This window comes from Xylocopa sonorina, unplaced genomic scaffold (genome assembly GCF_050948175.1).
Source record: "Xylocopa sonorina isolate GNS202 unplaced genomic scaffold, iyXylSono1_principal scaffold0050, whole genome shotgun sequence".
Taxonomy (NCBI): Eukaryota; Metazoa; Arthropoda; class Insecta; order Hymenoptera; family Apidae; genus Xylocopa; species Xylocopa sonorina.
The window spans coordinates 1,205,583-1,349,761 of NW_027490121.1; positions in this window are offsets into that span (position 1 = coordinate 1,205,583).

Sequence of the window (144,179 nt, forward strand, 5' to 3'; positions counted from 1 at the left end):
GACGAGGAATACATAAAACTTCGCAAATCATATTATATCTTACCATGAAACATAGAAATGAGATGCGATATCGCGTTTTAAGAAGCATTAGAACTCTATTGCTACGCTAGGTAGACATCTGCAAACGCTATTTCCTTGCAAGGAAGTGTCGCATTTACATTCATTTGAATTGTAGACGAGGAATAAATAACACTTCGCAAATCATATTATATCTTACCATGAAACATAAAAATGAGATGCGATATCGCGTTTTAAGAAGCATTAGAACTCTGTTGCTACGATAGGTAGACATCTGCAGACGCTATTTCCTAGGAGGAAGTGTCGCATTTACATTCATTTGAATTGTAGACGAGGAATAAATAACACTTCGCAAATCATATTATATCATACCATGAAACATAGAAATGAGATGCGATATCGCGTTTTAAGAAGCATTAGAACTCTATTGCTACGATACCTAGACACCTGCAGACGCTATTTCCTAGCAAGGAAGTGTCGCATTTACATTCATTTGAAGTGTAGACGAGGAATACATGACACTTCACAAATCATATTATATCTTACCGTGAAACATAGAAATGAGATGCGATATCGCGTTTTAAGAAGCATTAGAACTCTATCGCTACGATACTTAGACATCTGCAGACGCTATTTCCTAGCAAGGAAGTGTCGCATTTACATTCATTTGAAGTGTAGACGAGGAATACATGACACTTCGCAAATCTTATTATATCTTACCATGAAACATAGAAATGAGATGCGATATCGCGTTTTAAGAAGCATTAGAACTCTATCGCTACGATACTTAGACATCTGCAGACGCTATTTCCTAGCAAGGAAGTGTCGCATTTACATTCATTTGAAGTGTAGACGAGGAATACATGACACTTCGCAAATCATATTATATCATACCATGAAACATAGAAATGAGATGCGATATCGCGTTTTAAGAAGCATTAGAACTCTATTGCTACGATACGTAGACATCTGCAAACGCTATATCCTTGCAAGGTAGTGTCGCATTTACATTCATTTGAAGTGTAGACGAGAAATACGTAACACTTCGCAAATCATATTATATCTTACCATGAAACATAGAAATGAGATGCGATATCGCGTTTTTAGAAGCATTAGAACTCTATTGCTACGATACTTAAACATCTGCAAACCGTATTTCCTTGCAAGGAAGTGTCGCATTTACATTGATTTGAAGTGTAGACGAGGAATACATAACACTTCGCAAATCACATTATATCTTACCATGAAACATAGAAATGTGATGCGATATCGCTTTTTAAGAAGCATTAGAACTCTATTGCTACGATACCTAGACATCTGCAAACCGTATTTCCTTGCAAGGAAGTGTCGCATTTACATTCATTTGAAGTGTAGACTAGGGATACGTGACACTTCGCAAATCATATTATATCTTACCATGAAACATAGAAATGAGATGCGATATCGCGTTTTAAGAAGCATTAGAAATCTATTGCTACGATACGTAGACATCTGCAACCGCTATTTCTTTGCAAGGAAGGGTCGCATTTATATACACTTGACGTGTAGACGAGGAATACATAACACTTCGCAGATCATATTATATCTTACCATGAAACATAGAAATGAGATGCGATATCGCGTTTTAAAAAGCATTAGAACTCTATTGCTACGATACCTAGACATCTGCAAACGCTATTTCCTTGCAAGGAAGTGTCGCATTTACATTCATTTGAATTGTAGACGAGGAATAAATAACACTTCGCAAATCATATTATATCTTACCATGAAACATAAAAATGAGATGCGATATCGCGTTTTAAGAAGCATTAGAACTCTGTTGCTACGATAGGTAGACATCTGCAGACGCTATTTCCTAGGAGGAAGTGTCGCATTTACATTCATTTGAATTGTAGACGAGGAATAAATAACACTTCGCAAATCATATTATATCTTACCATGAAACATAGAAATGAGATGCGATATCGCGTTTTAAGAAGCATTAGAACTCTATCGCTACGATACTTAGACATCTGCAGACGCTATTTCCTAGCAAGGAAGTGTCGCATTCACATTCATTTGAAGTGTAGACGAGGAATACATAACACTTCGCAAATCATATTATATCTTACCATGAAACATAGAAACGAGATGCAATATCGCGTTTTAAGAATCATAAGAACTCTATTGCTATGATACGTAGACATCTGCAAACGCTATTTCCTTGCATGGAAATGTCGCATTTACATACACTTGACGTGTAGACGAGGAATACATAACACTTCGCAAATCATATTATATCTTACCATGAAACATAGAAATGAGATGCGATATCGCGTTTTAAGAAGCATTAGAACTCTATTGCTACGACAGGTAGACATCTGCAAACGCTATTTCCTTGCAAGGAAGTGTCGCATTTACATTCATTTGAATTGTAGACGAGGAATAAATAACACTTCGCAAATCATATTATATCTTACCATGAAACATAAAAATGAGATGCGATATCGCGTTTTAAGAAGCATTAGAACTCTATTGCTACGATAGGTAGACATCTGCAAACGCTATTTCCTTGCAAGGAAGTGTCGCATTTACATTCATTTGAAGTGTAGACGAGGAATACATAACACTTCGCAAATCACATTATATCTTACCATGAAACATAGAAATGTGATGCGATATCGCGTTTTAAGAAGCATTAGAACTCTATTGCTACGACACCTAGACATCTGCAGACGCTATTTCCTAGCAAGGAAGTGCCGCATTTACATTCATTTGAAGTGCAGACGAGGAATACATAACTCTTCGCAAATCATATTATATCTTACCATGAACCATAGAAATGAGATGCGATATCGCGTTTTAGGAATCATAAGAACTCTATTGCTATGATACGTAGACATCTGCAAACGCTATTTCCTAGTGAGGAAGTGTCTCATACCCATTCATTTGAAGTGTAGACGAGAAATACATAACACTTCGCAAATCATATTATATCTACCATGAAACATAGAAATGAGATGCGATATCGCGTTTTAAGAAGCATCAGAACACTATTGCTACGATACCTAGACATCTGCAGACGCCATTTCCTAGCAAGGAAGTGTCGCATTTACATTCATTTGAAGTGTAGACGAGGAATACATAACACTTCGCAAATCATATTATATCTTACCATGAAACATAGAAATGAGATGCGATATCGCGTTTTAAGAAGCATTAGAACTCTATCGCTACGACACCCAGACATCTGCAGACGCTATTTCCTAGCAAGGAAGTGTCGCATTTACATTCATTTGAAGTATAGACGAGGAATACGTAACGCTTCGCAAATCACATTATATCTTACCATGAAACATAGAAATGAGGTGCGATATCGCGTTTTAAGGAGCATTAGAACTCTATTGCTACGATACCTAGACATCTGCAGACGCTATTTCCTAGGAGGAAGTGTCGCATTTACATTCATTTGAATTGTAGACGAGGAATAAATAACACTTCGCAAATCATATTATATCTTACCATGAAACATAGAAATGAGATGCGATATCGCGTTTTAAGAAGCATTAGAACTCTATCGCTACGACACCCAGACATCTGCAGACGCTATTTCCTAGCAAGGAAGTGTCGCATTTACATTCATTTGAAGTATAGACGAGGAATACGTAACGCTTCGCAAATCACATTATATCTTACCATGAAACATAGAAATGAGGTGCGATATCGCGTTTTAAGGAGCATTAGAACTCTATTGCTACGATACCTAGACATCTGCAGACGCTATTTCCTAGGAGGAAGTGTCGCATTTACATTCATTTGAATTGTAGACGAGGAATAAATAACACTTCGCAAATCATATTATATCTTACCATGAAACATAGAAATGAGATGCGATATCGCGTTTTAAGAAGCATTAGAACTCTATCGCTACGATACTTAGACATCTGCAGACGCTATTTCCTAGCAAGGAAGTGTCGCATTCACATTCATTTGAAGTGTAGACGAGGAATACATAACACTTCGCAAATCATATTATATCTTACCATGAAACATAGAAACGAGATGCAATATCGCGTTTTAAGAATCATAAGAACTCTATTGCTATGATACGTAGACATCTGCAAACGCTATTTCCTTGCATGGAAGTGTCGCATTTACATACACTTGACGTGTAGACGAGGAATGCATAACACTTCGCAAATCATATTATATCTTACCATGAAACATAGAAATGAGATGCGATATCGCGTTTTAAGAAGCATTAGAACTCTATTGCTACGACAGGTAGACATCTGCAAACGCTATTTCCTTGCAAGGAAGTGTCGCATTTACATTCATTTGAATTGTAGACGAGGAATAAATAACACTTCGCAAATCATATTATATCTTACCATGAAACATAAAAATGAGATGCGATATCGCGTTTTAAGAAGCATTAGAACTCTATTGCTACGATAGGTAGACATCTGCAGACGCTATTTCCTAGCAAGGAAGTGTCGCATTTACATTCATTTGAAGTGTAGACGAGGAATACATGACACTTCGCAAATCTTATTATATCTTACCATGAAACATAGAAATGAGATGCGATATCGCGTTTTAAGAAGCATTAGAACTCTATTGCTACGACAGGTAGACATCTGCAAACGCTATTTCCTTGCAAGGAAGTGTCGCATTTACATTCATTTGAAGTGTAGACGAGGAATAAATAACACTTCGCAAATCATATTATATCTTACCATGAAACATAGAAATGAGATGCGATATCGCGTTTTAAGAAGCATTAGAACTCTATCGCTACGATACTTAGACATCTGCAGACGCTATTTCCTAGCAAGGAAGTGTCGCATTCACATTCATTTGAAGTGTAGACGAGGAATACATAACACTTCGCAAATCATATTATATCTTACCATGAAACATAGAAACGAGATGCAATATCGCGTTTTAAGAATCATAAGAACTCTATTGCTATGATACGTAGACATCTGCAAACGCTATTTCCTTGCATGGAAGTGTCGCATTTACATACACTTGACGTGTAGACGAGGAATACATAACACTTCGCAAATCATATTATATCTTACCATGAAACATAGAAATGAGATGCGATATCGCGTTTTAAGAAGCATTAGAACTCTATTGCTACGACAGGTAGACATCTGCAAACGCTATTTCCTTGCAAGGAAGTGTCGCATTTACATTCATTTGAATTGTAGACGAGGAATAAATAACACTTCGCAAATCATATTATATCTTACCATGAAACATAGAAATGAGATGCGATATCGCGTTTTAAGAAGCATTAGAACTCTATTGCTACGATAGGTAGACATCTGCAAACGCTATTTCCCAGCAAGGAAGTGTCGCATTTACATTCATTTGAAGTGTAGACGAGGAATACGTAACACTTCGCAAATCACATTATATCTTACCATGAAACATAGAAATGAGATGCGATATCGCGTTTTAAAAAGCATTAGAACTCTATTGCTACGATACCTAGACACCTGCAGACGCTATTTCCTAGCAAGGAAGTGTCGCATTCATATTCATTTGAAGTGTAGACGAGGAATACATAACACTTCGCAAATCATATTATATCTTACCATGAAACATAGAAACGAGATGCAATATCGCGTTTTAAGAATCATAAGAACTCTATTGCTATGATACGTAGACATCTGCAAACGCTATTTCCTTGCATGGAAGTGTCGCATTTACATACACTTGACGTGTAGACGAGGAATACATAACACTTCGCAAATCATATTATATCTTACCATGAAACATAGAAATGAGATGCGATATCGCGTTTTAAGAAGCATTAGAACTCTATTGCTACGACAGGTAGACATCTGCAAACGCTATTTCCTTGCAAGGAAGTGTCGCATTTACATTCATTTGAATTGTAGACGAGGAATAAATAACACTTCGCAAATCATATTATATCTTACCATGAAACATAAAAATGAGATGCGATATCGCGTTTTAAGAAGCATTAGAACTCTATTGCTACGATAGGTAGACATCTGCAGACGCTATTTCCTAGCAAGGAAGTGTCGCATTTACATTCATTTGAAGTGTAGACGAGGAATACATGACACTTCGCAAATCTTATTATATCTTACCATGAAACATAGAAATGAGATGCGATATCGCCTTTTAAGAAGCATTAGAACTCTATTGCTACGACAGGTAGACATCTGCAAACGCTATTTCCTTGCAAGGAAGTGTCGCATTTACATTCATTTGAAGTGTAGACGAGGAATAAATAACACTTCGCAAATCATATTATATCTTACCATGAAACATAGAAATGAGATGCGATATCGCGTTTTAAGAAGCATTAGAACTCTATCGCTACGATACTTAGACATCTGCAGACGCTATTTCCTAGCAAGGAAGTGTCGCATTCACATTCATTTGAAGTGTAGACGAGGAATACATAACACTTCGCAAATCATATTATATCTTACCATGAAACATAGAAACGAGATGCGATATCGCGTTTTAAGAATCATAAGAACTCTATTGCTATGATACGTAGACATCTGCAAACGCTATTTCCTTGCAAGGAAGTGTCGCATTACATTCATTTGAATCGTATACGAGGAATGCATAACACTTCCAATGAATATTATATCTTATCATGAAACATAGATATGAGATGCAATATCTCGCTTTATGAAGCATTTGAACTCTATTGCTACGATACCTAGACATCTGCAGACGCTATTTCCTAGCAATGAAGTGTCGCATTTACATTCATTTGAAGTGTAGACGAGGATACGTGACACTTCGCAAACCATATTATATCTTACCATGAAACATAGAAATGAGATGCGATATCGCGTTTTAAGAAGCATTAGAAATCTATTGCTACGATACGTAGACATCTGCAAACGCTATTTCTTTGCAAGGAAGGGTCGCATTTACATACACTTGACGTGTAGACGAGGAATACATAAAACTCGCAAATCATATTATATCTTACCATGAAACATAGAAATGAGATGCGATATCGCGTTTTAAGAAGCATTAGAACTCTACTGCTACGACAGGTAGACATCTGCAAACGCTATTTCCTTGCAAGGAAGTGTCGCATTTACATTCATTTGAATTGTAGACGAGGAATAAATAACACTTCGCAAATCTTATTATATCTTACCATGAAACATAAAAATGAGATGCGATATCGCGTTTTAAGAAGCATTAGAACTCTATTGCTACGACAGGTAGACATCTGCAAACGCTATTTCCTTGCAAGGAAGTGTCGCATTTACATTCATTTGAAGTGTAGACGAGGAATAAATAACACTTCGCAAATCATATTATATCTTACCATGAAACATAGAAATGAGATGCGATATCGCGTTTTAAGAAGCATTAGAACTCTATCGCTACGATACTTAGACATCTGCAGACGCTATTTCCTAGCAAGGAAGTGTCGCATTCACATTCATTTGAAGTGTAGACGAGGAATACATAACACTTCGCAAATCATATTATATCTTACCATGAAACATAGAAACGAGATGCAATATCGCGTTTTAAGAATCATAAGAACTCTATTGCTATGATACGTAGACATCTGCAAACGCTATTTCCTTGCATGGAAGTGTCGCATTTACATACACTTGACGTGTAGACGAGGAATACATAACACTTCGCAAATCATATTATATCTTACCATGAAACATAGAAATGAGATGCGATATCGCGTTTTAAGAAGCATTAGAACTCTATTGCTACGACAGGTAGACATCTGCAAACGCTATTTCCTTGCAAGGAAGTGTCGCATTTACATTCATTTGAATTGTAGACGAGGAATAAATAACACTTCGCAAATCATATTATATCTTACCATGAAACATAGAAATGAGATGCGATATCGCGTTTTAAGAAGCATTAGAACTCTATTGCTACGATAGGTAGACATCTGCAAACGCTATTTCCCAGCAAGGAAGTGTCGCATTTACATTCATTTGAAGTGTAGACGAGGAATACGTAACACTTCGCAAATCACATTATATCTTACCATGAAACATAGAAATGAGATGCGATATCGCGTTTTAAAAAGCATTAGAACTCTATTGCTACGATACCTAGACACCTGCAGACGCTATTTCCTAGCAAGGAAGTGTCGCATTCATATTCATTTGAAGTGTAGACGAGGAATACATAACACTTCGCAAATCATATTATATCTTACCATGAAACATAGAAACGAGATGCAATATCGCGTTTTAAGAATCATAAGAACTCTATTGCTATGATACGTAGACATCTGCAAACGCTATTTCCTTGCATGGAAGTGTCGCATTTACATACACTTGACGTGTAGACGAGGAATACATAACACTTCGCAAATCATATTATATCTTACCATGAAACATAGAAATGAGATGCGATATCGCGTTTTAAGAAGCATTAGAACTCTATTGCTACGACAGGTAGACATCTGCAAACGCTATTTCCTTGCAAGGAAGTGTCGCATTTACATTCATTTGAATTGTAGACGAGGAATAAATAACACTTCGCAAATCATATTATATCTTACCATGAAACATAAAAATGAGATGCGATATCGCGTTTTAAGAAGCATTAGAACTCTATTGCTACGATAGGTAGACATCTGCAGACGCTATTTCCTAGCAAGGAAGTGTCGCATTTACATTCATTTGAAGTGTAGACGAGGAATACATGACACTTCGCAAATCTTATTATATCTTACCATGAAACATAGAAATGAGATGCGATATCGCCTTTTAAGAAGCATTAGAACTCTATTGCTACGACAGGTAGACATCTGCAAACGCTATTTCCTTGCAAGGAAGTGTCGCATTTACATTCATTTGAAGTGTAGACGAGGAATAAATAACACTTCGCAAATCATATTATATCTTACCATGAAACATAGAAATGAGATGCGATATCGCGTTTTAAGAAGCATTAGAACTCTATCGCTACGATACTTAGACATCTGCAGACGCTATTTCCTAGCAAGGAAGTGTCGCATTCACATTCATTTGAAGTGTAGACGAGGAATACATAACACTTCGCAAATCATATTATATCTTACCATGAAACATAGAAACGAGATGCGATATCGCGTTTTAAGAATCATAAGAACTCTATTGCTATGATACGTAGACATCTGCAAACGCTATTTCCTTGCAAGGAAGTGTCGCATTTACATTCATTTGAATCGTATACGAGGAATGCATAACACTTCCCAATGAATATTATATCTTATCATGAAACATAGATATGAGATGCAATATCTCGCTTTATGAAGCATTTGAACTCTATTGCTACGATACCTAGACATCTGCAGACGCTATTTCCTAGCAATGAAGTGTCGCATTTACATTCATTTGAAGTGTAGACGAGGAATACGTGACACTTCGCAAACCATATTATATCTTACCATGAAACATAGAAATGAGATGCGATATCGCGTTTTAAGAAGCATTAGAAATCTATTGCTACGATACGTAGACATCTGCAAACGCTATTTCTTTGCAAGGAAGGGTCGCATTTACATACACTTGACGTGTAGACGAGGAATACATAAAACTTCGCAAATCATATTATATCTTACCATGAAACATAGAAATGAGATGCGATATCGCGTTTTAAGAAGCATTAGAACTCTACTGCTACGACAGGTAGACATCTGCAAACGCTATTTCCTTGCAAGGAAGTGTCGCATTTACATTCATTTGAATTGTAGACGAGGAATAAATAACACTTCGCAAATCATATTATATCTTACCATGAAACATAAAAATGAGATGCGATATCGCGTTTTAAGAAGCATTAGAACTCTATTGCTACGATAGGTAGACATCTGCAAACGCTATTTCCTTGCAAGGAAGTGTCGCATTTACATTCATTTGAAGTGTAGACGAGGAATACATAACACTTCGCAAATCATATTATATCTTACCATGAAACATAGAAATGAGATGCGATATCGCGTTTTAAGAAGCATTAGAACTCTATCGCTACGATACTTAGACATCTGCAGACGCTATTTCCTAGCAAGGAAGTGTCGCATTCACATTCATTTGAAGTGTAGACGAGGAATACATAACACTTCGCAAATCATATTATATCTTACCATGAAACATAGAAACGAGATGCGATATCGCGTTTTAAGTATCATAAGAACTCTATTGCTATGATACGTAGACATCTGCAAACGCTATTTCCTTGCAAGGAAGTGTCGCATTTACATTCATTTGAATCGTATACGAGGAATGCATAACACTTCCCAATGAATAATATATCTTATCATGAAACATAGATATGAGATGCAATATCTCGCTTTATGAAGCATTTGAACTCTATTGCTACGATACCTAGACATCTGCAGACGCTATTTCCTAGCAAGGAAGTGTCGCATTTACATTCATTTGAAGTGTAGACGAGGAATACATGACACTTCGCAAATCATATTATATCTTACCATGAAACATAGAAATGAGATGCGATATCGCGTTTTAAGAAGCATTAGAACTCTATCGCTACGATACTTAGACATCTGCAGACGCTATTTCCTAGCAAGGAAGTGTCGCATTTACATTCATTTGAAGTATAGACGAGGAATACATGACACTTCGCAAATCTTATTATATCTTACCATGAAACATAGAAATGAGGTGCGATATCGCGTTTTAAGGAGCATTAGAACTCTATTGCTACGATACCTAGACATCTGCAGACGCTATTTCCTAGGAGGAAGTGTCGCATTTACATTTATTTGAATTGTAGACGAGAAATACATAACACTTCGCAAATCATATTATATCTTACCATGAAACATAGAAATGAGATGCGATATAGCGTTTTAAGAAGCATCAGAACTCTATTGCTACGATACCTAGACATCTGCAGACGCTATTTCCTATCAAGAAAGTGTCGCATTTACATTCATTTGAAGTGTAGACTAGGAATACGTGACACTTCGCAAATCATATTATATCTTACCATGAAACATAGAAATGAGATGCGATATCGCGTTTTAAGAAGCATTAGAAATCTATTGCTACGATACGTAGACATCTGCAAACGCTATTTCCTTGCAAGGAAGTGTCGCATTTACATTCATTTGAATCGTATACGAGGAATGCATAACACTTCCCAATGAATATTATATCTTATCATGAAACATAGATATGAGATGCAATATCTCGCTTTATGAAGCATTTGAACTCTATTGCTACGATACCTAGACATCTGCAGACGCTATTTCCTAGCAAGGAAGTGTCGCATTTACATTCATTTGAAGTGTAGACGAGGAATACGTGACACTTCGCAAACCATATTATATCTTACCATGAAACATAGAAATGAGATGCGATATCGCGTTTTAAGAAGCATTAGAAATCTATTGCTACGATACGTAGACATCTGCAAACGCTATTTCTTTGCAAGGAAGGGTCGCATTTACATACACTTGACGTGTAGACGAGGAATACATAAAACTTCGCAAATCATATTATATCTTACCATGAAACATAGAAATGAGATGCGATATCGCGTTTTAAGAAGCATTAGAACTCTATTGCTACGACAGGTAGACATCTGCAAACGCTATTTCCTTGCAAGGAAGTGTCGCATTTACATTCATTTGAATTGTAGACGAGGAATAAATAACACTTCGCAAATCATATTATATCTTACCATGAAACATAAAAATGAGATGCGATATCGCGTTTTAAGAAGCATTAGAACTCTATTGCTACGATACTTAGACATCTGCAGACGCTATTTCCTAGCAAGGAAGTGTCGCATTTACATTCATTTGAAGTGTAGACGAGGAATACGTAACACTTCGCAAATCACATTATATCTTACCATGAAACATAGAAATGTGTTGCGATATCGCATTTTAAAAAGCATTAGAACTCTATTGCTACGATACCTAGACATCTGCAGACGCTATTTCCTAGCAAGGATGTGTCGCATTTACATTCATTTGAAGTGTAGACGAGGAATACATGACACTTCGCGAATCATATTATATCTTACCATGAAACATAGAAATGAGATGCGATATCGCGTTTTAAGAAGCATTAGAACTCTATCGCTACGATACTTAGACATCTGCAGACGCTATTTCCTAGCAAGGAAGTGTCGCATTTACATTCATTTGAAGTATAGACGAGGAATACATGACACTTCGCAAATCTTATTATATCTTACCATGAAACATAGAAATGAGGTGCGATATCGCGTTTTAAGGAGCATTAGAACTCTATTGCTACGATACCTAGACATCTGCAGACGCTATTTCCTAGGAGGAAGTGTCGCATTTACATTCATTTGAATTGTAGACGAGGAATAAATAACACTTCGCAAATCATATTATATCTTACCATGAAACATAGAAACGAGATGCGATATCGCGTTTTTAAGAAGCATTAGAAATCTATTGCTACGATACTTAGACATCTGCAGACGCTATTTCCTAGCAAGGAAGTGTCGCATTTACATTCATTTGAAGTGTAGACGAGGAATACGTAACACTTCGCAAATTACATTATATCTTACCATGAAACATAGAAATGAGATGCGATATCGCATTTTAAGAAGCATTAGAACTCTATTGCTACGATACCTAGACATCTGCAGACGCTATTTCCTAGCAAGGAAGTGTCGCATTTACATTCATTTGAAGTGTAGACGAGGAATACATGACACTTCGCAAATCATATTATATCTTACCATGAAACATAGAAATGAGATGCGATATCGCGTTTTAAGAAGCATTAGAACTCTATTGCTACGATACGTAGACATCTGCAAACGCTATTTCCTTGCAAGGTAGTTTCGCATTTACATTCATTTGAAGTGTAGACGAGAAATACGTAACACTTCGCAAATCATATTATATCTTACCATGAAACATAGAAATGAGATGCGATATCGCGTTTTTAGAAGCATTAGAACTCTATTGCTACGATACTTAAACATCTGCAAACCGTATTTCCTTGCAAGGAAGTGTCGCATTTACATTCATTTGAAGTGTAGACGAGGAATACATGACACTTCGCAAACCATATTATATCTTACCATGAAACATAGAAATGAGATGCGATATCGCGTTTTAAGCAGCATTAGAAATCTATTGCTACGATACGTAGACATCTGCAAACGCTATTTCTTTGCAAGGAAGGGTCGCATTTACATACACTTGACGTGTAGACGAGGAATACATAAAACTTCGCAAATCATATTATATCTTACCATGAAACATAGAAATGAGATGCGATATCGCGTTTTAAGAAGCATTAGAACTCTATTGCTACGATACCTAGACATCTGCAGACGCTATTTCCTAGCAAGGAAGTGTCGCATTTATATACATTTGAAGTGTAGACGAGGAATACATGACACTTCGTAAATCATATTATATCTTACCATGAAACGTAGAAATGAGATGCGATATCGCGTTTTAAGAAGCATTAGAAATCTATCGCTACGATACTTAGACATCTGCAGACGCTATTTCCTAGCAAGGAAGTGTCGCATTTACATTCATTTGAAGTGTAGACGAGGAATACGTAACACTTCGCAAATCACATTATATCTTACCATGAAACATAGAAATGAGATGCGATATCGCATTTTAAGAAGCATTAGAACTCTATTGCTACGATACCTAGACATCTGCAGACGCTATTTCCTAGCAAGGAAGTGTCGCATTTACATTCATTTGAAGTGTAGACTAGGAATACGTGACACTTCGCAAATCATATTATATCTTACCATGAAACATAGAAACGAGATGCGATATCGCGTTTTAAGAAGCATTAGAAATCTATTGCTACGATACTTAGACATCTGCAGACGCTATTTCCTAGCAAGGAAGTGTCGCATTTACATTCATTTGAAGTGTAGACGAGGAATACGTAACACTTCGCAAATTACATTATATCTTACCATGAAACATAGAAATGAGATGCGATATCGCATTTTAAGAAGCATTAGAACTCTATTGCTACGATACCTAGACATCTGCAGACGCTATTTCCTAGCAAGGAAGTGTCGCATTTACATTCATTTGAAGTGTAGACGAGGAATACATGACACTTCGCTAATCATATTATATCTTACCATGAAACATAGAAATGAGATGCGATATCGCGTTTTAAGAAGCATTAGAACTCTATTGCTACGATACGTAGACATCTGCAAACGCTATTTCCTTGCAAGGTAGTGTCGCATTTACATTCATTTGAAGTGTAGACGAGAAATACGTAACACTTCGCAAATCATATTATATCTTACCATGAAACATAGAAATGAGATGCGATATCGCGTTTTTAGAAGCATTAGAACTCTATTGCTACGATACTTAAACATCTGCAAACCGTATTTCCTTGCAAGGAAGTGTCGCATTTACATTCATTTGAAGTGTAGACGAGGAATACATGACACTTCGCAAACCATATTATATCTTACCATGAAACATAGAAATGAGATGCGATATCGCGTTTTAAGCAGCATTAGAAATCTATTGCTACGATACGTAGACATCTGCAAACGCTATTTCTTTGCAAGGAAGGGTCGCATTTACATACACTTGACGTGTAGACGAGGAATACATAAAACTTCGCAAATCATATTATATCTTACCATGAAACATAGAAATGAGATGCGATATCGCGTTTTAAGAAGCATTAGAACTCTATTGCTACGATACCTAGACATCTGCAGACGCTATTTCCTAGCAAGGAAGTGTCGCATTTATATACATTTGAAGTGTAGACGAGGAATACATGACACTTCGTAAATCATATTATATCTTACCATGAAACATAGAAATGAGATGCGATATCGCGTTTTAAGAAGCATTAGAAATCTATTGCTACGATACTTAGACATCTGCAGACGCTATTTCCTAGCAAGGAAGTGTTGCATTTACATTCATTTGAAGTGTAGACGAGGAATACGTAACACTTCGCAAATCACATTATATCTTACCATGAAACATAGAAATGAGATGCGATATCGCATTTTAAGAAGCATTAGAACTCTATTGCTACGATACCTAGACATCTGCAGACGCTATTTCCTAGCAAGGAAGTGTCGCATTTACATTCATTTGAAGTGTAGACTAGGAATACGTGACACTTCGCAAATCATATTATATCTTACCATGAAACATAGAAACGAGATGCGATATCGCGTTTTAAGAAGCATTAGAAATCTATTGCTACGATACTTAGACATCTGCAGACGCTATTTCCTAGCAAGGAAGTGTCGCATTTACATTCATTTGAAGTGTAGACGAGGAATACGTAACACTTCGCAAATCACATTATATCTTACCATGAAACATAGAAATGAGATGCGATATCGCATTTTAAGAAGCATTAGAACTCTATTGCTACGATACCTAGACATCTGCAGACGCTATTTCCTAGCAAGGAAGTGTCGCATTTACATTCATTTGAAGTGTAGACGAGGAATACATGACACTTCGCAAATCATATTATATCTTACCATGAAACATAGAAATGAGATGCGATATCGCGTTTTAAGAAGCATTAGAAATCTATTGCTACGATACGTAGACATCTGCAAACGCTATTTCTTTGCAAGGAAGGGTCGCATTTACATACACTTGACGTGTAGACGAGGAATACATAACACTTCGCAGATCATATTATATCTTACCATGAAACATAGAAATGAGATGCGATATCGCGTTTTAAGAAGCATTAGAAACCTATTGCTACGATACGTAGACATCTGCAAACGCTATTTTCTTGCAAGGAAGTATCGCATTTACATTCATTTGAAGTGTAGACGAGAAATACATAACACTTCTCAAATCATTTTATATCTTACCATGAAACATAGAAATGAGATGCGATATCGCGTTTTAAGAAGCATTAGAAACCTATTGCTACGATACGTAGACATCTGCAAACGCTATTTCCTTGCAAGGAAGTATCGCATTTACATTCATTTGAAGTGTAGACGAGAAATACATAACACTTCGCAAATCATATTATATCTTACCATGAAACATTGAAATGAGATGCGATATCGCGTTTTAAGAAGCATTAGAACTCTATTGCTACGACAGGTAGACATCTGCAAACGCTATTTCCTTGCAAGGAAGTGTCGCATTTACATTCATTTGAATTGTAGACGAGGAATAAATAACACTTCGCAAATCATATTATATCTTACCATGAAACATAGAAACGAGATGCGATATCGCGTTTTAAGAAGCATTAGAAATCTATTGCTACGATACTTAGACATCTGCAGACGCTATTTCCTAGCAAGGAAGTGTCGCATTTACATTCATTTGAAGTGTAGACGAGGAATACGTAACACTTCGCAAATTACATTATATCTTACCATGAAACATAGAAATGAGATGCGATATCGCATTTTAAGAAGCATTAGAACTCTATTGCTACGATACCTAGACACCTGCAGACGCTATTTCCTAGCAAGGAAGTGTCGCATTTACATTCATTTGAAGTGTAGACGAGGAATACATGACACTTCGCAAATCATATTATATCTTACCATGAAACATAGAAATGAGATGCGATATCGCGTTTTAAGAAGCATTAGAACTCTATTGCTACGATACGTAGACATCTGCAAACGCTATTTCCTTGCAAGGTAGTTTCGCATTTACATTCATTTGAAGTGTAGACCAGAAATACGTAACACTTCGCAAATCATATTATATCTTACCATGAAACATAGAAATGAGATGCGATATCGCGTTTTTAGAAGCATTAGAACTCTATTGCTACGATACTTAAACATCTGCAAACCGTATTTCCTTGCAAGGAAGTGTCGCATTTACATTCATTTGAAGTGTAGACGAGGAATACATGACACTTCGCAAACCATATTATATCTTACCATGAAACATAGAAATGAGATGCGATATCGCGTTTTAAGCAGCATTAGAAATCTATTGCTACGATACGTAGACATCTGCAAACGCTATTTCTTTGCAAGGAAGGGTCGCATTTACATACACTTGACGTGTAGACGAGGAATACATAAAACTTCGCAAATCATATTATATCTTACCATGAAACATAGAAATGAGATGCGATATCGCGTTTTAAGAAGCATTAGAACTCTATTGCTACGATACCTAGACATCTGCAGACGCTATTTCCTAGCAAGGAAGTGTCGCATTTATATACATTTGAAGTGTAGACGAGGAATACATGACACTTCGTAAATCATATTATATCTTACCATGAAACGTAGAAATGAGATGCGATATCGCGTTTTAAGAAGCATTAGAAATCTATCGCTACGATACTTAGACATCTGCAGACGCTATTTCCTAGCAAGGAAGTGTCGCATTTACATTCATTTGAAGTGTAGACGAGGAATACGTAACACTTCGCAAATCACATTATATCTTACCATGAAACATAGAAATGAGATGCGATATCGCATTTTAAGAAGCATTAGAACTCTATTGCTACGATACCTAGACATCTGCAGACGCTATTTCCTAGCAAGGAAGTGTCGCATTTACATTCATTTGAAGTGTAGACTAGGAATACGTGACACTTCGCAAATCATATTATATCTTACCATGAAACATAGAAACGAGATGCGATATCGCGTTTTAAGAAGCATTAGAAATCTATTGCTACGATACTTAGACATCTGCAGACGCTATTTCCTAGCAAGGAAGTGTCGCATTTACATTCATTTGAAGTGTAGACGAGGAATACGTAACACTTCGCAAATTACATTATATCTTACCATGAAACATAGAAATGAGATGCGATATCGCATTTTAAGAAGCATTAGAACTCTATTGCTACGATACCTAGACATCTGCAGACGCTATTTCCTAGCAAGGAAGTGTCGCATTTACATTCATTTGAAGTGTAGACGAGGAATACATGACACTTCGCAAATCATATTATATCTTACCATGAAACATAGAAATGAGATGCGATATCGCGTTTTAAGAAGCATTAGAACTCTATTGCTACGATACGTAGACATCTGCAAACGCTATTTCCTTGCAAGGTAGTGTCGCATTTACATTCATTTGAAGTGTAGACGAGAAATACGTAACACTTCGCAAATCATATTATATCTTACCATGAAACATAGAAATGAGATGCGATATCGCGTTTTAGAAGCATTAGAACTCTATTGCTACGATACTTAAACATCTGCAAACCGTATTTCCTTGCAAGGAAGTGTCGCATTTACATTCATTTGAAGTGTAGACGAGGAATACATGACACTTCGCAACCATATTATATCTTACCATGAAACATAGAAATGAGATGCGATATCGCGTTTTAAGCAGCATTAGAAATCTATTGCTACGATACGTAGACATCTGCAAACGCTATTTCTTTGCAAGGAAGGGTTCGCATTTACATACACTTGACGTGTAGACGAGGAATACATAAAACTTCGCAAATCATATTATATCTTACCATGAAACATAGAAATGAGATGCGATATCGCGTTTTAAGAAGCATTAGAACTCTATTGCTACGATACCTAGACATCTGCAGACGCTATTTCCTAGCAAGGAAGTGTCGCATTTATATACATTTGAAGTGTAGACGAGGAATACATGACACTTCGTAAATCATATTATATCTTACCATGAAACATAGAAATGAGATGCGATATCGCAGTTTTAAGAAGCATTAGAATCTATTGCTACGATACTTAGACATCTGCAGACGCTATTTCCTAGCAAGGAAGTGTTGCATTTACATTCATTTGAAGTGTAGACGAGGAATACGTAACACTTCGCAAATCACATTATATCTTACCATGAAACATAGAAATGAGATGCGATATCGCATTTTAAGAAGCATTAGAACTCTATTGCTACGATACCTAGACATCTGCAGACGCTATTTCCTAGCAAGGAAGTGTCGCATTTACATTCATTTGAAGTGTAGACTAGGAATACGTGACACTTCGCAAATCATATTATATCTTACCATGAAACATAGAAACGAGATGCGATATCGCGTTTTAAGAAGCATTAGAAATCTATTGCTACGATACTTAGACATCTGCAGACGCTATTTCCTAGCAAGGAAGTGTCGCATTTACATTCATTTGAAGTGTAGACGAGGAATACGTAACACTTCGCAAATCACATTATATCTTACCATGAAACATAGAAATGAGATGCGATATCGCATTTTAAGAAGCATTAGAACTCTATTGCTACGATACCTAGACATCTGCAGACGCTATTTCCTAGCAAGGAAGTGTCGCATTTACATTCATTTGAAGTGTAGACGAGGAATACATGACACTTCGCAAATCATATTATATCTTACCATGAAACATAGAAATGAGATGCGATATCGCGTTTTAAGAAGCATTAGAAATCTATTGCTACGATACTTAGACATCTGCAGACGCTATTTCCTAGCAAGGAAGTGTCGCATTTACATTCATTTGAAGTGTAGACGAGGAATACGTAACACTTCGCAAATCACATTATATCTTACCATGAAACATAGAAATGAGATGCGATATCGCATTTTAAGAAGCATTAGAACTCTATTGCTACGATACCTAGACATCTGCAGACGCTATTTCCTAGCAAGAAGTGTCGCATTTACATTCATTTGAAGGTGTAGACGAGGAATACATGACACTTCGCAAATCATATTATATCTTACCATGAAACATAGAAATGAGATGCGATATCGCGTTTTAAGAAGCATTAGAACTCTATTGCTACGATACGTAGACATCTGCAAACGCTATTTCCTTGCAAGGAAGTGTCGCATTTACATTCATTTGAAGTGTAGACGAGGAATACATAACACTTCGCAAATCACATTATATCTTACCATGAAACATAGAAATGAGATGCGATGTCGCGTTTTAAGAATCATAAGAACTCTATTGCCACGATACGTAGACATCTGCAAACGCAATTTCCTTGCAAGGAAGTGTCGCATTTACATTCATTTGAAGTGCAGACGAGGAATACATAACTCTTCGCAAATCATATTATATCTTACCATGAACCATAGAAATGAGATGCGATATCGCGTTTTAAGAATCATAAAAACTCTATTGCTACAATACGTAGACATCTGCAAACGCTATTTCCTAGTGAGGAAGTGTCTCATTCACATTCATTTGAAGTGTAGACGAGAAATACATAACACTTCGCAAATCATATTATATCTTACCATGAAACATAGAAATGAGATGCGATATCGCGTTTTAAGAAGCATCAGAACTCTATTGCTACGATACCTAGACATCTGCAGACGCTATTTCCTATCAAGGAAGTGTCGCATTTACATTCATTTGAAGTGTAGACTAGGAATACGTGACACTTCGCAAATCATATTATATCTTACCATGAAACATAGAAATGAGATGCGATATCGCGTTTTAAGAAGCATTAGAAATCTATTGCTACGATACGTAGACATCTGCAAACGCTATTTCTTTGCAAGGAAGGGTCGCATTTACATACACTTGACGTGTAGACGAGGAATACATAACACTTCGCAGATCATATTATATCTTACCATGAAACATAGAAATGAGATGCGATATCGCGTTTAAGAACGCATTAGAAACCTATTGCTACGATACGTAGACATCTGCAAACGCTATTTCCTTGCAAGGAAGTATCGCATTTACATTCATTTGAAGTGTAGACGAGAAATACATAACACTTCTCAAACCATTTTATATCTTACCATGAAACATAGAAATGAGATGCGATATCGCGTTTTAAGAAGCATTAGAACCTATTGCTACGATACGTAGACATCTGCAAACGCTATTTCCTTGCAAGGAAGTATCGCATTTACATTCATTTGAAGTGTAGACGAGAAATACATAACACTTCGCAAATCATATTATATCTTACCATGAAACATTGAAATGAGATGCGATATCGCGTTTTAAGAAGCATTAGAACTCTATTGCTACGACAGGTAGACATCTGCAAACGCTATTTCCTTGCAAGGAAGTGTCGCATTTACATTCATTTGAATTGTAGACGAGGAATAAATAACACTTCGCAAATCATATTATATCTTACCATGAAACATAGAAATGAGGTGCGATATCGCGTTTTATGAAGCATTAGAACTCTATCGCTACGATACTTAGACATCTGCAGACGCTATTTCCTAGCAAGGAAGTGTCGCATTCACATTCATTTGAAGTGTAGACGAGGAATACATAACACTTCGCAAATCATATTATATCTTACCATGAAACATAGAAATGAGATGCGATATCGCGTTTTAAGAAGCATTAGAACTCTATCGCTACGATACTTAGACATCTGCAAACGCTATTTCCTTGCAAGGAAGTGTCGCATTTACATTCATTTGAATCGTATACGAGGAATGCATAACACTTCCCAATGAATATTATATCTTATCATGAAACATAGATATGAGATGCAATATCTCGCTTTATGAAGCATTTGAACTCTATTGCTACGATACCTAGACATCTGCAGACGCTATTTCCTAGCAAGGAAGTATCGCATTTACATTCATTTGAAGTGTAGACGAGGAATACGTGACACTTCGCAAACCATATTATATCTTACCATGAAACATAGAAATGAGATGCGATATCGCGTTTTAAGAAGCATTAGAAATCTATTGCTACGATACGTAGACATCTGCAAACGCTATTTCTTTGCAAGGAAGGGTCGCATTTACATACACTTGACGTGTAGACGAGGAATACATAAAACTTCGCAAACCATATTATATCTTACCATGAAACATAGAAATGAGATGCGATATCGCGTTTTAAGAAGCATTAGAACTCTATTGCTACGACAGGTAGACATCTGCAAACGCTATTTCCTTGCAAGGAAGTGTCGCATTTACATTCATTTGAATTGTAGACGAGGAATAAATAACACTTCGCAAATCATACTATATCTTACCATGAAACATAAAAATGAGATGCGATATCGCGTTTAAGAAGCATTAGAACTCTATTGCTACGATACTTAGACATCTGCAGACGCTATTTCCTAGCAAGGAAGTGTCGCATTTACATTCATTTGAAGTGTAGACGAGGAATACGTAACACTTCGCAAATCACATTATATCTTACCATGAAACATAGAAATGAATTGCGATATCGCGTTTTAAAAAGCATTAGAACTCTATTGCTACGATACCTAGACATCTGCAGACGCTATTTCCTAGCAAGGATGTGTCGCATTTACATTCATTTGAAGTGTAGACGAGGAATACATGACACTTCGCGAATCATATTATATCTTACCATGAAACATAGAAATGAGATGCGATATCGCGTTTTAAGAAGCATTAGAACTCTATCGCTACGATACTTAGACATCTGCAGACGCTATTTCCTAGCAAGGAAGTGTCGCATTTACATTCATTTGAAGTATAGACGAGGAATACATGACACTTCGCAAATCTTATTATATCTTACCATTAAACATAGAAATGAGGTGCGATATCGCGTTTTAAGGAGCATTAGAACTCTATTGCTACGATACCTAGACATCTGCAGACGCTATTTCCTAGGAGGAAGTGTCGCATTTACATTCATTTGAATTGTAGACGAGGAATAAATAACACTTCGCAAATCATATTATATCTTACCATGAAACATAGAAATGAGATGCGATATCGCGTTTTAAGAAGCATTAGAACTCTATCGCTACGATACTTAGACATCTGCAGACGCTACTTCCTAGCAAGGAAGTGTCGCATTCACATTCATTTGAAGTGTAGACGAGGAATACATAACAATTCGCAAATCGTATTATATCTTACCATGAAACATAGAAACGAGATGCGATATCGCGTTTTAAGAAGCATTAGAAATCTATTGCTACGATACTTAGACATCTGCAGACGCTATTTCCTAGCAAGGAAGTGTCGCATTTACATTCATTTGAAGTGTAGACGAGGAATACATAACACTTCGCAAATCACATTATATCTTACCATGAAACATAGAAATGAGATGCGATGTCGCGTTTTAAGAATCATAAGAACTCTATTGCCACGATACGTAGACATCTGCAAACGCAATTTCCTTGCAAGGAAGTGTCGCATTTACATTCATTTGAAGTGCAGACGAGGAATACATAACTCTTCGCAAATCATATTATATCTTACCATGAACCATAGAAATGAGATGCGATATCGCGTTTTAAGAATCATAAAAACTCTATTGCTACAATACGTAGACATCTGCAAACGCTATTTCCTTGCAAGGAAGTATCGCATTTACATTCATTTGAAGTGTAGACGAGAAATACATAACACTTCGCAAATCATTTTATATCTTACCATGAAACATAGAAATGAGATGCGATATCGCGTTTTAAGAAGCATTAGAAACCTATTGCTACGATACGTAGACATCTGCAAACGCTATTTCCTTGCAAGGAAGTATCGCATTTACATTCATTTGAAGTGTAGACGAGAAATACATAACACTTCGCAAATCATATTATATCTTACCATGAAACATTGAAATGAGATGCGATATCGCGTTTTAAGAAGCATTAGAACTCTATTGCTACGACAGGTAGACATCTGCAAACGCTATTTCCTTGCAAGGAAGTGTCGCATTTACATTCATTTGAATTGTAGACGAGGAATAAATAACACTTCGCAAATCATATTATATCTTACCATGAAACATAGAAATGAGGTGCGATATCGCGTTTTATGAAGCATTAGAACTCTATTGCTACGATACTTAGACATCTGCAGACGCTATTTCCTAGCAAGGAAGTGTCGCATTTACATTCATTTGAAGTGTAGACGAGGAATACGTAACACTTCGCAAATCACATTATATCTTACCATGAAACATAGAAATGAATTGCGATATCGCGTTTTAAAAAGCATTAGAACTCTATTGCTACGATACCTAGACATCTGCAGACGCTATTTCCTAGGAGGAAGTGTCGCATTTACATTCATTTGAATTGTAGACGAGGAACAAATAACACTTCGCAAATCATATTATATCTTACCATGAAACATAGAAATGAGATGCGATATCGCGTTTTAAGAAGCATTAGAACTCTATCGCTACGATACTTAGACATCTGCAGACGCTACTTCCTAGCAAGGAAGTGTCGCATTCACATTCATTTGAAGTGTAGACGAGGAATACATAACACTTCGCAAATCGTATTATATCTTACCATGAAACATAGAAACGAGATGCGATATCGCGTTTTAAGAAGCATTAGAAATCTATTGCTACGATACTTAGACATCTGCAGACGCTATTTCCTAGCAAGGAAGTGTCGCATTTACATTCATTTGAAGTGTAGACGAGGAATACATAACACTTCGCAAATCACATTATATCTTACCATGAAACATAGAAATGAGATGCGATGTCGCGTTTTAAGAATCATAAGAACTCTATTGCCACGATACGTAGACATCTGCAAACGCAATTTCCTTGCAAGGAAGTGTCGCATTTACATTCATTTGAAGTGCAGACGAGGAATACATAACTCTTCGCAAATCATATTATATCTTACCATGAACCATAGAAATGAGATGCGATATCGCGTTTTAAGAATCATAAAAACTCTATTGCTACAATACGTAGACATCTGCAAACGCTATTTCCTAGTGAGGAAGTGTCTCATTCACATTCATTTGAAGTGTAGACGAGAAATACATAACACTTCTCAAATCATATTATATCTTACCATGAAACATAGAAATGAGATGCGATATCGCGTTTTAAGAAGCATCAGAACTCTATTGCTACGATACCTAGACATCTGCAGACGCTATTTCCTATCAAGGAAGTGTCGCATTTACATTCATTTGAAGTGTAGACTAGGAATACGTGACACTTCGCAAATCATATTATATCTTACCATGAAACATAGAAATGAGATGCGATATCGCGTTTTAAGAAGCATTAGAAATCTATTGCTACGATACGTAGACATCTGCAAACGCTATTTCTTTGCAAGGAAGGGTCGCATTTACATACACTTGACGTGTAGACGAGGAATACATAACACTTCGCAGATCATATTATATCTTACCATGAAACATAGAAATGAGATGCGATATCGCGTTTTAAGAAGCATTAGAAACCTATTGCTACGATACGTAGACATCTGCAAACGCTATTTCCTTGCAAGGAAGTATCGCATTTACATTCATTTGAAGTGTAGACGAGAAATACATAACACTTCGCAAATCATTTTATATCTTACCATGAAACATAGAAATGAGATGCGATATCGCGTTTTAAGAAGCATTAGAAACCTATTGCTACGATACGTAGACATCTGCAAACGCTATTTCCTTGCAAGGAAGTATCGCATTTACATTCATTTGAAGTGTAGACGAGAAATACATAACACTTCGCAAATCATATTATATCTTACCATGAAACATTGAAATGAGATGCGATATCGCGTTTTAAGAAGCATTAGAACTCTATTGCTACGACAGGTAGACATCTGCAAACGCTATTTCCTTGCAAGGAAGTGTCGCATTTACATTCATTTGAATTGTAGACGAGGAATAAATAACACTTCGCAAATCATATTATATCTTACCATGAAACATAGAAATGAGGTGCGATATCGCGTTTTATGAAGCATTAGAACTCTATTGCTACGATACTTAGACATCTGCAGACGCTATTTCCTAGCAAGGAAGTGTCGCATTTACATTCATTTGAAGTGTAGACGAGGAATACGTAACACTTCGCAAATCACATTATATCTTACCATGAAACATAGAAATGAATTGCGATATCGCGTTTTAAAAAGCATTAGAACTCTATTGCTACGATACCTAGACATCTGCAGACGCTATTTCCTAGCAAGGATGTGTCGCATTTACATTCATTTGAAGTGTAGACGAGGAATACATGACACTTCGCGAATCATATTATATCTTACCATGAAACATAGAAATGAGATGCGATATCGCGTTTTTAGAAGCATTAGAACTCTATTGCTACGATACTTAAACATCTGCAAACCGTATTTCCTTGCAAGGAAGTGTCGCATTTACATTCATTTGAAGTGTAGACGAGGAATACATGACACTTCGCAAACCATATTATATCTTACCATGAAACATAGAAATGAGATGCGATATCGCGTTTTAAGCAGCATTAGAAATCTATTGCTACGATACGTAGACATCTGCAAACGCTATTTCTTTGCAAGGAAGGGTCGCATTTACATACACTTGACGTGTAGACGAGGAATACATAAAACTTCGCAAATCATATTATATCTTACCATGAAAGATAGAAATGAGATGCGATATCGCGTTTTAAGAAGCATTAGAACTCTATTGCTACGATACCTAGACATCTGCAGACGCTATTTCCTAGCAAGGAAGTGTCGCATTTACATTCATTTGAAGTGTAGACGAGAAATACGTAACACTTCGCAAATCATATTATATCTTACCATGAAACATAGAAATGAGATGCGATATCGCGTTTTTAGAAGCATTAGAACTCTATTGCTACGATACTTAAACATCTGCAAACCGTATTTCCTTGCAAGGAAGTGTCGCATTTACATTCATTTGAAGTGTAGACGAGGAATACATGACACTTCGCAAACCATATTATATCTTACCATGAAACATAGAAATGAGATGCGATATCGCGTTTTAAGCAGCATTAGAAATCTATTGCTACGATACGTAGACATCTGCAAACGCTATTTCTTTGCAAGGAAGGGTCGCATTTACATACACTTGACGTGTAGACGAGGAATACATAAAACTTCGCAAATCATATTATATCTTACCATGAAAGATAGAAATGAGATGCGATATCGCGTTTTAAGAAGCATTAGAACTCTATTGCTACGATACCTAGACATCTGCAGACGCTATTTCCTAGCAAGGAAGTGTCGCATTTATATTCATTTGAAGTGTAGACGAGGAATACATGACACTTCGTAAATCATATTATATCTTACCATGAAACATAGAAATGAGATGCGATATCGCGTTTTAAGAAGCATTAGAAATCTATTGCTACGATACTTAGACATCTGCAGACGCTATTTCCTAGCAAGGAAGTGTCGCATTTACATTCATTTGAAGTGTAGACGAGGAATACGTAACACTTCGCAAATCACATTATATCTTACCGTGAAACATAGAAATGAGATGCGATATCGCATTTTAAGAAGCATTAGAACTCTATTGCTACGATACCTAGACATCTGCAGACGCTATTTCCTAGCAAGGAAGTGTCGCATTTACATTCATTTGAAGTGTAGACGAGGAATACATGACACTTCGCAAATCATATTATATCTTACCATGAAACATAGAAATGAGATGCGATATCGCGTTTTAAGAAGTATTAGAACTCTATTGCTACGATACGTAGACATCTGCAAACGCTATTTCCTTGCAAGGAAGTGTCGCATTTACATTCATTTGAAGTGTAGACGAGGAATACATAACACTTCGCAAATCACATTATATCTTACCATGAAACATAGAAATGAGATGCGATGTCGCGTTTTAAGAATCATAAGAACTCTATTGCCACGATACGTAGACATCTGCAAACGCAATTTCCTTGCAAGGAAGTGTCGCATTTACATTCATTTGAAGTGCAGACGAGGAATACATAACTCTTCGCAAATCATATTATATCTTACCATGAACCATAGAAATGAGATGCGATATCGCGTTTTAAGAATCATAAAAACTCTATTGCTACAATACGTAGACATCTGCAAACGCTATTTCCTAGTGAGGAAGTGTCTCATTCACATTCATTTGAAGTGTAGACGAGAAATACATAACACTTCGCAAATCATATTATATCTTACCATGAAACATAGAAATGAGATGCGATATCGCGTTTTAAGAAGCATCAGAACTCTATTGCTACGAAACCTAGACATCTGCAGACGCTATTTCCTATCAAGGAAGTGTCGCATTTACATTCATTTGAAGTGTAGACTAGGAATACGTGACACTTCGCAGATCATATTATATCTTACCATGAAACATAGAAATGAGATGCGATATCGCGTTTTAAGAAGCATTAGAAATCTATTGCTACGATACGTAGACATCTGCAAACGCTATTTCCTTGCAAGGAAGTGTCGCATTTACATTCATTTGAATCGTATACGAGGAATGCATAACACTTCCCAATGAATATTATATCTTATCATGAAACATAGATATGAGATGCAATATCTCGCTTTAAGAAGCATTTGAACTCTATTGCTACGATACCTAGACATCTGCAGACGCTATTTCCTAGCAAGGAAGTGTCGCATTTACATTCATTTGAAGTGTAGACTAGGAATACGTGACACTTCGCAAATCATATTATATCTTACCATGAAACATAGAAATGAGATGCGATATCGCGTTTTAAGAAGCATTAGAACTCTATTGCTACGATACGTAGACATCTGCAAACGCTATTTCCTTGCAAGGTAGTGTCGCATTTACATTCATTTGAAGTGTAGACGAGAAATACGTAACACTTCGCAAATCATATTATATCTTACCATGAAACATAGAAATGAGATGCGATATCGCATTTTAAGAAGCATTAGAACTCTATTGCTACTATACCTAGACATCTGCAGACGCTATTTCCTAGCAAGGAAGTGTCGCATTTACATTCATTTGAAGTGTAGACGAGGAATACATGACACTTCGCAAATCATATTATATCTTACCATGAAACATAGAAATGAGATGCGATATCGCGTTTTAAGAAGCATTAGAACTCTATTGCTACGATACGTAGACATCTGCAAACGCTATTTCCTTGCAAGGTAGTGTCGCATTTACATTCATTTGAAGTGTAGACGAGAAATACGTAACACTTCGCAAATCATATTATATCTTACCATGAAACATAGAAATGAGATGCGATATCGCGTTTTAAGAAGCATCAGAACTCTATTGCTACGATACCTAGACATCTGCAGACGCTATTTCCTATCAAGGAAGTGTCGCATTTACATTCATTTGAAGTGTAGACTAGGAATACGTGACACTTCGCAAATCATATTATATCTTACCATGAAACATAGAAATGAGATGCGATATCGCGTTTTAAGAAGCATTAGAAATCTATTGCTACGATACGTAGACATCTGCAAACGCTATTTCTTTGCAAGGAAGGGTCGCATTTACATACACTTGACGTGTAGACGAGGAATACATAACACTTCGCAGATCATATTATATCTTACCATGAAACATAGAAATGAGATGCGATATCGCGTTTTAAGAAGCATTAGAAACCTATTGCTACGATACGTAGACATCTGCAAACGCTATTTCCTTGCAAGGAAGTATCGCATTTACATTCATTTGAAGTGTAGACGAGAAATACATAACACTTCGCAAATCATTTTATATCTTACCATGAAACATAGAAATGAGATGCGATATCGCGTTTTAAGAAGCATTCGAACTCTATCGCTACGATACTTAGACATCGGCAGACGCTATTTCCTAGCAAGGAAGTGTCGCATTTACATTCATTTGAAGTGTAGACGAGGAATACATGACACTTCGCAAATCATATTATATCTTACCATGAAACATAGAAATGTGATGCGATATCGCGTTTTAAGAAGCATTAGAAACCTATTGCTACGATACGTAGACATCTGCAAACGCTATTTCCTTGCAAGGAAGTGTCGCATTTACATTCATTTGAATCGTATACGAGGAATGCATAACACTTCCCAATGAATATTATATCTTATCATGAAACATAGATATGAGATGCAATATCTCGCTTTAAGAAGCATTTGAACTCTATTGCTACGATACCTAGTCATCTGCAGACGCTATTTCCTAGCAAGGAAGTGTCGCATTTACATTCATTTGAAGTGTAGACTAGGAATACGTGACACTTCGCAAATCATATTATATCTTACCATGAAACATAGAAATGAGATGCGATATCGCGTTTTAAGAAGCATCAGAACTCTATTGCTACGATACCTAGACATCTGCAGACGCTATTTCCTATCAAGGAAGTGTCGCATTTACATTCATTTGAAGTGTAGACGAGGAATACATGACACTTCGCAAATCATATTATATCTTACCATGAAACATAGAAATGAGATGCGGTATCGCGTTTTAAGAAGCATTAGAACTCTATTGCTACGATACTTAGACATCTGCAGACGCTATTTCCTAGCAAGGAAGTGTCGCATTTACATTCATTTGAAGTGTAGACGAGGAATACATGACACTTCGCAAATCATATTATATCTTACCATGAAACATAGAAATGTGATGCGATATCGCGTTTTAAGAAGCATTAGAAACCTATTGCTACGATACGTAGACATCTGCAAACGCTATTTCCTTGCAAGGAAGTATCGCATTTACATTCATTTGAAGTGTAGACGAGAAATACATAACACTTCGCAAATCACATTATATCTTACCATGAAACATAGAAATGAGATGCGATATCGCATTTTAAGAAGCATTAGAACTCTATTGCTACGATACCTAGACATCTGCAGACGCTATTTCCTAGCAAGGAAGTGTCGCATTTACATTCATTTGAAGTGTAGACGAGGAATACATGACACTTCGCAAATCATATTATATCTTACCATGAAGCATAGAAATGAGATGCGATATGGCGTTTTAAGAAGCATTAGAACTCTATTGCTACGATACGTAGACATCTGCAAACGCTATTTCCTTGCAAGGTAGTGTCGCATTTACATTCATTTGAAGTGTAGACGAGAAATACGTAACACTTCGCAAATCATATTATATCTTACCATGAAACATAGAAATGAGATGCGATATGGCATTTTAAGAAGCATTAGAACTCTATTGCTACTATACCTAGACATCTGCAGACGCTATTTCCTAGCAAGGAAGTGTCGCATTTACATTCATTTGAAGTGTAGACGAGGAATACATGACACTTCGCAAATCATATTATATCTTACCATGAAACATAGAAATGAGATGCGATATCGCGTTTTAAGAAGCATTAGAACTCTATTGCTACGATACGTAGACATCTGCAAACGCTATTTGCTTGCAAGGTAGTGTCGCATTTACATTCATTTGAAGTGTAGACGAGAAATACGTAACACTTCGCAAACCATATTATATCTTACCATGAAACATAGAAATGAGATGCGATATCGCGTTTTTAGAAGCATTAGAACTCTATTGCTACGATACTTAAACATCTGCAAACCGTATTTCCTTGCAAGGAAGTGTCGCATTTACATTCATTTGAAGTGTAGACGAGGAATACATGACACTTCGCAAACCATATTATATCTTACCATGAAACATAGAAATGAGATGCGATATCGCGTTTTAAGCAGCATTAGAAATCTATTGCTGCGATACGTAGACATCTGCAAACGCTATTTCTTTGCAAGGAAGTGTCGCATTTACATTCATTTGAAGTGTAGACGAGGAATACGTAACACTTCGCAAATCACATTATATCTTACCATGAAACATAGAAATGAGATGCGATATCGCATTTTAAGAAGCATTAGAACTCTATTGCTACGATACCTAGACATCTGCAGACGCTATTTCCTAGCAAGGAAGTGTCGCATTTACATTCATTTGAAGTGTAGACGAGGAATACATGACACTTCGCAAATCATATTATATCTTACCATGAAACATAGAAATGAGATGCGATATCGCGTTTTAAGAAGTATTAGAACTCTATTGCTACGATACGTAGACATCTGCAAACGCTATTTCCTTGCAAGGAAGTGTCGCATTTACATTCATTTGAAGTGTAGACGAGGAATACATAACACTTCGCAAATCACATTATATCTTACCATGAAACATAGAAATGAGATGCGATGTCGCGTTTTAAGAATCATAAGAACTCTATTGCCACGATACGTAGACATCTGCAAACGCAATTTCCTTGCAAGGAAGTGTCGCATTTACATTCATTTGAAGTGCAGACGAGGAATACATAACTCTTCGCAAATCATATTATATCTTACCATGAACCATAGAAATGAGATGCGATATCGCGTTTTAAGAATCATAAAAACTCTATTGCTACAATACGTAGACATCTGCAAACGCTATTTCCTAGTGAGGAAGTGTCTCATTCACATTCATTTGAAGTGTAGACGAGAAATACATAACACTTCGCAAATCATATTATATCTTACCATGAAACATAGAAATGAGACACGATATCACGTTTTAAGAAGCATCAGAACTCTATTGCTACGATACCTAGACATCTGCAGACGCTATTTCCTATCAAGGAAGTGTCGCATTTACATTCATTTGAAGTGTAGACTAGGAATACGTGACACTTCGCAAATCATATTATATCTTACCATGAAACATAGAAATGAGATGCGATATCGCGTTTTAAGAAGCATTAGAAATCTATTGCTACGATACGTAGACATCTGCAAACGCTATTTCTTTGCAAGGAAGGGTCGCATTTACATACACTTGTCGTGTAGACGAGGAATACATAACACTTCGCAGATCATATTATATCTTACCATGAAACATAGAAATGAGATGCGATATCGCGTTTTAAGAAGCATTAGAAACCTATTGCTACGATACGTAGACATCTGCAAACGCTATTTCCTTGCAAGGAAGTGTCGCATTTACATTCATTTGAATCGTATACGAGGAATGCATAACACTTCCCAATGAATATTATATCTTATCATGAAACATAGATATGAGATGCAATATCTCGCTTTAAGAAGCATTTGAACTCTATTGCTACGATACCTAGACATCTGCAGACGCTATTTCCTAGCAAGGAAGTGTCGCATTTACATTCATTTGAAGTGTAGACGAGGAATACATGACACTTCGCAAATCATATTATATCTTACCATGAAACATAGAAATGTGATGCGATATCGCGTTTTAAGAAGCATTAGAAACCTATTGCTACGATACGTAGACATCTGCAAACGCTATTTCCTTGCAAGGAAGTGTCGCATTTACATTCATTTGAATCGTATACGAGGAATGCATAACACTTCCCAATGAATATTATATCTTATCATGAAACATAGATATGAGATGCAATATCTCGCTTTAAGAAGCATTTGAACTCTATTGCTACGATACCTAGACATCTGCAGACGCTATTTCCTAGCAAGGAAGTGTCGCATTTACATTCATTTGAAGTGTAGACTAGGAATACGTGACACTTCGCAAATCATATTATATCTTACCATGAAACATAGAAATGAGATGCGATATCGCGTTTTAAGAAGCATTAGAAATCTATTGCTACGATACTTAGACATCTGCAGACGCTATTTCCTAGCAAGGAAGTGTCGCATTTACATTCATTTGAAGTATAGACGAGGAATACATGACACTTCGCAAATCATATTATATCTTACCATGAAGCATAGAAATGAGATGCGATATCGCGTTTTAAGAAGCATTAGAACTCTATTGCTACGATACGTAGACATCTGCAAACGCTATTTCCTTGCAAGGTAGTGTCGCATTTACATTCATTTGAAGTGTAGACGAGAAATACGTAACACTTCGCAAATCATATTATATCTTACCATGAAACATAGAAATGAGATGCGATATCGCATTTTAAGAAGCATTAGAACTCTATTGCTACTATACCTAGACATCTGCAGACGCTATTTCCTAGCAAGGAAGTGTCGCATTTACATTCATTTGAAGTGTAGACGAGGAATACATGACACTTCGCAAATCATATTATATCTTACCATGAAACATAGAAATGAGATGCGATATCGCGTTTTAAGAAGCATTAGAACTCTATTGCTACGATACGTAGACATCTGCAAACGCTATTTGCTTGCAAGGTAGTGTCGCATTTACATTCATTTGAAGTGTAGACGAGAAATACGTAACACTTCGCAAACCATATTATATCTTACCATGAAACATAGAAATGAGATGCGATATCGCGTTTTTAGAAGCATTAGAACTCTATTGCTACGATACTTAAACATCTGCAAACCGTATTTCCTTGCAAGGAAGTGTCGCATTTACATTCATTTGAAGTGTAGACGAGGAATACATGACACTTCGCAAACCATATTATATCTTACCATGAAACATAGAAATGAGATGCGATATCGCGTTTTAAGCAGCATTAGAAATCTATTGCTGCGATACGTAGACATCTGCAAACGCTATTTCTTTGCAAGGAAGTGTCGCATTTACATTCATTTGAAGTGTAGACGAGGAATACGTAACACTTCGCAAATCACATTATATCTTACCATGAAACATAGAAATGAGATGCGATATCGCATTTTAAGAAGCATTAGAACTCTATTGCTACGATACCTAGACATCTGCAGACGCTATTTCCTAGCAAGGAAGTATCGCATTTACATTCATTTGAAGTGTAGACGAGGAATACATGACACTTCGCAAATCATATTATATCTTACCATGAAACATAGAAATGAGATGCGATATCGCGTTTTAAGAAGTATTAGAACTCTATTGCTACGATACGTAGACATCTGCAAACGCTATTTCCTTGCAAGGAAGTGTCGCATTTACATTCATTTGAAGTGTAGACGAGGAATACATAACACTTCGCAAATCACATTATATCTTACCATGAAACATAGAAATGAGATGCGATGTCGCGTTTTAAGAATCATAAGAACTCTATTGCCACGATACGTAGACATCTGCAAACGCAATTTCCTTGCAAGGAAGTGTCGCATTTACATTCATTTGAAGTGCAGACGAGGAATACATAACTCTTCGCAAATCATATTATATCTTACCATGAACCATAGAAATGAGATGCGATATCGCGTTTTAAGAATCATAAAAACTCTATTGCTACAATACGTAGACATCTGCAAACGCTATTTCCTAGTGAGGAAGTGTCTCATTCACATTCATTTGAAGTGTAGACGAGAAATACATAACACTTCGCAAATCATATTATATCTTACCATGAAACATAGAAATGAGACACGATATCACGTTTTAAGAAGCATCAGAACTCTATTGCTACGATACCTAGACATCTGCAGACGCTATTTCCTATCAAGGAAGTGTCGCATTTACATTCATTTGAAGTGTAGACTAGGAATACGTGACACTTCGCAAATCATATTATATCTTACCATGAAACATAGAAATGAGATGCGATATCGCGTTTTAAGAAGCATTAGAAATCTATTGCTACGATACGTAGACATCTGCAAACGCTATTTCTTTGCAAGGAAGGGTCGCATTTACATACACTTGTCGTGTAGACGAGGAATACATAACACTTCGCAGATCATATTATATCTTACCATGAAACATAGAAATGAGATGCGATATCGCGTTTTAAGAAGCATTAGAAACCTATTGCTACGATACGTAGACATCTGCAAACGCTATTTCCTTGCAAGGAAGTGTCGCATTTACATTCATTTGAATCGTATACGAGGAATGCATAACACTTCCCAATGAATATTATATCTTATCATGAAACATAGATATGAGATGCAATATCTCGCTTTAAGAAGCATTTGAACTCTATTGCTACGATACCTAGACATCTGCAGACGCTATTTCCTAGCAAGGAAGTGTCGCATTTACATTCATTTGAAGTGTAGACTAGGAATACGTGACACTTCGCAAATCATATTATATCTTACCATGAAACATAGAAATGAGATGCGATATCGCGTTTTAAGAAGCATTAGAAATCTATTGCTACGATACTTAGACATCTGCAGACGCTATTTCCTAGCAAGGAAGTGTCGCATTTACATTCATTTGAAGTGTAGACGAGGAATACATGACACTTCGCAAATCATATTATATCTTACCATGAAACATAGAAATGTGATGCGATATCGCGTTTTAAGAAGCATTAGAAACCTATTGCTACGATACGTAGACATCTGCAAACGCTATTTCCTTGCAAGGAAGTATCGCATTTACATTCATTTGAAGTGTAGACGAGAAATACATAACACTTCGCAAATCATATTATATCTTACCATGAAACAAAGAAATGAGATGCGATATCGCGTTTTAAGAAGCATTAGAACTCTATCGCTACGATACTTAGACATCTGCAGACGCTATTTCCTAGCAAGGAAGTGTCGCATTTACATTCATTTGAAGTGTAGACGAGGAATACATGACACTTCGCAAATCATATTATATCTTACCATGAAACATAGAAATGTGATGCGATATCGCGTTTTAAGAAGCATTAGAAACCTATTGCTACGATACGTAGACATTTGCAAACGCTATTTCCTTGCAAGGAAGTATCGCATTTACATTCATTTGAAGTGTAGACGAGAAATACATAACACTTCGCAAATCATATTATATCCTACCATGAAACATAGAAATGAGATGCGATATCGCGTTTTAAGAAGCATTAGAACTCTATTGCTACGATACCTAGACATCTGCAGAGGCTATTTCCTAGCAAGGAAGTGTCGCATTTACATTCATTTGAAATGTAGACGAGGAATACATGATACTTCGCAAATCATATTATATCTTACCACGAAACATAGAAATGAGATGCGATATCGCGTTTTAAGAAGCATTAGAACTCTATTGCTACGATACCTAGACATCTGCAGACGCTATTTCCTAGCAAGGAAGTGTCGCATTTACATTCATTTGAAGTGTAGACGAGGAATACATAACACTTCGCAAATCATATTATATCTTACCATGAAACATAGAAATGAGATTCGATATCGCGTTTTAAGAAGCATTAGAAAGCTATTGCTACGATACGTGGACATCTGCAAACGCTATTTCCTAGCGAGGAAGTATCGCATTCACATTCATTTGAAGTGTAGACGAGGAATACATAACACTTCGCAAATCATGTTATATCTTACCATGAAACATAGAAATGAGATTCGATATCGCGTTTTAAGAAGCATTAAAAAGCTATTGCTACGATACGTAGACATCTGCAAACGCTATTTCCTAGCGAGGAAGTGTCGCATTCACATTCATTTGAAGTGTAGACAAGGAATACATAACACTTCGCAAATCATGTTATATCTTACCATGAAACATAGAAATGAGATGCGATATCGCGTTTTATGAAGCATTAGAAAGCTATTGCTACGATACGTAGACATCTGCAAACGCTATTTCCTAGCGAGGAAGTATCGCATTCACATTCATTTGAAGTGTAGACAAGGAATACATAACATTTCGCAAATCATGTTATATCTTACCATGAAACATAGAAATGAGATGTGATATCGAGTTTTAAGAATCATATGAACTCTATTGCTACGAGACGTAGACATCTGCAATCGCCATTTCCTTGCCAGGAAGTGTCGCATTTACATTCATTTGAATCGTAGTCGAGGAATGCATAACACTTCGCAATGAATATTATATCTTATCAGGAAACATAGATATGAGACTGAATATCTCGTTTTAAGAAGCATTTGAACTGTATTGCTTCGATACGTAGACATCTGCAAACGCTAATTCCTAGCAAGGAGGTGTTGCATTTACATTCATTTGAAGTGTAGGCGAGGAATACATGACACTTCGCAATGAATATTACATCTTATCATGAAACATAGAATTGAGATGCGATATCTTGTTTTAAGAAGCATTTGAAACCTATTGCGTCGATACGTAGACATCTGCAAACGCTATTTCCTAGCAAGGAAGTGTCGCATTTACATCCATTTGAATCGTAGACGAGGAATGCATAATACTTCACAATGAATATTATATCTTATCATGAAAGATAGATATGAGATGCAATATCTCGTTTTAGGAAGCATTTGAACTCTATTGCTTCGATACGTAGATATCTGCAAACGCTATTTCCTTGCAAGGAAGAGTCGCATTTACATCCATTTGAATCGTAGACGAGGAATGCATAATACTTCGCAATGAATATTATATCTTATCATGAAAGATAGATATGAGATGCAATATCTCGTTTTAGGAAGCATTTGAACTCTATTGCTTCGATACGTAGACATCTGCAAACGCTATTTCCTTGCAAGGAAGAGTCGCATTTACATTCATTTGAAGTGTAGACGAGGAATACATGATACTTCGCAAATCATATTATATCTTACCATGAAACATAGAAATGAGATGCGATATCGCGTCTTAAGAATCATAAGAACTCTATTGCTACGATACGTAGACATCTGCAAACGCTATTTCCTTGCAAGGAAGTGTCGCAGTTACATTAATTTGAATCGTAGACGAGGAATGCATAACACTTCGCAATGAATATTATATCTTATCAGGAAACATATATATGAGATGCAATATCTCGTTTAAGACGCATTTGAACTCTATTGCTTCGATACGTAGACATCTGCAAACGCTATTGCCTAGCAAGGAAGTGTCGCATTTACATTCATTTGAAGTGTAGGCGAGGAATACATGACACTTCGCAAATCATTATATATCTCACCATGAAACATAGAAATGAGATGCGATATCGCGTTTTAAGAAGCATTAGAACTCTATTGCTACGATACCTAGACATCTGCAGACGCTATTTCCTAGCGAGGAAGTATCGCATTCACATTCATTTGAAGTGTAGACAAGGAATACATAACACTTCGCAAATCATGTTATATCTTACCATGAAACATAGAATTGAGATGCGATATCGCATTTTAAGATCATATGAACTCTATTGCTACGATACCTAGACATCTGCAGACGCTATTTCCTAGCGAGGAAGTATCGCATTCACATTCATTTGAATCGTAGACGAGGAATGCATAACACTTCGCAATGAATATTATATCTTATCAGGAAACATATATATGAGATGCAATATCTCGTTTTAAGACGCATTTGAACTCTATTGCTTCGATACGTAGACATCTGTAAACGCTATTGCCTAGCAAGGAAGTGTCGCATTTACATTCATTTGAAGTGTAGGCGAGGAATACATGACACTTCGCAAATCATATTATATCTCACCATGAAACATAGAAATGAGATGCGATATCGCGTTTTAAGAAGCGTTAGAACTCTATTGCTACGATACCTAGACATCTGCAGACGCTATTTCCTAGCGAGGAAGTATCGCATTCACATTCATTTGAAGTGTAGACAAGGAATACATAACACTTCGCAAATCATGTTATATCTTACCATGAAACATAGAATTGAGATGCGATATCGCGTTTTAAGATCATATGAACTCTATTGCTACGAGACGTAGACATCTGCAATCGCTATTTCCTTGCAAGGAAGTGTCGCATTTACATTCATTTGAAGTGTAGACGAGGAATACATCACACTTCGCAAATCATATTATATCTTACCATGAAGCATAGAAATGAGATGCGATATCGCGTTTTAAGAAGCATTAGAACTCTATTGCTACGATACGTAGACATCTGCAAACGCTATTTCCTTGCAAGGAAGTGTTGCATTTACATTCATTTGTAGTGTAGACGAGGAATACATGACACTTCGCAAATCATATTATATCTTACCATGAGACATAGAAATGAGATGCGATATCGCGTTTTAAGAAGCATTAGAACACTATTGCTACGATAGGTAGACATTTGCAAACGCTATTTCCTAGCAAAGAAGTGTCGCATTTACATTCATTTGAAGTGCAGACGAGGAATACATGATACTTCGCAAATCATATTATATCTTACCACGAAACATAGAACTGAGATGCGATATCGCGTTTTAAGAATCATAAGAACTCTATTGCTACGATACGTTGACATCTGCAAACGCTATTTCCTTGCAAGGAAGTGTCGCATTTACATTCATTTGAAGTGTAGACGAGGAATACATGATACTTCGCAAATCATATTATATCTTACCATGAAACATAGAAATGAGATGCGACATCGCATTTTAAGAATCATATGAACTCTATTGCTACGAGACGTAGACATCTGCAATCGCTATTTCCTTGCAAGGAAGCGTCGCATTTACATTCATTTGAAGTGTAGACGAGGAATACATAACACTTCGCAAATCATATTATATCTTACCATGAGACATAGAAATGAGATGCGATATCGCGTTTTAAGAAGCATTAGAACTCTATTGCTACGATACCTAGACATCTGCAGACGCCATTTCCTAGCAAGGAAGTGTCGCATTTACATTCATTTGAAATGTAGACGAGGAATACATGATACTTCGCAAATCATATTATATCTTACCACGAAACATAGAAATGAGATGCGATATCGCGTTTTAAGAATCATAAGTACTCTATTGCTACGATACGTTGACATCTGCAAACGCTATTTCCTTGCAAGGAAGTGTCGCATTTACATTCATTTGAAGTGTAGACGAGGAATACATGATACTTCGCAAATCATATTATATCTTACCATGAAACATAGAAATGAGATGCGACATCGCGTTCTAAGAAGCATTAGAACATTACTGCTACGATAGGTAGACATTTGCAAACGCTATTTCCTGGCAAGGAAGTGTCGCATTTACATTAATTTGTAATGTAGACGAGAAATACATGATACTTCGCAAATCATATTATATCATACCATGAAACATTGAAATGAGATGCGATATCGCGTTTTAAGAAGCATTAGAACACTATTGCTACGATAGGTAGACATTTGCAAGCGCTATTTCCTAGCAAAGAAGTGTCTCATTTACATTCGTTTGAAGTGTAGACGAGGAATACATAACACTTCGCAAATCATATTATATCTTACCATGAAACATAGAAATGAGATGCGATATCGCGTTTTAAGAAGCATTAGAACTCTATTGCTACGATACCTAGACATCTGCAGACGCTATTTCCTAGCAAGGAAGTGTCGCATTTACATTCATTTGAAGTGTAGACGAGGAATACATAACACTTCGCAAATCATATTATATCTTACCAAGAAACATAGAAATGAGATGCGATATCGCGTTTTAAGAAGCATTATAACTCTATTGCAACGATACCTAGACATCTGCAGACGCTATTTCCTAGCAAGGAAGTGTTGCATTTACATTCATTTGTAGTGTAGACGAGGAATACATGACACTTCGCAAATCATATTATATCTTACCATGAAACATAGAAATGAGATGCGATATCGCGTTTTAAGAAGCATTAGAACTCTATTGCTACGATACCTAGACATCTGCAGACGCTATTTCCTAGCAAGGAAGTGTCGCATTTACATTCATTTGAAGTGTAGACGAGGAATACATAACACTTCGCAAATCATATTATATCTTACCATGAAACATAGAAATGAGATTCGATATCGCGTTTTAAGAAGCATTAGAAAGCTATTGCTACGATACGTAGACATCTGCAAACGCTATTTCCTAGCGAGGAAGTATCGCATTCACATTCATTTGAAGTGTAGACGAGGAATACATAACACTTCGCAAATCATATTATATCTTACCATGAGACATAGAAATGAGATGCGATATCGCGTTTTAAGAAGCATTAGAACTCTATTGCTACGATACCTAGACATCTGCAGACGCTATTTCCTAGCAAGGAAGTGTCGCATTTACATTCATTTGAAATGTAGACGAGGAATACATGATACTTCGCAAATCATATTATATCATACCATGAAACATTGAAATGAGATGCGATATCGCGTTTTAAGAAGCATTAGAACACTATTGCTACGATAGGTAGACATTTGCAAGCGCTATTTCCTAGCAAAGAAGTGTCGCATTTACATTCATTTGAAATGTAGACGAGGAATACATGATACTTCGCAAATCATATTATATCTTACCACGAAACATAGAAATGAGATGCGATATCGCGTTTTAGGAATCATAAGAACTCTATTGCTACGATACGTTGACATCTGCAAACGCTATTTCCTTGCAAGGAAGTGTCGCATTTACATTCAATTGAAGTGTAGACGAGGAATACGTGATACTTCGCAAATCATATTATATCTTACCATGAAACATAGAAATGAGATGCGACATCGCGTTCTAAGAAGCATTAGAACATTACTGCTACGATAGGTAGACATTTGCAAACGCTATTTCCTTGCAAGGAAGTGTCGCATTTACATTCATTTGAAGTGTAGACGAGGAATACATAACACTTCGCAAATCATATTATATATTACCATGAGACATAGAAATGAGATGCGATATCGCGTTTTAAGAAGCATTAGAACTCTATTGCTACGATACCTAGACATCTGCAGACGCTATTTCCTAGCAAGGAAGTGTCGCATTTACATTCATTTGAAATGTAGACGAGGAATACATGATACTTCGCAAATCATATTATATCATACCATGAAACATTGAAATGAGATGCGATATCGCGTTTTAAGAAGCATTAGAACTCTATTGCTACGATACCTAGACATCTGCAGACGCTATTTCCTAGCAAGGAAGTGTCGCATTTACATTCATTTGAAATGTAGACGAGGAATACATGATACTTCGCAATTCATATTATATCATACCATGAAACATTGAAATGAGATGCGATATCGCGTTTTAAGAAGCATTAGAACTCTATTGCTACGATACCTAGACATCTGCAGACGCTATTTCCTAGCAAGGAAGTGTCGCATTTACATTCATTTGAAATGTAGACGAGGAATACATGATACTTCGCAAATCGTATTATATCATACCATGAAACATTGAAATGAGATGCGATATCGCGTTTTAAGAAGCATTAGAACACTATTGCTACGATAGGTAGACATTTGCAAGCGCTATTTCCTAGCAAAGAAGTGTCTCATTTACATTCGTTTGAAGTGTAGACGAGGAATACATAACACTTCGCAAATCATATTATATCTTACCATGAAACATAGAAATGAGATGCTATATCGCGTTTTAAGAAGCATTAGAACTCTATTGCTACGATACCTAGACATCTGCAGACGCTATTTGCTAGCAAGGAAGTGTCGCATTTACATTCATTTGAAGTGTAGACGAGGAATACGTGATACTTCGCAAATCATATTATATCTTACCATGAAACATAGAAATGAGATGCGATATCGCGTTTTAAGAATCATATGAACCCTATTGCTACGAGACGTAGACATCTGCAAACGCTATTTCTTTGCAAGGAAGTGTCGCATTTACATTCATTTGAAGTGTAGACGAGGAATACATAACACTTCGCAAATCATATTATATATTACCATGAGACATAGAAATGAGATGCGATATCGCGTTTTAAGAAGCATTAGAACACTATTGCTACGATACCTAGACATCTGCAGACGCTATTTCCTAGCAAGGAAGTGTCGCATTTACATTCATTTGAAATGTAGACGAGGAATACATGATACTTCGCAAATCATATTATATCTTACCACGAAACATAGAAATGAGATGCGATATCGCGTTTTAAGAATCATAAGAACTCTATTGCTACGATACGTTGACATCTGCAGACGCTATTTCCTTGCAAGGAAGTGTCGCATTTACATTCATTTGAAGTGTAGACGTGGAATACATGATACTTCGCAAATCATATTATATCTTACCATGAAACATAGAAATGAGATGCGACATCGCGTTCTAAGAAGCATTAGAACATTACTGCTACGAGAGGTAGACATTTGCAAACGCTATTTCCTTGCAAGGAAGTGTCGCATTTACATTCATTTGAAGTGTAGACGAGGAATACATGACACTTCGCAAATCATATTATATCTTACCATGAAACATAGAAATGAATTGCGATATCGCGTTTTAAGGATCATATGAACTCTATTGCTACGAGACGTAGACATCTGCAATCGCTATTTCCTTGCAAGGAAGTGTCGCATTTACATTCATTTGAAGTGTAGACGAGGAATACATAACACTTCGCAAATCATATTATATCTTACCATGAGACATAGAAATGAGATGCGATATCGCGTTTTAAGAAGCATTAGAACATTACTGCTACGATAGGTAGACATTTGCAAACGCTATTTCCTTGCAAGGAAGTGTCGCATTTACATTCATTTGAAGTGTAGACGAGGAATACGTGATACTTCGCAAATCATATTATATCTTACCATGAAACATAGAAATGAGATGCGATATCGCGTTTTAAGAATCATAAAAACTCTATTGCTACGATACGTTGACATCTGCAAACGCTATTTCCTTGCAAGGAAGTGTCGCATTTACATTCATTTGAAGTGTAGACGAGGAATACATGATACTTCGCAAATCATATTATATCTTACCATGAAACATAGAAATGAGATGCGACGTCGCGTTATAAGAAGCATTAGAACATTACTGCTACGATAGGTAGACATTTGCAAACGCTATTTCCTTGCAAGGAAGTGTCGCATTTACATTCATTTGAAGTGTAGACGAGGAATACATGACACTTCGCAAATCATATTATGTCTTACCATGAAACATAGAAATGAGATGCGATATCGCGTTTTAAGGATCATATGAACTCTATTGCTACGAGACGTAGACATCTGCAATCGCTATTTCCTTGCAAGGAAGTGTCGCATTTACATTCATTTGAAGTGTAGACGAGGAATACATAACACTTCGCAAATCATATTATATCTTACCATGAGACATAGAAATGAGATGCGATATCGCGTTTTAAGAAGCATTAGAACTCTATTGCTACGATACCTAGACATCTGCAGACGCTATTTCCTAGCAAGGAAGTGTCGCATTTACATTCATTTGAAATGTAGACGAGGAATACATGATACTTCGCGAATCATATTATATCACACCATGAAACATTGAAATGAGATGCGATATCGCGATTTAAGAATCATATGAACTCTATTGCTACGATACGCAGACATCTGCAATCGCTATTTCCTTGCAAGGAAGTGTCGCATTTACTTTCATTTGAAATGTAGACGAGGAATACATAACACTTCGCAAATCATATTATATCTTACCATGAAACATAGAAATGAGATGCGATATCGCGTTTTAAGAAGCATTAGAACTCTATTGCTACGATACCTAGACATCTGCAGACGCTATTTCCTAGCAAGGAAGTGTCGCATTTACATTCATTTGAAGTGTAGACGAGGAATACGTGATACTTCGCAAATCATATTATATCTTACCATGAAACATAGGAATGAGATGCGATATCGCGTTTTAAGAATCATATGAACTCTATTGCTACCAGACGTAGACATCTGCAAACGCTATTTCTTTGCAAGGAAGTGTCGCATTTACATTCATTTGAAGTGTAGACGAGGAATGCATAAAACTTCGCAAATCATATTATATCTTACCATGAAACATAGAAATGAGATGCGGCATCGCGTTCTAAGAAGCATTAGAACATTACTGCTACGATAGGTAGACATTTGCAAACGCTATTTCCTTGCAAACAAGTGTCGCATTTACATTCATTTGAAGTGTAGACGAGGAATACATAACACTTCGCAAATCATATTATATCTTACCATGAAACATAGAAATGAGATGCGATATCGCGTTTTAAGAATCATAGGAACTCTATTGCTACGATTCGTAGACATCTGCAAACGCTATTTCCTTGCAAAGAAGTGTCGCATTTACATTCATTTGAAGTGTAGACGAGGAATACATAACACTTCGCAAATCATATTATATCTTACCATGAAACATAGACATGAGATGCGATATCGCGTTTTAAGAATCATAAGAACTCTATTGCTACGATATGTAGACGTCTGCAAACGCTATTTCCTTGCAAGGAAGTGCACATTTACATTTAGTTGATGTGTAGACGAGGAATACATAACACTTCGCAAATCATATTATATCTTACCATGAAACATAGAAATGAGATGCGATATCGCGTTTTAAGAAGCATTAGAACTCTATTGCTACGACACCTGGACATCTGCAGACGCTATTTCCTGGCAAGGAAGTGTCGCATTTACATTCATTTGAAGTGTAGACGAGGAATACATGATACTTCGCAAATCATATTATATCTTACCATGAAACATAGAAATGAGATGCGATATCGCGTTTTAAGAATCATAAGAACTCTATTGCTACGATACGTAGACATCTGCAAACGCTATTTCCTTGCAACGAAGTGTCGCATTTACATTCATTTGAATCGTAGACGAGGAATGCATAACACATCGCAATGAATATTATATCTTATCAGGAAACATAGATATGAGATGCAATATCTCGTTTTAAGAAGCATTTGAACTCTATTGCTTCGATACGTAGACATCCGCAAAAGCTATTTCCTAGCAAGGAAGTGTCGCATTTACATTCATTTGAAGTGTAGACGAGGAATACATAACACTTCGCAAATCATATTATATCTTACCATGAAACATAGAAATGAGATGCGTCATCGCGTTCTAAGAAGCATTAGAACATTACTGCTACGATAGGTAGACATTTGCAAACGCTATTTCCTTGCAAGGAAGTGTCGCATTTACATTCATTTGAAGTGTAGACGAGGAATACATAACACTCCGCAAATCATATTATATCTTACCATAAAACATAGAAATGAAATACGATATCGCGTTTCAAGAATCATAGGTACTCTATTGCTACGATACGTAGACATCTGCAAACGCTATTTCCTTGCAAACAAGTGTCGCATTTACATTCATTTGAAGTGTGGACGAAGAATACATAACACTTCGCAAGTCATATTATATCTTACCATGAAACATAGAAATGAGATGCCATATCGCGATTTAAGAAGCATTAGAACTCTATTGCTACGATACCTAGACATCTGCAGACGCTATTTCCTAGCAAGGAAGTGTCGCATTTACATTCATTTGAAGTGTTAGCGAGGAATACATGATACTTCGCAAATCATATTATATCTTACCATGAAACATAGAAATGAGATTCGATATCGCGTTTTAAGAAGCATTAGAAAGCTATTGCTACGATACGTAGACATTTGCAAACGCTATTTCCTAGCAAAGAAGTGTCGCATTTACATTCATTTGAAGTGTAGACGAGGAATACATAACACTTCGCAAATCATATTATATCTTAGCATGAAACATTGAAATGAGATGCGATATCGCGTTTTAAGAAGCATTAGAACTCTATTGCTACGATACCTAGACATCTGCAGACGCTATTTCCTAGCGAGGAAGTGTCGCATTTACATTCATTTGAAGTGTAGACGAGGAATACATAACACTTCGCAAATCATATTATATCTTACCATGAAACATAGAAATGAGATGCGATATCGCGTTTCAAGAAGCATTAGAACTCTATTGCTACGATACCTAGGCATCTGCAGACGCTATTTCCTAGCAAGGAAGTGTCGCATTTACATTCATTTGAAATTTAGACAAGGAATACATGATACTTCGCAAATCATATTATATCATACCATGAAACATTGAAATGAGATGCGATATCGCGTTTTAAGAAGCATTAGAACACTATTGCTACGATAGGTAGACATTTGCAAACGTTATTTTCTAGCAAAGAAGTGTCTCATTTACATTCGTTTGAAGTGTAGACGAGGAATACATAACACTTCGCAAATCATATTATATCTTACCATGAAACATAGAAATGAGATGCGATATCGCGTTTTAAGAAGCATTAGAACTCTATTGCTACGATACCTAGACATCTGCAGAAGCTATTTCCTAGCAGGGAAGTGTCGCATTTACATTCATTTGAAGTGTAGACGAGGAATACGTGATACTTCGCAAATCATATTATATCTTACCATGAAACATAGAAATGAGATGCGATATCGCGTCTTAAGAATCATATGAACTCTATTGCTACGAGACGTAGACATTTGCAAACGCTATTTCTTTGCAGGGAAGTGTCGCATTTACATTCATTTGAAGTGTAGACGAGGAATACATAAAACTTCGCAAATCATATTATATCTTACCATGAAACATAGAAATGAGATGCGACATCGCGTTCTAAGAAGCATTAGAACACTACTGCTACGATAGGTAGACATTTGCAAACGCTATTTCCTTGCAAGGAAGTGTCGCATTTACATTCATTTGAAGTGTAGACGAGGAATACATGATACTTCGCAAATCATATTATATCTTACCATGAAACATAGAAATGAGATGCGATATCGCGTTTTAAGAAGCATTAGAACTCTATTGCTACGATACCTAGACATCTGCAGACGCTATTTCCTGGCAAGGAAGTGTCGCATTTACATTCATTTGAAGTGTAGACGAGGAATACATGATACTTCGCAAATCATATTATATCTTACCATGAAACATAGAAATGGGATGAGATATCGCGTTTTAAGAATCATAAGAACTCTATTGCTACGATACGTAGACATCTGCAAACGCTATTTCCTTGCAAGGAAGTGTCGCATTTACATTCATTTGAATCGTAGACGAGGAATGCATAACACATCGCAATGAAAATTATATCTTATCAGGAAACATAGATATGAGATGCAATATCTCGTTTTAAGAAGCATTTGAACTCTATTGCTTCGATACGTAGACATCTGCAAACGCAATTTCCTAGCAAGGAAGTGTCGCATTTACATTCATTTGAAGTGTGGACGAGGAATACATAACACTTCGCAAATCATGTTATATCTTACCATGAAACATAGAAATGAGATGCGATATCGCGTTTTAAGCATCATAAGAACTCTATTGCTACGATACGTTGACATCTGCAAACGCTATTTCCTTGCAAGGAAGTGCGCATTTACATTTAGTTGATGTGTAGACGAGGAATACATAACACTTCGCAAATCATATTATATCTTACCATGAAACATAGAAATGAGATGCGATATCGCGTTTTAAGAAGCATTAGAACTCTATTGCTACGATACCTAGACATCTGCAGACGCTATTTCCTGGCAAGGAAGTGTCGCATTTACATTCATTTGAAGTGTAGACGAGGAATACATGATACTTCGCAAATCATATTATATCTTACCATGAAACATAGAAATGGGATGAGATATCGCGTTTTAAGTATCATAAGAACTCTAATGCTACGATACGTAGACATCTGCAAACGCTATTTCCTTGCAAGGAAGTGTCGCATTTACATTCATTTGAATCGTAGACGAGGAATGCATAACACAACGCAATGAAAATTATATCTTATCAGGAAACATAGATATGAGATGCAATATCTCGTTTTAAGAAGCATTTGAACTCTATTGCTTCGATACGTAGACATCTGCAAACGCTATTTCCTAGCAAGGAAGTGTCGCATTTACATTCATTTGAAGTGTAGACGAGGAATACATAACACTTCGCAAATCATATTATATCTTACCATGAAACATAGAAATGAGATGCGATATCGCGTTTTAAGCATCATAAGAACTCTATTGCTACGATACGTTGACATCTGCAAACGCTATTTCCTTGCAAGGAAGTGCGCATTTACATTTAGTTGATGTGTAGACGAGGAATACATAACACTTCGCAAATAATATTATATCTTACCATGAAACATAGAAATGAGATGCGATATCGCGTTTTAAGAATCATAGGAACTCTATTGCTACGATACGTAGACATCTGCAAACGCTATTTCCTTGCAAGGAAGTGTCGCATTTACATTCATTTGAAGTGTAGACGAGGAATACATAACACTTCGCAAATCATATTATATCTTACCATGAGACATAGAAATGAGATGCGATATCGCGTTTTATGAAGCATTAGAACTCTATTGCTACGATCCCTAGACATCTGCAGACGCTATTTCCTGGCAAGGAAGTGTCGCATTTACATTCATTTGAAATGTAGACAAGGAATACATAACACTTCGCAAATCATATTATATCTTACCATGAAACATAGAAATGAGATGCGATATCGCGTTTTAAGAATCATAAGAACTCTATTGCTACGATATGTAGACGTCTGCAAACGCTATTTCCTTGCAAGGAAGTGCGCATTTACATTTAGTTGATGTGTAGACGAGGAATACATAACAGTTCGCAAATCATATTATATCTTACCATGAAACATAGAAGTGAGATGCGATTTCGCGTTTTAAGAAGCATTAGAACTCTATTGCTACGATACCTAGACATCTGCAGACGCTATTTCCTGGCAAGGAAGTGTCGCATTTACATTCATTTGAAGTGTAGACGAGGAATACATGATACTTCGCAAATCATATTATATCTTACCATGAAACATAGAAATGGGATGCGATATCGCGTTTTAAGAATCATAAGAACTCTATTGCTACGATACGTAGACATCTGCAAACGCTATTTCCTTGCAAGGAAGTGTCGCATTTACATTCATTTGAATCGTAGACGAGGAATGCATAACACATCGCAATGAATATTATATCTTATCAGGAAACATAGATATGAGATGCAATATCTCGTTTTAAGAAGCATTTGAACTCTATTGCTTCGATACGTAGACATCTGCAAACGCTATTTCCTAGCAAGGAAGTGTCGCATTTACATTCATTTGAAGTGTAGACGAGGAATACATAACACTTCGCAAATCATATTATATCTTACTATGAAACATAGAAATGAGATGCGATATCGCGTTTTAAGCATCATAAGAACTCTATTGCTACGATACGTAGACATCTGCAAACGCTATTTCCTTGCAAGGAAGTGTCGCATTTACATTCATTTGAATCGTAGACGAGGAATGCATAACACATCGCAATGAAAATTATATCTTATCAGGAAACATAGATATGAGATGCAATATCTCGTTTTAAGAAGCATTTGAACTCTATTGCTTCGATACGTAGACATCTGCAAACGCTATTTCCTAGCAAGGAAGTGTCGCATTTACATTCATTTGAAGTGTAGACGAGGAATACATAACACTTCGCAAATCATATTATATCTTACTATGAAACATAGAAATGAGATGCGATATCGCGTTTTAAGCATCATAAGAACTCTATTGCTACGATACGTAGACATCTGCAAACGCTATTTCCTTGCAAGGAAGTGTCGCATTTACATTCATTTGAATCGTAGACGAGGAATGCATAACACATCGCAATGAAAATTATATCTTATCAGGAAACATAGATATGAGATGCAATATCTCGTTTTAAGAAGCATTTGAACTCTATTGCTTCGATACGTAGACATCTGCAAACGCTATTTCCTAGCAAGGAAGTGTCGCATTTACATTCATTTGAAGTGTAGACGAGGAATACATAACACTTCGCAAATCATATTATATATAACCATGAAACATAGAAATGAGATGCGATATCGCGTTTTAAGCATCATAAGAACTCTATTGCTACGATACGTTGACATCTGCAAACGCTATTCCCTTGCAAGGAAGTGCGCATTTACATTTAGTTGATGTGTAGACGAGGAATACATAACACTTCGCAAATAATATTATATCTTACCATGAAACATAGAAATGAGATGCGATATCGCGTTTTAAGAATCATAGGAACCCTATTGCTACGATACGTAGACATCTGCAAACGCTATTTCCTTGCAAGGAAGTGTCGCATTTACATTCATTTGAAGTGTAGACGAGGAATACATGACACTTCGCAAATCATATTATATCTTACCATGAAACATAGAAATGAGATTCGACATCGCGTTTTAAGAAGCATTAGAAAGCTATTGCTACGATACGTAGACATCTGCAAGCGCTATTTCCTAGCGAGGAAGTATCGCATTCACATTCGTTTGAAGTGTAGACAAGGAATACATAACACTTCGCAAACCATGTAATATCTTACCATGAAACATAGAAATGAGATGCGATATCGCATTTTAAGTATCATATGAACTCTATTGCTACGAGACGTAGACATCTGCAATCGCTATTTCCTTGCAAGGAAGTGTCGCATTTACATTCATTTGAAGTGTAGACGAGGAATACATAACACTTCGCAAATCATATTATATCTTACCATGAGACATAGAAATGAGATGCGATATCGCGTTTTATGAAGCATTAGAACTCTATTGCTACGATACCTAGACATCTGCAGACGCTATTTCCTAGCAAGGAAGTGTCGCATTTACATTCATTTGAAATGTAGACAAGGAATACATGATACTTCGCAAATCATATTATATCATACCATGAAACATTGAAATGAGATGCGATATCGCGTTTTAAGAAGCATTAGAACACTATTGCTACGATAGGTAGACATTTGCAAACGCTATTTCCTAGCAAAGAAGTGTCTCATTTACATTCATTTGAAGTGTAGACGAGGAATACATGATACTTCGCAAATCATATTATATCTTACCATGAAACATAGAAATGGGATGCGATATCGCGTTTTAAGAATCATAAGAACTCTATTGCTACGATACGTAGACATCTGCAAACGCTATTTCCTTGCAAGGAAGTGTCGCATTTACATTCATTTGAATCGTAGACGAGGAATGCATAACACATCGCAATGAAAATTATATCTTATCAGGAAACATAGATATGAGATGCAATATCTCGTTTTAAGAAGCATTTGAACTCTATTGCTTCGATACGTAGACATCTGCAAACGCTATTTCCTAGCAAGGAAGTGTCGCATTTACATTCATTTGAAGTGTAGACGAGGAATACATAACACTTCGCAAATCATATTATATATAACCATGAAACATAGAAATGAGATGCGATATCGCCTTTTAAGCATCATAAGAACTCTATTGCTACGATACGTTGACATCTGCAAACGCTATTTCCTTGCAAGGAAGTGCGCATTTACATTTAGTTGATGTGTAGACGAGGAATACATAACACTTCGCAAATAATATTATATCTTACCATGAAACATAGAAATGAGATGCGATATCGCGTTTTAAGAATCATAGGAACTCTATTGCTACGATACGTAGACATCTGCAAACGCTATTTCCTTGCAAGGAAGTGTCGCATTTACATTCATTTGAAGTGTAGACGAGGAATACATGACACTTCGCAAATCATATTATATCTTACCATGAAACATAGAAATGAGATTCGGCATCGCGTTTTAAGGAGCATTAGAAAGCTATTGCTACGATACGTAGACATCTGCAAGCGCTATTTCCTAGCGAGGAAGTATCGCATTCACATTCGTTTGAAGTGTAGACAAGGAATACATAACACTTCGCAAACCATGTAATATCTTACCATGAAACATAGAAATGAGATGCGATATCGCATTTTAAGTATCATATGAACTCTATTGCTACGAGACGTAGACATCTGCAATCGCTATTTCCTTGCAAGGAAGTGTCGCATTTACATTCATTTGAAGTGTAGACGAGGAATACATAACACTTCGCAAATCATATTATATCTTACCATGAAACATAGAAATGAGATGCGATATCGCGTTTTAAGAATCATAGGAACTCTATTGCTACGATACGTAGACATCTGTAAACGCTATTTCCCAGCAAGGAAGTGTCGCATTTACATTCATTTGAAGTGTAGACGAGGAATACATAACACTTCGCAAATCATATTATATCTTACCATGAAACATAAAAATGAGATGCGATATCGCGTTTTAAGCATCATAAGAACTCTATTGCTACGATACGTTGACATCTGCAAACGCTATTTCCTTGCAAGGAAGTGCGCATTTACATTTAGTTGATGTGTAGACGAGGAATACATAGCACTTCGCAAATCATATTATATCTTACCATGAAATATAGAAATGAGGTGCGATATCGCGTTTTAAGAAGCATTGGAACACTATTGCTACGATAGGTAGACATTTGCAAACGCTATTTCCTAGCAAAGAAGTCTCGCATTTACATACATTTGAAGTGTAGACGAGGAATACATAACACTTCGCAAATCATATTATGTCTTACCATGAAACATTGAAATGAGATGCAATATATCGTTTTAAGAATCATAAGAACTCTATTGCTACGATACGTAGACATCTGCAATCGCTATTTCCTTGCAAGGAAGTGTCGCATTTACATTCATTTGAAGTGTAGACGAGGAATACATGATACTTCGCAAATCATGTTATATCTTACCATGAAACATAGAAATGAGATGCGATATCGCGTTTTAAGAATCATATGAACTCTATTGCTACGATACGTAGACATCTGCAATCGCTATTTCCTTGCAAGGAAGTGTCGCATTTACATTCGTTTGAAGTGTAGACGAGGAATACATGGTACTTCGAAAATCACATTATATCTTACCATGAAACATAGAAATGAGATGCGATATCGCGTTTTAAGAAGCATTAGAACACTATTGCTACGATAGGTAGACATTTGCAAACGCTATTTCCTAGCAAAGAAGTGTCGCATTTACATTCATTTGAAGTGAAGGCGAGGAATACATAACACTTCGCAAATCATATTATATCTTACCATGAAACACAGAAATGAGATGCGATATCGCGTTTTAAGAATCATATGAACTCTATTGCTACGATACGTAGATATCTGCAATCGCTATTTCCTTGCAAGGAAGTGTCGCATTTACATTCATTTGAAGTGTAGACGAGGAATACATAACACTTCGCAAATCATATTATATCTTACCATGAAACATAGAAATGAGATGCGATATCGCGTTTTAAGAAGCATTAGAACTCTATTGCTACGATACGTAGACATCTGCAAACGCTATTTCCTTGCAGGGAAGTGTCGCATTTACATTCATTTGAAGTGTAGACGAGGAATACATGATACTTCGCGAATCATATTATATCTTACCATGAAACGTAGAAATGAGATGCGATATCGCGTTTTAAGAAGCATTTGAACTCTATTGCTTCGATACGTAGACATCTGCAAACGCTATTTCCTAGCGTGGAAGTGTCGCATTTACATTCCTTTTGAAGTGTAGACGAGGAATACATAACACTTCGCAAATCATATTATATTTTACCATGAAACACAGAAATGAGATGCGATATCGCGTTTTAAAAAGCATTAGAACTTTATTGCTACGATACGTAGACATCTTCAAACGCTATTTCCTAGCGAGGAAGTGTCGCATTCACATTCATTTGCAGTGTAGACGAGGAATACATGACACCTCACAAATCATATTATATCTTACCATGAAACATAGAAATGAGATGCGATATCGCCTTTTAAGCATCATAAGAACTCTATTGCTACGATACGTTGACATCTGCAAACGCTATTTCCTTGCAAGGAAGTGCGCATTTACATTTAGTTGATGTGTAGACGAGGAATACATAACACTTCGCAAATAATATTATATCTTACCATGAAACATAGAAATGAGATGCGATATCGCGTTTTAAGAATCATAGGAACTCTATTGCTACGATACGTAGACATCTGCAAACGCTATTTCCTTGCAAGGAAGTGTCGCATTTACATTCATTTGAAGTGTAGACGAGGAATACATGACACTTCGCAAATCATATTATATCTTACCATGAAACATAGAAATGAGATTCGGCATCGCGTTTTAAGGAGCATTAGAAAGCTATTGCTACGATACGTAGACATCTGCAAGCGCTATTTCCTAGCGAGGAAGTATCGCATTCACATTCGTTTGAAGTGTAGACAAGGAATACATAACACTTCGCAAACCATGTAATATCTTACCATGAAACATAGAAATGAGATGCGATATCGCATTTTAAGTATCATATGAACTCTATTGCTACGAGACGTAGACATCTGCAATCGCTATTTCCTTGCAAGGAAGTGTCGCATTTACATTCATTTGAAGTGTAGACGAGGAATACATAACACTTCGCAAATCATATTATATCTTACCATGAAACATAGAAATGAGATGCGATATCGCGTTTTAAGAATCATAGGAACTCTATTGCTACGATACGTAGACATCTGTAAACGCTATTTCCCAGCAAGGAAGTGTCGCATTTACATTCATTTGAAGTGTAGACGAGGAATACATAACACTTCGCAAATCATATTATATCTTACCATGAAACATAAAAATGAGATGCGATATCGCGTTTTAAGCATCATAAGAACTCTATTGCTACGATACGTTGACATCTGCAAACGCTATTTCCTTGCAAGGAAGTGCGCATTTACATTTAGTTGATGTGTAGACGAGGAATACATAGCACTTCGCAAATCATATTATATCTTACCATGAAATATAGAAATGAGGTGCGATATCGCGTTTTAAGAAGCATTGGAACACTATTGCTACGATAGGTAGACATTTGCAAACGCTATTTCCTAGCAAAGAAGTCTCGCATTTACATACATTTGAAGTGTAGACGAGGAATACATAACACTTCGCAAATCATATTATGTCTTACCATGAAACATTGAAATGAGATGCAATATATCGTTTTAAGAATCATAAGAACTCTATTGCTACGATACGTAGACATCTGCAATCGCTATTTCCTTGCAAGGAAGTGTCGCATTTACATTCATTTGAAGTGTAGACGAGGAATACATGATACTTCGCAAATCATGTTATATCTTACCATGAAACATAGAAATGAGATGCGATATCGCGTTTTAAGAATCATATGAACTCTATTGCTACGATACGTAGACATCTGCAATCGCTATTTCCTTGCAAGGAAGTGTCGCATTTACATTCGTTTGAAGTGTAGACGAGGAATACATGGTACTTCGAAAATCACATTATATCTTACCATGAAACATAGAAATGAGATGCGATATCGCGTTTTAAGAAGCATTAGAACACTATTGCTACGATAGGTAGACATTTGCAAACGCTATTTCCTAGCAAAGAAGTGTCGCATTTACATTCATTTGAAGTGAAGGCGAGGAATACATAACACTTCGCAAATCATATTATATCTTACCATGAAACACAGAAATGAGATGCGATATCGCGTTTTAAGAATCATATGAACTCTATTGCTACGATACGTAGATATCTGCAATCGCTATTTCCTTGCAAGGAAGTGTCGCATTTACATTCATTTGAAGTGTAGACGAGGAATACATAACACTTCGCAAATCATATTATATCTTACCATGAAACATAGAAATGAGATGCGATATCGCGTTTTAAGAAGCATTAGAACTCTATTGCTACGATACGTAGACATCTGCAAACGCTATTTCCTTGCAGGGAAGTGTCGCATTTACATTCATTTGAAGTGTAGACGAGGAATACATGATACTTCGCGAATCATATTATATCTTACCATGAAACGTAGAAATGAGATGCGATATCGCGTTTTAAGAAGCATTTGAACTCTATTGCTTCGATACGTAGACATCTGCAAACGCTATTTCCTAGCGTGGAAGTGTCGCATTTACATTCCTTTTGAAGTGTAGACGAGGAATACATAACACTTCGCAAATCATATTATATTTTACCATGAAACACAGAAATGAGATGCGATATCGCGTTTTAAAAAGCATTAGAACTCTATTGCTACGATACGTAGACATCTTCAAACGCTATTTCCTAGCGAGGAAGTGTCGCATTCACATTCATTTGCAGTGTAGACGAGGAATACATGACACCTCACAAATCATATTATATCTTACCATGAAACATAGAAATGAGATGCGATATCGCTTTTTAGGAATCATAAGAACTCTATTGCTACGATACGTAGACATCTGCAAACGCTATTTCCTTGCATGGAAGTGTCGCATTTACATTCATTTGAATCGTAGACGAGGAATGCATAACACTACGCAATGAATATTATATCTTATCATGAAACATAGATATGAGATGCAATATCTCGTTTTAAGAAGCATTAGAAAGCTATTGCTACGATACGTAGACATCTGCAAACGCTATTTCCTACCGAGGAAGTATCGCATTCACATTCAATTGAAGTGTAGACGAGGAATACATAAAACTTCGCAAATCATGCTATATCTTACCATGAAACATAGAAATGAGATGCGATGTCGCGTTTTAAGAATCATATGAACTCTATTGCTACGATACGTAGACATCTGCAATCGCTATTTCCTTGCAAGGAAGTGTCGCATTTACATTCATTTGAAGTGTAGACGAGGAATACATAACACTTCGCAAAATCATATTATATCATACCATGAAGCATAGAAATGAGATGCGATACCGCGTTTTAAGTAGCATTAGAACTCTATTGCTACGATACCTAGACATCTGCAGACGCTATTTCCTAGCAAGGAAGTGTCGCATTTACTTTCATTTGAAGTGTAGACGAGGAGTACATGATACTTCGCAAATCATATTATATCTTACCATGAAGCATAGAAATGAGATGCGATATCGCGTTTTAAGAAGCATTAGAACACTATTGCTACGATAGGTAGACATTTGCAAACGCTATTTCCTAGCAAAGAAGTGTCGCATTTACATTCATTTGAAGTGTAGACGAGGAATACATAACACTTCGCAAATCATGTTATATCTTACCATGAAACATAGAAATGAGATGCGATATCGCGTTTTAAGAAGCATTAGAACTCTATTGCTACGATACGTAGACATCTGCAAACGCTATTTCCTTGCAAGGAAGTGTCGCATTTACTTTCATTTGAAGTGTAGACGAGGAATGCATAACACTTCGCAATGAATATTATATCTTATCAGGAAACATAGATATGAGATGCTATATCTCGTTTTAAGAATCATATGAACTCTATTGCTACGATACGTAGACATCTGCAGACGCTATTGCCTAGCAAGGAAGTGTCGCATTTACATTCATTTGAAGTGTAGACGAGGAATACGTGATACTTCGCAAATCATATTATATCTTACCATGAAACATAGAGATGAGATGCGATATCGCGTTTTAAGAAGCATTTGAACACTATTGCTTCGATACGTAGACATCTGCAAACGCTATTTCCTTGCAAGGAAGTGTCGCATTTACATTCATTTGAAGTGTAGACGAGGAATACATGACACTTCGCAAATCATATTGTATCTTACCATGAAACATAGAAATGAGATTCGATATCGCGTTTTAAGATGCATTAGAAAGCTATTGCTACGATACGTAGACATCTGCAAACTCTATTTCCTAGCAAAGAAGTGTCGCATTTACATTCATTTGAAGTGTAGACGAGGAATACATAACACTTCGCAAATCATATTATACCCTACCATGAAACATTGAAATGGGATGCAATATAGCGTTTTAAGAATCATAAGAACTCTATTGCTACGATACGTAGACATCTGCAAACGCTATTTCCTTGCATGGAAGTGTCGCATTTACATTCATTTGAATCGTAGACGAGGAATGCATAACACTTCGCAATGAATATTATATCTTATCATGAAACATAGATATGAGATGCAATATCTCGTTTTAAGAAGCATTAGAAAGCTATTGCTACGATACGTAGACATCTGCAAACGCTATTTCCTTGCAAGGAAGTGCGCATTTACATTTAGTTGATGTGTAGACGAGGAATACATAGCACTTCGCAAATCATATTATATCTTACCATGAAATATAGAAATGAGGTGCGATATCGCGTTTTAAGAAGCATTGGAACACTATTGCTACGATAGGTAGACATTTGCAAACGCTATTTCCTAGCAAAGAAGTCTCGCATTTACATACATTTGAAGTGTAGACGAGGAATACATAACACTTCGCAAATCATATTATATCTTACCATGAAACATTGAAATGAGATGCAATATAGCGTTTTAAGAATCATAAGAACTCTATTGCTACGATACGTAGACATCTGCAATCGCTATTTCCTTGCAAGGAAGTGTCGCATTTACATTCATTTGAAGTGTAGACGAGGAATACATGATACTTCGCAAATCATGTTATATCTTACCATGAAACATAGAAATGAGATGCGATATCGCGTTTTAAGAATCATATGAACTCTATTGCTACGATACGTAGACATCTGCAATCGCTATTTCCTTGCAAGGAAGTGTCGCATTTACATTCATTTGAAGTGTGGAAGAGGAACACGTGATACTTCGCAAATCATATTATATCTTACCATGAAACATAGAAATGAGATGCGAAATCGCGTTTTAAGAAGCATTAGATCTCTATTGCTACGATACCTAAATATCTGCAGACGCTATTTCCTAGCAAAGAAGTGTCGCATTTACATTCATTTGAAGTGTAGGCGAGGAATACATAACACTTCGCAAATCATATTATATCTTACCATGAAACATAGAAATGAGATGCGATATCGCGTTTTAAGAATCATACGAACTCTATTGCTACGATACGCAGACATCTGCAATCGCTATTTCCTTGCAAGGAAGTGTCGCATTTACTTTCATTTGAAATGTAGACGAGGAATACATAACACTTCGCAAATCATATTATATCTTACCATGAAACATAGAAATGAGATGCGATATCGCGTTTTAAGAAGCATTAGAACTCTATTGCTACGATACCTAGACATCTGCAGACGCTATTTCCTAGCAAGGAAGTGTCGCATTAACATTCATTTGAAGTGTGGACGAGGAATACATGATACTTCGCAAATCATATTATATCTTACCATGAAACATAGAAATGAGATGCGATATCGCGTTTTAAGAAGCATCAGAACACTATTGCTACGATAGGTAGACATTTGCAAACGCTATTTCCTAGCAAAGAAGTGTCGCATTTACATTCATTTGAAGTGTAGACGAGGAATACATAACACCTCGCAAATCATATTATATCTTACCATGAAACATTGAAATGAGATGCAATATAGCGTTTTAAGAATCATAAGAACTCTATTGCTACGATACGTAGACATCTGCAAACGCTATTTCCTTGCATGGAAGTGTCGCATTTACATTCATTTGAATCGTAGACGAGGAATGCATAACACTTCGCAATGAATATTATATCTTATCATGAAACATAGATATGAGATGCAATATCTCGTTTTAAGAAGCATTAGAAAGCTATTGCTACGATACGTAGACATCTGTAAACGCTATTTCCTAGCGAGGAAGTATCGCATTCACATTCATTTGAAGTGTAGACGAGGAATACATAACACTTAGCAAATCATGTTATCTCTTATCATGAAACATAGAAATGAGATGCGATATCGCGTTTTAAGAATCATATGAACTCTATTGCTACGATACGTAGACATCTGCAATCGCTATTTCCTTGCAAGGAAGTGTCGCATTTACTTTCATTTGAAGTGTAGACGAGGAATACATAACACTTCGCAAATCATATTATACCCTACCATGAAACATTGAAATGAGATGCAATATAGCGTTTTAAGAATCATAAGAACTCTATTGCTACGATACGTAGACATCTGCAAACGCTATTTCCTTGCAAGGAAGTGTCGCATTTACATTCATTTGAATCGTAGACGAGGAATGCATAACACTTCGCAATGAATATTATATCTTACTATGAAACATAGAAATGAGATGCGATATCGCGTTTTAAGTAGCATCAGAACACTATTGCTACGATACCTAGACATCTGCAGACGCTATTTCCTAGCAAGGAAGTGTCGCATTAACATTCACTTGAAGTGTAGACGAGGAATACATGATACTTCGCAAATCATATTATATCTTACCATGAAACATAGAAATGAGATGCGAAATCGCGTTTTAAGAAGCATTAGATCTCTATTGCTACGATACCTAAATATCTGCAGACGCTATTTCCTAGCAAAGAAGTGTCGCATTTACATTCATTTGAAGTGTAGGCGAGGAATACATAACACTTCGCAAATCATATTATATCTTACCATGAAACATAGAAATGAGATGCGATATCGCGTTTTAAGAATCATACGAACTCTATTGCTACGATACGCAGACATCTGCAATCGCTATTTCCTTGCAAGGAAGTGTCGCATTTACTTTCATTTGAAATGTAGACGAGGAATACATAACACTTCGCAAATCATATTATGTCTTACCATGAAACATAGAAATGAGATGCGATATCGCGTTTTAAGAAGCATTAGAACTCTATTGCTACGATACCTAGACATCTGCAGACGCTATTTCCTAGCAAGGAAGTGTCGCATTAACATTCATTTGAAGTGTGGACGAGGAATACATGATACTTCGCAAATCATATTATATCTTACCATGAAACATAGAAATGAGATGCGATAACGCGTTTTAAGAAGCATCAGAACACTATTGCTACGATAGGTAGACATTTGCAAACGCTATTTCCTAGCAAAGAAGTGTCGCATTTACATTCATTTGACGTGTAGACGAGGAATACATAACACTTCGCAAATCATATTATATCTTACCATGAAACATTGAAATGAGATGCAATATAGCGTTTTAAGAATCATAAGAACTCTATTGCTACGATACGCAGACATCTGCAATCGCTATTTCCTTGCAAGGAAGTGTCGCATTTACTTTCATTTGAAATGTAGACGAGAAATACATAACACTTCGCAAATCATATTATATCTTACCATGAAACATAGAAATGAGATGCGATATCGCGTTTTAAGAAGCATTAGAACTCTATTGCTACGATACCTAGACATCTGCAGACGCTATTTCATAGCAAGGAAGTGTCGCATTAACATTCATTTGAAGTGTGGACGAGGAATACATAACACTTAGCAAATCATGTTATCTCTTACCATGAAACATAGAAATGAGATGCGATATCGCGTTTTAAGAATCATATGAACTCTATTGCTACGATACGTAGACGTCTGCAATCGCTACTTCCTTGCAAGGAAGTGTCGCATTTACTTTCATTTGAAGTGTAGACGAGGAATACATAACACTTAGCAAATCATGTTATCTCTTACCATGAAACATAGAAATGAGATGCGATATCGCGTTTTAAGAATCATATGAACTCTATTGCTACGATACGTAGACGTCTGCAATCGCTACTTCCTTGCAAGGAAGTGTCGCATTTACTTTCATTTGAAGTGTAGACGAGGAATACATAACACTTCGCAAATCATATTATACCCTACCATGAAACATTGAAATGAGATGCAATATAGCGTTTTAAGTATCATAAGAACTCTATTGCTACGATACGTAGACATCTGCAAACGCTATTTCCTTGCAAGGAAGTGTCGCATTTACATTCATTTGAATCGTAGACGAGGAATGCATAACACTTCGCAATGAATATTATATCTTACTATGAAACATAGAAATGAGATGCGATATCGCGTTTTAAGTAGCATCAGAACTCTATTGCTACGATACCTAGACATCTGCAGACGCTATTTCCTAGCAAGGAAGTGTCGCATTAACATTCACTTGAAGTGTAGACGAGGAATACATGATACTTCGCAAATCATATTATATCTTACCATGAAACATAGAAATGAGATGCGAAATCGCGTTTTAAGAAGCATTAGAACACTATTGCTACGATAGGAATACATTTGCAAACGCTATTTCCTAGAAAAGAAGTGTCGAATTTACATTCATTTGAAGTGTAGACGAGGAATACATAACACTTCGCAAATCATATTATATCTTACCATGAAGCATTGAAATGAGATGCGATGTCGCGTTTTAAGAAGCATTAGAACTCTATAGCTACGATACCTAGACATCTGCAGACGCTATTTCCTAGCAAAGAAGTGTCGCATTCACATTCATTTGAAGTGTAGGCGAGGAATACATAACACTTCGCAAATCATATTATATCTTACCATGAAACATAGAAATGAGATGCGATATCGCGTTTTAAGAATCATATGAACTCTATTGCTACGATACGCAGACATCTGCAATCGCTATTTCCTTGCAAGGAAGTGTCGCATTTACTTTCATTTGAAATGTAGACGAGGAATACATAACACTTCGCAAATCATATTATATCTTACCATGAAACATAGAAATGAGATGCGATATCGCGTTTTAAGAAGCATTAGAACTCTATTGCTACGATACCTAGACATCTGCAGACGCTATTTCATAGCAAGGAAGTGTCGCATTAACATTCATTTGAAGTGTGGACGAGGAATACATGATACTTCGCAAATCATATTATATCTTACCATGAAACATAGAAATGAGATGCGATATCGCGTTTTAAGAATCATATGAACTCTATTGCTACGATACGTAGACATCTGCAATCGCTATTTCCTTGCAAGGAAGTGTCGCATTTACTTTCATTTGAAGTGTAGACGAGGAATACATAACATTTCGCAAATCATATTATATCTTACCATGAAACATAGTAATGAGATGCGATATCGCGTTTTAAGTATCATAAGAACTCTATTGCTACGATACGTAGACATCTGCAAACGCTATTTCCTTGCAAGGAAGTGTCGCATTTACATTCATTTGAATCGTAGACGAGGAATGCATAACACTTCGCAATGAATATTATATCTTACTGTGAAACATAGAAATGAGATGCGATATCGCGTTTTAAGTAGCATCAGAACTCTATTGCTACGATACGCAGACATCTGCAATCGCTATTTCCTTGCAAGGAAGTGTCGCATTTACTTTCATTTGAAATGTAGACGAGGAATACATAACACTTCGCAAATCATATTATATCTTACCATGAAACATAGAAATGAGATGCGATATCGCGTTTTAAGAAGCATTAGAACTCTATTGCTACGATACCTAGACATCTGCAGACGCTATTTCCTAGCAAGGAAGTGTCGCATTAACATTCATTTGAAGTGTGGACGAGGAATACATGATACTTCGCAAATCATATTATATCTTACCATGAAACATAGAAATGAGATGCGATATCGCGTTTTAAGTATCATAAGAACTCTATTGCTACGATACGTAGACATCTGCAAACGCTATTTCCTTGCAAGGAAGTGTCGCATTCACATTCATTTGAAGTGTAGACGAGGAATACATAACACTTCGCAAATCATGTTATATCTTACCATGAAACATAGAAATGAGATGCGATATCGCGTTTTAAGAAGCATTAGAACTCTATTGCTACGATACCTAGACATCTGCAGACGCTATTTCATAGCAAGGAAGTGTCGCATTAACATTCATTTGAAGTGTGGACGAGGAATACATGATACTTCGCAAATCATATTATATTTTACCATGAAACATAGAAATGAGATGCGATATCGCGTTTTAAGAATCATATGAACTCTATTGCTACGATACGTAGACATCTGCAGACGCTATTTCCTAGCAAGGAAGTGTCGCATTAACATTCATTTGAAGTGTAGATGAGGAATACATGATACTTCGCAAATCATATTATATCTTACCGTGAAACATAGAAATGAGATTCGATATCGCGTTTTAAGACGCATTAGAACACTATTGCTACGATAGGTAGACATTTGCAAACGCTATTTCCTAGCAAAGAAGTGTCGCATTTACATTCGTTTGAAGTGTAGACGAGGAATACATAACACTTCGCAAATCATATTATACCCTACCATGAAACATTGAAATGGGATGCAATATAGCGTTTTAAGTATCATAAGAACTCTATTGCTACGATACGTAGACATCTGCAAACGCTATTTCCTTGCATGGAAGTGTCGCATTTACATTCATTTGAATCGTAGACGAGGAATGCATAACACTTCGCAATGAATATTATATCTTATCATGAAACATAGATATGAGATGCAATATCTCGTTTTAAGAAGCATTAGGAAGCTATTGCTACGATACGTAGACATCTGCAAACGCTATTTCCTAGCGAGGAAGTACCGCATTCACATTCATTTGAAGTGTAGACGAGTAATACATGACACTTCGCAAATCATGTTATATCTTACCATGAAACATAGAAATGAGATGCGATATCGCGTTTTAAGAATCATATGAACTCTATTGCTACGATACGTAGACATCTGCAAACGCTATTACCTTGCAAGGAAGTGTCGCATTTACATTCATTTGAATCGTAGACGAGGAATGCATAACACTTCGCAATGAATATTATATCTTACTGTGAAACATAGAAATGAGATGCGATATCGCGTTTTAAGTAGCATCAGAACTCTATTGCTACGATACCTAGACATCTGCAGACGCTATTTCCTAGCAAGGAAGTGTCGCATTAACATTCATTTGAAGTGTAGACGAGGAATACATGATACTTCGCAAATCATATTATATCTTACCACGAAACATAGAAATGAGATGCGAAATCGCGTTTTAAGAAGCATTAGATCTCTATTGCTACGATACCTAGATATCTGCAGACGCTATTTCCTAGCAAAGAAGTGTCGCATTTACATTCATTTGAAGTGTAGGCGAGGAATACATAACACTTCGCAAATCATATTATATCTTACCATGAAACATAGAAATGAGATGCGATATCGCGTTTTAAGAATCATACGAACTCTATTGCTACGATACGCAGACATCTGCAATCGCTATTTCCTTGCAAGGAAGTGTCGCATTTACTTTCATTTGAAATGTAGACGAGGAATACATAACACTTCGCAAATCATATTATATCTTACCATGAAACATAGAAATGAGATGCGATATCGCGTTTTAAGAAGCATTAGAACTCTATTGCTACGATACCTAGACATCTGCAGACGCTATTTCCTAGCAAGGAAGTGTCGCATTAACATTCATTTGAAGTGTGGACGAGGAATACATGATACTTCGCAAATCATATTATATCTTACCATGAAACATAGAAATGAGATGCGATATCGCGTTTTAAGAAGCATCAGAACACTATTGCTACGATAGGTAGACATTTGCAAACGCTATTTCCTAGCAAAGAAGTGTCGCATTTACATTCATTTGAAGTGTAGACGAGGAATACATAACACTTCGCAAATCATATTATATCTTACCATGAAACATTGAAATGAGATGCAATATAGCGTTTTAAGAATCATAAGAACTCTATTGCTACGATACGTAGACATCTGCAAACGCTATTTCCCTGCATGGAAGTGTCGCATTTACATTCATTTGAATCGTAGACGAGGAATGCATAACACTTCGCAATGAATATTATATCTTATCATGAAACATAGATATGAGATGCAATATCTCGTTTTAAGAAGCATTAGAAAGCTATTGCTACGACACGTAGACATCTGTAAACGCTATTTCCTAGCGAGGAAGTATCGCATTCACATTCATTTGAAGTGTAGACGAGGAATACATAACACTTAGCAAATCATGTTATCTCTTACCATGAAACATAGAAATGAGATGCGATATCGCGTTTTAAGAATCATATGAACTCTATTGCTACGATACGTAGACATCTGCAATCGCTATTTCCTTGCAAGGAAGTGTCGCATTTACATTCATTTGAAGTGTAGACGAGGAATACATTGTCACGTCCGGCGAAATAACTTTTCGTTTATCCGGAGGCTTCACAACACTAGCCTATTTGTTCGAAATTCGGTCCGCGGAAACGCGTTACGACCGGGTTGGACTATTTCAGCTAACGCGACACGGACAAAACACTCGCGATTCGCGGATATTATGAGTTGGAAATATTACCTTTGCCGATTTCGTTCTCGATACGTTGGTAAAATTCTCGCCGTGGATCGTTGATTGGTATCGACGTAGGTGCTGGCCTGTTGATTGAGGTTGATAATTCAATGAGCTTCCAGCGAAGCGGGAAACTGCGATTCGGATGCGAAGCGGATTCGGTGGAGACTGTAGATATCGCAGCAACCTCGGCTGCGGAAACAGGAGACTCGGCGTTGCTGGAGACTTCGGAGAGATGCTGCTGAACAGGTGCGGAGACAGGTTGCTGGTACACGGGGATTCGGGATACGTTACCCACGTATCCACGCACAAGTGTGCGAAGGAAATTCTTCCTACCCGCGCGTCGTGTTCTTCGCGAACCGGAATCACGCCCCATTCACCCAGAGTTTTCTGTACTAACAGACAATGCTCGGAAGGATAAGCTGCGGTCCGCTCTATCGCAACTCTGCAAAGCTGAGTTCTATACTCCTTCGAGGTGATGGGAAGCTACCCAGTTGTATGGAGGAGACACGTGGAAGAATTCGTTGTTACTGTTTGTATTAAGCGCGAGAAGTGGTATTTGATTTAGTAGATATAGGAATTAGTAGATATGGTATTAAACGCAAAACCTAGATGTAGTAAAATAAATGGAATATATTCTAAGTTAAAATTATACAAAGTGGAAATTATTCTAAGTTAGAACTAAGGAAATAGAAATACTAGCGCGTAGCCTAGACCCCACATTGAGGCGGCTAATGGCTCGAGTATAAGAAATGGTACTGGAGGATTCGACTCCTCGGACTGGAATCTCGAAGTAGACTAACTCTCTGGAGTCGCGTCTCGGACCTCCTCGGTTCGCGAGGCGCTTCGGTCGCGGGCGCTCGTAGTGGGGAGCGCGTAGTCCAGCGAGTGGGGACTCGCGGCTCGTGGTGGGGCTAGCTGCGCATGTCGTTGGCGCAGGCGCGTCTTAATATATAATCATATACCTACGGACTTAGAATTACGTGTGTGTTGTGGTGTGTTACAATATGTGTCATGAGTACTTAGATTTAGGATTATAATACATGTACATAGATGTAATATGTGAGTTAAAAATAGTATACAGGGTCTGGCAATGTTGGTTCCCTAAACTGGAACAGTCCCCATTCCGGTGACGGGCTGCGACTTCTTCCCTCTGGACGGAGTCCTCGATGCGAGGGAGGCGGGGATGCTCGTAGGTGCGAGCGAGACAGCGCTGCTCGTTGGTGCGAGCGAGAAAGAGGTGTTCCTACGTGCGTGTGAGAGCGTGCACCCGTGCGCGCGCGAACGCTGCTGGTTGCTGAGTCTGCAGGCGTGTACGGCAGGTTGCCTGCGTGCAGGTGTTGATGCTGGAGGCGGTGAGGAGGCTGCTGGGTGGCAGGCGCTACGCCTGACGTCACAACATAACACTTCGCAAATCATATTATATCTTACCATGAAGCATAGAAATGAGATGCGATATCGCGTTTTAAGTAGCATTAGAACTCTATTGCTACGATACCTAGACATCTGCAGACGCTATTTCCTAGCAAGGAAGTGTCGCATTTACATTCATTTGAAGTGTAGACGAGGAATACATGATACTTCGCAAATCATATTATATCTTACCATGAAACATAGAAATGAGATGCGATATCGCGTTTTAAGAAGCATTAGAACACTATTGCTACGATAGGTAGACATTTGCAAACGCTATTTCCTAGCAAAGAAGTGTCGCATTTACATTCATTTGAAGTGTAGACGAAGAATACATAACACTTCGCAAATCATATTATATCTTACCATGAAACATAGAAATGAGATGCGATATCGCGTTTTAAGAAGCATTAGAACTCTATTGCTACGATAGGTAGACATTTGCAAACGCTATTTCCTTGCAAGGAAGTGTCGCATTTACATTCATTTGAAGTGTAGACGAGGAATACATAACACTTCGCAAATCATATTATATCTTACCATGAAACATAGAGATGAGAAGCGATATCGCGTTTTAAGAAGCATTTGGACTCTATTGCTTCGATACGTAGACATCTGCAAACGCTATTTCCTTCCAAGGAAGTGTCGCATTTACATTCATTTGAAGTGTAGACGAGGAATACATGACACTTCGCAAATCATATTATATCTTACCATGAAACGTAGAAATGAGATGCAATATAGCGTTTTAAGAAGCATTAGAAAGCTATTGCTACGATACGTAGACATCTGCAAACGCTATTTCCTAGCGAGGAAGTAACGCATTCACATTCATTTGAAGTGTAGACGAGGAATACATGACACTTCGCAAATCATATTATATCTTACCATGAAACGTAGAAATGAGATGCAATATAGCGTTTTAAGAAGCATTAGAAAGCTATTGCTACGATACGTAGACATCTGCAAACGCTATTTCCTAGCGAGGAAGTAACGCATTCACATTCATTTGAAGTGTAGACGAGGAATACATAACACTTCGCAAATCATGTTATATCTTACCATGAAACATAGAAATGGGATGCGATATCGCGTTTTAAGAATCATATGAACTCTATTGCCACGATACGTAGACATCTGCAATCGCTATTTCCTTGCAAGGAAGTGTCGCATTTACATTCATTTGAAGTGTAGACGAGGAATACATAACACTTCGCAAATCATATTATATCTTACCATGAAGCATTGAAATGAGATGCGATATCGCGTTTTAAGTAGCATTAGAACTCTATTGCTACGATACCTAGACATCGGCAGACGCTATTTCCTAGCAAGGAAGTGTCGCATTTACATTCATTTGAAGTGTAGACGAGGAATACATGATACTTCGCAAATCATATTATATCTTACCATGAAACATAGAAATGAGATGCGATATCGCGTTTTAAGAAGCATTAGAACACTATTGCTACGATACGTAGACATTTGCAAACGCTATTTCCTAGCAAAGAAGTGTCGCATTTACATTCATTTGAAGTGTAGACGAGGAATACATAACACTTCGCAAATCATATTATATCCTACCATGAAGCATAGAAATGAGATGCGATATCGCGTTTTAAGAATCATAAAAACTCTATTGCTACGATACGTAGACATCTGCAAACGCTATTTCCTTGCAAAGAAGTGTCGCATTTACATTCATTTGAATCGTAGACGAGGAATGCATAACACTTCGCAATGAATATTATATCTTATCAGGAAACATAGATATGAGATGCAATATCTCGCTTTAAGAATCATATGAACTCTATTGCTACGATACGTAGACACCTGCAGACGCTATTGCCTAGCAAGGAAGTGTCGCATTTACATTCCTTTGAAGTGTAGACGAGGAATACGTGATACTTCGCAAATCATATTATATCTTACCATGAAACATAGAGATGAGAAGCGATATCGCGTTTTAAGAAGCATTTGGACTCTATTGCTTCGATACGTAGACATCTGCAAACGCTATTTCCTTCCAAGGAAGTGTCGCATTTACATTCATTTGAAGTGTAGACGAGGAATACATGACACGTCGCAAATCATATTATATCTTACCATGAAACGTAGAAATGAGATGCAATATAGCGTTTTAAGAAGCATTAGAAAGCAATTGCTACGATACGTAGACATCTGCAAACGCTATTTCCTAGCGAGGGAGTATCGCATTCACATTCATTTGAAGTGTAGACGAGGAATACATAACACTTCGCAAATCATGTTATATCTTACCATGAAACATAGAAATGAGATGCGATATCGCGTTTTAAGAATCATATGAACTCTATTGCCACGATACGTAGACATCTGCAATCGCTATCTCTTTGCAAGGAAGTGTCGCATTTACATTCATTTGAAGTGTGGACGAGGAATACATGATACTTCGCAAATCATATTATATCTTACCATGAAACATAGAAATGAGATGCGATATCGCGTTTTAAGTAGCATTAGAACTCTATTGCTACGATACCTAGACATCTGCAGACGCTATTTCCTAGCAAGGAAGTGTCGCATTCACATTCGTTTGAAGTGTAGACGAGGAAAACATGACACTTCGCAAATCATATTATATCTTACCATGAAACATAGAAATGAGATGCGATATCGCGTTTTAAGAAGCATTAGAACACTATTGCTACGATACGTAGACATTTGCAAACGCTATTTCCTAGCAAAGAAGTGTCGCATTTACATTCATTTGAAGTGTAGACGAGGAATACATAACACTTCGCAAATCATATTATATCCTACCATGAAGCATAGAAATGAGATGCGATATCGCGTTTTAAGAAGCATTAGAACCCTATTGCTACGATACGTAGACATCTGCAAACGCTATTTCCTTGCAAGGTAGTGTCGCATTTACATTCATTTGAATCGTAGACGAAGAATGCATAACACTTCGCAATGAATATTATATCTTATCAGGAAACATAGATATGAGATGCAATATCTCGCTTTAAGATTCATATGAACTCTGTTGCTACGATACGTAGACATCTGCAGACGCTATTGCCTAGCGAGGAAGTGTCGCATTTACATTCCTTTGAAGTGTAGACGAGGATTACGTGATACTTCGCAAATCATATTATATCTTACCATGAAACATAGAGATGAGATGCGATATCGCGTTTTAAGAAGCATTTGAACCCTATTGCTTCGATACGTAGACATCTGCAAACGCTATTTCCTTCCAAGGAAGTGTCGCATTTACATTCATTTGAAGTGTAGACGAGGAATACATGACACTTCGCAAATCATATTATATCTTACCATGAAACATGGAAATGAGATTCGATATCACGTTTTAAGAAGCATTAGAAAGCTATTGCTACGATACGTAGACATCTGCAAACGCTATTTCCTTGCAAGGAAGTGTCGCATTAACATTCATTTGAAGTGTATACGAGGAATACATAACACTTCGCATATCATGTTATATCTTACCATGAATCATAGAAATGAGATGCGATATCGCGTTTTAAGTATCATATGAACTATATTGCTACGATACGTAGACATCTGCAATCGCTATTTCCTTGAAAGGAAGTGTCGCATTTACTTTCATTTGAAGTGTAGACGGGGAATACATAACACTTTGCAAATCATATTATATCTTACCATGAAACATAGAAGTGAGATGCGATATCGCGTTTTAAGAATCATAAGAACTCTATTGCTACGATACGTAGACATCTGCAAACGCTATTTCCTAGCAAGGAAGTGTCGCATTAACATTCATTTGAAGTGTGGACGAGGAATACATGGTACTTCGCAAATCATATTATATCTTACCATGAAACATAGAAATGAGATGCGATATCGCGTTTTAAGTAGCATTAGAACTCTATTGCTACGATACCTAGACATCTGCAGACGCTATTTCCTAGCAAGGAAGTGTCGCATTCACATTCGTTTGAAGTGTAGACGAGGAATACATAACACTTCGCAAATCATATTATATCTTCCCATGAAACATAGAAATGAGATTCGATATCGCGTTTTAAGAAGCATTAGAACGCTATTGCTACGATACGTAGGCATCTGCAAACGCTATTTCCTAGCGAGGAACTATCGCATTCACATTCATTTGAAGTGTAGACGAGGAATACATAACACTTCGCAAATCATTTTATATCTTACCATGAAACATAGAAATGAGATGCGACATCGCGTTTTAAGAATCATATGATCTCTATTGCTACGATACGTAGACATTTGCAAACGCTATTTCCTAGCACAGAAGTGTCGCATTTACATTCATTTGAAGTGTAGACGAGGAATACATAACGCATCGCAAATCATATTATATCTTACCATGAAACATTGAAATGAGATGCGATATCGCGATTTAAGAAGCATTAGAACTCTATTGCTACGATACCTAGACATCTGCAGACGCTATTTCCTAGCAAGGAAGTGTCGCATTTACATTCATTTGAAGTGTGGACGAGGAATACATGATACTTCGCAAATCATATTATATCTTACCATGAAACATAGAAATGAGATGCGATATCGCGTTTTAAGTAGCATTAGAACTCTATTGCTACGATACCTAGACATCTGCAGACGCTATTTCCTAGCAAGGAAGTGTCGCATTCACATTCGTTTGAAGTGTAGACGAGGAAAACATGACACTTCGCAAATCATATTATATCTTACCATGAAACATAGAAATGAGATGCGATATCGCGTTTTAAGAAGCATTAGAACACTATTGCTACGATACGTAGACATTTGCAAACGCTATTTCCTAGCAAAGCAGTGTCGCATTTACATTCATTTGAAGTGTAGACGAGGAATACATAACACTTCGCAAATCATATTATATCCTACCATGAAGCATAGAAATGAGATGCGATATCGCGTTTTAAGAAGCATTAGAACCCTATTGCTACGATACGTAGACATCTGCAAACGCTATTTCCTTGCAAGGTAGTGTCGCATTTACATTCATTTGAATCGTAGACGAAGAATGCATAACACTTCGCAATGAATATTATATCTTATCAGGAAACATAGATATGAGATGCAATATCTCGCTTTAAGATTCATATGAACTCTGTTGCTACGATACGTAGACATCTGCAGACGCTATTGCCTAGCGAGGAAGTGTCGCATTTACATTCCTTTGAAGTGTAGACGAGGATTACGTGATACTTCGCAAATCATATTATATCTTACCATGAAACATAGAGATGAGATGCGATATCGCGTTTTAAGAAGCATTTGAACCCTATTGCTTCGATACGTAGACATCTGCAAACGCTATTTCCTTCCAAGGAAGTGTCGCATTTACATTCATTTGAAGTGTAGACGAGGAATACATGACACTTCGCAAATCATATTATATCTTACCATGAAACATGGAAATGAGATTCGATATCACGTTTTAAGAAGCATTAGAAAGCTATTGCTACGATACGTAGACATCTGCAAACGCTATTTCCTTGCAAGGAAGTGTCGCATTAACATTCATTTGAAGTGTATACGAGGAATACATAACACTTCGCATATCATGTTATATCTTACCATGAATCATAGAAATGAGATGCGATATCGCGTTTTAAGTATCATATGAACTATATTGCTAGGATACGTAGACATCTGCAATCGCTATTTCCTTGAAAGGAAGTGTCGCATTTACTTTCATTTGAAGTGTAGACGGGGAATACATAACACTTCGCAAATCATATTATATCTTACCATGAAACATAGAAGTGAGATGCGATATCGCGTTTTAAGAATCATAAGAACTCTATTGCTACGATACGTAGACATCTGCAAACGCTATTTCCTAGCAAGGAAGTGTCGCATTAACATTCATTTGAAGTGTGGACGAGGAATACATGGTACTTCGCAAATCATATTATATCTTACCATGAAACATAGAAATGAGATGCGATATCGCGTTTTAAGTAGCATTAGAACTCTATTGCTACGATACCTAGACATCTGCAGACGCTATTTCCTAGCAAGGAAGTGTCGCATTCACATTCGTTTGAAGTGTAGACGAGGAATACATAACACTTCGCAAATCATATTATATCTTCCCATGAAACATAGAAATGAGATTCGATATCGCGTTTTAAGAAGCATTAGAACGCTATTGCTACGATACGTAGACATCTGCAAACGCTATTTCCTAGCGAGGAACTATCGCATTCACATTCATTTGAAGTGTAGACGAGGAATACATAACACTTCGCAAATCATTTTATATCTTACCATGAAACATAGAAATGAGATGCGACATCGCGTTTTAAGAATCATATGATCTCTATTGCTACGATACGTAGACATTTGCAAACGCTATTTCCTAGCACAGAAGTGTCGCATTTACATTCATTTGAAGTGTAGACGAGGAATACATAACGCATCGCAAATCATATTATATCTTACCATGAAACATTGAAATGAGATGCGATATCGCGATTTAAGAAGCATTAGAACTCTATTGCTACGATACCTAGACATCTGCAGACGCTATTTCCTAGCAAGGAAGTGTCGCATTTACATTCATTTGAAGTGTTAACGAGGAATACATGATACTTCGCAAATCATATTATATCTTACCATGAAACATAGAAATGAGATGCGATATCGCGTTTTAAGAAGCATTAGAACACTATTGCTACGATAGGTAGACATTTGCAATCGCTATTTCCTAGCAAAGAAGTGTCGCATTTACATTCATTTGAAGTGTAGGCGAGGAATACATAACACTTCGCAAATCATATTATATCTTACCATGAAACATAGAAATGAGATGCGATATCGCGTTTTAAGAAGCATTAGAAATCTATTGCTACGATACGTAGACATCTGCAAACGCTATTTCCTTTCAAGGAAGTGTCGCATTTACATTCATTTGAATCGTAGACGAGGAATGCATAACACTTCGCAATGAATATTATATCTTATCAGGAAACATAGATATGAGAAGCAATATCTCGTTTTAAGAATCATATGAACTCTATTGCTACGATACGTAGACATCTGCAGACGCTATTTCCTAGCAAGGAAGTGTCGCATTTACATTCATTTGAAGTGTAGACGAGAAATACATGACACTTCGCAAATCATATTATATCTTACCATGAAACATAGAAATGAGATTCGATATCGCGATTTAAGAAGCATTAGAAAGCTATTGCTACGATACGTAGACATCTGCAAACCCTATTTCCTAGCGAGGAAGTATCGCATTCACATTCATTTGAAGTGTAGACGAGGAATACATAACACTTCGCAAATCATGTTATATCTTACCATGAAACATAGAAATGAGATTCGATTTCGCGTTTTAAGAAGCATTAGAAAGCTATTGCTACGATACGTAGACATCTGCAAACGCTATTTCCTAGCGAGGAAGTATCGCATTCACATTCATTTGAAGTGTAGACGAGGAATACATAACACTTCCCAAATCATGTTATATCTTACCATGAAACATAGAAATGAGATGCGATATCGTGTTTTAAGAAGCATTTGAACTCTATTGCTTCGATACGTAGACATCTGCAAACGCTATTTCCTAGCGAGGAAGTGTCACATTTACATTCCTTTGAAGTGTAGACGAGAAATACATAACACTTCGCAAATCATACTATATCTTACCATGAAACATAGAAATGAGATGCGATATCGCGTTTTAAGAAGCATTAGAACTCTATTGCTACGATACGTAGACATCTGCAAACGCTATTTCCTTGCAAGGTAGTGTCGCATTTACATTCATTTGAATCGTAGACGAAGAATGCATAACACTTCGCAATGAATATTATATCTTATCAGGAAACATAGATATGAGATGCAATATCTCGCTTTAAGATTCATATGAACTCTGTTGCTACGATACGTAGACATCTGCAGACGCTATTGCCTAGCGAGGAAGTGTCGCATTTACATTCCTTTGAAGTGTAGACGAGGATTACGTGATACTTCGCAAATCATATTATATCTTACCATGAAACATAGAGATGAGATGCGATATCGCGTTTTAAGAAGCATTTGAACCCTATTGCTTCGATACGTAGACATCTGCAAACGCTATTTCCTTCCAAGGAAGTGTCGCATTTACATTCATTTGAAGTGTAGACGAGGAATACATGACACTTCGCAAATCATATTATATCTTACCATGAAACATGGAAATGAGATTCGATATCACGTTTTAAGAAGCATTAGAAAGCTATTGCTACGATACGTAGACATCTGCAAACGCTATTTCCTTGCAAGGAAGTGTCGCATTAACATTCATTTGAAGTGTATACGAGGAATACATAACACTTCGCATATCATGTTATATCTTACCATGAATCATAGAAATGAGATGCGATATCGCGTTTTAAGTATCATATGAACTATATTGCTACGATACGTAGACATCTGCAATCGCTATTTCCTTGAAAGGAAGTGTCGCATTTACTTTCATTTGAAGTGTAGACGGGGAATACATAACACTTCGCAAATCATATTATATCTTACCATGAAACATAGAAGTGAGATGCGATATCGCGTTTTAAGAATCATAAGAACTCTATTGCTACGATACGTAGACATCTGCAAACGCTATTTCCTAGCAAGGAAGTGTCGCATTAACATTCATTTGAAGTGTGGACGAGGAATACATGGTACTTCGCAAATCATATTATATCTTACCATGAAACATAGAAATGAGATGCGATATCGCGTTTTAAGTAGCATTAGAACTCTATTGCTACGATACCTAGACATCTGCAGACGCTATTTCCTAGCAAGGAAGTGTCGCATTCACATTCGTTTGAAGTGTAGACGAGGAATACATAACACTTCGCAAATCATATTATATCTTCCCATGAAACATAGAAATGAGATTCGATATCGCGTTTTAAGAAGCATTAGAACGCTATTGCTACGATACGTAGACATCTGCAAACGCTATTTCCTAGCGAGGAACTATCGCATTCACATTCATTTGAAGTGTAGACGAGGAATACATAACACTTCGCAAATCATTTTATATCTTACCATGAAACATAGAAATGAGATGCGACATCGCGTTTTAAGAATCATATGATCTCTATTGCTACGATACGTAGACATTTGCAAACGCTATTTCCTAGCACAGAAGTGTCGCATTTACATTCATTTGAAGTGTAGACGAGGAATACATAACGCATCGCAAATCATATTATATCTTACCATGAAACATTGAAATGAGATGCGATATCGCGATTTAAGAAGCATTAGAACTCTATTGCTACGATACCTAGACATCTGCAGACGCTATTTCCTAGCAAGGAAGTGTCGCATTTACATTCATTTGAAGTGTGGACGAGGAATACATGATACTTCGCAAATCATATTATATCTTACCATGAAACATAGAAATGAGATGCGATATCGCGTTTTAAGTAGCATTAGAACTCTATTGCTACGATACCTAGACATCTGCAGACGCTATTTCCTAGCAAGGAAGTGTCGCATTCACATTCGTTTGAAGTGTAGACGAGGAAAACATGACACTTCGCAAATCATATTATATCTTACCATGAAACATAGAAATGAGATGCGATATCGCGTTTTAAGAAGCATTAGAACACTATTGCTACGATACGTAGACATTTGCAAACGCTATTTCCTAGCAAAGAAGTGTCGCATTTACATTCATTTGAAGTGTAGACGAGGAATACATAACACTTCGCAAATCATATTATATCCTACCATGAAGCATAGAAATGAGATGCGATATCGCGTTTTAAGAAGCATTAGAACCCTATTGCTACGATACGTAGACATCTGCAAACGCTATTTCCTTGCAAGGTAGTGTCGCATTTACATTCATTTGAATCGTAGACGAAGAATGCATAACACTTCGCAATGAATATTATATCTTATCAGGAAACATAGATATGAGATGCAATATCTCGCTTTAAGATTCATATGAACTCTGTTGCTACGATACGTAGACATCTGCAGACGCTATTGCCTAGCGAGGAAGTGTCGCATTTACATTCCTTTGAAGTGTAGACGAGGATTACGTGATACTTCGCAAATCATATTATATCTTACCATGAAACATAGAGATGAGATGCGATATCGCGTTTTAAGAAGCATTTGAACCCTATTGCTTCGATACGTAGACATCTGCAAACGCTATTTCCTTCCAAGGAAGTGTCGCATTTACATTCATTTGAAGTGTAGACGAGGAATACATGACACTTCGCAAATCATATTATATCTTACCATGAAACATGGAAATGAGATTCGATATCACGTTTTAAGAAGCATTAGAAAGCTATTGCTACGATACGTAGACATCTGCAAACGCTATTTCCTTGCAAGGAAGTGTCGCATTAACATTCATTTGAAGTGTATACGAGGAATACATAACACTTCGCATATCATGTTATATCTTACCATGAATCATAGAAATGAGATGCGATATCGCGTTTTAAGTATCATATGAACTATATTGCTAGGATACGTAGACATCTGCAATCGCTATTTCCTTGAAAGGAAGTGTCGCATTTACTTTCATTTGAAGTGTAGACGGGGAATACATAACACTTCGCAAATCATATTATATCTTACCATGAAACATAGAAGTGAGATGCGATATCGCGTTTTAAGAATCATAAGAACTCTATTGCTACGATACGTAGACATCTGCAAACGCTATTTCCTAGCAAGGAAGTGTCGCATTAACATTCATTTGAAGTGTGGACGAGGAATACATGGTACTTCGCAAATCATATTATATCTTACCATGAAACATAGAAATGAGATGCGATATCGCGTTTTAAGTAGCATTGGAACTCTATTGCTACGATACCTAGACATCTGCAGACGCTATTTCCTAGCAAGGAAGTGTCGCATTCACATTCGTTTGAAGTGTAGACGAGGAATACATAACACTTCGCAAATCATATTATATCTTCCCATGAAACATAGAAATGAGATTCGATATCGCGTTTTAAGAAGCATTAGAACGCTATTGCTACGATACGTAGACATCTGCAAACGCTATTTCCTAGCGAGGAACTATCGCATTCACATTCATTTGAAGTGTAGACGAGGAATACATAACACTTCGCAAATCATTTTATATCTTACCATGAAACATAGAAATGAGATGCGACATCGCGTTTTAAGAATCATATGATCTCTATTGCTACGATACGTAGACATTTGCAAACGCTATTTCCTAGCACAGAAGTGTCGCATTTACATTCATTTGAAGTGTAGACGAGGAATACATAACGCATCGCAAATCATATTATATCTTACCATGAAACATTGAAATGAGATGCGATATCGCGATTTAAGAAGCATTAGAACTCTATTGCTACGATACCTAGACATCTGCAGACGCTATTTCCTAGCAAAGAAGTGTCGCATTTACATTCATTTGAAGTGTAGGCGAGGAATACATAACACTTCGCAAATCATATTATATCTTACCATGAAACATAGAAATGAGATGCGATATCGCGTTTTAAGAAGCATTAGAACCCTATTGCTACGATACCTAGACATCTGCAGACGCTATTTCCTAGCAAGGAAGTGTCGCATTAACATTCATTTGAAGTGTAGACGAGGAATACATGATACTTCGCAAATCATATTATATCTTACCATGAAACATAGAGATGAGATGCGATATCGCGTTTTTAGAAGCATTAGAACACTATTGCTGCGATAGGTAGACATTTGCAAACGCTATTTCCTAGCAAAGAAGTGTCGCATTTACATTCATTTGAAGTGTAGACGAGGAATACATAACACTTCGCAAATCATATTATATCATACCATGAAACATTGAAATGAGATGCGATGTCGCGTTTTAAGAAGCATTAGAACTCTATTGCTACGATACGTAGACATCTGCAAACGCTATTTCCTTGCAAGGAAGTGTCGCATTTACATTCATTTGAATCGTAGACGAGGAATGCATAACAATTCGCAATGAATATTATATCTTATCAGGAAACATAGATATGAGATGCAATATCTCGTTTTAAGAAGCATTTGAACTCTATTGCTTCGATACGTAGACATCTGCAAACGCTATTTCCTTGCAAGGAAGTGTCGCATTTACATTCATTTGAATCGTGGACGAGGAATGCATAACACTTCGCAATGAATATTATATCTTACCATGAAACATAGAAATGAGATTCGATATCGCGTTTTAAGAAGCATTAGAAAGCTATTGCTACGATACGCAGACATCTGCAAACGCTATTTCCTAGCGAGGAAGTATCGCATTCACATTCATTTAAAGTGTAGACGTGGAATACATAACACTTCCCAAATCATGTTATATCTTACCATGAAACATGGAAATGAGATGAGATATCGTGTTTTAAGAAGCATTTGAACTCTATTGCTTCGATACGTAGACATCTGCAAACGCTATTTCCTAGCGAGGAAGTATCGCATTCACATTCATTTGAAGTGTAGACGAGGAATACATAACACTTCGCAAATCATATTATATCTTACCATGAAACATAGAAATGAGATGCGATATCGCGTTTTAAGAAGCATTAGAACTCTATTGCTACGATACCTAGACATCTGCAGACGCTATTTCCTAGCGAGGAAGTGTCGCATTTACATTCATTTGAAGTGTAGACGAGGAATACATAACACTTCGCAAATCATATTATATCTTACCAAGAAACATTGAAATGAGATGCGATGTCGCGTTTTAAGAAGCATTAGAACTCTATTGCTACGATACCTAGATATCTGCAGACGCTATTTCCTAGCAAGGAAGTGTGGCATTTACATTCATTTGAAGTGTAGACGAGGAATACATGATACTTCGCAAATCATATTATATCTTACCATGAAACATAGAAATGAGATGCGATATCGCGTTTTAAGAAGCATTAGAACACTATTGCTACGATAGGTAGACATTTGCAAACGCTATTTCCTAGCAAAGAAGTGTCGCATTTACATTCATTTGAAGTGTAGGCGAGGAATACATAACACTTCGCAAATCATATTATATCTTACCATGAAACATAGAAATGAGATGCGATATCGCGTTTTAAGAAGCATTAGAACCCTATTGCTACGATACCTAGACATCTGCAGACGCTATTTCCTAGCAAGGAAGTGTCGCATTCACATTCGTTTGAAGTGTAGACGAGGAATACATAACACTTCGCAAATCATATTATATCTTCCCATGAAACATAGAAATGAGATTCGATTTCGCGTTTTAAGAAGCATTAGAAAGCTATTGCTACGATACGTAGACATCTGCAAACGCTATTTCCTAGCGAGGAAGTATCGCATTCACATTCATTTGAAGTGTAGACGAGGAATACATAACACTTCCCAAATCATGTTATATTTTACCATGAAACATAGAAATGAGATGCGATATCGTGTTTTAAGAAGCATTTGAACTCTATTGCTTCGATACGTAGACATCTGCAAACGCTATTTCCTAGCGAGGAAGTGTCACATTTACATTCCTTTGAAGTGTAGACGAGAAATACATAACACTTCGCAAATCATACTATATCTTACCATGAAACATAGAAATGAGATGCGATATCGCGTTTTAAGAAGCATTAGAACTCTATTGCTACGATACCTAGACATCTGCAGACGCTATTTCCTAGCAAGGAAGTGTCGCATTAACATTCATTTGAAGTGTAGACGAGGAATACATGATTCTTCGCAAATCATATTATATCTTACCATGAAACATAGAAATGAGATGCGATATCGCGTTTTTAGAAGCATTAGAACACTATTGCTGCGATAGGTAGACATTTGCAAACGCTATTTCCTAGCAAAGAAGTGTCGCATTTACATTCATTTGAAGTGTAGACGAGGAATACATAACACTTCGCAAATCATATTATATCTTACCATGAAACATTGAAATGAGATGCGATGTCGCGTTTTAAGAAGCATTAGAACTCTATTGCTACGATACCTAGATATCTGCAGACGCTATTTCCTAGCAAGGAAGTGTGGCATTTACATTCATTTGAAGTGTAGACGAGGAATACATGATACTTCGCAAATCATATTATATCTTACCATGAAACATAGAAATGAGATGCGATATCGCGTTTTAAGAAGCATTAGAACACTATTGCTACGATAGGTAGACATTTGCAAACGCTATTTCCTAGCAAAGAAGTGTCGCATTTACATTCATTTGAAGTGTAGGCGAGGAATACATAACACTTCGCAAATCATATTATATCTTACCATGAAACATAGAAATGAGATGCGATATCGCGTTTTAAGAAGCATTAGAACCCTATTGCTACGATACCTAGACATCTGCAGACGCTATTTCCTAGCAAGGAAGTGTCGCATTAACATTCATTTGAAGTGTAGACGAGGAATACATGATACTTCGCAAATCATATTATATCTTACCATGAAACATAGAGATGAGATGCGATATCGCGTTTTTAGAAGCATTAGAACACTATTGCTGCGATAGGTAGACATTTGCAAACGCTATTTCCTAGCAAAGAAGTGTCGCATTTACATTCATTTGAAGTGTAGACGAGGAATACATAACACTTCGCAAATCATATTATATCATACCATGAAACATTGAAATGAGATGCGATGTCGCGTTTTAAGAAGCATTAGAACTCTATTGCTACGATACGTAGACATCTGCAAACGCTATTTCCTTGCAAGGAAGTGTCGCATTTACATTCATTTGAATCGTAGACGAGGAATGCATAACAATTCGCAATGAATATTATATCTTATCAGGAAACATAGATATGAGATGCAATATCTCGTTTTAAGAAGCATTAGAAAGCTATTGCTACGATACGCAGACATCTGCAAACGCTATTTCCTAGCGAGGAAGTATCGCATTCACATTCATTTGAAGTGTAGACGTGGAATACATAACACTTCCCAAATCATGTTATATCTTACCATGAAACATAGAAATGAGATGAGATATCGTGTTTTAAGAAGCATTTGAACTCTATTGCTTCGATACGTAGACATCTGCAAACGCTATTTCCTAGCGAGGAAGTATCGCATTCACATTCATTTGAAGTGTAGACGAGGAATACATAACACTTCGCAAATCATATTATATCTTACCATGAAACATAGAAATGAGATGCGATATCGCGTTTTAAGAAGCATTAGAACTCTATTGCTACGATACCTAGACATCTGCAGACGCTATTTCCTAGCGAGGAAGTGTCGCATTTACATTCATTTGAAGTGTAGACGAGGAATACATAACACTTCGCAAATCATATTATATCTTACCAAGAAACATTGAAATGAGATGCGATGTCGCGTTTTAAGAAGCATTAGAACTCTATTGCTACGATACCTAGATATCTGCAGACGCTATTTCCTAGCAAGGAAGTGTGGCATTTACATTCATTTGAAGTGTAGACGAGGAATACATGATACTTCGCAAATCATATTATATCTTACCATGAAACATAGAAATGAGATGCGATATCGCGTTTTAAGAAGCATTAGAACACTATTGCTACGATAGGTAGACATTTGCAAACGCTATTTCCTAGCAAAGAAGTGTCGCATTTACATTCATTTGAAGTGTAGGCGAGGAATACATAACACTTCGCAAATCATATTATATCTTACCATGAAACATAGAAATGAGATGCGATATCGCGTTTTAAGAAGCATTAGAACCCTATTGCTACGATACCTAGACATCTGCAGACGCTATTTCCTAGCAAGGAAGTGTCGCATTCACATTCGTTTGAAGTGTAGACGAGGAATACATAACACTTCGCAAATCATATTATATCTTCCCATGAAACATAGAAATGAGATTCGATATCGCGTTTTAAGAAGCATTAGAACGCTATTGCTACGATACGTAGACATCTGCAAACGCTATTTCCTAGCGAGGAACTATCGCATTCACATTCATTTGAAGTGTAGACGAGGAATACATAACACTTCGCAAATCATTTTATATCTTACCATGAAACATAGAAATGAGATGCGACATCGCGTTTTAAGAATCATATGATCTCTATTGCTACGATACGTAGACATTTGCAAACGCTATTTCCTAGCACAGAAGTGTCGCATTTACATTCATTTGAAGTGTAGACGAGGAATACATAACGCATCGCAAATCATATTATATCTTACCATGAAACATTGAAATGAGATGCGATATCGCGATTTAAGAAGCATTAGAACTCTATTGCTACGATACCTAGACATCTGCAGACGCTATTTCCTAGCAAGGAAGTGTCGCATTTACATTCATTTGAAGTGTTAACGAGGAATACATGATACTTCGCAAATCATATTATATCTTACCATGAAACATAGAAATGAGATGCGATATCGCGTTTTAAGAAGCATTAGAACACTATTGCTACGATAGGTAGACATTTGCAATCGCTATTTCCTAGCAAAGAAGTGTCGCATTTACATTCATTTGAAGTGTAGGCGAGGAATACATAACACTTCGCAAATCATATTATATCTTACCATGAAACATAGAAATGAGATGCGATATCGCGTTTTAAGAAGCATTAGAACTCTATTGCTACGATACGTAGACATCTGCAAACGCTATTTCCTTTCAAGGAAGTGTCGCATTTACATTCATTTGAATCGTAGACGAGGAATGCATAACAATTCGCAATGAATATTATATCTTATCAGGAAACATAGATATGAGAAGCAATATCTCGTTTTAAGAATCATATGAACTCTATTGCTACGATACGTAGACATCTGCAGACGCTATTTCCTAGCAAGGAAGTGTCGCATTTACATTCATTTGAAGTGTAGACGAGAAATACATGACACTTCGCAAATCATATTATATCTTACCATGAAACATAGAAATGAGATTCGATATCGCGATTTAAGAAGCATTAGAAAGCTATTGCTACGATACGTAGACATCTGCAAACCCTATTTCCTAGCGAGGAAGTATCGCATTCACATTCATTTGAAGTGTAGACGAGGAATACATAACACTTCGCAAATCATGTTATATCTTACCATGAAACATAGAAATGAGATTCGATTTCGCGTTTTAAGAAGCATTAGAAAGCTATTGCTACGATACGTAGACATCTGCAAACGCTATTTCCTAGCGAGGAAGTATCGCATTCACATTCATTTGAAGTGTAGACGAGGAATACATAACACTTCCCAAATCATGTTATATCTTACCATGAAACATAGAAATGAGATGCGATATCGTGTTTTAAGAAGCATTTGAACTCTATTGCTTCGATACGTAGACATCTGCAAACGCTATTTCCTAGCGAGGAAGTGTCACATTTACATTCCTTTGAAGTGTAGACGAGAAATACATAACACTTCGCAAATCATACTATATCTTACCATGAAACATAGAAATGAGATGCGATATCGCGTTTTAAGAAGCATTAGAACTCTATTGCTACGATACCTAGACATCTGCAGACGCTATTTCCTAGCAAGGAAGTGTCGCATTAACATTCATTTGAAGTGTAGACGAGGAATACATGATTCTTCGCAAATCATATTATATCTTACCATGAAACATAGAAATGAGATGCGATATCGCGTTTTTAGAAGCATTAGAACACTATTGCTGCGATAGGTAGACATTTGCAAACGCTATTTCCTAGCAAAGAAGTGTCGCATTTACATTCATTTGAAGTGTAGACGAGGAATACATAACACTTCGCAAATCATATTATATCTTACCATGAAACATTGAAATGAGATGCGATGTCGCGTTTTAAGAAGCATTAGAACTCTATTGCTACGATACCTAGATATCTGCAGACGCTATTTCCTAGCAAGGAAGTGTGGCATTTACATTCATTTGAAGTGTAGACGAGGAATACATGATACTTCGCAAATCATATTATATCTTACCATGAAACATAGAAATGAGATGCGATATCGCGTTTTAAGAAGCATTAGAACACTATTGCTACGATAGGTAGACATTTGCAAACGCTATTTCCTAGCAAAGAAGTGTCGCATTTACATTCATTTGAAGTGTAGGCGAGGAATACATAACACTTCGCAAATCATATTATATCTTACCATGAAACATAGAAATGAGATGCGATATCGCGTTTTAAGAAGCATTAGAACCCTATTGCTACGATACCTAGACATCTGCAGACGCTATTTCCTAGCAAGGAAGTGTCGCATTAACATTCATTTGAAGTGTAGACGAGGAATACATGATACTTCGCAAATCATATTATATCTTACCATGAAACATAGAGATGAGATGCGATATCGCGTTTTTAGAAGCATTAGAACACTATTGCTGCGATAGGTAGACATTTGCAAACGCTATTTCCTAGCAAAGAAGTGTCGCATTTACATTCATTTGAAGTGTAGACGAGGAATACATAACACTTCGCAAATCATATTATATCATACCATGAAACATTGAAATGAGATGCGATGTCGCGTTTTAAGAAGCATTAGAACTCTATTGCTACGATACGTAGACATCTGCAAACGCTATTTCCTTGCAAGGAAGTGTCGCATTTACATTCATTTGAATCGTAGACGAGGAATGCATAACAATTCGCAATGAATATTATATCTTATCAGGAAACATAGATATGAGATGCAATATCTCGTTTTAAGAAGCATTTGAACTCTATTGCTTCGATACGTAGACATCTGCAAACGCTATTTCCTTGCAAGGAAGTGTCGCATTTACATTCATTTGAATCGTGGACGAGGAATGCATAACACTTCGCAATGAATATTATATCTTACCATGAAACATAGAAATGAGATTCGATATCGCGTTTTAAGAAGCATTAGAAAGCTATTGCTACGATACGCAGACATCTGCAAACGCTATTTCCTAGCGAGGAAGTATCGCATTCACATTCATTTGAAGTGTAGACGTGGAATACATAACACTTCCCAAATCATGTTATATCTTACCATGAAACATAGAAATGAGATGAGATATCGTGTTTTAAGAAGCATTTGAACTCTATTGCTTCGATACGTAGACATCTGCAAACGCTATTTCCTAGCGAGGAAGTATCGCATTCACATTCATTTGAAGTGTAGACGAGGAATACATAACACTTCGCAAATCATATTATATCTTACCATGAAACATAGAAATGAGATGCGATATCGCGTTTTAAGAAGCATTAGAACTCTATTGCTACGATACCTAGACATCTGCAGACGCTATTTCCTAGCGAGGAAGTGTCGCATTTACATTCATTTGAAGTGTAGACGAGGAATACATAACACTTCGCAAATCATATTATATCTTACCAAGAAACATTGAAATGAGATGCGATGTCGCGTTTTAAGAAGCATTAGAACTCTATTGCTACGATACCTAGATATCTGCAGACGCTATTTCCTAGCAAGGAAGTGTGGCATTTACATTCATTTGAAGTGTAGACGAGGAATACATGATACTTCGCAAATCATATTATATCTTACCATGAAACATAGAAATGAGATGCGATATCGCGTTTTAAGAAGCATTAGAACACTATTGCTACGATAGGTAGACATTTGCAAACGCTATTTCCTAGCAAAGAAGTGTCGCATTTACATTCATTTGAAGTGTAGGCGAGGAATACATAACACTTCGCAAATCATATTATATCTTACCATGAAACATAGAAATGAGATGCGATATCGCGTTTTAAGAAGCATTAGAACCCTATTGCTACGATACCTAGACATCTGCAGACGCTATTTCCTAGCAAGGAAGTGTCGCATTAACATTCATTTGAAGTGTAGACGAGGAATACATGATACTTCGCAAATCATATTATATCTTACCATGAAACATAGAAATGAGATGCGATATCGCGTTTTTAGAAGCATTAGAACACTATTGCTGCGATAGGTAGACATTTGCAAACGCTATTTCCTAGCAAAGAAGTGTCGCATTTACATTCATTTGAAGTGTAGACGAGGAATACATAACACTTCGCAAATCATATTATATCATACCATGAAACATTGAAATGAGATGCGATGTCGCGTTTTAAGAAGCATTAGAACTCTATTGCTACGATACGTAGACATCTGCAAACGCTATTTCCTTGCAAGGAAGTGTCGCATTTACATTCATTTGAATCGTAGACGAGGAATGCATAACAATTCGCAATGAATATTATATCTTATCAGGAAACATAGATATGAGATGCAATATCTCGTTTTAAGAAGCATTTGAACTCTATTGCTTCGATACGTAGACATCTGCAAACGCTATTTCCTTGCAAGGAAGTGTCGCATTTACATTCATTTGAATCGTGGACGAGGAATGCATAACACTTCGCAATGAATATTATATCTTACCATGAAACATAGAAATGAGATTCGATATCGCGTTTTAAGAAGCATTAGAAAGCTATTGCTACGATACGCAGACATCTGCAAACGCTATTTCCTAGCGAGGAAGTATCGCATTCACATTCATTTGAAGTGTAGACGAGGAATACATAACACTTCCCAAATCATGTTATATCTTACCATGAAACATAGAAATGAGATGAGATATCGTGTTTTAAGAAGCATTTGAACTCTATTGCTTCGATACGTAGACATCTGCAAACGCTATTTCCTAGCGAGGAAGTATCGCATTCACATTCATTTGAAGTGTAGACGAGGAATACATAACACTTCGCAAATCATATTATATCTTACCATGAAACATAGAAATGAGATGCGATATCGCGTTTTAAGAAGCATTAGAACTCTATTGCTACGATACCTAGACATCTGCAGACGCTATTTCCTAGCGAGGAAGTGTCGCATTTACATTCATTTGAAGTGTAGAAGAGGAATACCTGATACTTCGCAAATCATATTATATCTTACCATGAAACATAGAAATGAGATGCGATATCGCGTTTTAAGAAGCATTAGAACACTATTGCTACGATAGGTAGACACTTGCAAACGCTATTTCCTAGCAAAGAAGTGTCGCATTTACATTCATTTGAAGTGTAGGCGAGGAATACATAACACTTCGCAAATCATAATATATCTTACCATGAAACATAGAAATGAGATGCGATATCGCGTTTTAAGAAACATTAGAACTCTATTGCTACGATACGTAGACATCTGCAAACGCTATTTCCTAGCGAGGAAGTGTCGCATTCACATTCATTTGAAGTGTAGACGAGGAATACATGACACTTCGCAAATCATATTATATCTAACCATGAAACGTAGAAATGAGATGCAATATAGCGTTTTAAGAATCATAAGAACTCTATTGCTACGATACGTAGACATCTGCAAACGCTATTTCCTTGCATGGAAGTGTCGCATTTACATTCATTTGAAACGTAGACGAGGAATGCATAACACTTCGCAATGAATATTATAACTTACTATGAAACATAGAAATGAGATTCGATATCGCGTTTTAAGAAGCATTAGAAAACTATTGCTACCATACGTAGACATCTGCAAACGCTATTTCCTAGCGAGGAAGTATCGCATTCACATTCATTTGAAGTGTAGACGAGGAATACATAACACATCGCAAATCAAGTTATATCTTACCATGAAACATAGAAATGAGATTCGATATCGCGTTTTAAGAATCATATGAACTCTATTGCTACGATACGTAGACATCTGCAATAGCTATTTCCTTTTAAGGAAGTGTCGCATTTACTTTCATTTGAAATGTAGACGAGGAATACATAACACATCGCAAATCATATTATATCTTACCATGAAACATAGAAATGAGATGCGATATCGCGTTTTAAGAAGCATTAGAAAGCTATTGCTACGAAACGCAGACATCTGCAAACGCTATTTCCTAGCGAGGAAGTATCGCATTCACATTCATTTGAAGTGTAGACGAGGAATACATAACACTTCCCAAATCATGTTATATTTTACCATGAAACATAGAAATGAGATGAGATATCGTGATTTAAGAAGCATTTGAACTCTATTGCTTCGATACGTAGACACCTGCGAACGCTATTTCCTAGCGAGGAAGTATCGCATTCACATTCATTTGAAGTGTAGACGAGGAATACATAACACTTCGCAAATCATATTATATCTTACCATGAAACATAGAAATGAGATGCGATATCGCGTTTTAAGAAGCATTAGAACTCTATTGCTACGATACCTAGACATCTGCAGACGCTATTTCCTAGCGAGGAAGTGTCGCATTTACATTCATTTGAAGTGTAGAAGAGGAATACATGATACTTCGCAAATCATATTATATCTTACCATGAAACATAGAAATGAGATGCGATATCGCGTTTTAAGAAGCATTAGAACACTATTGCTACGATAGGTAGACATTTGCAAACGCTATTTCCTAGCAAAGAAGTGTCGCATTTACATTCATTTGAAGTGTAGGCGAGGAATACATAACACTTCGCAAATCATATTATATCTTACCATGAAACATAGAAATGAGATGCGATATCGCGTTTTAAGAAGCATTAGAACTCTATTGCTACGATACGTAGACATCTGCAAACGCTATTTCCTAGCGAGGAAGTATCGCATTCACATTCATTTGAAGTGTAGACGAGGAATACATAACACATCGCAAATCAAGTTATATCTTACCATGAAACATAGAAATGAGATTCGATATCGCGTTTTAAGAATCATATGAACTCTATTGCTACGATACGTAGACATCTGCAATAGCTATTTCCTTTTAAGGAAGTGTCGCATTTACTTTCATTTGAAATGTAGACGAGGAATACATAACACATCGCAAATCATATTATATCTTACCATGAAACATAGAAATGAGATGCGATATCGCGTTTTAAGAAGCATTAGAAAGCTATTGCTACGAAACGCAGACATCTGCAAACGCTATTTCCTAGCGAGGAAGTATCGCATTCACATTCATTTGAAGTGTAGACGAGGAATACATAACACTTCCCAAATCATGTTATATTTTACCATGAAACATAGAAATGAGATGAGATATCGTGATTTAAGAAGCATTTGAACTCTATTGCTTCGATACGTAGACACCTGCGAACGCTATTTCCTAGCGAGGAAGTATCGCATTCACATTCATTTGAAGTGTAGACGAGGAATACATAACACTTCGCAAATCATATTATATCTTACCATGAAACATAGAAATGAGATGCGATATCGCGTTTTAAGAAGCATTAGAACTCTATTGCTACGATACCTAGACATCTGCAGACGCTATTTCCTAGCGAGGAAGTGTCGCATTTACATTCATTTGAAGTGTAGAAGAGGAATACATGATACTTCGCAAATCATATTATATCTTACCATGAAACATAGAAATGAGATGCGATATCGCGTTTTAAGAAGCATTAGAACACTATTGCTACGATAGGTAGACATTTGCAAACGCTATTTCCTAGCAAAGAAGTGTCGCATTTACATTCATTTGAAGTGTAGGCGAGGAATACATAACACTTCGCAAATCATATTATATCTTACCATGAAACATAGAAATGAGATGCGATATCGCGTTTTAAGAAGCATTAGAACTCTATTGCTACGATACGTAGACATCTGCAAACGCTATTTCCTTGCAAGGAAGTGTCGCATTTACATTCATTTGAATCGTAGACGAGGAATGCATAACACTTCGCAATGGATATTATATCTTATCAGGAAACATAGATATGAGAAGCAATATCTCCTTTTAAGAATCATATGAACTCTATTGCTACGATACGTAGACATCTGCAGACGCTATTTCCTAGCAAGGAAGTGCCGCATTTACATTCATTTGAAGTGTAGATGAGGAATACGTGATACTTCGCAAATCATATTATATCTTACCATGAAACATAGAGATGAGATGCGATATCGCGTTTTAACAAGCATTTGAACTCCATTGCTTCGATACGTAGACATCTGCAAACGCTACTTCCTTGCAAGGAAGTGTCGCATTTACATTCATTTGAAGTGTAGACGAGAAATACATGACACTTCGCAAATCATATTATATCTTACCATGAAACATAGAAATGTGATTCGATATCGCGTTTTAAGAAGCATTAGAAAGCTATTGCTACGATACGTAGACATCTGCAAACGCTATTTCCTAGCGAGTAAGTATCGCATTCACATTCATTTGAAGTGTAGACGAGGAATACATAACACTTCGCAAATCATGTTATATCTTACCATGAAACATAGAAATGAGATTCGATATCGCGTTTTAAGAAGCATTAGAAAGCTATTGCTACGATACGTAGACATCTGAAAACGCTATTTCCTAGCGAGGAAGTATTGCATTCACATTCATTTGAAGTGTAGACGAGGAATACATAACACTTCCCAAATCATGTTATATCTTACCATGAAACATAGAAATGAGATGCGATATCGTGTTTTAAGAAGCATTTGAACTCTACTGCTTCGATACGTAGACATCCTTAAACGCTATTTCCTAGCGAGGAAGTGTCACATTTACATTCCTTTGAAGTGTAGACGAGGAATACATAACACTTCGCAAATCATATTATATCTTACCATGAAACATAGAAATGAGATTCGATATCGCGTTTTAAGAAGCATTAGAAAGCTATTGCTACGATACGTAGACATCTGCAAACGCTATTTCCTAGCGAGGAACTATCGCATTCACATTCATTTGAAGTGTAGACGAGGAAAACATAACATTTCGCAAATCATGTTATATCTTACCATGAAACATTGAAATGAGATGCGACATCGCGTTTTAAGAATCATATGAACTCTATTGCTACGATAGGTAGACATTTACAACCGCTATTTCCTGGCAAAGAAGTGTCGCATTTACATTCATTTGAAGTGTAGGCGAGGAATACATAACACTTCGCAAATGATATATTTTACCATGAAACATAGATATGAGATGCAATATCTCGTTTTAAGAAGCATTTGAACTCTATTGCTTCGATACGTAGACATCTGCAGACGCTATTTCCTAGCAAGGAAGTGTCGCATTTACATTCATTTGAAGTGTAGACGAGGAATACGTGATACATCGCAAATCATATTATATCTTACCATGAAACATAGAGATGAGATGCGATATCGCGTTTTAAGAAGCATTTGAACTCTATTGCTTCGATACATAGACATCTGCAAACGCTATTTCCTTGCGAGGAAGTGTCGCATTTACATTGATTTGAAGTGTAGACGAGGAATACATGACACTTCGCAAATCATATTATATCTTACCATGGAACATAGAAATGAGATGCGATATCGCGTTTTAAGAATCATAAGAACTATATTGCTACGATACGTAGACATCTGCAAACGCTATTTCCTTGCAAGGAAGTGTCGCAGTTACATTCATTTGAATCGTAGACGAGGAATGCATAACACTTCGCAATGAATATTATATCTTATCAGGAAACATAGATATGGGAAGCAATATCTGGTTTTAAGAATCATATGAACTCTATTGCTACGATACGTAGACATCTGCAGACGCTATCTCCTAGCAAGGAAGTGTCGCATTTACATTCATTTGAAGTGTAGACGAGGAGTACGTGATACTTCGCAAATCATATTATATCTTACCATGAAACATAGAAATGAGATGCGATATCGCGTTTTAAGAAGTATTAGAACACTATTGCTACGATAGGTAGACATTTGCAAACGGTATTTCCTAGCAAAGAAGGGTCGCATTTACATTGATTTGAATCGTAGACGAGGAATGCATAACACTTCGCAATGAATATTATATCTTATCATGAGACATAGATATGAGATGCAATATCTCGTTTTAAGAAGCATTTGAACTCTATTGCTTCGATACATAGACATCTGCAAACGCTATTTCCTAGCAAGGAAGTGTCGCATTTACATTCATTTGAAGTGTAGACGAGGAATACATAATACTTCGCAAATCATATTATATCTTACCATGGAACATAGAAATGAGATGCGATATCGCGTTTTAAGAATCATAAGAACTATATTGCTACGATACGTAGACATCTGCAAACGCTATTTCCTTGCAAGGAAGTGTCGCATTTACATTCATTTGAGTCGTAGACGAGGAATGCATAACACTTCGCAATGGATATTATATCTTATCAGGAAACATAGATATGAGAAGCAATATCTCCTTTTAAGAATCATATGAACTCTATTGCTACGATACGTAGACATCTGCAGACGCTATTTCCTTGCAAGGAAGTGTCGCTGTTACATTCATTTGAATCGTAGACGAGGAATGCATAACACTTCGCAAATCATATTATATCTTACCATGAAACATAGAAATGAGATACGATATCGCGTTTTAAGAAGCATTAGAACTCTATTGCTACGATACGTAGACATCTGCAAACGCTATTTCCTTGCAAGGAGGTGTCGTATTTATATTCATTTGTATCGTAGACGAGGAATGCATAACACTTCGCAATGAATATTATATCTTACCATGAAACATTGAAATGAGATGCGATATCACGTTTTAAGAATCATAAGAACTATATTGCTACGATACGTAGACATCTGCAAACGCTATTTCCTTGCAAGGAAGTGTCGCTGTTACATTCATTTGAATCGTAGACGAGGAATGCATAACACTTCGCAATGAATATTATATCTTATCAGGAAACATAGATATGAGAAGCAATATCTCGTTTTAAGAATCATATGAACTCTATTGCTACGATACGTAGACATCTGCAGACGCTATTTCCTAGCAAGGAAGTGTCGCATTTACATTCATTTGAATCGTAGACGAGGAATGCATGACACTTCGCAATGAATATTATATCTTACCATGAAACATAGATATGAGATGCAATATCTCGTTTTAAGAAGCATTTTAACTCTATTGCTTCGATACGTAGACATCTGCAGACGCTATTTCCTAGCAAGGAAGTGTCGCATTTACATTCATTTGAAGTGTAGACGAGGAATACGTGATACTTCGCAAATCATATTATATCTTACCATGAAACATAGAAATGAGATGCGATATCGCGTTTTAAGAAGCATTAGAACACTATTGCTACGATAGGTAGACATCTGCAAACGCTATTTCCTAGCAGGGAAGTGTCGCATTTACATTCATTTGAAGTGTAGACGAGGAATACGTGATACATCGCAAATCATACTATATCTTACCATGAAACATTGAGATGAGATGCGATATCGCGTTTTAAGAAGTATTTGAACTCTATTGCTACGATACGTAGACATCTGCAAACGCTATTTCCTAGCGAGGAAGTATCGCACTCACATTCATTTGAAGTGTAGACGGGGAATACGTAATACTTCGCTAATCATGTTATATCTTACCATGAAACATAGAAATGAGATGCGATATCGCGTTTTAAGAAGCATTAGAACTCTATTGCTACGGTACCTAGACATCTGCAAACGCTATTTCCTTGCATGGAAGTGTCGCATTTACATTCATTTGAATCGTAGACGAGGAATGCATAACACTTCGCAATGAATATTATATCTTATCATGAAACATAGATATGAGATGCAATATCTCGTTTTAAGAAGCATTAGAAAGCTATTGCTACGATACGTAGACATCTGCAAACGCTATTTCCTAGCGAGGAAGTATCGCATTCACATTCATTTGAAGTGTAGACGAGGAATACATGACACTTCGCAAATCATGTTATATCTTACCATGAAACATAGAAATGAGATGCGATATCGCGTTTTAAGAATCATATGAACTCTATTGCTGCGATACGTAGACATCTGCAATCGCTATTTCCTTGCAAGGAAGTGTCGCATTTACTTTCATTTGAAGTGTAGACGAGGAATACATAACACTTCGCAAATCATATTATATCTTACCATGAAACATAGAAATGAGATGCGATATCGCGTTTTAAGTATCATAAGAACTCTATTGCTACGATACGTAGACATCTGCAAACGCTATTTCCTTGCAAGGAAGTGTCGCATTTACATTCATTTGAATCGTAGACGAGGAATGCATAACACTTCGCAATGAATATTATATCTTACTGTGAAACATAGAAATGAGATGCGATATCGCGTTTTAAGTAGCATCAGAACTCTATTGCTACGATACCTAGACATCTGCAGACGCTATTTCCTAGCAAGGAAGTGTCGCATTAACATTCATTTGAAGTGTAGACGAGGAATACATGATACTTCGCATATCATATTATATCTTACCATGAAACATAAAAATGAGATGCGAAATCGCGTTTTAAGAAGCATTAGAACTCTATTGCTACGATACCTAGATATCTGCAGACGCTATTTCCTAGCAAGGAAGTGTCGCATTTACATTCATTTGAAGTGTAGGCGAGGAATACATAACACTTCGCAAATCATATTATATCTTACCATGAAACATAGAAATGAGATGCGAAATCGCGTTTTAAGAAGCATTAGAACTCTATTGCTACGATACCTAGATATCTGCAGACGCTATTTCCTAGCAAAGAAGTGTCGCATTTACATTCATTTGAAGTGTAGGCGAGGAATACATAACACTTCGCAAATCATATTATATCTTACCATGAAACATTGAAATGAGATGCAATATAGCGTTTTAAGAATCATAAGAACTCTATTGCTACGATACGTAGACATCTGCAAACGCTATTTCCTTGCATGGAAGTGTCGCATTTACATTCATTTGAATCGTAGACGAGGAATGCATAACACTTCGCAATGAATATTATATCTTATCATGAAACATAGATATGAGATGCAATATCTCGTTTTAAGAAGCATCAGAACACTATTGCTACGATAGGTAGACATTTGCAAACGCTATTTCCTAGCAAAGAAGTGTCGCATTTACATTCATTTGAAGTGTAGACGAGGAATACATAACACTTCGCAAATCATATTATATCTTACCTTGAAACATTGAAACGAGATGCGATATGGCGTTTTAAGAATCATACGAACTCTATTGCTACGATACGCAGACATCTGCAATCGCTATTTCCTTGCAAGGAAGTGTCGCATTTACTTTCATTTGAAATGTAGACGAGGAATACATAACACTTCGCAAATCATATTATATCTTACCATGAAACATAGAAATGAGATGCGATATCGCGTTTTAAGTATCATAAGAACTCTATTGCTACGATACGTAGACATCTGCAAACGCTATTTCCTTGCAAGGAAGTGTCGCATTTACATTCATTTGAATCGTAGACGAGGAATGCATAACACTTCGCAATGAATATTACATCTTACTATGAAACATAGAAATGAGATGCGATATCGCGTTTTAAGTAGCATCAGAACTCTATTGCTACGATACCTAGACATCTGCAGACGCTATTTCCTAGCAAGGATGTGTCGCATTAACATTCATTTGAAGTGTAGACGAGGAATACATGATACTTCGCAAATCATATTATATCTTACCATGAAACATAGAAATGAGATGCGAAATCGCGTTTTAAGAAGCATTAGAACACTATTGCTACGATAGGAATACATTTGCAAACGCTATTTCCTAGAAAAGAAGTGTTGAATTTACATTCATTTGAAGTGTAGACGAGGAATACATAACACTTCGCAAATCATATTATATCTTACCATGAAGCATTGAAATGAGATGCGATGTCGCGTTTTAAGAAGCATTAGCACTCTATAGCTACGATACCTAGACATCTGCAGACGCTATTTCCTAGCAAAGAAGTGTCGCATTTACATTCATTTGAAGTGTAGGCGAGGAATACATAACACTTCGCAAATCATATTATATCTTACCATGAAACATAGAAATGAGATGCGATATCGCGTTTTAAGAATCATATGAACTCTATTGCTACGATACGCAGACATCTGCAATCGCTATTTCCTTGCAAGGAAGTGTCGCATTTACTTTCATTTGAAATGTAGACGAGGAATACATAACACTTCGCAAATCATATTATATCTTACCATGAAACATAGAAATGAGATGCGATATCGCATTTTAAGAAGCATTAGAACTCTATTGCTACGATACCTAGACATCTGCAGATGCTATTTCCTAGCAAGGAAGTGTCGCATTAACATTCATTTGAGGTGTGGACGAGGAATACATGATACTTCGCAAATCATATTATATCTTACCATGAAACATAGAAATGAGATGCGATATCGCGTTTTAAGAAGCATTAGAACACTATTGCTACGATAGGCAGACATTTGCAAACGCTATTTCCTAGCAAAGAAGTGTCGCATTTACATTCATTTGAAGTGTAGACGAGGAATACATAACACTTCGCAAATCATATTATATCTTACCATGAAACATTGAAATGAGATGCAATATAGCGTTTTAAGAATCACAAGAACTCTATTGCTACGATATGTAGACATCTGCAAACGCTATTTCCTTGCATGGAAGTGTCGCATTTACATTCATTTGAATCGTAGACGAGGAATGCATAACACTTCGCAATGAATATTATATCTTATCATGAAACATAGATATGAGATGCAATATCTCGTTTTAAGAAGCATTAGAAAGCTATTGCTACGATACGTAGACATCTGTAAACGCTATTTCCTAGCGAGGAAGTATCGCATTCACATTCATTTGAAGTGTAGACGAGGAATACATAACACTTAGCAAATCATGTTATCTCTTACCATGAAACATAGAAATGAGATGCGATATCGCGTTTTAAGAATCATATGAACTCTATTGCTACGACACGTAGACATCTGCAATCGCTATTTCCTTGCAAGGAAGTGTCGCATTTACTTTCATTTGAAGTGTAGACGAGGAATACATAACACTTCGCAAATCATATTATATCTTACCATGAAACATAGAAATGAGATGCGATATCGCGTTTTAAGAAGCATTAGAACTCTATTGCTACGATACCTAGACATCTGCAGACTCTATTTCCTAGCAAGGAAGTGTCGCATTAACATTCATTTGAAGTGTAGACGAGGAATACATAACACTTCGCAAATCATATTATATCTTACCGTGAAACATAGAAATGAGATGCGATATCGCGTTTTAAGACGCATTAGAACACTATTGCTACGATAGGTAGACATTTGCAAACGCTATTTCCTAGCAAAGAAGTGTCGCATCTACCTTCATTTGAAGTGTAGACGAGGAATACATAACACTTCGCAAATCATATTATACCCTACCATGAAACATTGAAATGAGATGCAATATAGCGTTTTAAGAATCATAGGAACTCTATTGCTACGATACGTAGACATCTGCAAACGCTATTTCCTTGCATGGAAGTGTCGCATTTACATTCATTTGAATCGTAGACGAGGAATGCATAACACTTCGCAATGAATATTATATCTTATCATGAAACATAGATATGAGATGCAATATCTCGTTTTAAGAAGCATTAGAAAGCTATTGCTACGATACGTAGACATCTGCAAACGCTATTTCCTAGCGAGGAAGTATCGCATTCACATTCATTTGAAGTGTAGACGAGGAATACATAACACTTAGCAAATCATGTTATCTCTTACCATGAAACATAGAAATGAGATGCGATATCGCGTTTTAAGAATCATATGAACTCTATTGCTACGATACGTAGACATCTGCAATCGCTATTTCCTTGCAAGGAAGTGTCGCATATACTTTCATTTGAAGTGTAGACGAGGAATACATAACACTTCGCAAATCATATTATACCCCACCATGAAACATTGAAATGAGGTGCAATATAGCGTTTTAAGAATCGTAAGAACTCTATTGCTACGATACGTAGACTTCTGCAGACGCTATTTCCTATCAAGGAAGTGTCGCATTAACATTCATTTGAAGTGTAGACGAGGAATACATGATACTTCGCAAATCATATTATATCTTACCATGAAACATAGAAATGAGATGCGAAATCGCGTTTTAAGAAGCATTAGAACACTATTGCTACGATAGGAATACATTTGCAAACGCTATTTCCTAGAAAAGAAGTGTCGAATTTACATTCATTTGAAGTGTAGAGGAGGAATACATAACACTTCGCAAATCATATTATATCTTACCATGAAGCATTGAAATGAGATGCGATGTCGCGTTTTAAGAAGCATTAGAACTCTATAGCTACGATACCTAGACATCTGCAGACGCTATTTCCTAGCAAAGAAGTGTCGCATTTACATTCATTTGAAGTGTAGGCGAGGAATACATAACACTTCGCAAATCATATTATATCTTACCATGAAACATAGAAACGAGATGCGATATCGCGTTTTAAGAATCATATGAACTCTATTGCTACGATACGCAGACATCTGCGATCGCTATTTCCTTGCAAGGAAGTGTCGCATTTACTTTCATTTGAAATGTAGACGAGGAATACATAACACTTCGCAAATCATATTATATCTTACCATGAAACATAGAAATGAGATGCGATATCGCGTTTTAAGAAGCATTAGAACTCTATTGCTACGATACCTAGACATCTGCAGACGCTATTTCCTAGCAAGGAAGTGTCGCATTAACATTCATTTGAAGTGTGGACGAGGAATACATGATACTTCGCAAATCATATTATATCTTACCATGAAACGTAGAAATGAGATGCGATATCGCGTTTTAAGAAGCATTAGAACACTATTGCTACGATAGGTAGACATTTGCAAACGCTATTTCCTAGCAAAGAAGTGTCGCATTTACATTCATTTGAAGTGTAGACGAGGAATACATAATACTTCGCAAATCATATTATATCTTACCATGAAACATTGAAATGAGATGCAATATAGCGTTTTAAGAATCATAAGAACTCTATTGCTACGATACATAGACATCTGCAAACGCTATTTCCTTGCATGGAAGTGTCGCATTTACATTCATTTGAATCGTAGACGAGGAATGCATAACACTTCGCAATGAATATTATATCTTATCATGAAACATAGATATGAGATGCAATATCTCGTTTTAAGAAGCATTAGAAAGCTATTGCTACGATACGTAGACATCTGCAATCGCTATTTCCTTGCAAGGAAGTGTCGCATTTACTTTCATTTGAAGTGTAGACGAGGAATACATAACACTTCGCAAATCATATTATATCTTACCATGAAACATAGAAATGAGATGCGATATCGCGTTTTAAGTATCATAAGAACTCTATTGCTACGATACGTAGACATCTGCAAACGCTATTTCCTTGCAAGGAAGTGTCGCATTTACATTCATTTGAATCGTAGACGAGGAATGCATAACACTTCGCAATGAATATTATTTCTTACTATGAAACATAGAAATGAGATGCGATATCGCGTTTTAAGTAGCATCAGAACTCTATTGCTACGATACCTAGACATCTGCAGACGCTATTTCCTAGCAAGGAAGTGTCGCATTAACATTCATTTGAAGTGTAGACGAGGAATACATGATACTTCGCAAATCATATTATATCTTACCATGAAACATAGAAATGAGATGCGAAATCGCGTTTTAAGAAGCATTAGAACACTATTGCTACGATACGCAGACATCTGCAATCGCTATTTCCTTGCAAGGAAGTGTCGCATTTACTTTCATTTGAAATGTAGACGAGGAATACATAACACTTCGCAAATCATATTATATCTTACCATGGAACATAGAACTGAGATGCGATATCGCGTTTTAAGAAGCATTAGAACTCTATTGCTACGATACCTAGACATCTGCAGACGCTATTTCCTAGCAAGGAAGTGTCGCATTAACATTCATTTGAAGTGTGGACGAGGAATACATGATACTTCGCAAATCATATTATATCTTACCATGAAACATAGAAATGAGCTGCGATATCGCGCTTTAAGAAGCATTAGAACACTATTGCTACGATAGGTAGACATTTGCAAACGCTATTTCCTAGCAAAGAAGTGTCGCATTTACATTCATTTGAAGTGTAGACGAGGAATACATAACACTTCGCAAATCATATTATATCTTACCATGAAACATTGAAATGAGATGCAATATAGCGTTTTAAGAATCATAAGAACTCTATTGCTACGATACGTAGACATCTGCAAACGCTATGTCCTTGCATGGAAGTGTCGCATTTACATTCATTTGAATCGTAGACGAGGAATGCATAACACTTCGCAATGAATATTATATCTTATCATGAAACATAGATATGAGATGCAATATCTCGTTTTAAGAAGCATTAGAAAGCTATTGCTACGATACGTAGACATCTGTAAACGCTATTTCCTAGCGAGGAAGTATCGCATTCACATTCATTTGAAGTGTAGACGAGGAATACATAACACTTAGCAAATCATGTTATCTCTTACCATGAAACATAGAAATGAGATGCGATATCGCGTTTTAAGAATCATATGAACTCTATTGCTACGATACGTAGACATCTGCAATCGCTATTTCCTTGCAAGGAAGTGTCGCATTTACATTCATTTGAAGTGTAGACGAGGAATACATTGTCACGTCCGGCGAAATAACTTTTCGTTTATCCGGAGGCTTCACGACACTAGCCTATTTGTTCGAAATTCGGTCCGCGGAAACGCGTTACGACCGGGTTGGACTATTTCAGCTAACGCGACACGGACAAAACACTCGCGATTCGCGGATATTATGAGTTGGAAATATTACCTTTGCCGATTTCGTTCTCGATACGTTGGTAAAATTCTCGCCGTGGATCGTTGATTGGTATCGACGTAGGTGCTGGCCTGTTGATTGAGGTTGATAATTCAATGAGCTTCCAGCGAAGCGGGAAACTGCGATTCGGATGCGAAGCGGATTCGGTGGAGACTGTAGATATCGCAGCAACCTCGGCTGCGGAAACAGGAGACTCGGCGTTGCTGGAGACTTCGGAGAGATGCTGCTGAACAGGTGCGGAGACAGGTTGCTGGTACACGGGGATTCGGGATACGTTACCCACGTATCCACGCACAAGTGTGCGAAGGAAATTCTTCCTACCGGCGCGTCGTGTTCTTCGCGAACCGGAATCACGCCCCATTCACCCAGAGTTTTCTGTACTAACAGACAATGCTCGGAAGGATAAGCTGCGGTCCGCTCTATCGCAACTCTGCAAAGCTGAGTTCTATACTCCTTCGAGGTGATGGGAAGCTACCCAGTTGTATGGAGGAGACACGTGGAAGAATTCGTTGTTACTGTTTGTATTAAGCGCGAGAAGTGGTATTTGATTTAGTAGATATAGGAATTAGTAGATATGGTATTAAACGCAAAACCTAGATGTAGTAAAATAAATGGAATATATTCTAAGTTAAAATTATACAAAGTGGAAATTATTCTAAGTTAGAACTAAGGAAATAGAAATACTAGCGCGTAGCCTAGACCCCACATTGAGGCGGCTAATGGCTCGAGTATAAGAAATGGTACTGGAGGATTCGACTCCTCGGACTGGAATCTCGAAGTAGACTAACTCTCTGGAGTCGCGTCTCGGACCTCCTCGGTTCGCGAGGCGCTTCGGTCGCGGGCGCTCGTAGTGGGGAGCGCGTAGTCCAGCGAGTGGGGACTCGCGGCTCGTGGTGGGGCTAGCTGCGCATGTCGTTGGCGCAGGCGCGTCTTAATATATAATCATATACCTACGGACTTAGAATTACGTGTGTGTTGTGGTGTGTTACAATATGTGTCATGAGTACTTAGATTTAGGATTATAATACATGTACATAGATGTAATATGTGAGTTAAAAATAGTATACAGGGTCTGGCAATGTTGGTTCCCTAAACTGGAACAGTCCCCATTCCGGTGACGGGCTGCGACTTCTTCCCTCTGGACGGAGTCCTCGATGCGAGGGAGGCGGGGATGCTCGTAGGTGCGAGCGAGACAGCGTTGCTCGTTGGTGCGAGCGAGAAAGAGGTGTTCCTACGTGCGTGTGAGAGCGTGCACCCGTGCGCGCGCGAACGCTGCTGGTTGCTGAGTCTGCAGGCGTGTACGGCAGGTTGCCTGCGTGCAGGTGTTGATGCTGGAGGCGGTGAGGAGGCTGATGGGTGGCAGGCGCTACGCCTGACGTCACAACATAACACTTCGCAAATCATATTATATCTTACCATGAAGCATAGAAATGAGATGCGATATCGCGTTTTAAGTAGCATTAGAACTCTATTGCTACGATACCTAGACATCTGCAGACGCTATTTCCTAGCAAGGAAGTGTCGCATTTACATTCATTTGAAGTGTAGACGAGGAATACATGATACTTCGCAAATCATATTATATCTTACCCATGAAACATAGAAATGAGATGCGATATCGCGTTTTAAGAAGCATTTGACTCTATTGCTTCGATACGTAGACATCTGCAAACGCTATTTCCTTCAAGGAAGTGTCGCATTTACATTCATTTGAAGTGTAGACGAGGAATACATGACACTTCGCAAATCATATTATATCTTACCATGAAACGTAGAAATGAGATGCAATATAGCGTTTTAAGAAGCATTAGAAAGCTATTGCTACGATACGTAGACATCTGCAAACGCTATTTCCTAGCGAGGAAGTAACGCATTCACATTCATTTGAAGTGTAGACGAGGAATACATGACACTTCGCAAATCATATTATATCTTACCATGAAACGTAGAAATGAGATGCAATATAGCGTTTTAAGAAGCATTAGAAAGCTATTGCTACGATACGTAGACATCTGCAAACGCTATTTCCTAGCGAGGAAGTAACGCATTCACATTCATTTGAAGTGTAGACGAGGAATACATAACACTTCGCAAATCATGTTATATTTACCATGAAACATAGAAATGGGATGCGATATCGCGTTTTAAGAATCATATGAACTCTATTGCCACGATACGTAGACATCTGCAATCGCTATTTCCTTGCAAGGAAGTGTCGCATTTACATTCATTTGAAGTGTAGACGAGGAATACATAACACTTCGCAAATCCTATTATATCTTACCATGGAAGCATTGAAATGAGATGCGATATCGCGTTTTTAAAGTAGCATTAGGAACTCTATTGCTACGATACCTAGACATCGGCAGGACGCTATTTCCTAGCAAGGAAGTGTCGCATTTACATTCATTTGAAGTGTAGACGAGGAATACATGATACTTCGCAAATCATATTATATTCTTACCATGAAACATAGAAATGAGATGCGATATCGCGTTTTAAGAAGCATTAGAACACTATTGCTACGATACGTAGACATTTGCAAACGCTATTTCCTAGCAAAGAAGTGTCGCATTTACATTCATTTGAAGTGTAGACGAGGAATACATAACACTTTGCAAATCATATTATATCCTACCATGAAGCATAGAAATGAGATGCGATATCGCGTTATAAGAAGCATTAGAACCCTATTGCTACGATACGTAGACATCTGCAAACGCTATTTCCTTGCAAGGAAGTGTCGCATTTACATTCATTTGAATCGTAGACGAGGAATGCATAACACTTCGCAATGAATATTATATCTTATCAGGAAACATAGATATGAGATGCAATATCTCGCTTTAAGATTCGTATGAACTCTATTGCTACGATACGTAGACATCTGCAGACGCTATTGCCTAGCAAGGAAGTGTCGCATTTACATTCCTTTGAAGTGTAGACGAGGAATACGTGATACTTCGCAAATCATATTATATCTTACCATGAAACATAGAAATGAGATGCGATATCGCGTTTTAAGGAATCATAAAAACTCTATTGCTACGATACGTAGACATCTGCAAACGCTATTTCCTTGCAAAGAAGTGTCGCATTTACATTCATTTGAATCGTAGACGAGGAATGCATAACACTTCGCAAATCATGTTATATCTTACCATGAAACATAGAAATGAGATGCGATATCGCGTTTTAAGAATCATATGAACTCTATTGCCACGATACGTAGACATCTGCAATCGCTATTTCCTTGCAAGGAAGTGTCGCATTTACATTCATTTGAAGTGTAGACGAGGAATACATAACACTTCGCAAATCATATTATATCTTACCATGAAGCATTGAAATGAGATGCGATATCGCGTTTTAAGTAGCATTAGAACTCTATTGCTACGATACCTAGACATCGGCAGACGCTATTTCCTAGCAAGGAAGTGTCGCATTTACATTCATTTGAAGTGTGGGCGAGGAATACATGATACTTCGCAAATCATATTATATCTTACCATGAAACATGGAAATGAGATTCGATATCACGTTTTAAGAAGCATTAGAAAGCTATTGCTACGATACGTAGACATCTGCAAACGCTATTTCCTAGCGAGGAAGTATCGCATTCACATTCATTTGAAGTGTAGACGAGGAATACATAACACCTCGCAAATCATGTTATATCTTACCATAAAACATAGAAATGAGATGCGATATCGCGTTTTAAGAATCATATGAACTCTATTGCTACGGTACGTAGACATCTGCAATCGCTATTTCCTTGCAAGGAAGTGTCGCATTTACTTTCATTTGAAGTGTAGACGAGGAATACATAACACTTCGCAAATCATAGTATATCTTACCATGAAACATAGAGATGAGATGCGATATCGCGTTTTAAGAAGCATTTGAACTCTATTGCTTCGATACGTAGACATCTGCAAACGCTATTTCCTTCCAAGGAAGTGTCGCATTTACATTCATTTGAAGTGTAGACGAGGAATACATGACACTTCGCAAATCATATTATATCTTACCATGAAACATAGAAATGAGATTCGATATCGCGTTTTAAGAAGCATTAGAAAGCTATTGCTACGATACGTAGACATCTGCAAACGCTATTTCCTAGCGAGGAAGTATCGCATTCACATTCATTTGAAGTGTAGACGAGGAATACATAACACCTCGCAAATCATGTTATATCATACCATAAAACATAGAAATGAGATGCGATATCGCGTTTTAAGAATCATATGAACTCTATTGCTACGATACGTAGACATCTGCAATCGCTATTTCCTTGCAAGGAAGTGTCGCATTTACTTTCATTTGAAGTGTAGACGAGGAATACATAACACTTCGCAAATTATATTATATCTTACCATGAAACATAGAAATGAGATGCGATATCGCGTTTTAAGAATCATAAGAACTCTACTGCTACGATACGTAGACATCTGCAAACGCTATTTCCTTGCAAGGAAGTGTCGCATTAACATTCATTTGAAGTGTAGACGAGGAATACATAACACTTCGCAAATCATGTTATATCTTACCATGAATCATAGAAATGAGATGCGATATCGCGTTTTAAGTATAATATGAACTATATTGCTACGATACGTAGACATCTGCAATCGCTATTTCCTTGAAAGGAAGTGTCGCATTTACTTTCATTTGAAGTGTAGACGGGGAATACATAACACTTCGCAAATCATATTATATCTTACCATGAAACATAGAAATGAGATGCGATATCGCGTTTTAAGAATCATAAGAACTCTATTGCTACGATACGTACACATCTGCAAACGCTATTTCCTAGCAAGGAAGTGTCGCATTAACATTCATTTGAAGTGTGGGACGATGAATACATGACACTTCGCAAATCATATTATATCTTACCATGAAACATAGAAATGAGATGCGATATCGCGTTTTAAGTAGCATTAGAACTCTATTGCTACGATACCTAGACATCTGCAGACGCTATTTCCTAGCAAGGAAGTGTCGCATTCACATTCGTTGAAGTGTAGACGAAGAATACATGACATTTCGCAAATCATATTATATCTTAACATGAAGCATTGAAATGAGATGTCGATGTCGCGTTTTAAGAAGCATTAGAACTCTATTGCTACGATACCTAGACATCTGCAGGACGCTATTTCCTAGCGAGGAAGTGTCGCATTCACATTCATTTGAAGTGTAGACGAGGAATACATGACACTTCGCAAATCATATTATATCTAACCATGAACGTAGAAATGAGATGCCAATATAGCGTTTTAAGAATCATAAGAACTCTATTGCTACGATACGTAGACATCTGCAACGCTATTTCCTTGCATGGAAGTGTCCGCATTTACATTCATTTGAAACGTAGACGAGGAATGCATAACACTTCGCAAATCATATTATATCTTACCATGAAGCATTGAAATGAGATGCGATGTCGCGTTTTAAGAAGCATTAGAACTCTATTTGCTACGATACCTAGACATCTGCAGACGCTATTTCCTAGCGAGGAGTGTCGCATTTACTTTCATTTGAAATGTAGACGAGGAATACATAACACTTCGCAAATCATATTATATCTTACCATGAAACATAGAAATGAGATGCGATATCGCGTTTTTAAGAAGCATTAGAACTATATTGCTACGATACCTAGACATCTGCAGACGCTATTTCCTAGCAAGGAAGTGTCGCATTCACATTCGTTTGAAGTGTAGACGAGGAATACATGACACTCGCAAATCATATTATATCTTAACATGAAGCATTGAAATGAGATGCGATGTCGCGTTTTAAGAAGCATTAGAACTCTATTGCTACGATACCTAGACATCTGCAGACGCTATTTCCTAGCAGAGGAAGTGTCGCATTCACATTCATTTGAAGTGTAGACGAGGAATACATGACACTTCGCAAATCATATTATATCTAACCATGAAACGTAGAATGAGATGCAATATAGCGTTTTAAGAATCATAAGAACTCTATTGCTACGATACGTAGACATCTGCGAACGCTATTTCCTTGCATGGAAGTGTCGCATTTACATTCATTTGAACGTAGACGAGGAATGCATAACACTTCGCAAATCATGATTATATCTTACCATGAAGCATTGAAATGAGATGCGATGTCGCGTTTTAAGAAGCATTAGAACTCTATTGCTACGATACCTAGACATCTGCAGACGCTATTTCCTAGCGAGGAAGTGTCGCATTTACTTTCATTTGAAATGTAGACGAAGAATACATAACACTTCGCAAATCATATTATATCTTACCATGAAACATAGAAATGAGATGCGATATCGCGTTTTAAGAAGCATTAGAACTATATTGCCTACGATACGTAGACATCTTCAAACGCTATTTCCTTGCAAGGAAGTGTCGCATTTACATTCATTTGAAGTGTAGACGAGGAATACATGACCACTTCGCAAATCATATTATATCTTACCATGAAACGTAGAAATGAGATGCAATATAGCGTTTTAAGAATCATAAGAACTCTATTGCTACGATACGTAGACATCTGCAGACGCTATTTCCTAGCAAGGAAGTGTCGCATTTACATTCATTTGAATCGTAGACGAGGAATGCATAACACTTCGCAATGAATATTATATCTTACCATGAAACATTGAAATGAGATGCGATATCGCGTTTTAGAAGCATTTGAACTCTATTGCTTCATACGTAGACACCTGCAAACGCTATTTCCTTGCAAGGAAGTGTCGCATTTACATTCAATTGAAGTGTAGACGAGGAATACATGAAACTTCGCAATTCATATTATATCTTACCATGAAACATAGAAATGAGATGCGAAATCGCCTTTTAAGAAGCACTAGAACACTATTGCTACGATAGGTAGACATTTGCAAACGCTATTTCCTAGCAAAGAAGTGTCGCATTTACATTCATTTGAAGTGTAGGCGAGGAATACATAACACTTCGCAAATCATAATATATCTTACCATGAAACATAGAAATGAGATGCGATATCGCCTTTTAAGGAGCACTAGAACTCTATTGCTACGATACGCAGACATCTGCAAACGCTATTTCCTTGCAAGGAAGTGTCGCATTTACATTCAATTGTATCGTAGACGAGGAATGCATAACACTTCGCAATGAATATTATATCTTACCATGAAACATTGAAATGAGATGCGATATCGCGTTTTAAGAAGGATTAGAACTCTATTGCTACGATACCTAGACATCTGCAGACGCTATTTCCTAGCAAGGAAGTGTCGCATTTACATTCATTTGAAGTGTATACGAGGAATACATGATACTTCGCAAATCATATTATATTTTACCATGAAACATAGAAATGAGATTCGATATCGCGTTTTAAGAAGCATTAGAAAGCTATTGCTACGATACGTAGACATCTGCAAACGCTATTTCCTAGCGAGGAAGTATCGCATTCACATTCATTTGAAGAGTAGACGAGGAATACATAACACTTCGCAAATCATGTTATATCTTACCATGAAACATAGAAATGAGATGCGATATCGCGTTTTAAGAAGCATTAGAACACTATTGCTACGATAGGTAGACATTTGCAAACGCTATTTCCTAGCAAAGAAGTGTCGAATTTACATTCATTTGAAGTGTAGGCGAGGAATACATAACACTTCGTAAATCATATTATATCTTACCATGAAACATAGAAATGAGATGCGATATCGCGTTTTAAGAATCATAAGAACTCTATAGCTACGATACGTAGACATCTGCAGACGCTATTTCCTAGCAAGGAAGTGTCGCATTTACATTCATTTGAATCGTAGACGAGGAATGCATAACACTTCGCAATGAATATTATATCTTACCATGAAACATTGAAATGAGATGCGATATCGCGTTTTAAGAAGCATTAGAACTCTATTGCTACGATACGTAGAAATCTGCAAACTCTATTTCCGAGCGAGGAAGAGTCGCATTCACATTCATTTGAAGTGTAGACGAGGAATACATGACACTTCGCAAATCATATTATATCTTACCATGAAACGTAGAAATGACATGCAATATCGCGTTTTAAGAAGCATTAGAAAGCTATTGCTACGATACGTAGACATCTGCAAACGCTATTTCCTAGCGAGGAAGTATCGCATTCACATTCATTTGAAGAGTAGACGAGGAATACATAACACTTCGCAAATCATGTTATATCTTACCATGAAACATAGAAATGAGATGCGATATCGCGTTTCAAGAAGCATTAGAACACTATTGCTACGATAGGTAGACATTTGCAAACGCTATTTCCTAGCAAAGAAGTGTCGCATTTACATACATTTGAAGTGTAGGCGAGGAAATACATAACACTTCGTAAATCATATTATATCTTACCATGAAACATAGAAATGAGATGCGATATCGCCTTTTAAGAGGCACTAGATCTCTATTGCTACGATACGCAGACATCTGCAAACGCTATTTCCTTGCAAGGAAGTGTCGCATTTACATTCATTTGAATCGTAGACGAGGAATGCATAACACTTCGCAATGAATATTATATCTTATCATGAAACATTGAAATGAGATGCGGTATCGCGTTTTAAGAAGCATTTGAACTCTATTGCTTCGATATGTAGACATCTGCAAACGCTATTTCCTAGCAAGGAAGTGTCGCATTTACATTCATTTGAAGTGTCGACGAGGAATACATAACACTTCGCAAATCATATTATATCTTACCATGAAACATAGAAATGTGATGCGATATCGCGTTTTAAGATGCATTAGAAAGCTATTGCTACGATACGTAGACATCTGCAAACGCTATTTCCTAGCGAGGAAGAATCGCATTCACATTCATTTGAAGAGTAGACGAGGAATACATGACACTTCGCAAATCATATTATATCTTACCATGAAACGTAGAAATGACATGCAATATAGCGTTTTAAGAATCATAAGAACTCTATTGCTACGATACGTAGACATCTGCAGACGCTATTTCCTAGCAAGGAAGTGTCGCATTTACATTCATTTGAATCGTAGACGAGGAATGCATAACACTTCGCAGTGAATATTATATCTTACCATGAAACATAGAAATGAGATGCGATATCGCGTTTTAAGAATCCTATGAACTCTATTGCTACGATAAGTAGACATCTGCAAACGCTATTTCCTTGCAAGGAAGTGTCGCATTTACATTCATTTGCAGTGTAGACGAGGAATACATGACACTTTGCAAATCATATTATATCTTACCATGAAACGTAGAAATGAGATTCAATATAGCGTTTTAAGAATCATAAGAACTCTATTGCTACGATACGTAGACATCTGCAGACGCTATTTCCTAGCAAGGAAGTGTCGCATTTACATTCATTTGAATCGTAGACGAGGAATGCATAACACTTCGCAATGAATATTATATCTTACCATGAATCATTGAAATGAGATGCGATATCGCGTTTTAAGAAGCATTTGAACTCTATTGCTTCGACACGTAGACATCTGCAAACGCTATTTCCTTGCAAGGAAGTGTCGCATTTACATTCAATTGAAGTGTAGACGAGGAATACATGATACTTCGCAAATCATATTATATCTTACCATGAAACATAGAAATGAGATGCGATACCGCGTTTTAAGAAGCATTAGAACACTATTGCTACGATAGGTAGACATTTGCAAACGCTATTTCCTAGCAAAGAAGTGTCGCATTTACATTCATTTGAATCGTAGACGAGGAATGCATAACACTTCGCAATGAATATTATATCTTACCATGAAACATTGAAATGAGGTGCGATATCGCGTTTTAAGAAGGATTAGAACTCTATTGCTACGATACCTAGACATCTGCAGACGCTATTTCCTAGCAAGGAAGTGCCGCATTTACATTCATTTGAAGTGTAGACGAGGAATACATGATACTTCGCAAATCATATTATATTTTACCATGAAACATAGAAATGAGTTGCGATATCGCGTTTTAAGAAGCATTAGAACACTATTGCTACGATAGGTAGACATTTGCAAACGCTATTTCCTAGCAAAGAAGTGTCGCATTTACATTCATTTGAAGTGTAGGCGAGGAATACATAACACTTCGCAAATCATATTATATCTTACCATGAAACATAGAAATGAGATGCGATATCGCGTTTTAAGACGCATTAGAACTCTATTGCTACGATACGTAGACATCTGCAAACGCTATCTCCTTGCAAGGAAGTGTCGCATTTACATTCATTTGAATCGTAGACGAGGAATGCATAACACTTCCCAATGAATATTATATTTATCATGAAACATAGATATGAGATGCAATATCTCGTTTTAAGAAGCATTTGAACTCTATTGCTTCGATATGTAGACATCTGCAAACGCTATTTTAAGGCAAGGAAGTGTCGCATTTACATTCATTTGAATTGTCGACGAGGAATACATAACACTTCGCAAATCATATTATATCTTACCATGAAACATAGAAATGTGATGCGATATCGCGTTTTAGGAAGCATTAGAAAGCTATTGCTACGATACGTAGACATCTGCAAACGCTATTTCCAAGCGAGGAATTATCGCATTCACATTCATTTGAAGAGTAGACGAGGAATACATAACACTTCGCAAATCATGTTATATCTTACCATGAAACATAGAAATGAGATGCGATATCGCGTTTTAAGAAGCATTAGAACTCTATTGCTATGAGACCTAGACATCTGCAGACGCTATTTCCTAGCAAGGAAGTGTCGCATTTACATTCATTTGAAGTGTAGACGAGGAATACATGATACTTCGCAAATCATGTTATATCTTACCATGAAACATAGAAATGAGATGCGATATCTCGTTTTAATAAGCAATTGAACTCTATTGCTACGATACGTAGACATCTGCAAACGCTATTTCCTAGCAAGGAAGTGTCGCATTTACATTCATTTGAAGTGTAGGCGAGGAATACATAACACTTCGCAAATCATATTATATCTTACCATGAAACATAGAAATGAGATGCGATATCGCGTTTTAAGACGCATTAGAACTCTACTGCTACGATACGTAGACATCTGCAAACGCTATCTCCTTGCAAGGAAGTGTCGCATTTACATTCATTTGAATCGTAGACGAGGAATGCATAACACTTCCCAATGAATATTATATTTATCATGAAACATTGATATGAGATGCAATATCTCGTTTTAAGAAGCATTTGAACTCTATTGCTTCGATATGTAGACATCTGCAAACGCTATTTTAAGGCAAGGAAGTGTCGCATTTACATTCATTTGAATTGTCGACGAGGAATACATAACACTTCGCAAATCATATTATATCTTACCATGAAACGTAGAAATGACATGCAAAATAGCGTTTTAAGAATCATAAGAACTCTATTGCTACGATACGTAGACATCTGCAGACGCTATTTCCTAGCAAGGAAGTGTCGCATTTACATTCATTTGAATCGTAGACGAGGAATGCATAACACTTCGCAGTGAATATTATATCTTACCATGAAACATAGAAATGAGATGCGATATCGCGTTTTAAGAATCCTATGAACTCTATTGCTACGATAAGTAGACATCTGCAATCGCTATTTCCTAGCAAGGAAGTGTCGCATTTACTTTCATTTGAAATGTAGACGAGGAATACATAACACTTCGCAAATCATATTATATCTTACCATGAAAGATAGAAATGAGATGCGATATCGCGTTTTAAGATGCATTAGAACACTATTGCTACGATAGGTAGACATTTGCAAACGCTATTTCCTAGCAAAGAAGTGTCGCATTTACATTCATTTGAATCGTAGACGAAGAATGCATAACACTTCGCAATGAATATTATATCTTACCATGAAACATTGAAATGAGGTGCGATATCGCGTTTTAAGAAGGATTAGAACTCTATTGCTACGATACCTAGACATCTGCAGACGCTATTTCCTAGCAAGGAAGTGTCGCATTTACATTCATTTGAAGTGTAGACGAGGAATACATAACACTTCGCAAATCATGTTATATCTTACCATGAAACATAGAAATGAGATGCGATATCGCGTTTTAAGAAGCATTAGAACTCTATTGCTACGATACCTAGACATCTGCAGACGCTATTTCCTAGCAAGGAAGTGTCGCATTTACATTCATTTGAAGTGTAGACGAGGAATACATGATACTTCGCAAATCATATTATATTTTACCATGAAACATAGAAATGAGATGCGATATCGCGTTTTAAGAAGCATTAGAACACTATTGCTACGATAGGTAGACATTTGCAAACGCTATTTCCTAGCAAAGAAGTGTCGCATTTACATTCATTTGAAGTGTAGGCGAGGAATACATAACACTTCGCAAATCATATTATATCTTACCATGAAACATAGAAATGAGATGCGATATCGCGTTTTAAGACGCATTAGAACTCTATTGCTACGATACGTAGACATCTGCAAACGCTATTTCCTTGCAAGGAAGTGTCGCATTTACATTCCTTTTAATCGTAGACGAGGAATGCATAACACTTCGCAATGAATATTATATCTTATCATGAAACATAGATATGAGATGCAATATCTCGTTTTAAGAAGCATTTGAACTCTATTGCTTCGATATGTAGACATCTGCAAACGCTATTTCCTAGCAAGGAAGTGTCGCATTTACATTCATTTGAAGTGTCGACGATGAATACATAACACTTCGCAAATCATATTATATCTTACCATGAAACATAGAAATGGGATGCGATATCGCGTTTTAAGAAGCATTAGAAAGCTATTGCTACGATACGTAGACATCTGCAAACGCTATTTCCTAGCGAGGAAGTATCGCATTCACATTCATTTGAAGAGTAGACGAGGAATACATAACACCTCGCAAATCATGTTATATCTTACCATGAAACATAGAAATGAGATGCGATATCGCGTTTTAAGAAGCATTAGAACTCTATTGCTACGAGACCTAGACATCTGCAGACGCTATTTCCTAGCAAGGAAGTGTCGCATTTACATTCAATTGAAGTGTAGACGAGGAATACATGATACTTCGCAAATCATATTATATCTTACCATGAAACATAGAAATGGGATGCGATATCTCGTTTGAATAAGCAATTGAACTCTATTGCTACGATACGTAGAAATCTGCAAACTCTATTTCCTAGCGAGGAAGTGTCGCATTCACATTCATTTGAAGTGTAGACGAGGAATACATGACACTTCGCAAATCATATTATATCTTACCATGAAACGTAGAAATGACATGCAATATAGCGTTTTAAGAATCATAAGGACTCTATTGCTACGATACGTAGACATCTGCAGACGCTATTTCCTAGCAAGGAAGTGTCGCATTTACATTTATTTGAATCGTAGACGAGGAATGCGTAACACTTCGCAGTGAATATTATATCTTACCATGAAACATAGAAATGAGATGGGATATCGCGTTTTAAGAATCCTATGAACTCTATTGCTACGATAAGTAGACATCTGCAATCGCTATTTCCTTGCAAGGAAGTGTCGCATTTACTTTCATTTGAAATGTAGACGAAGAATACATAACACTTCGCAAATCATATTATATCTTACCATGAAACATAGAAATGAGATGCGATATCGCGTTTTAAGAAGCATTAGAACTATATTGCTACGATACGTAGACATCTGCAAACGCTATTTCCTTGCAAGGAAGTGTCGCATTTACATTCATTTGAAGTGTAGACGAGGAATACATGACACTTCGCAAATCATATTATATCTTACCATGAAACGTAGAAATGAGATGCAATATAGCGTTTTAGGAATCATAAGAACTCTATTGCTACGATACGTAGACATCTGCAGACGCTATTTCCTAGCAAGGAAGTGTCGCATTTACATTCATTTGAATCGTAGACGAGGAATGCATAACACTTCGCAATGAATATTATATCTTACCATGAAACATTGGAATGAGATGCGATATCGCGTTTTAAGAAGCATTTGAACTCTATTGCTTCGATACGTAGACATCTGCAAACGCTATTTCCTTGCAAGGAAGTGTCGCATTTACATTCAATTGAAGTGTAGACGAGGAATACATGATACTTCGCAAATCATATTATATCTTACCATGAAACATAGAAATGAGATGCGATATCGCGTTTTAAGAAGGATTAGAACTCTATTGCTACGATACCTAGACATCTGCAGACGCTATTTCCTAGCAAGGAAGTGTCGCATTTACATTCATTTGAAGTGTAGACGAGGAATACATAACACTTCGCATATCATAATATATCTTACCATGAACCATAGAAATGAGGTGCGATATCGCGTTTTAAGAAGCATTAGAACTCTATTGCTACGATACCTAGACATCTGCAGACGCTATTTCCTAGCAAGGAAGTGTCGCATTTACATTCATTTGAAGTGTAGACGAGGAATACATGATACTTCGCAAATCATATTATATCTTACCATGAAACATAGAAATGAGATGCGATATCGCGTTTTAAGAAGCATTAGAACACTATTGCTACGATAGGTAGACATTTGCAAACGCTATTTCCTAGCATAGAAGTGTCGCATTTACATTCATTTGAATCGTAGACGAAGAATGCATAACACTTCGCAATGAATATTATATCTTACCATGAAACATTGAAATGAGGTGCGATATCGCGTTTTAAGAAGGATTAGAACTCTATTGCTACGATACCTAGACATCTGCAGACGCTATTTCCTAGCAAGGAAGTGTCGCATTTACATTCATTTGAAGTGTAGACGAGGAATACATAACACTTCGCAAATCATGTTATATCTTACCATGAAACATAGAAATGAGATGCGATATCGCGTTTTAAGAAGCATTAGAACTCTATTGCTACGATACCTAGACATCTGCAGACGCTATTTCCTAGCAAGGAAGTGTCGCATTTACATTCATTTGAAGTGTAGACGAGGAATACATGATACTTCGCAAATCATATTATATTTTACCATGAAACATAGAAATGAGATGCGATATCGCGTTTTAAGAAGCATTAGAACACTATTGCTACGATAGGTAGACATTTGCAAACGCTATTTCCTAGCAAAGAAGTGTCGCATTTACATTCATTTGAAGTGTAGGCGAGGAATACATAACACTTCGCAAATCATATTATATCTTACCATGAAACATAGAAATGAGATGCGATATCGCGTTTTAAGACGCATTAGAACTCTATTGCTACGATACGTAGACATCTGCAAACGCTATTTCCTTGCAAGGAAGTGTCGCATTTACATTCATTTTAATCGTAGACGAGGAATGCATAACACTTCGCAATGAATATTATATCTTATCATGAAACATAGATATGAGGTGCAATATCTCGTTTTAAGAAGCATTTGAACTCTATTGCTTCGATATGTAGACATCTGCAAACGCTATTTCCTAGCAAGGAAGTGTCGCATTTACATTCATTTGAAGTGTCGACGATGAATACATAACACTTCGCAAATCATATTATATCTTACCATGAAACATAGAAATGGGATGCGATATCGCGTTTTAAGAAGCATTAGAAAGCTATTGCTACGATACGTAGACATCTGCAAACGCTATTTCCTAGCGAGGAAGTATCGCATTCACATTCATTTGAAGAGTAGACGAGGAATACATAACACCTCGCAAATCATGTTATATCTTACCATAAAACATAGAAATGAGATGCGATATCGCGTTTTAAGAAGCATTAGAACTCTATTGCTACGAGACCTAGACATCTGCAGACGCTATTTCCTAGCAAGGAAGTGTCGCATTTACATTCATTTGAAGTGTAGACGAGGAATACATGATACTTCGCAAATCATGTTATATCTTACCATGAAACATAGAAATGGGATGCGATATCTCGTTTGAATAAGCAATTGAACTCTATTGCTACGATACGTAGACATCTGCAAACGCTATTTCCTAGCAAGGAAGTGTCGCATTTACATTCATTTGAAGTGTAGACGAGGAATACATAACACTTCGCAAATCATATTATATCTTACCATGAAACATAGAAATGAGATGCGATATCGCGTTTTAAGAAGCATTAGAACACTATTGCTACGATAGGTAGACATTTGCAAACGCTATTTCCTAGCAAAGAAGTGTCGCATTTACATTCATTTGAAGTGTAGGCGAGGAATACATAACACTTCGTAAATCATATTATATCTTACCATGAAACGTAGAAATGAGATGCGATATCGCGTTTTAAGAAGCATTAGAACTCTATTGCTACGATACGTAGAAATCTGCAAACTCTATTTCCTAGCGAGGAAGTGTCGCATTCACATTCATTTGAAGTGTAGACGAGGAATACATGACACTTCGCAAATCATATTATATCTTACCATGAAACGTAGAAATGACATGCAATATAGCGTTTTAAGAATCATAAGAACTCTATTGCTACGATACGTAGACATCTGCAGACGCTATTTCCTAGCAAGGAAGTGTCGCATTTACATTTATTTGAATCGTAGACGAGGAATGCGTAACACTTCGCAGTGAATATTATATCTTACCATGAAACATAGAAATGAGATGCGATATCGCGTTTTAAGAATCCTATGAACTCTATTGCTACGATAAGTAGACATCTGCAATCGCTATTTCCTTGCAAGGAAGTGTCGCATTTACTTTCAGTTGAAATGTAGACGAAGAATACATAACACTTCGCAAATCATATTATATCTTACCATGAAACATAGAAGTGAGATGCGATATCGCGTTTTAAGAAGCATTAGAACTATATTGCTACGATACGTAGACATCTGCAAACGCTATTTCCTTGCAAGGAAGTGTCGCATTTACATTCATTTGAAGTGTAGACGAGGAATACATGACACTTCGCAAATCATATTATATCTTACCATGAAACATAGAAATGAGATGCGATATCGCGTTTTAAGAAGCATTAGAACTCTATTGCTACGATACCTAGACATCTGCAGACGCTATTTCCTAGCAAGGAAGTGTCGCATTTACATTCATTTGAAGTGTAGACGAGGAATACATGATACTTCGCAAATCATATTATATTTTACCATGAAACATAGAAATGAGATGCGATATTGCGTTTTAAGAAGCATTAGAACACTATTGCTACGATAGGTAGACATTTGCAAACGCTATTTCCTAGCAAAGAAGTGTCGCATTTACATTCATTTGAAGTGTAGGCGAGGAATACATAACACTTCGCAAATCATATTATATCTTACCATGAAACATAGAAATGAGATGCGATATCGCGTTTTAAGACGCATTAGAACTCTATTGCTACGATACGTAGACATCTGCAAACGCTATTTCCTTGCAAGGAAGTGTCGCATTTACATTCATTTTAATCGTAGACGAGGAATGCATAACACTTCGCAATGAATATTATATCTTATCATGAAACATAGATATGAGGTGCAATATCTCGTTTTAAGAAGCATTTGAACTCTATTGCTTCGATATGTAGACATCTGCAAACGCTATTTCCTAGCAAGGAAGTGTCGCATTTACATTCATTTGAAGTGTCGACGATGAATACATAACACTTCGCAAATCATATTATATCTTACCATGAAACATAGAAATGGGATGCGATATCGCGTTTTAAGAAGCATTAGAAAGCTATTGCTACGATACGTAGACATCTGCAAACGCTATTTCCTAGCGAGGAAGTATCGCATTCACATTCATTTGAAGAGTAGACGAGGAATACATAACACCTCGCAAATCATGTTATATCTTACCATAAAACATAGAAATGAGATGCGATATCGCGTTTTAAGAAGCATTAGAACTCTATTGCTACGAGACCTAGACATCTGCAGACGCTATTTCCTAGCAAGGAAGTGTCGCATTTACATTCATTTGAAGTGTAGACGAGGAATACATGGAGCTTCGCAAATCATGTTATATCTTACCATGAAACATAGAAATGGGATGCGATATCTCGTTTGAATAAGCAATTGAACTCTATTGCTACGATACGTAGACATCTGCAAACGCTATTTCCTAGCAAGGAAGTGTCGCATTTACATTCATTTGAAGTGTAGACGAGGAATACATAACACTTCGCAAATCATATTATATCTTACCATGAAACATAGAAATGAGATGCGATATCGCGTTTTAAGAAGCATTAGAACACTATTGCTACGATAGGTAGACATTTGCAAACGCTATTTCCTAGCAAAGAAGTGTCGCATTTACATTCATTTGAAGTGTAGGCGAGGAATACATAACACTTCGTAAATCATATTATATCTTACCATGAAACGTAGAAATGAGCATGCGATATCGCGTTTTAAGGAGCATTAGAACTCTATTGCTACGATACGTAGAAATCTGCAAACTCTATTTCCTAGCGAGGAAGTGTCGCATTCACATTCATTTGAAGTGTAGACGAGGAATACATGACACTTCGCAAATCATATTATATCTTACCATGAAACGTAGAAATGACATGCAATATAGCGTTTTAAGAATCATAAGAACTCTATTGCTACGATACGTAGACATCTGCAGACGCTATTTCCTAGCAAGGAAGTGTCGCATTTACATTTATTTGAATCGTAGACGAGGAATGCGTAACACTTCGCAGTGAATATTATATCTTACCATGAAACATAGAAATGAGATGCGATATCGCGTTTTAAGAATCCTATGAACTCTATTGCTACGATAAGTAGACATCTGCAATCGCTATTTCCTTGCAAGGAAGTGTCGCATTTACATTCATTTGAAGTGTAGACTAGGAATACATAACACTTCGCAAATCATAATATATCTTACCATGAACCATAGAAATGAGGTGCGATATCGCGTTTTAAGAAGCATTAGAACTCTATTGCTACGATACCTAGACATCTGCAGACGCTATTTCCTAGCAAGGAAGTGTCGCATTTACATTCATTTGAAGTGTAGACGAGGAATACATGATACTTCGCAAATCATATTATATCTTACCATGAAACATAGAAATGGGATGCGATATCGCCTTTTAAGAAGCACTAGAACTCTATTGCTACGATACGCAGACATCTGCAAACGCTATTTCCTTGCAAGGAAGTGTCGCATTTACATTCATTTGAATCGTAGACGAGGAATACATGACACTTCGCAAATCATATTATATCTTACCATGAAACGTAGAAATGACTTGCAATATAGCGTTTTAAGAATCATAAGAACTCTATTGCTACGATACCTAGACATCTGCAGACGCTATTTCCTAGCAAGGAAGTGTCGCATTAACATTCATTTGAAGTGTAGACGAGGAATACATGATACTTCGCATATCATATTATATCTTACCACGAAACATAAAAATGTGATGCGAAATCGCGTTTTAAGAAGCATTAGAACTCTATTGCTACGATACCTAGATATCTGCAGACGCTATTTCCTAGCAAAGAAGTGTCGCATTTACATTCATTTGAAGTGTAGGCGAGGAATACATAACACTTCGCAAATCATATTATATCTTACCATGAAACATAGAAATGAGATGCGATATCGCGTTTTAAGAATCATACGAACTCTATTGCTACGATACGCAGACATCTGCAATCGCTATTTCCTTGCAAGGAAGTGTCGCATTTACTTTCATTTGAAATGTAGACGAGGAATACACAACACTTCGCAAATCATATTATATCTTACCATGAAACATAGAAATGAGATGCGATATCGCGTTTTAAGAAGCATTAGAACTCTATTGCTACGATACCTAGACATCTGCAGACGCTATTTCCTAGCAAGGAAGTGTCGCATTAACATTCATTTGAAGTGTGGACGAGGAATACATGATACTTCGAAAATCATATTATATCTTACCATGAAACATAGAAATGAGATGCGATATCGCGTTTTAAGAAGCATCAGAACACTATTGCTACGATAGGTAGACATTTGCAAACGCTATTTCCTAGCAAAGAAGTGTCGCATTTACATTCATTTGAAGTGTAGGCGAGGAATACATAACACTTCGCAAATCATAATATATCTTACCATGAAACATAGAAATGGGATGCGATATCGCCTTTTAAGAAGCACTAGAACTCTATTGCTACGATACGCAGACATCTGCATACGCTATTTCCTTGCAAGGAAGTGTCGCATTTACATTCATTTGAATCGTAGACGAGGAATACATGACACTTCGCAAATCATATTATATCTTACCATGAAACGTAGAAATGACATGCAATATAGCGTTTTAAGAATCATAAGAACTCTATTGCTACGATACGTAGACATCTGCAGACGCTATTTCCTAGCAAGGAAGTGTCGCATTTACATTCATTTGAATCGTAGACGAGGAATGCATAACACTTCGCAGTGAATATTATATCTTACCATGAAACATAGAAATGAGATGCGATATCGCGTTTTAAGAATCCTATGAACTCTATTGCTACGATAAGTAGACATCTGCAATCGCTATTTCCTTGCAAGGAAGTGTCGCATTTACTTTCATTTGAAATGTAGACGAGGAATACATAACACTTCGCAAATCATATTATATCTTACCATGAAACATAGAAATGAGATGCGATATCGCGTTTTAAGGAGCATTAGAACTATATTGCTACGATACGTAGACATCTGCAAACGCTATTTCCTTGCAAGGAAGTGTCGCATTTACATTCATTTGCAGTGTAGACGAGGAATACATGACACTTCGCAAATCATATTATATCTTACCATGAAACGTAGAAATGAGATTCAATATAGCGTTTTAAGAATCATAAGAACTCTATTGCTACGATACGTAGACATCTGCAGACGCTAATTCCTAGCAAGGAAGTGTCGCATTTACATTCATTTGAATCGTAGACGAGGAATGCATAACACTTCGCAATGAATATTATATCTTACCATGAAACATTGAAATGAGATGCGATATCGCGTTTTAAGAAGCATTTGAACTCTATTGCTTCGATACGTAGACATCTGCAAACGCTATTTCCTTGCAAGGAAGTGTCGCATTTACATTCAATTGAAGTGTAGACGAGGAATACATGATACTTCGCAAATCATATTATATCTTACCATGAAACATAGAAATGAGATGCGATATCGCGTTTAGAGAAGCATTAGAACACTATTGCTACGATAGGTAGACATTTGCAAACGCTATTTCCTAGCAAAGAAGTGTCGCATTTACATTCATTTGAATCGTAGACGAGGAATGGATAACACTTCGCAATGAATATTATATCTTACCATGAGACATTGAAATGAGGTGCGATATCGCGTTTTAAGAAGGATTAGAACTCTATTGCTACGATACCTAGACATCTGCAGACGCTATTTCCTAGCAAGGAAGTGTCGCATTTACATTCATTTGAAGTGTAGACGAGGAACACATGATACTTCGCAAATCATATTATATTTTACCATGAAACATAGAAATGAGATGCGATATCGCGTTTTAAGAAGCATTAGAACACTATTGCTACGATAGGTAGACATTTGCAAACGCTATTTCCTAGCAAAGAAGTGTCGCATTTACATTCATTTGAAGTGTAGGCGAGGAATACATAACACTTCGCAAATCATATTATATCTTACCATGAAACATAGAAATGAGATGCGATATCGCGTTTTAAGACGCATTAGAACTCTATTGCTACGATACGTAGACATCTGCAAACGCTATTTCCTTGCAAGGAAGTGTCGCATTTACATTCATTTTAATCGTAGACGAGGAATGCATAACACTTCGCAATGAATATTATATCTTATCATGAAACATAGATATGAGATGCAATATCTCGTTTTAAGAAGCATTTGAACTCAATTGCTTCGATATGTAGACATCTGCAATCGCTATTTCCTTGCAAGGAAGTGTCGCATTTACTTTCATTTGAAATGTAGACGAAGAATACATAACACTTCGCAAATCATATTATATCTTACCATGAAACATAGAAATGAGATGCGATATCGCGTTTTAAGAAGCATTAGAACTATATCGCTACGATACGTAGACATCTGCAAACGCTATTTCCTTGCAAGGAAGTGTCGCATTTACATTCATTTGAAGTGTAGACGAGGAATACATGACACTTCGCAAATCATATTATATCTTACCATGAAACGTAGAAATGAGATGCAATATAGCGTTTTAAGAATCATAAGAACTCTATTGCTACGATACGTAGACATCTGCAGACGCTATTTCCTAGCAAGGAAGTGTCGCATTTACATTCATTTGAATCGTAGACGAGGAATGCATAACACTTCGTAATGAATATTATATCTTACCATGAAACATTGAAATGAGATGCGATATCGCGTTTTAAGAAGCATTTGAACTCTATTGCTTCGATACGTAGACATCTGCAAACGCTATTTCCTTGCAAGGAAGTGTCGCATTTACATTCAATTGAAGTGTAGACGAGGAATACATGATTACTTCGCAAATCATATTATATCTTACCATGAAACATAGAAATGAGATGCGATATCGCGTTTTAAGAAGGATTAGAACTCTATTGCTACGATACCTAGACATCTGCAGACGCTATTTCCTAGCAAGGAAGTGTCGCATTTACATTCATTTGAAGTGTAGACGAGGAATACATAACACTTCGCAAATCATAATATATCTTACCATGAAACATAGAAATGAGGTGCGATATCGCGTTTTAAGAAGCATTAGAACTCTATTGCTACGATACCTAGACATCTGCAGACGCTATTTCCTAGCAAGGAAGTGTCGCATTTACATTCATTTGAAGTGTAGACGAGGAATACATGATACTTCGCAAATCATATTATATCTTACCATGAAACATAGAAATGAGATGCGATATCGCGTTTCAAGAAGAATTAGAACACTATTGCTACGACAGGTAGACATTTGCAAACGCTAATTCCTAGCAAAGAAGTGTCGCATTTACATTCATTTGAAGTGTAGACGAGGAATACATAACACTTCGCAAATCATATTATATCTTATCATGAAACATAGATATGAGATGCAATATCTCGTTTAAGAAGCATTTGAACTCCATTGCTTCGATACGTAGACATCTGCAAACGCTATTTCCTAGCGAGGAAGTGTCTCATTTACATTCAATTGAAGTGTAGACGAGGAATACATAACACTTCGCAAATCATATTATATCTTACCATGAAACATAGAAATGAGATGCGATATCGCGTTTTAAGAATCATATGAACTCTATTGCTACGATAAGTAGACATCTGCAATCGCTATTTCCTTGCAAGGAAGTGTCGCATTTACTTTCATTTGAAGTGTAGACGAGGAATACATGACACTTCGCAAATCATATTATATCTTACCATGAAACGTAGAAATGACATGCAATATAGCGTTTTAAGAATCATAAGAACTCTATTGCTACGATACCTAGACATCTGCAGACGCTATTTCCTAGCAAGGAAGTGTCGCATTTACATTCATTTGAAGTGTAGACGAGGAATACATGATACTTCGCAAATCATGTTATATCTTACCATGAAACATAGAAATGGGATGCGATATCTCGTTTTAATAAGCAATTGAACTCTATTGCTACGATACGTAGACATCTGCAAACGCTATTTTCTAGCAAGGAAGTGTCGCATTTACATTCATTTGAAGTGTAGACGAGGAATACATAACACTTCGCAAATCATATTATATCTTACCATGAAACATAGAAATGAGATGCGATATCGCGTTTTAAGAAGCATTAGAACACTATTGCTACGATAGGTAGACATTTGCAAACGCTATTTCCTAGCAAAGAAGTGTCGCATTTACATTCATCTGAAGTGTAGGCGAGGAATACATAACACTTCGTAAATCATATTATATCTTACCATGAAACATAGAAATGAGATGCGATATCGCGTTTTAAGAAGCATTAGAACTCTATTGCTACGATACGTAGAAATCTGCAAACTCTATTTCCTAGCGAGGAAGTGTCGCATTCACATTCATTTGAAGTGTAGACGAGGAATACATGACACTTCGCAAATCATATTATATCTTACCATGAAACGTAGAAATGACATGCAATATAGCGTTTTAAGAATCATAAGAACTCTATTGCTACGATACGTAGACATCTGCAGACGCTATTTCCTAGCAAGGAAGTGTCGCATTTACATTCATTTGAATCGTAGACGAGGAATGCGTAACACTTCGCAGTGAATATTATATCTTACCATGAAACATAGAAATGAGATGCGATATCGCGTTTTAAGAATCCTATGAACTCTATTGCTACGATAAGTAGACATCTGCAATCGCTATTTCCTTGCAAGGAAGTGTCGCATTTACTTTCATTTGAAATGTAGACGAAGAATACATAACACTTCGCAAATCATATTATATCTTACCATGAAACATAGAAATGAGATGCGATATCGCGTTTCAAGAAGCATTAGAACTATATTGCTACGATACGTAGACATCTGCAAACGCTATTTCCTTGCAAGGAAGTGTCGCATTTACATTCATTTGAAGTGTAGACGAGGAATACATGACACTTCTCAAATCATATTATATCTTACCATGAAACGTAGAAATGAGATGCAATATAGCGTTTTAAGAATCATAAGAACTCTATTGCTACGATACGTAGACATCTGCAGACGCTATTTCCTAGCAAGGAAGTGTCGCATTTACATTCATTTGAATCGTAGACGAGGAATGCATAAAACTTCGCAATGAATATTATATCTTACCATGAAACATTGAAATGAGATGCGATATCGCGTTTTAAGAAGCATTTGAACTCTATTGCTTCGATACGTAGACATCTGCAAACGCTATTTCCTTGCAAGGAAGTGTCGCATTTACATTCAATTGAAGTGTAGACGAGGAATACATGATACTTCGCAAATCATATTATATCTTACCATGAAACATAGAAATGAGATGCGATATCGCGTTTTAAGAAGGATTAGAACTCTATTGCTACGATACCTAGACATCTGCAGACGCTATTTCCTAGCAAGGAAGTGTCGCATTTACATTCATTTGAAGTGTAGACGAGGAATACATAACACTTCGCAAATCATAATATATCTTGCCATGAAACATAGAAATGAGGTGCGATATCGCGTTTTAAGAAGCATTAGAACTCTATTGCTACGATACCTAGACATCTGCAGACGCTATTTCCTAGCAAGGAAGTGTCGCATTTACATTCATTTGAAGTGTAGACGAGGAATACATGATACTTCGCAAATCATATTATATCTTACCATGAAACATAGAAATGAGATGCGATATCGCGTTTCAAGAAGAATTAGAACACTATTGCTACGACAGGTAGACATTTGCAAACGCTAATTGCTAGCAAAGAAGTGTCGCATTTACATTCATTTGAAGTGTAGACGAGGAATACATAACACTTCGCAAATCATATTATATCTTATCATGAAACATAGATATGAGATGCAATATCTCGTTTTAAGAAGCATTTGAACTCCATTGCTTCGATACGTAGACATCTGCAAACGCTATTTCCTAGCGGGGAAGTGTCTCATTTACATTCAATTGAAGTGTAGACGAGGAATACATAACACTTCGCAAATCATATTATATCTTACTATGAAACATAGAAATGAGATTCGATATCGCGTTTTAAGAAGCATTAGAAAGCTATTGCTACGGTACGTAGACATCTGCAAACGCTATTTCATAGCGAGGAAGTATCGCATTCACATTCATTTGAAGTGTAGACGAGGAATACATAACACTTCGCAAATCATATTATATCTTACCATGAAACATAGAAATGAGATGCGATATCGCGTTTTAAGAATCATATGAACTCTATTGCTACGATACCTAGACATCTGCAGACGCTATTTCCTTGCAAGGAAGTGTCGCATTTACTTTAATTTGAATCGTAGACGAGGAATACATAACACTTCGCAAATCATATTATATGTTACCATGAAACATAGAAATGAGATGCGATATCGCGTTTTAAGAAGCATTAGAACTCTATTGCTACGATACGTGGACATCTGCAATCGCTATTTCCTAGCGAGGAAGTGTCGCATTCACATTCATTTGAAGTGTAGACGAGGAATACATAACACTTCGCAAATCATATTATATCTTACCATGAAACATAGAAATGAGATGCGATATCGCGTTTTAAGAAGCATAAGAACACTATTGCTACGACAGGTAGACATTGCAAACGCTATTTCCTAGCAAAGAAGTGCCGCATTTACATTCATTTGAATTGTAGGCGAGGAATACATAACACTTCGCAAATCATATTATATCTTACCATGAAACATAGAAATGAGATGCGATATCGCGTTTTAAGTAGCATTAGAACTCTATTGCTACGATACGTAGACATCTGCAAACGCTATTTCCTTGCAAGGAAGTGTCGCATTTACATTCATTTGAATCGTAGACGAGGAATGCATAACACTTCGCAATGAATATTATATCTTACCATGAAACATTGAAATGAGATGCGATATCGCGTTTTAAGAAGCATTAGAACTCTATTGCTACGATACCTAGACATCTGCAGACGCTATTTCCTAGCAAGGAAGTGTCGCATTTACATTCATTTGAAGTGTAGACGAGGAATACATGATACTTTGCAAATCATTTTATATTTTACCATGAAACATAGAAATGAGATGCAATATCGCGTTTTGAGAAGCATTAGAACACTACTGCTACGATAGGTAGACATTTGCAAACGCTATTTCCTAGCAAAGAAGTGTCGCATTTACATTCATTTGAAGTGTAGGCGAGGAATACATAACACTTCGCAAATCATATTATATCTTACCATGAAACATAGAAATGAGATGCGATATCGCGTTTTAAGAATCATATGAACTCTATTGCTACGATACGTAGACATCTGCAGTCGCTATTTCCTAGCGAGGAAGTGTCGCATTTACATTCATTTGAAGTGTAGACGAGGAATACATAACACTTCGCAAATCATATTATATCTTACCATGAAACATTGAAATGAGATGCAATATAGCGTTTTAAGAAACATAAGAACTCTATTGCTACGATACGTAGACATCTGCAAACGCTATTTCCTTGCATGGAAGTGTCGCATTTACATTCATTTGAATCGTAGACGAGGAATGCATAACACTTCGCAATGAATATTATATCTTATCAGGAAACATAGATATGAGATGCAATATCTCGTTTTTAGAATCATATGAACTCTATTGCTACGATACGTAGACATCTGCAATCGCTATTTCCTTGCAAGGAAATGTCGCATTTACTTTCATTTGAAGTGTAGACGAGGAATACATAACACTTCGCAAATCATATTATATCTTACCATGAAACATGGGAATGAGATGCGATATCGCGTTCGAAGAATCATAAGAACTCTATTGCTACGATACGTAGACATCTGCAATCGCTATTTCCTTGCAAGGAAGTGTCGCATTTACAATCATTTGAAGTGTAGACGAGGAATACATAACACTTCGCAAATCATATTATATCTTACCATGAAACATTGAAATGAGATGCGATATTGCGTTTTAAGAAGCATTAGAACTCTATTGCTTCGATACGCAGACATCTGCAAACGCTATTTCCTTGCAAGGAAGTGTCGCATTTACATTCATTTGAATCGAAGACGAGGAATGCATAACACTTCGCAATGAATATTATATCTTATCAGGAAACAAAGATATGAGATGCAATATCTCGTTTTAAGAATCATATGAACTATATTGCTACGATACGTAGACATCTGCAGACGCTATTTCCTAGCAAGGAAGTGTCGCATTTACATTCATTTGAAGTGTAGACGAGGAATACGTGATACTTCGCAAATCATTTTTTATTTTACCATGAAAAATAGAAATGAGATGCCATACCGCGTTTTAAGAAGCATAAGAACACTATTGCTACGATAGGTAGACATTTGCAAACGCTATTTCCTAGCAAAGAAGTGTCGCATTTACATTCATTTGAAGTGTAGGCGAGGAATACATAACACTTCGCAAATCATATTATATCTTACCATGAAACATAGAAATGAGATGCGATATCGCGTTTTAAGAAGCATTAGATCTCTATTGCTACGATACCTAGACATCTGCAGACGCTATTTCCTAGCAAGGAAGTGTCGCATTTACATTCATTTGAAGTGTAGACGAGGATTACATGATACTTCGCAAATCATATTATATCATACCATGAAACATAGAACTGAAATGCGATATCGCGTTTTAAGAAGCATTAGAACACTATTGCTGCGATACGTAGACATCTGCAGACGCTATTTCCTAGCAAGGAAGTGTCGCATTTACATTCATTTGAAGTGTAGTCGAGGAATACATGATACTTCGCAAATCATGTTATATCTTACCATGAAACATAGAAATGAGATGCGATATCGCGTTTTAAGAAGCATTAGAACTCTATTGCTACGATACCCAGACATCTGCAGACGCTATTTCCTAGCAAGGAAGTGTCGCAATTACATTCATTTGAAGTGTAGACGAGGATTACATGATACTTCGCAAATCATATTATATCATACCATGAAACATAGAACTGAAATGCGATATCGCGTTTTAAGAAGCATTAGAACACTATTGCTGCGATACGTAGACATCTGCAAACGCTATTTCCTTGCAAGGAAGTGTCGCATTTACATTCATTTGATGTGTAGACGAGGAATACATAACACTTCGCAAATCATATTATTTCTTACCATGAAACATAGAAATGAGATACGATATCGCGTTTTAAGAAGCATTAGAACTCTATTGCTACGATACCTAGACATCTGCAGACGCTATTTCCTAGCAAGAAAGTGTCGCATTTTCATTCATTTGAAGTGTAGACGAGGAATACATGATACTTCGCAAATCATGTTATATCTTACCATGAAACATAGAAATGAGATGCGATATCGCGTTTTTAGAATCATATGAACTCTATTGCTACGATATGTAGACATCTGCAGACGCTATTTCCTAGGAAGGAAGTGTCGCATTTACATTCATTTGAAGTGTAGACGAGGAATACATGATACTTCGCAAATCATATTATATCTTACCATGAAACATAGAGATGAGATGCGATATCGCGTTTTAAGAAGCATTTGAACTCTATTGCTACGATACCTAGACATCTGCAGACGCTATTTCCTAGCAAGAAAGTGTCGCATTTTCATTCATTTGAAGTGTAGACGAGGAATACATGACACTTCGCAAATCATATTATATCTTGCCATGAAACATAGAAATGAGATTCAATATCGCGTTTTAAGAAGCATTAGAAAGCTATTGCTACGATACGTAGACATCTGCAAACGCTATTTCCTAGCGAGGATTTATCGCATTCACATTCATTTGAAGTGTAGACGAGGAATACATAACACTTCGCAAATCATGCTATATCTTACCATGAAACATAGAAATGAGATGCGATATCGCGTTTTAAGAACCATATGAACTCTATTGCTACGATACGTAGACATCTGCAATCGCTATTTCCTTGCAAGGAAGTGTCGCCTTTACTTTCATTTGAAGTGTAGACGAGGAATACATAACACTTCGCAGATCATATTATATCTTACCATGAAACATAGAAATGAGATGCGATATCGCCTTTTAAGAATCATATGAACTCTATTGCTACGATACGTAGACATCTGCAATCGCTATTTCCTTGGAAGGAAGTGTCGCATTTACATCCATTTGGATCGTAGACGAGGAATGCATGACACTTCGCAATGAATATTATATCTTATCATGAAACATAGAAATGAGATGCGATATCTCGTTTTAAGAAGCATTAGAACTCTATCCCTACGATACGTAGACATCTGCAAACGTTATTTCCTTGCAAGGCAGTGTCGCATTTACATTCATTTGAAGTGTAGAAGAGAAATACATAACACTTCGCAAATCATATTATATCTTACCATGAAACATAGAAATGAGATGCGACATCGCGTTTTAAGAAGCATTAGAAATCTATTGCTACGATACGTAGACATCTGCAAACGCTATTTCCTAGCGAGGATTTATCGCATTCACATTCATTTGAAGTGTAGACGAGGAATACATAACACTTCGCAAATCATGCTATATCTTACCATGAAACATAGAAATGAGATGCGATATCGCGTTTTAAGAATCATATGAACTCAATTGCTACGATACGTAGACATCTGCAATCGCTATTTCCTTGCAAGGAAGTGTCGCCTTTACTTTCATTTGAAGTGTAGACGAGGAATACATAACACTTCGCAGATCATATTATATCTTACCATGAAACATAGAAATGAGATGCGATATCGCCTTTTAAGAATCATATGAACTCTATTGCTACGATACGTAGACATCTGCAATCGCTATTTCCTTGGAAGGAAGTGTCGCATTTACATCCATTTGGATCGTAGACGAGGAATGCATGACACTTCGCAATGAATATTATATCTTATCATGAAACATAGATATGAGATGCGATATCTCGTTTTAAGAAGCATTAGAACTCTATCCCTACGATACGTAGACATCTGCAAACGTTATTTCCTTGCAAGGAAGTGTCGCATTTACATTCATTTGAAGTGTAGAAGAGAAATACATAACACTTCGCAAATCATATTATATCTTACCATGAAACATAGAAATGAGATGCGACATCGCGTTTTAAGAAGCATTAGAAATCTATTGCTACGATACGTAGACATCTGCAAACGCTATTTCCTAGCGAGGATTTATCGCATTCACATTCATTTGAAGTGTAGACGAGGAATACATAACACTTCGCAAATCATGCTATATCTTACCATGAAACATAGAAATGAGATGCGATATCGCGTTTTAAGAAGCATTAGAACTCTATTGCTACGATACGTAGACATCTGCAAACGCTATTTCCTTGCAAGGAAGTGTCGCATTTACATTCATTTGAATCGTAGACGAGGAATGCATAACACTTCGCAATGAATATTATATCTTATCATGAAACATAGATATGAGATGCAATATCTCGTTTTAAGAAGCATTTGAACTCTATTGCTTCGATACGTAGACATCTGCAAACGCTATTTCCTAGCAAGGAAGTGTCGCATTTACATTCATTTGAAGTGTAGACGAGGTATACATAATACTTCGCAAATCATATTATATCTTACCATGAAACATAGAAATGAGATGCGATATCGCGTTTTAAGAAGCATTAGAACTCTATTGCTACGATACGTAGACATCTGCAAACGCTATTTCCTAGCGAGGAAGTGTCGCATTCACATTCATTTGAAGTGTAGACGAGGAATACATGACACTTCGCAAATCATATTATATTTTACCATGAAACGTAGAAATGATATGCAATATAGCGTTTTAAGAAACATAAGAACTCTATTGCTACGATACGTAGACATCTGCAAACGCTATTTCCTTGCATGGAAGTGTCGCATTTACATTCATTTGAATCGTAGACGAGGAATGCATAACACTTCGCAAAGAATATTATATCTTATCATGAAACATAGATATGAGATGCAATATCTCGTTTTAAGAAGCATTAGAAAGCTATTGCTACGATACGTAGACATCTGCAAACGCTATTTCCTAGCGAGGAAGTATCGCATTCGCATTCATTTGAAGTGTTGACGAGGAATGCATAACACTTCGCAAATCATGTTATATCTTACCATGAAACATAGAAATGAGATGCGATATCGCGTTTTATGAATCATATGAACTCTATTGCTACGATACCTAGACATCTGCAATCGCTATTTCCTTGCAAGGAAGAGTCGCATTTACATTCATTTGAAGCGTAGACGAGGAATACATGATACTTCGCAAATCATGTTATATCTTACCATGAAACATAGAAATGAGATGCGATATCGCGTTTTAAGAATCATATGAACTCTATTGCTACGATACGTAGACATCTGCAAACGCTATTTCGTAGCGAGGAAGAGTCGGATTCACATTCATTTGAAGTGTAGACGAGGAATACATGACACTTCGCAAATCATATTATATCTTACCATGAAACATTGAAATGAGATGCGATATTGCGTTTTAAGAAGCATTAGAATTCTATTGCTTCGATACGTAGACATCTGCAAACGCTATTTCCTTGCAAGGAAGTGTCGCATTTACATTCATTTGAATCGAAGACGAGGAATGCATAACACTTCGCAATGAATATTATATCTTATCAGGAAACAAAGATATGAGATGCAATATCTCGTTTTAAGAATCATATGAACTATATTGCTACGATACGTAGACATCTGCAGACGCTATTTCCTAGCAAGGAAGTGTCGCATTTACATTCATTTGAAGTGTAGACGAGGAATACGTGATACTTCGCAAATCATTTTTTATTTTACCATGAAAAATAGAAATGAGATGCCATACCGCGTTTTAAGAAGCATAAGAACACTATTGCTACGATAGGTAGACATTTGCAAACGCTATTTCCTAGCAAAGAAGTGTCGCATTTACATTCATTTGAAGTGTAGGCGAGGAATACATAACACTTTGCAAATCATATTATATCTTACCATGAAACATAGAAATGAGATGCGATATCGCGTTTTAAGAAGCATTAGATCTCTATTGCTACGATACCTAGACATCTGCAGACGCTATTTCCTAGCAAGGAAGTGTCGCATTTACATTCATTTGAAGTGTAGACGAGGAATACATGATACTTCGCAAATCATATTATATCATACCATGAAACATAGAACTGAAATGCGATATCGCGTTTTAAGAAGCATTAGAACACTATTGCTGCGATACGTAGACATCTGCAGACGCTATTTCCTAGCAAGGAAGTGTCGCATTTACATTCATTTGAAGTGTAGACGAGGAATACATGATACTTCGCAAATCATGTTATATCTTACCATGAAACATAGAAATGAGATGCGATATCGCGTTTTAAGAAGCATTAGAACTCTATTGCTACGATACCCAGACATCTGCAGACGCTATTTCCTAGCAAGGAAGTGTCGCAATTACATTCATTTGAAGTGTAGACGAGGATTACATGATACTTCGCAAATCATATTATATCATACCATGAAACATAGAACTGAAATGCGATATCGCGTTTTAAGAAGCATTAGAACACTATTGCTGCGATACGTAGACATCTGCAAACGCTATTTCCTTGCAAGGAAGTGTCGCATTTACATTCATTTGATGTGTAGACGAGGAATACATAACACTTCGCAAATCATATTATTTCTTACCATGAAACATAGAAATGAGATACGATATCGCGTTTTAAGAAGCATTAGAACTCTATTGCTACGATACCTAGACATCTGCAGACGCTATTTCCTAGCAAGAAAGTGTCGCATTTTCATTCATTTGAAGTGTAGACGAGGAATACATGATACTTCGCAAATCATGTTATATCTTACCATGAAACATAGAAATGAGATGCGATATCGCGTTTTTAGAATCATATGAACTCTATTGCTACGATACGTAGACATCTGCAGACGCTATTTCCTAGGAAGGAAGTGTCGCATTTACATTCATTTGAAGTGTAGACGAGGAAAACATGATACTTCGCAAATCATATTATATCTTACCATGAAACATAGAGATGAGATGCGATATCGCGTTTTAAGAAGCATTTGAACTCTAGTGCTACGATACCTAGACATCTGCAGACGCTATTTCCTAGCAAGAAAGTGTCGCATTTTCATTCATTTGAAGTGTAGACGAGGAATACATGACACTTCGCAAATCATATTATATCTTGCCATGAAACATAGAAATGAGATTCAATATCGCGTTTTAAGAAGCATTAGAAAGCTATTGCTACGATACGTAGACATCTGCAAACGCTATTTCCTAGCGAGGATTTATCGCATTCACATTCATTTGAAGTGTAGACGAGGAATACATAACACTTCGCAAATCATGCTATATCTTACCATGAAACATAGAAATGAGATGCGATATCGCGTTTTAAGAATCATATGAACTCTATTGCTACGATACGTAGACATCTGCAATCGCTATTTCCTTGCAAGGAAGTGTCGCCTTTACTTTCATTTGAAGTGTAGACGAGGAATACATAACACTTCGCAGATCATATTATATCTTACCATGAAACATAGAAATGAGATGCGATATCGCCTTTTAAGAATCATATGAACTCTATTGCTACGATACGTAGACATCTGCAATCGCTATTTCCTTGGAAGGAAGTGTCGCATTTACATCCATTTGGATCGTAGACGAGGAATGCATGACACTTCGCAATGAATATTATATCTTATCATGAAACATAGAAATGAGATGCGATATCTCGTTTTAAGAAGCATTAGAACTCTATCCCTACGATACGTAGACATCTGCAAACGTTATTTCCTTGCAAGGAAGTGTCGCATTTACATTCATTTGAAGTGTAGAAGAGAAATACATAACACTTCGCAAATCATATTATATCTTACCATGAAACATAGAAATGAGATGCGACATCGCGTTTTAAGAAGCATTAGAAATCTATTGCTACGATACGTAGACATCTGCAAACGCTATTTCCTAGCGAGGATTTATCGCATTCACATTCATTTGAAGTGTAGACGAGGAATACATAACACTTCGCAAATCATGCTATATCTTACCATGAAACATAGAAATGAGATGCGATATCGCGTTTTAAGAATCATATGAACTCTATTGCTACGATACGTAGACATCTGCAATCGCTATTTCCTTGCAAGGAAGTGTCGCCTTTACTTTCATTTGAAGTGTAGACGAGGAATACATAACACTTCGCAGATCATATTATATCTTACCATGAAACATAGAAATGAGATGCGATATCGCCTTTTAAGAATCATATGAACTCTATTGCTACGATACGTAGACATCTGCAATCGCTATTTCCTTGGAAGGAAGTGTCGCATTTACATCCATTTGGATCGTAGACGAGGAATGCATGACACTTCGCAATGAATATTATATCTTATCATGAAACATAGATATGAGATGCAATATCTCGTTTTAAGAAGCATTTGAACTCTATTGCTTCGATACGTAGACATCTGCAAACGCTATTTCCTAGCAAGGAAGTGTCGCATTTACATTCATTTGAAGTGTAGACGAGGAATACATGATACTTCGCAAATCATATTATATTTTACCATGAAACATAGAAATGAGATGCGATATCGCGTTTTAAGAAGGATTAGGACACTACTACTACGATAGGTAGACATTTGCAAACGCTATTTCCTAGCAAAGAAGTGTCGCATTTACATTCATTTGAAGTGTAGGCGAGGAATACATAACACTTCGCAAATCATATTATATCTTACCATGAAACATAGAAATGAGATGCGATATCGCGTTTTAAGAAGCATTAGAACTCTATTGCTACGATACGTAGACATCTGCAAACGCTATTTCCTTGCAAGGAAGTGTCGCATTTACATTCATTTGAATCGTAGACGAGGAATGCATAACACTTCGCAATGAATATTATATCTTATCATGAAACATAGATATGAGATGCAATATATCGTTTTAAGAAGCATTTGAACTCTATAGCTTCGATACGTAGACATCTGCAAACGCTATTTCCTAGCAAGGAAGTGTCGCATTTACATTCATTTGAAGTGTAGACGAGGAATACATAACACTTCGCAAATCATATTAAATCTTACCATGAAACATAGAAATGAGATGCGATATCGCGTTTTAAGAAGCATTAGAACTCTATTGCTACGATACGTAGACATCTGCAAACGCTATTTCCTAGCGAGGAAGTGTCGCATTCACATTCATTTGAAGTGTAGACGAGGAATACATGACACTTCGCAAATCATATTATATCTTACCATGAAACGTAGAAATGAGGTGCAATATAGCGTTTTAAGAATCATAAGAACTCTATTGCTACGATACGTAGACATCTGCAAACGCTATTTCTTTGCATGGAAGTGTCGCACTTACATTCATTTGAATCGTAGACGAGGAATGCATAACACTTCGCAATGAATATTATATCTTATCATGAAACATAGATATGAGATGCAATATATCGTTTTAAGAAGCATTTGAACTCTATAGCTTCGATACGTAGACATCTGCAAACGCTATTTCCTAGCAAGGAAGTGTCGCATTTACATTCATTTGAAGTGTAGACGAGGAATACATAACACTTCGCAAATCATATTATATCTTACCATGAAACATAGAAATGAGATGCGATATCGCGTTTTAAGAAGCATTAGAACTCTATTGCTACGATACGTAGACATCTGCAAACGCTATTTCCTAGCGAGGAAGTGTCGCATTCACATTCATTTGAAGTGTAGACGAGGAATACATGACACTTCGCAAATCATATTATATCTTACCATGAAACGTAGAAATGAGGTGCAATATAGCGTTTTAAGAATCATAAGAACTCTATTGCTACGATACGTAGACATCTGCAAACGCTATTTCTTTGCATGGAAGTGTCGCACTTACATTCATTTGAATCGTAGTCGAGGAATGCATAACACTTCGCAAATCATATTATATCTTACCATGAAACATAGAAATGAGATGTGATATCGCGTTTTAAGAAGCATTAGAAAGCTACTGCTACGATACGTAGACATCTGCAAACGCTATTCCCTTGCAAGGAAGTGTCGCATTTACATTCATTTGAATCGTAGACGGGGAATGCATAACACTTCGCAATGAATATTATATCTTATCATGAAACATAGATATGAGATGCAATATCTCGTTTTAAGAAGCATTTGAACTCTATTGCTTCGATACGTAGACATCTGCAAACGCTATTTCCTAGCAAGGAAGTGTCGCATTTACATTCATTTGAAGTGTAAACGAGGAATACATAATACTTCGCAAATCATATTATATTTTACCATGAAACATAGAAATGAGATGCGATATCGCGTTTTAAGAAGCATTAGAACTCTATTGCTACGATACGTAGACATCTGCAAACGCTATTTCCTAGCGAGGAAGTGTCGCATTCACATTCATTTGAAGTGTAGACGAGGAATACATGACACTTCGCAAATCATATTATATTTTACCATGAAACGTAGAAATGATATGCAATATAGCGTTTTAAGAAACATAAGAACTCTATTGCTACGATACGTAGACATCTGCAAACGCTATTTCCTTGCATGGAAGTGTCGCATTTACATTCATTTGAATCGTAGACGAGGAATGCATAACACTTCGCAAAGAATATTATATCTTATCATGAAACATAGATATGAGATGCAATATCTCGTTTTAAGAAGCATTAGAAAGCTATTGCTACGATACGTAGACATCTGCAAACGCTATTTCCTAGCGAGGAAGTATCGCATTCACATTCATTTGAAGTGTTGACGAGGAATGCATAACACTTCGCAAATCATGTTATATCTTACCATGAAACATAGAAATGAGATGCGATATCGCGTTTTAAGAATCATATGAACTCTATTGCTACGATACGTAGACATCTGCAATCGCTATTTCCTTGCAAGGAAGTGTCGCATTTACATTCATTTGAAGCGTAGACGAGGAATACATGATACTTCGCAAATCATGTTATATCTTACCATGAAACATAGAAATGAGATGCGATATCACGTTTTAAGAATCATATGAATTCTATTGCTACGATACGTAGACATCTGCAAACGCTATTTCGTAGCGAGGAAGTGTCGCATTCACATTCATTTGAAGTGTAGACGAGGAATACATGACACTTCGCAAATCATATTATATCTTACCATGAAACGTAGAAATGAGATGCAATATAGCGTTTTAAGAAACATAAGAACTCTATTGCTACGATACGTAGACATCTGCAAACGCTATTTCCTTGCATGGAAGTGTCGCATTTACATTCATTTGAATCGTAGACGAGGAATGCATAACACTTCGCAATGAATATTATATCTTATCAGGAAACATAGATATGAGATGCAATATCTCGTTTTAAGAATCATATGAACTCTATTGCTACGATACGTAGACATCTGCAATCGCTATTTCCTTGCAAGGAAGTGTCGCATTTACTTTCATTTGAAGTGTAGACGAGGAATACATAACACTTCGCAAATCATATTATATCTTACCATGAAACATAGAAATGAGATGCGATATCGCGTTTTAAGAAGCATTAGATCTCTATTGCTACGATACCTAGACATCTGCAGACGCTATTTCCTAGCAAGGAAGTGTCGCATTTACATTCATTTGAAGTGTAGACGAGGATTACATGATACTTCGCAAATCATAATATCATACCATGAAACATAGAACTGAAATGCGATATCGCGTTTTAAGAAGCATTAGAACACTATTGCTGCGATACGTAGACATCTGCAGACGCTATTTCCTAGCAAGGAAGTGTCGCATTTACATTCATTTGAAGTGTAGACGAGGAATACATGATACTTCGCAAATCATGTTATATCTTACCATGAAACATAGAAATGAGATGCGATATCGCGTTTTAAGAAGCATTAGAACTCTATTGCTACTATACCCAGACATCTGCAGACGCTATTTCCTAGCAAGGAAGTGTCGCAATTACATTCATTTGAAGTGTAGACGAGGATTACATGATACTTCGCAAATCATATTATATCATACCATGAAACATAGAACTGAAATGCGATATCGCGTTTTAAGAAGCATTAGAACACTATTGCTGCGATACGTAGACATCTGCAAACGCTATTTCCTTGCAAGGAAGTGTCGCATTTACATTCATTTGATGTGTAGACGAGGAATACATAACACTTCGCAAATCATATTATTTCTTACCATGAAACATAGAAATGAGATACGATATCGCGTTTTAAGAAGCATTAGAACTCTATTGCTACGATACCTAGACATCTGCAGACGCTATTTCCTAGCAAGAAAGTGTCGCATTTTCATTCATTTGAAGTGTAGACGAGGAATACATGATACTTCGCAAATCATGTTATATCTTACCATGAAACATAGAAATGAGATGCGATATCGCGTTTTTAGAATCATATGAACTCAATTGCTACGATACGTAGACATCTGCAGACGCTATTTCCTAGGAAGGAAGTGTCGCATTTACATTCATTTGAAGTGTAGACGAGGAATACATGATACTTCGCAAATCATATTATATCTTACCATGAAACATAGAGATGAGATGCGATATCGCGTTTTAAGAAGCATTTGAACTCTATTGCTACGATACCTAGACATCTGCAGACGCTATTTCCTAGCAAGAAAGTGTCGCATTTTCATTCATTTGAAGTGTAGACGAGGAATACATGACACTTCGCAAATCATATTATATCTTGCCATGAAACATAGAAATGAGATTCAATATCGCGTTTAAAGAAGCATTAGAAAGCTATTGCTACGATACGTAGACATCTGCAAACGCTATTTCCTAGCGAGGATTTATCGCATTCACATTCATTTGAAGTGTAGACGAGGAATACATAACACTTCGCAAATCATGCTATATCTTACCATGAAACATAGAAATGAGATGCGATATCGCGTTTTAAGAATCATATGAACTCTATTGCTACGATACGTAGACATCTGCAATCGCTATTTCCTTGCAAGGAAGTGTCGCCTTTACTTTCATTTGAAGTGTAGACGAGGAATACATAACACTTCGCAGATCATATTATATCTTACCATGAAACATAGAAATGAGATGCGATATCGCCTTTTAAGAATCACATGAACTCTATTGCTACGATACGTAGACATCTGCAATCGCTATTTCCTTGGAAGGAAGTGTCGCATTTACATCCATTTGGATCGTAGACGAGGAATGCATGACACTTCGCAATGAATATTATATCTTATCATGAAACATAGAAATGAGATGCGATATCTCGTTTTAGGAAGCATTAGAACTCTATCCCTACGATACGTAGACATCTGCAAACGTTATTTCCTTGCAAGGAAGTGTCGCATTTACATTCATTTGAAGTGTAGAAGAGAAATACATAACACTTCGCAAATCATATTATATCTTACCATGAAACATAGAAATGAGATGCGACATCGCGTTTTAAGAAGCATTAGAAATCTATTGCTACGATACGTAGACATCTGCAAACGCTATTTCCTTGCAAGGAAGTGTCGCATTTACATTCATTTGAATCGTAGACGAGGAATGCATAACACTTCGCAACGAATATTATATCTTATCATGAAACATAGATAAGAGATGCAATATCTCGTTTTAAGAAGCATTTGAACTCTATTGCTTCGATACCTAGACATCTGCAGACGCTATTTCCTAGCAAGGAAGTGTCGCATTTACATCCATTTGAATCGTAGACGAGGAATGCATAACACTTCGCAATGAATATTATATCTTATCACGAAACATAGAAATGAGATGCAATATCTCGTTTTAAGAAGCATTAGAACGCTATCCCTACGATACTTAGACATCTGCAAACGCTATTTCCTTGCAAGGAAGTGTCGCATTTACATTCATTTGAAGTGTAGAAGAGGAATACATTACACTTCGCAATGAATATTATATCTGATCATGAAACATAGATATGAGATGCAATATCTCATTTTAAGAAGCATTTGAGCTCTATTGCTTCGATACGTAGACATCTGTAAACGCTATTTCCTAGCAAGGAAGTGTCGCATTTACATTCATTTGAAGTGTAGACGAGGAATACATAACACTTCGCAAATCATGTTATATCTTACCATGAAACATATAAATGAGATGCGATATCGCGTAGTAAGAAGCATTAGAACTCTATTGCTACGATACGTAGACATCTGCAAACGCTATTTCC